Here is a 103,525-nt window from a genome sequence, read left to right as displayed (position 1 = left end):
CACACACACACACAAATACACACACACACACACACATACACACACACACATACATAAATACACACACACACATATACACATATACACATATACACACACACACACACACACACACACACACATACATAAATACACACACACACATATATATACACACACACACACACACACACACACACACACACACACACACACACACACACACACACACACACACACACACACACACACACACACACACACACACACACACACACACACACACACACACACACACACACACACACACACACACACACACACACACACACACACACCTGATGTACTGGTAAGTCCTTACAAATTTTATTTTAAGTTAAAACCTTAACTTGTAAACAATTTCCCAACTGCCCAGATCATCAGCTGTGCACCGTTCTTCCTCGAGGTTTCGATCCTTTCAGCCCAGAACCTCTCCAAACGACGGATCCACAACCCCGGTCACCGGTCCACATCAGGAGATCACTCATCATCCAATGGACCCACAACCCAAAGTTGAGTCCAGACAGTCAGTGTAAAATAACTGATTTTCATTCCAAAACCGAAGCAGCATTGCGGGTCTCACGAGATCAATGCGATCCAGATTGAGCCGCAGGAACTCCTTCACATTTCGTCTCCTCTCCTTCAGAATGAAAATAAATAAATGAAAATCAATTTAAACATTGGATTTCATTTACAACCAACAAATGAACAATTTATATGAACACGTATAGGTGTCATAATAATAATAAAATAACAATAATAACTCGCATCGGTAGAAGACAAAGTCTTCGATATCCCCCGCCATAGTAAATGAGGACAAGTAGCAAAAGGCACCAGTTCAATTTATTCTTGATTCTTCTTCTTCTTCTTTCGGCTGCTCCCCTTAGGGGTCGCCACAGCGGATCATCCGTATGATCCGCAAAGTGATTTGGCACATGTTTTACGCCGGATGCCCTTCCTGACGCAACCCTGGTCGCCTCTTACAACACAGGGATATGGTACACCTATTTTAACTAGGGTATACACCGGCCCAGTACACTGGTACTCATTTTGCTGACCTCGGAAGGATGACAGGCTGAGTCAACCCCCTGGTGTATTAATTCAGTGGCCCAACGGGGCTTGAACTCAGGACCTTTTGGATCCCAAGCCGCTGCCCTAACCACTGCGCCAACACCAGGCTTTGTTGTTTTATTTATTCTTGATGTTTAATTTATTAAGTTTAATTCAATTCATTCTTGATGTGTGTACCAAATTTCATAAAGAAATAGTTAATAGTTTTGCAACTATGCTCTGGAAACAAAGGTTAACCTCAATTATTTCTTAATACCCAACTTGTTTCCATGGAAAGTGACAGAAATTTTTTTGGTTGTTTCCAAAACATTGTTGTTTTTTGGTTGTTGGTGAAAAGAAAATTGGTTTCCTGCTTGGAGCATGTAGGACCTAGGGGACTCGTGTCTTTATACAATTTCACCGGGAACCCATTTTCTAGTGCCAGGAAGTAGTTCCATACTTACTTGCTGACCCTGAAAAGGTGGCCGCTCTCGTGCTACTCCATCATGATAGAACTTTTGCTCGGTCTTTTCCATGTCAAAATGCCGTTTAACCTCATCAATGCTGTAGGGTTTTGGTACAAGTAAAGGCCCGGTCACACCTTGACGTTTTAGCCAACATATGCCGATTTTTGATTTTTTTTTCTAAAACGCTGGCACACGTTGAACACGTTATGGGTAAGTTTTGATAACATTGAGAGCACGCTGAAAAACACTGCCATACGTCGTTGTACGCTGGCTTTAAACGTTGTACTTTTCGGTTGTCCTCAAATTTTTTCATGCTTGAAATTTCACGACGTATGCTGGCGTATGACTCACACGTTCCGCTATGCTGGCCACAAGTTGTATGCATGGTCTGCGATCGTTGACAGACGTCAACACATGCTACTTGTAAGTTAATCATAAGTTGAGACACGCCGAGGTAATGTTTAGCGTACCCGAAACTTATTTCTAACCTATGATTAACGTGTTGTTGGCACGTTACGCGATCGTTGCCACACATCGACAGACGTTACTTTTAAGTTACTCATAGGCTGAAAGACGTCGGTATAATGGATCGTCCTTGCGTCAGTGTCCACGGCCACGGCCAGGACACTTATTTGCAGCATTCTTCAAACTTTTCTTCGGCATGACGAGGATGTTCACACTTCAATGTCGAGCTTGGCTATGATTCCAATTGTCCATCGGCAGCGTCTATTTAAAATAGTCGAGTTTGAGCGTTTTAACACGTTCAGAAAAAACGCTTCAAATTTCCAAACCCCAGCGTCAAAAAACAAAGGCGAGTGACAGCAATTTAAATCGTTCATTGTAATCAATGAAAATAGCAGAGTGGTACCGTTTAAAAGTCGTTGAGTGTAAAAAAAATCCAATTGTTGAGCGCAAGCGTCTACTTTCAATAGTGGAGATGCAGCCATTTAAATCGTTGAGTGGCAGCCTATGAACCTACCCGTGGACACGCGGACGCAAGGACGATCCATCATAACCCTAACCCGCCCCCTCACACTCCCTACTACTGCCAACATGAACAAACTACTACTAATACTAATACTGATACTGATACTGATACTGATACTGATACTGCTGACATGGACATCGACTCAAAAAGGAACTCGAAAACACTGTTGGGTTCCCCTTTTATGAGCAGCATTTTTATATACCAATACCCAAAACCGCTGGGAACACGTCTTTATATGGCAGTTGTAACCTAGAAACACGTTCATTTTTTTTTTGTCGACCGGAAGACGTCATTGGAATACGTCTACATACGTCGATGTGTGTTGGGACTACGTAAAGAATTGGTTCAAAGCACGTCAAACATAAGTTAGAAATAAGTTTCGCGTAAAAAAGACATTACCGCGACGTGTTTCGACTTATGAGTAGCTTATAAGTAGCCTTTGTGGACGTATGTAAGCGTCCACATATCGTGTGTAAAACTTATCCCTATCGCATGCGGAACGTGTGTCATATGCCGAGTACGTCATAAAATTTTGAACATGTTTAAAATTTATTGACGTACTCTACTTACTACGACGTATGATAGCGTACTTTAGCGTTCTACTCACGTATACCAAACTTACTCATACCGTATTTGACGTGCCCCAACGTTTTAGACACATTTTTCTTAGGTCGGCATACGCTGGCAAGATCGTCAAGGTGTGACCGCGATGTTGTCACTTCCATTTCTACGGCAGTTATGATTCGAATCGTTGTGCGTCAGCCTTGTAATAGGCTACGTCACGACATCGTCGGCGATGCGTGCAACACGCTATGCCTAAGTTAGACTATCGTTGGGCATCGGTTGTGTAGGCCGATAACAGGTTCAGCATTCGTTGGTATAAGTTATCTATAACACAACGAAACGTTCTGTGTCCATTACTAATATGTTATGCATACGACCAACTCGTTATGAATACGTCCGAATCTTAAAAAAAAAAACATCAAAAGTTCAACGTCAGCCAGCGTTTTACATACATTTTAATACGTTGCCATCGCTGGCTAAAACGTCAAGGTGTGACCGGGCCTTAAGCTGCGCTTTGCAGGAAGCTTGTTACGTGGTCTTCTACCCATCAACAGCTGTGCAGGGGACAAGTGTAGTCCTAGGGGAGTGGTGCGGAAGTCCAACAAAGCCAGATGTTTGTCCTCCACTTTCTCCCACAATTTTTTATACAGCTTGACCGTTAGCACGAGCAAATCGAAGGCTGGAAGTAGTTTGGTTAATGCCGGCATCAAAACAGAACGATTCGAACTCTTTGGACAACGAACAAGGAAGGACGCATTGTAGCTCCGAAGACCCTCAGGTATACCATGTGTACTACAGATGGATTTTAGAGCATCAGTCATACGGCTTCTCGTATTCTTGAGCTCACAAACCTCTATAAATTTCGAATAATAATTGGCAACCACAATATGTTGTTTAGACTCACAAACTCGAGTAGGTCCACGGTGACCTGGTTGAACGGTAAATCACGAATCTGTATCGGTATGAGCGGTTCCGGGGAAAGCTTATTTTGGCCATCTGCACATGTCGTGCAGTTTTTCACTGCCTCTTCGATCTGTTGGTTCATTGTTGGCCAATAGAGCACTTCCCGAGCATGCTGTTTGCTCTTTACGACACCAAGGTGAGAGCTTTGTATGATGGAGAGCATGTGCTGACCACATCATAGGATCACGTCCAACAGATATTGTAACTATTGTCGAGTCTGTTCCTCCAGCTGGACATACCTCTCCTTGGTGATTGAGATGAAGTCCAACATGGAAACCTGCTCCAGATTGACTTCTTGTCCCGTCAACTGATGAGTCTGATAAGCACGAGATAGTGGATCTGGTAGCTGAATGTCTTTGCCACTTTTATACACGACCTCGAGATCATACCACTGCAGACAAAACAGCATCCTCTGCAGACACATGGGAGCAGACAGAGAAGAGGTTTTTTTGAAAATCTCTTGAAGTGGCTCGTGATCCGTAAATACAGTCACTGTCTTGCCAAATATGTAGCAGTCGAATTTCATACAGGCATGGAGGATTGCAAGCATTTCTTTTTCAATCTGAGCATACCGTTGTTCCATCTCCGAGAGGGATCACGAAGTGTATGCAACCGGCTTTACCCTCCTGCATTAAGACACCACCGAGACCGCTTTGACTTGCATCCGCATGGATCTCGACTGGTGCCTTAACGTCATAGTATCTCAGAACAGGCTGCTGACAGCAGAGATCCATTCGTTTGTGGAAAGCTTGCTCCTGTGCAGGTTGCCAGTTAAAAATACTATCAGCTCTCAGTTCAGCTCGAAGCGGTGAATTGACTTCACTCAATTGGGGAATAAATTTAGCCAGGTAAGCAACCAATCCAAGGAAACGCTGCACTTCCTCTTTATTCCGTGGAATAGGCAGATTATGGAGGGCTTCAATTATTGAGGGGTCAGGCTTGAGTTCGTCTGCAGTAAGTAGATGCCTGACATACCAAACCTCATTTTGGTGAACCTTGAATTTTTGCATGTTCAATCTGAGGTTGTAGGATGTAGCCCTCTCCATGACTTGCTTTAAAATGCTGTCGTGATGATCTCGATCTCGTCCTGCAATCAAGATATTGTCCATGATCGCTGTCGCTCCAATAATGCCATCCAACATTTGATCCATGATACGCTGAAATATTTCTGGGGCACATTTCAATCCAAATGGTAGCCTCAGTCAATGAAAACGACCCATTGGTGTATTGCAGGTCATCATTTTTGATGACTCCTCATCCAGGAGAATCTGTAGAAACCAACTCTTTGCATCCAATACTGAGAATAAGTTGGCTTTTGGTATGTTGGAGACCACCTCTTCAACCGTCTTCATGGCCTTGTTGGCCTTGTTGAGATCCCTCGAATCCAAACATATTCTTAGCTTGCCATTGCGAACCGCAGCTACCATTGAGCTGACCAATTCAGTTGACTCCTCCACCGGAGTTATGAAGTTATCTACCATCTTGTTCAATTCCTCGATGATCCTCGGCATTAGCGCAGCGGGTTGCCGACGTGCAGCATGTACAACCCCATTGGCTGTTGGGTGTAATTTGATTCAGTCGACCTCTGGTAGTGTACCTGACGTACCGATGATATCTGGAAAATCTCGGCGCTCTACGGGAACTGATTCATCATCCACTGAATGAATCCCTACCAGTGAACTCAGTTGAGCAATGAGGCCAAGGTTCTCAGCGGTCTCCCCCGATATCATGTTCTCCTGATCCAGATTGACCAGCTCGCATGAAGCTATTACGTACCTCCCCTCAAATTCCAGGGAAAGATCCGTGGAAGCAACTGGCCGAATGATGTGGTTGGAGTAAGTTCTCAGGGTTCTCTTAGACTTGTGAAGTTCAGTCTTTAACTGGTAGTCTTTGAAAATCCCTGAGTGTAAGTATATTGCACCTTGCCCCTGTATCAATACGGAAGGTAATGTTCGCAATGCCACTGACTCTGACAGTTTGGGACCATTTGTCATCTGCCTCCGAATTGCCTTCAGGTAGTTGTTCCTTGCTTTCTCCAGCATCGACGAGGAGTGTTTTGCCCAGTCGCCGTCGCCTACGGTAGAGCAACATCGCTTGGTTCGGGCGTTTGCAATAGGAACAGGTGGAGCCAACTGCAAGACATTTCCCTTGGTTCCACAAATACCGCCCGTCCTTGCCACATCTACCGCATGCTTTAAATGCTTGCAGCTGCAATGATGAGGCACAAGGCTTGGGATATGATTTGCTCTGAGCTGTGATTGCTGACACTCCAAGTTTGTAGTTATCTTCATTCCGCACGATGCGGATTTGCTTGTGAGACGACTCAAACTGTTCTCCAATTTCCAGATCCTTTGCTCATGACAGTCCTTCACCTTGATCCTGTAACCTTTCCTGCACCGTGGATTCAAAAATGCCATCAACTATCGCATCTATTGGAATGTCCTCGGGACCGGCATACTCACAGTCCATGAGAATAATCCTCAAGCCCTTGACAAAGAATATCAAAGGTCTCCTCACTTTTTTGTTTCTGCTGCTTGAGCTGCTTGGCGATCTGCTTGTTCTTTCTCGGTCGCACATACGTTTCGAAACGATCGAGTACCTTGTAGGGATCATCTTTCTCAGTCTCTTCCCATGTGAACGTTTTACAAACCTCACGGCTTGACATTACAGTCAGTCAACACAGCAATGCAATATCCTTATGACCCTCGCCAAAGTAGAGGGTATTGCATTTGGGTCCATTTGTTTGGTTGTTTGTCTCTCTGTCTGTCTGTCCGCACAGAACTTTCGTGTTTTTCTCCACAACCACTTGTCGGATTGAGACGAAATTTTCACCATTGGTGCGACTACTCATGTAGACTGTTTCAATGATAATTATGTTGTCATAGATAATGTGGTATGGCAGCCATGTTGGAAAAACTTTGGACCTCTGTATCTCTGAAACCGCACCAAGGAAAAAAGTTGAAACTTGGCACACGGCAAGTACTCCTCATGAGGAATGAGATTGATTTTTTTTAATGACGTCATAATTGCATTTGTAGAACGACACATCCAATCAGTATGAAAATTTTTGAGGGTCATCGAGGGATAAAATGGTCCACAGAAATAACAAGGACAAGTGTGTCCAAGAGCAGCGTCCTCAAGGTTTTGTCAGCTAAAAACAACAACAACAACAACAACAACAACTTCCGATATTTTGTCACGTGCCTTGATTAAGCCAATAGCGAGACCCGTCATAATGTATTTAGGTATTTACGATATATAGTGTATTTACGAAATAAATGTATTTACGAAATTACAATACGATAAATGGAATAATCTTTAAATAGTAACGTGAACTTTTCGAAACTTTAAAGCAAATGTCCGAATATATTTAAAAGTTCATGATAGACGCTCTCAAAAGGCACCGTCTATGTGAGGATGTGTACATGTGCTCAGTATTTAAGGAGATTCAGATCTTGTATATACAAGAGCCGAGTCCTAGAGGTTAATGTTTTGTCTTCACAAGAAGAACAACAAGAACAAGAACAAGAACAAGAACAAGAACAAGAACAAGAACAAGAACAAGAACAAGAAGAAGAAGAAGAAGAAGAACGCGCAGCGTTCGCTACACGAGACGCTGCTAAAAATTATGATGTCATCAGTCACATGATTCGGCAGCCATCTTGTTTTTATTTAAAAAAAAAAAACAACCTTCAAACATCTTCTTCTCTGAAGTGGCTGAACAAATCGAAGCGAAACTTTACACGTATGACTGCCAGTCGATGAGGAACAAAAGGTTCACACATGATATCATGTCACATGGTTGGCAGCCATATTGGATTTACCCTAAAACCTATAAAAATACACCACTCAAAAGAAGTCCTGGTGAGGGTCTGCAATCTCTGATTGCTCTTTTTCTTGATCGAACTTATTACTTGCAAAATCAAAGATTTTTCAAAATATTGGTCAGTCGATTTTGTTATTCTGTCTGTCTGTCTGTTTGTCTCTCTGTTTATCGCCTGCAGGTCACAATTTTAAACCGATCTCCACGAAACTTCACCACTTGGTAGAGTTTGTCATAAGGAAGAAGTCCATTGTTTTTGAGGTCAAAAGGATTTTATAAATACCACCTTAGTTGTTGACCTTGGGACTATCCCAAGGTCAACAACTAAGGTGGTATTTCTAAAATCCTCAATTTTCATCCAATTGACTTGAAATTTGAAGAGGATTTATATCTCAGGTCACTGAATTCAACTAGCCAATTATTTTTGAGTTCAATATGGACCAAAAGTTCAACATCAGCCCAAGGTGAACTAAGGTTGTCTCTCTAAAATTGTCAATTTTCATCCAATAGACTTGAAATTTGAAGAGCATTTATATTTCAGGTCACTGAATTCGACCAGCCAATTAATTTTTGAGGTCAACATAGGCCAAAGGTCAACAACTAAGGTTGTGTTTCTAAAACACTCAATTTTCATCCGATTAACTTGAAGTTTGAAGAAAAGTCATTTCAGGTCAATTAATTCAACCACCAATTATTTTTGAGGTCAACCTAGGCCAAAAGGTCAACAACTAATGTGTAATTTCTAAAATCCTCAATTTTCATGCGATTGACGAGAAATTTGAAGAGGATATATATTTCAGGTCACTGCATTCAACCACCAATTATTTTGGAGGTCCACATAGGCCAAAAGGTCAACATAGACCAGATTTCTAAAATTGTCAATTTTCATCCGATTCACTTGAAATTTGAAGAGGAGTTGCCTTAATTCATTGAATTCAATCACCAATTATTGTTGAGGTCAAATTTGTTTAATGGATATTGTAAGTATCGTGCTCTGCATGACGTTTTTTCTTGTTTGTCTGTCTGTTTGTGTGCAGTATATCTCATAAAGTTGTGGACTTATTTGGATGAAATATGGTGAACAGGTTGGGTGTGTGACAAGGATGAACTGATTAGATTTTGGTGAAGATCTGAATCTGGATCCAGCTACTAGAATTTTTTAAGTGATTCTTCACCATTAAGAGATAGTGCCAACATTACCATTGACTGCAACTGGGAATGTTTAAGATTGCATTCTTTGAATGTCCTGCAATTTTTGAAATGTTTGTTGACTGGATGTTTTCTATTCTCTGACTTTGAGAGCAAGAAACCATATATACAATTACAGGAACAATTTTAGGTGGTTAAAAATGGAATTCTTTCCAAAATTACACAATAGCTATGAAAAGAGAGAGGGAAAAGAAAACAAATCACACATGAGTTAATCTTCATATCAATTTTATAATGCACTCACACATAAGACCCGTCAGTGTGCCGGGAATACCAATCTTTGCGTAATTGAAAAAAAAAATGGTTGTTGTTTGTGTGCTCCTCTTTGTACATATATATATATATATATATATATATATATATATATATATATATATATATATATATATATATATATATATATATATTGCTTCCAGAAGTATTACTAAATATAATTTTGTGTGCTTTTTCTGTATCTGTCATGCTTTATTCCAAAGGATTCCTGCTATCGTAGAATAACAAAAATAGGACTGTTGGGAATGCTGCAGAAAGCTCCAAATCCCGCTAAAAGGCATTTTTATCCCCAGGCATTTTGAAAAAAAAAATGGGGGATATTGTAATCAGCTCCATCTGTTTGTCTGTCTGTCCGTTCATCACACTATCTCTGTTTAAATGGTTGGGCAGAAATTCACCAAACTTGGTAGTTATGATCACCACATAGCACGAAGGTGCAAGAGCAGTGTCAATTTTGGCCCAGTCCCTGGGGTGTGGTCAAAAGGTCAAATACCAAAAACTGCAATTACGGACATATTTGAAAATCAAACTTTCTACATGCAATCAACTATGTGGGACGCATGAAATATGTCATTTTTTTGCATTTGACCCTCGATTCGTGCCCCAGGGGGTGGGGAATTGTAGTCAGGGCGGTCAAAATGGGGAAAAAAACTCACAATTTGACATTCAGGCATTCCTGGTGGAACTTTTTGCCATCTTTTAACCTTGCTTTCGGTGGGACCTGTGGGATTTGCGATGGCGCGCCATCGACTTCGCTCTACTTATGATGAAATGGATGCAATGTTTTACAACTTTGAAAGTTATTGTTTCAATTAAATCCATTATTAGCTTTCCAACAGGACCATTTTTACTATTCTGTGACAGCAAGAACCCTTTAGAATAAAGTGTGACAGATGTACACATACACGCACACACACATACAGAAACACCTCCATTTAGTAATAGATGAGAAATAATGCATATATCAACACAAATTACTTAAACATTAGAAACATTCGTCTTGTATGTGATAATTATTCCACTAAATTGTTATCATGAAAAGATGATTCACAAGAATCCATGTTCATTATCATGAGATTACTTTTACACCGTCAGGCATTCTTCTGTTTTTCATATTCCAACATGTTGTGTCTTCAGACACAACCTACTCAGAAAAGAGAGAAAATGCCCGGCAAAGAAACAATGTGGCTGAGTTGTGTAAGGCATAAAAAATATTTTCAAATTACTTTCAAAGAAGTGAAAGAAATGTTTTACCCAAATTACAAATGATCGTGGAACAACTCTGATACTGTACAGGGTGTCTAAAAATGAATGTATGAAAAAGAACGTCGAGTAGTTTTATTGTTATTTGAGATACTGACTTAAATTTTACATGAGTACATGCATAAGAAGTGTAAGTTTTTGTTGGTTATGAATATTGATTGTTATTTTCTTTGTGTTTCAGGAGAAACCCCATTTTCTGATATAATGACAAGTCCTCAAGAGAAAGTAAAAAACTGTGAGATTTGTACATGAATGTGGTTCAATTATTCAATTCCAAAGGGGTTTTCAGAATTACATGACCAAACCAGCGCCTCAAATACACTCCATGGGAAGATGTGTGGATAAGTTTGAAGCTACAAAATCTGTCCTGAAAGGGAAATCTGCCGGAAGGCTAAGAAAGTCAAATGAAGAAGCGAATGCTGTTATGTCGGCATTTATTTACCAACAGCCCTAAAAAGTCGATTAGGAGAGAGACCATCACTTGAGTTAAACATTCCGAAAAGCTGTTCATGATATCCTTCATAAAGAATTGAGGTTTAAATGTTATAAAATGCGAACAATTCATAAACTTTTAGAAGAGGATTATGAAACAAGAGCAAATGTTTGTTAATAATTCATTGAGTGAATAGAATCAGACGAACATTTTTTTAAAAAATCAAACCTCACTTTTAGTGATGAAGCTACATTTCACACATCAGGGCAAAGTTAATAATCACAATTGTAGGATTTTGGGAGAAGAAAATCCACAAAAAAGCAAAACTAACCATTCAAACCCAGAGAAGAAAAGAAAAACTTAAACATCATATTGTTGATACTGTGTCATCCATCGCTACAGCTGTGTTGGAAAATGTTTTCTCAGAATTACATTGATTATAGTGAATGTTGGAAGACATGTAGAAGTTTATTAATAATTGAAGAACATCTAAACAATACCATAAAGAAATTAAATACACTAAAATTACAAGTTTAAAAAGTGTATTCATATCAAATTTATGACTATTTCGAATGACAATAAAACGATTCAACGCTCTTTTTGGTATTTCCATTTCCGGACACTCTGTATTTGGAATGAACATTACCTGCCACCACCAGAATGAACTCTTAAATCGATAACTATCCATTACCGATAACTACTTTGATAACTTGATCTTAACTTTCCACAAATATTTTAGGCTTTATGACCTTATTCCACAACAACATATTAACACCGTTTGAACTCATCTTCAAACAAGATGATAATTAGACTGAAAATAAAATCTTTCTGATCCCAAACTGTTTTGTTAACATGATGAAACCAAAATCATACAGAGAAGTGCATATTGAGGGTTGGATTTAGTGTTTCAATCCCATTTAAACACTTTACCTCGTCTCATGTCAAGAATGAGCAATAAGGTCACATGATATGTCACAGCCCTTGTTCCAACAGATTAGTTGGAGTTTTTATTCTTTGCAATCCTCGCTCTCAGCAGTGACTATAGATGTAATAATTTTATAAATTCTTGGCTTACTATAGTGCAATATATTATGATAACGACAATTGAAAAACAGTTTATGGGCAACTCTCATAAGTAATACGATACATTTTTTTTTCACAGATGTAATCAAGTTTATACACCACTACATTCAGCATCGAACAATTGCTCAAACAGATGCTTTTTTTTTAAGGTCTTTATAAACCAGGGGGAAAATAAATAAGAGCACTTGAATACAAATTAAAGTGATGTTCATACCAAACAAAGTGAGACATTGTGACCAACATAAAATTACTTTTAACAAGACCATCCAAGTTACCGACAATGCCACTTCAAGTGTATGAGACATGGGAAACCATCCAGCTGTTAGAAAGTACCATAAATGTAAAACAGTTCATTAAGAAAGATTCCTTTGAAATTGATTCACTTTAGCACATTTGCAAGCAAATTTAAACATAGAAAAACAGAAACACAGCATTTTAGGAATAAAAACGAAGCGGGACAATAATCCAAAGTGCATGTACAATTGGGTCACTAGTTTGTAATTATTTAATAACAGTTGTTTGATTCTCTGTCTGTTCTAAGCTAACACATTGCAAATAATCTCTAAACTGCCATTTGTTTTTGAAGAATGTGTAAACATTTTAAAAGTGTGTAAGAAGAGGCCTGCTCTATTTTCTCTCGATGAATCTCAGGTTAATTTTTGACCCTGGAATTAACAGTGTGCGGGTGACTGGGATCACCTCCTCTTTTTCCTCAGGGTCAGGAAGCACTTCATATGCTCGCAGTATCTGTTTGGGAAAATATATAAATAAACAAACAAACAATTGACACAGTCATTAAATATTTTAACTAAGTCGGTGAATCCATAAAACCTTGTTGTTGTTTTTTTTTTGGTTTAATGTGGTGAGAAATACTGAGTCTGGAATGTAAAAAGTGCAGCTTGTCACGTTTGAGTCGTTATGCTTTTAGAATATCCCTTGGGATTTCTAACATTTGTAACATAATACATATTGGTTCTCCTTTTGCATTGAGGTTATGGATGTTAAAAATGCAATATCTTTAAAGAAGGAGGACCGCCGCTGTGTGCTGTGTTCTGCAATGGATTACCTTCAGATGCCAAAAGTTTAAAAGTCAACACAAATTTGAGAGCAAAGTTAAAATACCATACTTGGAAGATACAAAATACATACAAAATACCATACTTGGAAGAAGAAGGAAGTCTTGCTCTATGGATAATTCAACACATTGCATACCATACTTCGAAGATTCATTTTACACCACTTCAAAGAGGAATCGATTGCAGAAGTGGAGTCATTGTACAAAGGAGAAGTGGAGCCAAAATCATATACACAGAATCCATCGTATTTCGGAGATACAGTATCCATTATCCAAACAAGCAGAAGTTACTGTACCTGGGAAATGGCAAGATACATTTCTAGCTCAGCTATACGCCGGCCCAAACATGCACGGATGCCAAAGCCGAAGGGTATGGAGCTGAAAGGGTGGTGAGGCAGACGTCCGGCAACTCGGAGCCAACGCTCTGGCCGAAATGATTTTGGCTCTGGGAAGTTCTCTGGATCATTGCTAATCGCATATTGGCAAAAATGAAAGACGGTCTGAAACCAAAGGCAAAAAAAATTGAGGATTACTTCAAAAACAGACCAACATGCAATCTCACTTGGAAAAATTGTTCGTTCTGTCTTCTTGAGGCCCCCCCAAAAAACTAAGCAGAACAAATATGAATGGAGTGCTATAAAGCAGAAGTTCTTTGTGTAAATGCTGGAAAAATGCTCTTGACAGCACACACTTGTAGTACACGCTCCCTTCAGGAGCAGTGTCATGCCATAAATGGATTCAGAGAGAGAGAGAGAGAGAGAGAGAGAGAGAGATAACTGGGGTCCTCGAGCTGGCAGGATGGCCTCGACTAGAGGTATGCACACTCACCTCTGAGCTGTATTACCTGAATTTGAATCTAGACCCAGCTATAAATTGTCATCCTGGTGTTTCGCAGGTAGGGTGAAGCATCGATTTGTGAGCGTGTGTGGATGTGCAGTCCCTCGAATGGAAATTAAGCCTTTTACTTTTATACTGGTTTTAAGCTCTCTGAGGATTTTCAAACATTACTCCATAACAACACTGCCAGGAGCTGCCTCGCATGAAAGGTAATGGAAGGGTGGACATTGTTTCAAAAAAAGAAAATAAATCCTGGTGGCACTCAGCAGGTGGGGGGGGAGGGACACTTAATTTCACCCTTCTATGGACATGTCTCAGATATGGGAATGACATCATATATTTATGGATGGGTGCACCCTCTATCCCGGGGGAGAGGGGTGGGGAACTTTTATACTGTGTGCAGCCGACTGCTAACATTTCAAATCATGCTAGATTAAAAAAGGAACATTCAGATGAGAACAGGTATCCTGCTCAGGTCAGGTCAGGTATGGGAGCATGTGGCAGAACAGCGCGTCGCTGCGTCCACTTTCCGCCAGTACTCCAGGGGCCTCCGTCTGGCCATCCCCCAGGCAGATGCCAGGCCCATCCCCATCTCCTTGAGATGATGGTCAACCTGTTGCAACCATGAGGCACGTGGTTGGCCCACTGGCCTCCTTCCCTCATGAGACTTCCTCGCTGAGAGAATCTGGTGAGCAGGATCAGAGTAAGGAAAACGAGCCACATGTCCATACAGCCGCAACTGACGCTCACGGACTATGCAGGTAACAAATCTCATCCGAGTCTCTCTCAGCAACCGCTCATTGGACACAAAATCCGACCAGCAATAGCCAAGGATTCTCCGAAGAGACCTGGTACCAAAGGAGTTAAGTCTCCGTCTCAGATCCTTGGTCAGAGTCCAAGTCTCGCACCCATAGAGCAAGACTGGAAGTACCAAGGACCTGAAGACTCGGACTTTCGTCCTCCCGCACAGGTACCGGCAGCGCCACACCCCATGATCCAGTGAATCCATGACTCCCCAGGCCCGACCCAGACGTCTATTGACCTCTGACTCGCAGCCAGCAGAGACATGAATATCACTGCCAAGGTAAGTGAATCTCTCCACGACCTCAACATCCTCACCACAAACAGACACAGACAGGACAGCAGCATCCAAGATGTCACCGAAAGCCTGGATCTTAGTTTTGACCCAAGAAACCCGTAATCCCAATGGCTCCGACTCCTCATTCAGCACCTCAAGGGCCCCCAAGAGGATGTCTAAAGTCTCCGCAAAGATGACTGCATCATCTGCAAAATCAAGGTCCGAGATCTTGACATTCCCAAATGATGCACCGCAACTTGATCTCTCCGACATCCTCCCTAAAATCCAGTCCATACAAGTGCTGGAAAGTGTGGGGGCAAGTACACATCCCTGACTAACTCCAGTAACAACTGGAAATAAGTCAGAGATGGTACCACCACACTTCACAGCACTCTCAGTACCAGAGTAGAGTTCAGACATCAGATTGATCAGTTTTGGTGGCACCCCACGAAGACCAAGAATCCTCCAGAGGACATCCCGATTCACTGAATCGAATGCTTTACAGAGATCAACATAGGCTGCAAGCAGCCCCTGCCGAAACTCTCGTCTGCGTTCGGTGAGAACACGAAGGGCAAGGATACGGTCAATCGTTGACCTCTTTGGTGTAAAGCCTGACTGCTCTGGACGCTGGTGCTCAAGCAGATGGTGGCGAACCCTATCAAGTATTATCCGAGCAAAGACCTTGCCCGGCACTGAGAGCAGCGTCACCCCTCGGTAGTTGTTGCAGTCTTGGCGATCACCCTTCCCTTTCCAGAGAGGGACAACAAGGCCACTCTTCCAGTCAGTTGGGATGATGCCTGTGTTCCAGGCAGAGCACAAAACTGCATGCAACGACACGAGTGCAGCATTTCCACCAGCCTTGAGAAGTTCGGCATGGATGCCACAGATCCCTGGAGCTTTGCCCCATTTCAACTGGTTCACCGCAGCCCGTGTTTCCACAAGCGTAGGTGGACCACAGTTGATTCGAGGGTCAGCAACAGGGATTGTAACACCCTTGACGTCCAACTCGACAGCTGGGGGATCAGCCTGGTACAACCGCTCAAAGTAACCGGCCCAGCGGGCCTTCACTTCAGACTCCTCTGTCAAGAGCCTACCACTCTCTGCTCGAACTGTAGTGCTCCGAGGGATGGGCTTGGATGAACGTAATGCGCGAATTCCCCTGTAAGCGGGACGAGAATCACCTGTCCACAGGTGATGCTCTACCACCTCACAGATTCCTCGCACATAGGCCTCCTTGTCCACCCTCAGTGCACGTACAGTTTTACGCCTCAGCTCCCTGAACAGCTCAGCTCTTCCATTCAGCCTGGCCCTGCGACTCTGGTCAATGGTATTCAGTGTCCCTTGAGTGACAAAATTCTTCTTTGCCCTGCGGTGAGCTCCAAGGCATCCACCGGCAACATCAAGGACGGTGGTCTTGAAGGCGCTCCACAACTCTTCAGGACCCCCCAAAGCACCCAGACCCCCCAAGTGTCCACTCAGCCTGTTCGCAAACTCCTCAGCTACTCTCTCATCCCTGAGCTTGGCAACATCCAGCCTAGGCTGGGATGGTACCATTCTCCAGGATTTAAGGTGCAGCTTTAGAGTTGCTACAACAAGCCTGTGGTCAGTATTGAGGAACTGAGCACTCCGGTAGACCCTGCAGTTCTGGATCATCCTCCAACGACCGTCAATGAGGACATGGTCAATCTCCTTTGGCACACCGCCAGCGTTGGAATACCAAGTCCAGCGATGAGCTTGTGGGCGCTGAAACCATGAACCAGCCACCCTTGCACTTCTTGCAAAGTCAAGGAACTTCGTGCTATTCTGGTTCATAGTTCCTGACCCATGGGGACCAACACACACCTCATAACCATCCCTATCAGTTCCAGTCGATGCATTGAAATCCCCCAAGACTAGAAGTGTATCTCGTCTGGGGCACTGATCAACCATAGACTCGAGTGTGGCGTAGAATGCGTCCTTCACGGTGAGATCACTCGCCTCAGTCGGAGCATAAACAGAGACCAGGGAAATGACACCTAAGGAGTGACGAATCCTTAATCTCATAATACGCTCGTTGACCGGTGTTACCTCAATTATCATTGGGGTCAGCTTATTGGACACAGCTACAGCAACTCCTTGGGTATGGTAACCATCAGAGCGACCAGACCAATAGTAGGTGTAACCACCCACCATTATCTCGCCGCAATCCGGTCTTCGAACCTCAGAGAGCTGCAATCCCGATGTCCAAACGCTTGAGCTCAGATGATAACAGAGACAGGTGATCATCCTCTCTTAGGGATAGGACATTCCAGGCACCCACCCGAAGGGACCGCCTCAGGTTAACCCAAGGAGACCGCCGTCTGGTGGACGACACCTCAGCACCACTCCGACACACTCTCCCGCAATCTGACCCAGGGATGTTACCCCGTGGTTTCCCTCCTATCATCAAAGATTGGGGGTCCCGAAGGCTTTGCCCCAATCCCATCATCCGGTGAGCTGCCCTGCGAAGGGAAGCTGCACAGGAGGTACTCCCACGGAGTGGGTTTTCAGATTTTTTTGCGTTTTTGCGTTTTGCGGAATGAAGGGTTTTACGGTGGCTGGAGTGCAAATCCTGCCACAAACCTCCTAATAAGAAGTGACCCAACTGCAGGAGGACGTCCGCAGACACAGTTGGGCACTAGATATGGATGGCCGTTGGCTCACAAGGAGCTCCTCCGCCCTTTGACAGGTTTTGTTTTTAATCCTGCTGGGTGTCCATATCCAAACACCCTCCTCACCAGAAAACCTGGTGGGGGAGACGGTTTAGTCGCCGAAAACCCGACCATGGAACAGGTTAGTACAGGTTTACATGGTACCTGTAGCAGGTCACAGGTCGAACCTGACCTGACTGACATCCTGCTGATAATTCATAAACCAGTCTGTTTAGCGTGAATTCAATATTGAATCAAAGTTAAATAATAGAATTACAACTCTCTCATTTAATAATTCAACAAAAACTATACAAAACCTGTTGTTTGCTTTTATATTTGCCGGTGGTCATTCACCTCCTAAGTATGCTTTGGATTTCCCGCAAGCTTGGTAACAGTCAACAATGGTTGAGTTATCGTCCAGTCATGTCAGCATCAATGTGTGAACTTTAAAAACGTTGTGAACCCACAAAAACTTGTAATTTAGGTCACATTCCCAGTTTAAAGTTGGCTTTCCAAACAGTATTCACTTGTGCCAATTATACATGAATTGGAAGATGTATTTGAAGGAAGCCCTGTGGGCAAAAACTTGAAATTCACTAATCTAATATTTCGGGATGTACAAGGAGTAAAGTAAGTAACCATTTAACATCCCAGGAAAATGTGTCTTTTTGCAGAAGGTAAACCAAGAAACAAACCTCCTTTGGTAATCGATAACCACCAACAAAAACATCACCGTATGCTGCAACCCGTGCATTGGCATGCACAACTGGGTATTTTCTTCGGTCGGAGATTTGGGAAGGGTGAGGGGTATTAAGAGGGTGGGGAAAAAAAGAGAAAGGTAAATGTAACAAAAACAGACAAAGGTGATTAAAATTCAAACTAAATATCAATCATCAATCAATCAAATTGGTTTCTTCTCGAACGCTTTACATTTAGGAATACTAGCAGAGACTCGTGGAACAGAGTTGTTGGAATTTATGCATAGTCAAGGTAAGTGTATACCGACAGGTGGCAGAGTGTGCAGAAGGAGGGAGTGAGGCGAGAAAGGAGGGAATTTATAGAGAGGATTCTTTGTGGATGGAGATTGCAAGAATAGTAAGATACTTGTGGGATGATTTTTTAGGATTCCTGGTGTTAACCCATTCGGTAGAGAAGCCCACGGTGGGAGGGGGGATTCAGTGTTGGACAATTAGACAAGGCAAGAACAGATCAGCATGGTGTTACCGGGATATCTTTAACAGCTCGTTCGAGTCAGGACAGGTACCGGACGATTGTAAAGTTACAAATGTAACAACACTCTTTAAGAAACGATCCAGAGAAGAATTGCAGAATTGCACATCTGTTAGCCTGACTTCATTTGTGGGGAAAGTGTTGGCGAAGTTAATTAAGGGGTGGATCAGGAACCATTTGACGTCTGGTCATGGATGGACCCAGACGTTTGGGTCGGGCCTGGGGAGTCATTGATTCACTGGATCATGGGGTGTGGCGCTGCCGGTACCTGTGTGGGAGGACGAAGGTCCGAGTCTTCAGGTCCTTGGTGGTTGCAGTCTTGCTCTGTGGATGTGAGCCTTGGACTCTGACCAGAGATATGAGATGGAGACTAAATTCCTTTGGTACCAGGTATCTTTGGAGAATCCTTGGCTATCGCTGGTCGGACTTTGTGTTGAACAAGCGGTTGCGAAGAGAGACTCAAATGAGATTTGTTACCTGCATAGTCCATGAGCATCAGCTGGCGGCTGTATGGATATGTGGCTCATTTTCCTGACGCTGATCCTGCTCACAAGATTCTCTCAGCAAGGGAGTCTCGTGAGTGGAGGAGGCCAATGGGCCGACCACGTGCCTCATGGTTGCAGCAGCTTGATCGGCATCTCAAGGAGATGGGGATGGGCTAGGTATCTGCCTGGGGGATGTCCAGATGGAGGCCCCTGGAGTACCAACAGCGATGGTACTGCTCGCACCGGTAGCAGCGACACGCTGCTCTGGCACATGTTCCCATAGCTGACCTGACCTGACCTCTGTGCAAAGCGTTGGTGCTGCCTAAGCAGTCTCCTTGGCTATTGTGCACAATCCTGGATGGGTCGCCACTCCGACACAGGATACCAGCATGCTGGCACTCATTTTGCCAACCTCGGAAGGATGACAGGCTGAGTTAACCCCACCTAGTATTAATTTAACAGCTGAGCGGGATTTGAACTCATGACCCGAGGATCCAAAGCCCGCCACCATAACCATCAAGCCAACACCAGGCATAGCCGAGGGAAGTGCATAAATGTAGTATATCTGGACTTTCAGAAGACATTTGATAAGATAGCACATCGGAGGTTGTTTGCCAAATGGGGGCTTAATTGTGGAGTGGCTGGTCAGGTAGCTAATTGGATTGCAAACTGGCTTAGTGATAGGAAGCAAAGAGTGGCTGTGAGTGCGAGGATGTAAGTAGTGGGGTACCTCAGGGATTCTGGACCATTATTATTCATTATTTACATCAATGATTTGGATAGTGGGGTTGAGAGTCTGCTTTCCAAATTTGCAGCTGACACTAATCTTGGAGGTAAGGTGGATACTGTAGCAGATAGGTGGTGACCAAATTGAGCAAAATCTAGATATTTTAATTGATTTGGCAAGTTGTTGGCAGATGCAATTTAATAAAAAGACATGTCAGGTGTTGGGAATGGGTAGAAATAATGAAAATATGGATTATATAATACAAAGGGAAATCTTGAAATATGTCACACAAGAGAAGGATCTGGGATGATAATAGATACCGCACCGGGTAGGGCAGACATCTCACTGTCAGGCAGCTATAGGTAAAGCTTCCAGGCTTTCAGGTTGTAGTCATCGGGGATCAATTGTAAATCAAAAGAGGAAGTGTTAACACTGTATAGGAATTTGGTAGAGAATTGGCTGTGTGATTGCAGGAAGTCAGAAAGCCAGGTATGACAGTGGCCTTTTATGTCACAGGCAGCAAGCGTTGGAAGAGGAGCAAGATTCCAGATTGTGTTGAATGCCTGAGATATATCCAGGGAGACAGTCCTGTCCTCCTGTTTGTGATTTAAGACCTCCAACCATTTCCAAAAGATTAACATCAGCATCTTCAAAGTTGAATGACTTGCCCAGAATCCAAACTCTTTGGCAGAGATAAGGCTGCTTGAAAAGAGGAAAGACTGTGTCAGCAGCAATGATGCATTCCACGAATATTATCTTATCATTGGAAGGAAGCTTACTTGTCTGTAGTTATTCCACCCTTCTTGTGTAAAGGAATAATATTTGCTGACTTCCAGGCAGATATAAGGTGGCTGAAAGAGAAGGAGAGCAGACAAAGGAGAAGTAAAAGCAACAGAGCAGGAATTTGAGAACATGGACGCTGATATCATTCGGGATCATCGCCGATGAAGAGGTGAGGCCGGATACAGCTTTCTCTGACGTCTCAAGTGAGAAGGGCACAAAGTTCAGTCGACAGTGGGTATGTGATGGGACGATGTGGACATTGTGATGGGTTGGCTACACGGGACTTGAAGGCAAACCCCCAGTTGAAACATTTTGCCAAAGCTCGAGTAGAGTCTGAGATGGAAGCGGGTTGAGGTGAGCAAGGGGATGAAGGGGGAGCTTACACCAAAGATGGACTTGACAAGGCCCATCCATGACTTTGAGGAAGGAGCCTGGTTGGAAGGTTCAGCCTTGATGTTTGCAAGATGATGTATTCTGGCTTGCTTCAGGATGGAAACACTTCTTGTATGCCTTGTCACAGGATTCGGTGTACCCAGGCCGAGAGGATGGGTGGGCGATCGTCAAGAACTCAACTTTCAGTCGGTGTCTCAACCTTCCCTTAATGTCTCAACAGGAGTTTATATCCGTGATTTTGTTGAACACCTGTGATTATTTCCATGGTATTTCAAAGCAGGTAGGCGTATGGTATCTTTCGACGCACCATTCCTATCGGAAATGCATTAATCACATGTTATTATGTGGAAATGGAAACCGTTATACGTGTTTGTGAAGACATGTTTCATCACGTTTTTGCAGCCATTTCAATTATATTTTTTGCCCATTCTAAAGGTAAACAAATACAATTTGTTTCCTTTATCGTTTGAAAAAAAAACAACAACAAAGCAAACAAGATAATAATTATCAGACTTACCGTAATGTCTCCTTGACGACGGCCTTCAAGTATATCATGCGGCTCACAGTCTCTGCATCTGGCGTCGTATCGCCTGGGATCATACTCATGATCTCCTGGTACAGACGCTCCTGGTAGTGTGGTTGACGTGCCAATTCATAGAGTGCCCACGATATTGTGTTGGACGTCTAAAAATTGAAAAGCAAACACTTCCTGGGGATGTTTTTTTTCTGCGGTAGACTCATGAGAGCGGTGAAGGAGGTGAAATCCAGATACAGTTTTGCATTACAAATAAAAACATTCCTTCGTTTGAACATGTACTCAATCACAACCTTTAACTAGAGGGGGAGCACTCGGGAGAGTGCAAAACTTCCACTGCCAATACTGCTGGGTCACTCAAGTGAACCTTATATCTTATTCATTAAATATGATGTCAACAGTGCTGAGAGTTATAGTTATTTTCTCCAACATTTTTTTTTGGGGGGGGGGGTTGGAAATCACTTAAAACATGTAGAAATGCAAAAAAAAAAATTTTTCCCTTTTTTTGGGGGGGGGTAACAATTTTTTTTGGGGGGTTGGACATCATTTAAAACATGTAAAAATTCAAAAAAAATTTCTCAATTTTTTTTGGGGGGTTGGAAATCACTTAAAATATGTAGAAATGCAAAAAAAAATTCTCTAACAATTTTTTTGGGGGGAAAATTTTTTTGGGGGAGGTTGGAAATCACTTAAAACATGTAGAAATGCAAAAAAAAAAATTTTAGCTTTATTTTTTTTGGGGGGGTAACAATTTTTTGGGGGGGGTTGGAAATCACTTAAAACATGTAGAAATGCAAAAAAAATTTCTCTAACAATTTTTTTTTGGGGAGGGGGTAACAATTTTTTGGGGGTTGGAAATCACTTAAAACATGTAGAAATGCAAAAAAAATTTTTTCCCTTTTTTGGGGGGGGTAACAATTTTTTTTGGGGGGTTGGACATCATTTAAAACATGTAAAAATTCAAAAAAAAATTTCTCAATTTTTTTGGGGGTTGGAAATCACTTAAAATATGTAGAAATGCAAAAAAAATTCTCTAACAATTTTTTTGGGGGGAAAATTTTTTGGGGAGGTTGGAAATCACTTAAAACATGTAGAAATGCAAAAAAAAAATTTTAGCTTTATTTTTTTGGGGGGTAACAATTTTTTTTGGGGGGGGGTTGGAAATCACTTAAAACATGTAGAAATGCAAAAAAAAAATTTCTCTAACAATTTTTTTTTGGGGGAGGGGGTAACAATTTTTTTGGGGGGGTTGGAAATCACTTAAAACATGTAGAAATGCAAAAAAAAAAAAAATTCTCTAAAATTTTTTTTTTTGGAGAGGGGCGGGACCAAGTCCAAAATTTAATGGCATGATCCTTGGACCATACCTAACCCCCCACCAAGTTTCGTCGAAATCCGTTGAGGAGTTTTTCCGTAATACTGTTCACAAACAAACAAACAAACAGAAAGGGGTGAAAACAGTAACCTCCATCCATCTTCGAAGATGGCGGAGGTTAATAAAGGATTCTTAATATGCTGTTTCATTATAGTTTTACCGATAACACATCTTATTCAATGTTTACTTGTCTCGCTTAAAAACGTAAAAAAAAAAAGAAAACATGGAGAGATGGAATCCCCCCAAAAAACAACCAAGCAAAGTAGGAAGGAATGACGTCACAATACAACACCACGATCCTTTTTACGGATTTCCATCACGACATATTTTGATATTTTCTTCGTCGGTGGCAATAATAACAATTGTATGAAGATGTCTTTGTTAGAGGCAGTTGTAGATTTGTCGTATAGGTTGGTGTAATTGTATATTTTATTACCTCCGCCATCGAAGGTGGATGGAGGTTATGTTTTCACCCCTGTCTGTTTGTCTGCTTGTCTGTGAACATGATATCTGAAAAAGTTATGGACGGACTCGGACGAAACTTGGTGGATGAGTTGGTTAGGCGACAAGAACTAGCCGATTCAATTTTAATTCACGTCCGAATCCAGATCCGGCCCATCAGTGGGATACTAAACGTAAACTAATCAGCTTGGTGGAGGTATGCGCTCTACCGAGTGCCCTTCGAGATTGTTATGGCATTGAGACAGAAAAATGTCAAAATATGTCATGATGGCAATCGGTAGAAGGATTGTGGTGTTGCATTGTAATGTCCTTCCCACCTTGTTAATGCCCGTCATTCCTTCCTACCTTGTTTGGTTGTTTCTTTGGGGATTCTATCCCTTTCTGTTTTTTAATTTGTTAAAAAAAAAAAACAAATTCTCCCTTGTTTGGCTTTATTTTGCCAATGACGTCAGCATCCAATAAATTATTTTGAGGGGTGTTAACATGGGGAACCCCCCCAACCCCCACCCACGTCACGATATATCTCCTACAAGTCCCTTCCTTTATTCCCTTCGTGTCCCGTCCCATATTCCCATCCCTTCTGTCTCCACTCAGACATTGTGCCACCCAGTTCTCCTTCACCTTCGGAGTCATCCATTTATTTTGTATGCCAACATGGCAGAAGTTTTTCTTTGCCCTCTCTCTCCTTTCTCTGTTCCTTCCCTTCTATTGTAACCCCAAACTCCTATATCTTCCCAATCTTCCTTCCCTTCTTGCCAAAACTCTGCTCACCTCCTTCCTTCTTCTACTGTCCGACATTCTCTTCTTTTCCTCAATTTACTCCTTACCTGTACACACAACTTAAAGAGACACCTCAATTCTTATCCTCTTCCCGTCTGTTCCTTACTCAATTTTGGCATTTCCAATTCACTCCCTCTGCTGTGTACATGGAATGAATAGATACCTTATAAAGAGGTCACATGATCACATCTATTTCAATAAGGAGGAGGAACTGCACGATTTGTTTGAACAATAATACGCATACCGTATATGGAAAGGTGAGTTTAGAATGCTCTTTTCGATATCTGATATGAACCCCTGGTGAACCTCGATGAAAGGATCAGAAGATCCTTCTAGGCCCTTTTCCTTCGTAAATTACACATTTTGTCGTACCTTACAATCCATGTTGCCTAGTAATCCACGACAGAGAATTTGCAGTAGACTGAGTTTTACAGGAGTGTTTCTCACTCTGCGCATGTGCAAATGGCGTTCAACAGGTTGTGGTGTAATGTGGATGTATTCTTTTTCAAATCCAATAAAAAAAAAATTTGGGTTTATCGTATGGGTGCAATTTCCAGTTCCTTCCATTGGAATCATTGTAATTGCTTCAGTCATTATTGTGCTCGGCTGGATGGCATTCATCAACAATTCTGTCGGCGAACAATTTGGCGATCTTGCGATCTCTTCATTCGGTACTTTAGTGATGTATTCTGGTGTGTTTCCCATTCTTGTAAGTGATGAAAATGTTCGAAAATAAAAGGTATGCTTTGTAAAGGCTGATGACTTCACTCTATAGCAGCTTTTCAGCACATCATTTTGTGTACATTTGATGGGTGGCCATTTTTTTCCCCATCCTATCCCCATATATGGTCTATGACTGCACTCCATGATGTGTGTGTGTGTTTTTTGTTTTTTTTTCCCAAAAATGATGGGTGAATGAGGGGTTAATTATTCAATAGTTATATCTTAATGAGTGTCACAGCATCTAGTTATCTAGCTCTGGAGGACACACTTTGAAAATAAACATTTTTTATCGTCACTTTGGCATATTTAAATAAATATAATTTGTTATAATGATCATATTTTATTGTACACAAAAAAATGAATGAATTTTACAATAATAATGTATGAAATTTCAATATTTCGCACGACCACCTGTTTCATGCAAAACACCAGATACCTGTTTTGGAATGCTTTCCTGCAATTTCTGGAGAAATTCCACTGGGAGATTGGTCCAGGCATTCTTCAATGTTTCCCATAATTCGTCTTTTGATTTTTCATTTTTCATTTTTCTTCCTGTCCAATTAATCTCAGACAGCTTCTGTGATGCTAAGACACTATTTTGCTCCTGTCTATCCGAGGAGTAGGCCTGAGCTAGGCGAATAATAATTCGACAATATCGTATCGCAAGGGATAATTTAACATAGAAAATTGGACAAAAATACAAACAGCAACATGGGGACAAAAATATAACAAAAAACACAACGGATCCAGTTTGGAAAACTTAGCGTTGATTGAGGTGGAAAGAGCAACTGCAGATTCAACTTACATGTGGAGCAAACCCGAATTTTCAAATCCCATTGCGCCACAAGCCCTCCTCCTGGCTGGAACTCCACCGGAGGTTTTACACAACACGTCCTTAGCCTACACTCCTCTATTATGGACAGTCACTGCCCCCCTCAGTGCACGTATTACATGCAACTTAACTCTGACGTGTCCTTAATACAGGCGGAAATCTAACCTACTCAAGCACATGAACCAAGCTATTCTTAACACATTCTATCTATGAATCTCCCCTCCTTTCATGTTTGTATACACACATGGATGTGTATATATAAATATATATATATGTATATATATATATATATATATATAATATATAATATATATATATATATATATATATATATATATATATATATATATATATATATATATCCATGTGTGTATACAAACACACGCACATATTGAAACATCAGATGAATATTTAGTTTGTGATAGTAATTGTTATCAATCGATTTTGTTATTACTCATCTTAGATATGCCATCAGCATATTAACGCTTTCGGAAGAATCATTTTGCAAGAGTTTATGAGAAGAAAATCACCTCATTTGATTCAAAATTGTAATTGAATTGCAGAAGCTACTTCTGGGAAAGTTATTTCCAATTGACAAACTATTTCCAAAAGAACCATCAAATTTAATCATGTCAGGAAAATGTTTGGCTTAATAATGTCTTGCAAGATAAAGAATGACTTACTGTGTCAACACCTGCTAGTAGCATCTCTGTTATGTTTCCATACACTTCTTGAAGGCTCATTTTGCCACTTGAGAGCAGGTACGTGAGATATTCTCCCTCAACAGCCTCTCCGTTTTGCAACCTTTCATCGATTGTCTCCAACTTTTCATTGATCAGCTTCACAGCTGGGAGCAAAGCATAAACGTACTGTGGATGGCCTACGGCAAATAGTTAACATTAAAACAAACTCAATTTCTGAACATAACCAAAAAAATAACAATAATAAAGTTTTATCAAAATCATATTTGTAGCTTCAGAGAAGAAGTTGCAAGTATTTGGGATGGACAGATGGAAGGACAGATGGACAACGCATCATTCCATAAGCTCCCCGGAACAATGTTCCAGGTCAGGTCAGGTATAGGAGCATGCGCCGGAGCAGCACGTCGCTGCGTCCATTTTCCGCCAGTACTCCAGGGGCTTCCGTCTGGCCATCCCCCAGACAGATGCCTCTCCCATCCCCATCTCCTGGAGATGCGGATCAACCTGCTGCAACCATGAGGCACGGGGTCAGCCCATTCGCCCACTCCACTCACGAGGCTCCCTTGCTGAGAGAATCTGGTGAGCAGGATCAGCAACAGGAAAACGAGGCACATGTCCATACAGTCACAGCTGATGCTCACGGACTATGCAGGTAACAAATCTCATTTGAGTCTTTGTCAGCACCTGCTCATTCGACACAAAGTCCGACCAGCGATAGCCAAGGATTCTCCGAAGAGACGTGGTACCAAAGGAGTTGTCTCCGTCTCAGATCCCTGCTTAGAGTCCAAGTCTCACATCCATAGAACAAGACTTGAAGCACCAAGGACCTGAAGACTCGGACATTTGTCCTCCTGCATAGGTAGCGATAGTAACACACTCCATGATCCAGTGAATCCATGACTCCCCAAGACCGACCCGGATGTCCTTTTGACCGATGGCTCACAGCAAGCAGAGACGTGAATATCACTGCCAAGGTAAGTGCATCTCTCTGGGACCTCAACATCCTCACCACAAACAGGTACAGACAAGACAGCAGCATCCAAGATGTCACTGAAAGCCTGGATCTTCGTTTTCACCCAGGAATCCAATAATCCCAGTGGCTCTGACTCCTCATTCAGCACATCAAGTGCCTCCAAAAGGATATCCAGAGTTTCCACAAAGATGACTGAATCGTATGCAAAATCAAGGTCAGAGATCTCGACATTCCCAAACGATGCACCGTATCCTGATCTCTCCAACATCCTCCCCAGAATCCTGTCCATATAAGCAGTGAAAAGTGTGGGGGCCAGTACACAGCCCTGACGAACTCCAGTAACAACTGGAAATAAGTTAGAGATGAAACTACCACCCCTCCAGCACTCTCAGTACCAGAGTAGAGTTCAGACATCAGATTGATCAGTTTTGGTGGCACTCCACGAAGGCCAAGAAACCTCCAGATGGCATACCGATTCAATGAATCCCACACTTTTCAGAGGTCAACATAGGCTGCAGGCAGCCCCTGCCAAAACTCTCATCTGCGTTTGGTGAGGACCCGAAGAGCAAGGATACGGTCAATCGTTGACCTCTTTGGTGTAAAGCCTGACTGCTCTGGATGCTGGTGCTCAAGCAGATGGTGTCGAACCCTATCAAGAATTATCCGAGCAAAGACCTTGCCCAGCACTGAGAGCAGCGTCATCCCTCGGTAGTTGTTGCAATCCTGCCGATCACCTTTCCCTTTCCAGAGAGGGACAACAAGGCCCCTCTTCCAGTCAGTTGGGATGATGCCTGTGTTCCAAACAGAGCACAGAACTGTACGCAACAACACGAGTACAGCATTTCCACCAGCCTTGAGATGTTTGACATGGATATCACAGATCCCAGGAGCTTTTCCCCCATTTCAACCGATTCACCGCATCCTGCGTTTCCAGAAACGAAGGTGGACCACAGTTAATTGGAGGGTCAGCAATCGGGATAGTAACACCCCGAACATCCAACTCAACAGCTGTTGGGTCAAACTGGTACAGCCGTTCAAAGCAACCGGCCCAGCAGGCCTTCACTTCAGACTCCTCTGTCAAGAGCTCACCACACTCCACTCAAACTGCAGTACACGGAGGGATGGGCTTGGACGAACGCAATGCACAAATTCCCCAATAAGCAGGAAGAGAATCACCTGTCCACAGGTGATGCTCTATCCTCTCACAGATTCTTCACACATAGGCCTCCTTGTCCACCCTCAGCGCACGTACAGTTTTGTGCCTCAACTCCCTGAACAGCTCAGCTCTGCCATTCAGCCTGGCCCTGCGACTCTGGTCAATGGTATCCAATGTCCCTTGAGAGACAAAATTCTTCTTCACTCTTCAGTGAATTCCAAGACATCCATCAGCGACATCAAGGATGGTAGTCTTGAAGGCACTCCACAACTCTTCAGGATCCCCCAAAGCACCCAGAACCCCCAAATCACCACGCAGCCTGTTCGCAAACACCTCAGCTTCCCTCTCATCCTTAAGCATGCCAACATTGAACCGAGGCTGGGATGGAACCATTCTCCTGGATTTTAAGCTGCAACTTCGGAGTTGCTTTATCAAGCCTGTGGTCAGTATTGAGGAACTGAGCACTCCGACAGACCCTGCAGTTCTGGATCATCCTCCAGCGACCATCAATGAGCACATGGTTAATCTAAATTTGCTTACTGCTATTGTAGGTCACATTTACAGACCCATTGAGACCAACACATGTCTCATCCATCCATCCAACCATTGGGACCATACTCTGTGCAGGGCGTTGGTGCTGCCTAAGCAGCCTCCTGGGTTATTTGGCACAATCCTGGATGGATCGCCACTCCGACATAGGATACCACTAAGCTTGGTACTCATTGTGCCGACCTCGGAAGAATGACAGGCTGAGTCGACCCCACCTGGTATTAGGAGGAGGAGAAGAAATTGGGACCATACTCTATGTAGAGCGTTGGTGCTGCTTAAGCAGTCTCCTTGGCTATTGGGCACAATCCTGGATGGGTCGCCACTCAAACACAGTATACCAGCATGCTGGCACTCATTTTCCCAACCTTCGAAGGATGACAGGCCGAGTTAACCCCACCTGGTATTCATTCAACAGCTGAGCGGGATTTGAACTCAGGACCCTCAGATCACAAGCCCACCACTATAGCCATTAAGCCAACACTAGGCACACATGTCTCATAACCAACCTTATCAGTTCCAGTCGATGCATTGAAATCCCTAAGATGAGAAGAGTGTCTCGCCTGGGGTACTGATCAACCACAGACTCGGGCACGACATAGAATGCGTCCTTCACGGTGAGATCACTCGCCTCAGTTGGAGCATATACTGAGACCAGGGAAACGACACCCAAGGAGTGACAAATTCTTAGTCTCATAATACGCTCGTTGACCGGTGTTACCTCAATTATCATTGGAGTCAGATTATTGGACACAGCTTCAGCAACTCCTTGGAAATGGTAACCATCAGAGCGACCATACCAATAGTAGGTGTAACCACCCGCCATGATCTGGCCACTATCCGGTCTCCAAACCTCAGAGAGTGCTGCAATACCAATGTCGAAACGCTTGAGCTCAGATGATAACAGAGACAGCTGATCATCCTCTCTTAGGGATAGGCCATTCCAGGTGCCCACCCAAAGGGACCTGCTCAGGTTTACCCAAGGAGACCGCCATCTGGTGTACGACACCTCAGCACCACTCCACCACACACCACCGCAATCTGACCCAGGGAGTTTACCCCATGCTTTTCCTCCCATCATCAAAGATTGGGGGTCCCAAAAGCTTTGACTCCATCCCGTCATCCGGTGAGCTGCCCTGCGAAGGGCAGCAGCACAGAAGGTACTCCCACAGAGTGGGTTTTTCAGTTTTCTTTATGGTTGTGGGTTTTGCGCAATGAAGGGTTTTATGGTAGCCGGAGTGCAAATCCTGCCACCAACCTCCTCAAAAAAGTAACCCAACTGCAGGAGGAGGTCCGCAGACACAGTTGGGCACGAGGTATGGATGGCCGTTGGCTCACAAGGAGCTCCTCCACCCTTTGACAGGTTTTGTTCTTCATCTTGCTGGGTGTCCATATCCAAACACCCTCCTCTCGAGGAAACCCGGTGTGGGAGATGGTTTAGTCGCCGACAACCCGGTCATGAAACAGGTTAGTACAGGTTTACATAATACCTGTAATAGCTGTAGCAAGTCACAGATTTAATCTGACCTGACCTGACAATAAAACGTTCCAGGTGAGCTAAAAAGAGAATTTTTAACCATTGTACTTAAAGTTACGGATAATTGACATCAAATCACAATTGCTGGAATGCATGAAATGCAATGTTTGGATGATGACAAATCGAAAACTTTTCAGTGAGGAATTATTGTATTTTCCATTTTCACTTCTTCATCAATGTAGATTGAATGTTATTTTTTTTATTTATTTATTATGACAAACTTTATAAGCAATTTTGTTTCTTATATTCAAACTCTAAGATGGTCAACAAAATTAATAAAAGCGTTTTTTTTAAGTCCAATATGTAAGTGCAACATTTCACAAAGTAGAATTTGTGTGCAAATCATCCTTTATACGTATATATATTTTGAAAAAATTTGATGTCAGATCGATTTTATAATTGCAGCATTTGTTTTTGTTTTTTTTTCAGCATTCTCACTTTCTGTATACAAGAAAGTTTAAAAACCGATAATTTATCTGATTTTGAAAATGCAACAAAAGTTTACAGTTTTCGAATTTTTAAAAACTGCAAACAGACCTCATTTCAAAAGTGATCGGGCCGGCAGGACGACATAAATGCACGCACACTCTCTTCTGGGCTGTCTAGTCTGGGTTGGAATCTCTATCCAGCTATAAACTGTCATCCTGGTGTTTCACTGCCGATACCAAGGACGTTAAGCCGGAGGACCTGTTCGTCAGCACTGATCGCTGGTGGACATTAAAGATCCCTCAATGTCTTTCACAAAAAGTCGGTGAGTTATGGTTGACACCACTTCCAAAATTACAAACGCAGCCCTTAATTACCTGCATTTAAACATCAGGCTTGGTCAATAAGTTCACGAAAGACTTGGGCCAAGCCCACAAGAATGTGGACACAATTGGGACCATTAAGGACTCGTAACTTAATTATACCTTCAAACTTACTTAAAGTTGTATTTGAAACTTTTTCAAAAGCACAACTTGATGAGTCAAACTTGAGAACCTTTCAAAAGAAAACGATTGCAAAGAGTACTTACTGCAGTTTACATGTTGTAGAAGATCATGAGTTCAAACATAGTTCGAGGTAGAGTCTTCGAAAAGAAACAAACCGATGGTGAAATCATGCCAGCAGCCAGTGCCGGCCGCTGCCAAGCACACAGTAACCAAGCACTTTGCTCGTTATAAACGATTTCTACATTTTTTTTTTTACCAAACTTAAAAGCAAAGTATCAAATTAAGGAAGAAAGATAATCATATCTTGGTGGAGCAAATATATAAGTTTATTTGTGACAAATTAATTGATAAATTTACAAACTATTAGGTATTTCCCGATGTTTTAGCAATTGCTAGGAAATTCGTACTGACTTCTAGCTACCTAATAAGAACAGCAGTTGGCAAGATGATTCAAGCAGGCTGTGAACAGTTGCTAAGTTGTCTGCCAACAGTTTTCGCAGTGTTCTGTGTACAGCAGTAATGCTTTCAGGGAATTCATCCATCTTCATAGCATGCGGTGTCAGAAAGTAAGTATGAATTTACAGATACCATCATAAAGTTTGTATAACCTTCCAAGTTACAAAATATCACACAGTACTTATGGTTCAAGTGTCGGTAATGTACCCCACATGCTTGTGTTGCAATCTCCTTCACCCTTTTTTTTGTATGCAGCACAAGGCCGCGGAGTAGCATCATTGGCTGAGGGCACAACTGTGCTGCTGATGCAAAAACCTCTGCTTGTTGGTAAGAATTTGTAATTTGTTCATGGTGCCTGCGATATTTCATCTACTGTTCGCGAAGGACGTCGTGCGATCTTTAACGTCCACCAACGAATGCAGGCAGATGGGACGCCCACTATAACATCAACCCGGGGGACGGCACATGCATCGGCGACGCTCGATGTGAAACACAGGGATGACGGTTTATATCTGGGTCGGGATTCAAACCCAGGCTGGACAGCTCAGAGGCGAGTGTGTGTACCTCTAGGCCATCCTGGCATTCTAATCTTCTGCATTTTGTGCAAATTATTTCGCCAACAGTGGGTAGGGAAAATGGCAAGGCTACTAATCACGTAACAGCCTCCTCCCTTTGAGAGATACAGTGTAAACATACAGGACACATGACGACCATATTTATTACGTCCCCTTCCGAAAGATCACACTCCAAGAAGCAGTACCTCCTGCGGGCGTTGTATCAGAATATGTTTTGGTTTTGGTTTTCCAAAGATGGAGATTGAATCCACACGAGACAGCGCAAAGTCAAGCACGCTCTCAACTGATCTCTGCTCTTCCTTTTTGCAAGGAGAATCATGTAAAGTGCAAACGAGACCCTTTAGAAAAGCCAAGAACAAGAAAACACATTTATTTTCTACACCTCAAAATCCAACACACAACAAAACACCATTTTGGGATTTTCAATGTCCTTCTTAGAACTCATGAACTAACGAATAAACATAACCACCCGTCACAACACCCTAAGGTTCTTTCATTGATCGATGTCCAGCCGGCATGTGGGTGAACTCCACGCTTGCGTTTATTTCACACGTAAAGCACAGACGATAAACGCAGGACTGTGGCACGGCACTATACACAGCAAAACATCGTTTTTTGTACACAGAGTCGAGGCTCGTGGAAGAGCGAGACCACTGAACACATCAGGATCCAACAGAACAAAGGGGGAGTGGGGGGGGGGGACACCAACAGCTTCGACCCATACATGTAGCCCCCAAACAGGAACTTCGAAGTTAGATAGGTATAAATTATTTGATGATTCACTTATTCTTCTCTCGTTCTTCATCGTCCACTCTGATGTTGCATTTACATACAGTATGCTTGGAGAGAGAACATTTGCAGAATCCCCTCCCTTTGCTGGATTAATCTACATCCGTCATCATCATCACCATTTGAAAGCCTTTATCCCTGAGCAGGGGTCATCTTTTTGCAGGCTCCAATCATGGTACCCTTTATTGCGGCAATGTTTTTTACAGCCGGATGCCCTTCCTGACGCAAACTCTTCAGTCGCCTTCGACCCTGCAGGGGTAATTACCAGGATACTGGTGCTCATTTGGCCGACCTTCGGAAGGATGACAAGTTGAGTCAACCCCCCTGATGCTAACTCAGGACTCCTAGGATCCCAAGCCGCCACCTTAACCACTGAGCCAACACCAGGCTCATGATTAATCTACATCTTTAATGCACAATAAACGCAAATAAAAGCCACACCAATCTCATTCCGTACCAATAAATTTCCCAATCTTTTTTCTTTTTATTTTTCAATTTCATCTCCAGGTGTCACAGCCATTTGTGAATGTACAAAGGCAGGATATTCATATTTATATATATATATATATATATATATATATATATATATATATATATATATATATATATCTCTCTCTCTCTCTCTCTCTCTCTCTCTCTCTCTCTCTCTCTCTCTCTCTCTCTCTCTCTCTCTCTCTCTCTCTCTCTCTCTCTCTCTCTCTCTCTCTCTCTCTCTCTCTCTCTCTCTCTCTCTCTCTCTCTCTCTCTCTCTCTCTCTCTCTCTCTCTCTCTCTCTCTCTCTCTCTCTCTCTCTCTCTCTCTCTCTCTCTCTCTCTCTCTCTCTCTCTCTCTCTCTCTCTCTCTCTCTCTCTCTCTCTCTCTCTCTCTCTCTCTCTCTCTCTCTCTGTCTCTCTGTCTCTCTCTCTCTCTCTCTCTCTCTCTCTCTCTCTCTCTCTCTCTCTCTCTCTCTCTCTCTCTCTCTCTCTCTCTCTCTCTCTCTCTCTATCTCTCTCTCTCTCTCTCTCTCTCTGTCTCTGTCTCTCACATTATTGTTTTTTTAACCAATTTCATATCACCATCTCCCTTCATTACCTCTGCCACCGAAGGTGAAGGAGGTTATTTTTTCTCCCCTTTCTGTCTGTTTGTGTGCAAGATATCTCAAAAAGTTGTGGACGGATTCTGATTAAATTTGGTAGGCAGGTTGGGTGTGCAATAAGGACGAACTGATTTAGATTTTGGTGAAGATCCGGATCAAGCTACGAGAATTTAAAAAGTGATTCTTCACCATTGAGAAATAGGTCCAAAAAAGATATATAGCATGATATTTCAAAAAAATATTGGCCTCGACATGTTCCACTGGTCAGGCATTGCATGGCGAAGATATGCGCTCTACCGAGTGCCCTTATAGTTGATGATGCTTTGGCTTTCCTACAAGCGCCGGAGCGCTTTGTGATACGTGGTAGAATGTTTTGTCGGTTCAATAACATATATGACAGCGGCGGTATCATGCCAATGCTATTTTAACATCAGCTAGCAGCTTCTCCTCTCAGGTGAAGCCATTCCATCTACTGTGGGAAACCATGGCCTGTGAGATGAAAATTTGACAGTGATTAATCTTACACTAACATTCCGGTAGTTTAATGCTACTCTGGTATCTGCCTGTGTGGCAGGGGTCATGCATGCTTCCTCATATCTGTAAAACTGGAGAGCTTGACAGTTTAATGAGCATAGGGTGTGAATAAGCCAGCTATATGCCAATGATTATTTTATTTATCATCTCTGCACCTCCAGATGGCTTTCTATCTCATCCCGGACGAGAATAGCTGGAGTCGAAGCTGTGACTTTACAATCTTCAATGAATCCGACTTCCATTCACAAACATTCAGATGTATTTTTTCTTGCAGACAAAGTTTCAATCATCTCTTTTTTTATTCTTCCATTTGCTCTTTATTTCCTGATTATTTATTCACTTTAATTTTGCCTCATTTTGATTTTCTTCTTTTGTCTCAGCTGCTGTCATTTCCAGAAGACATTTGCACAAGTCATTTGGCTGCTGCTTTCAAAAAAAAAAAATTCCAACCCGTTTATTACCTCCGTCACAGAATCACCTAAGGTGTTTGTTTTGTCTCTTCGTCTGTTGTGGAAACTCAAAATGTTGTGGACGGATTCAGACTAAATTTGGTGGACAGGGTGGTGTATGACAAGGACGAAATGTTTAGATTTTGGTGAAGATCTGGATCCGGATACTGCAGTATAATTTTAAGTGATTCTTCACAATTGAGAGATTAATTATATAGAATGATATCTCAAAAAGTTGTGGACAAGTTATTACAAAACTTGGTGGATGAGTCGGGTCGGTGAGAATAACAAGCTGATTATATTTTGGTTAAAGTCCGGATCCGGCCCATCATTGGGATACAAAATGTCAACTGTTCAGCCTAGTGGAGGTATGTGCTCTACTGAGTGCCATTCTCATTTGCCTCTTTTACAATCCCCACGCCTTTTGAGAAAAGCGGGAGGTAATTGTAACCGGTTCCGTCTGACTATCTGTTTGTTCGTCACGCTATCTTTAAACGGTTGTTCCAAAAATTTACCAAACTTCGTAGTCATGATCAACATATAGCAAGAAGGTGCTAGAGCAGTATAATTTTGGCCCTGCCGCCTGGGGCGTGGTCAAAAGATCAAATACTGAAAAATGAAATTACAGGTACATTTTTTAAACATTTTTTTTTAATGAAATTCTGTATATGCAATCAACATTGGGGGCACATGATTTATGTGGCAAATTTTTGGATTTGACCCCCGGTTCATGCCCCAGAGTTAAAACAGGGGTTAAAACATAAGATTTTTTTAAGCAGATTTTTTTTTAACCACATTTTTTTTTTACCAGATTTTTATTTAACCTGGTGGAACTGTTTGCCATCTTTCAACTTTCCTTTGGGTGGGAAGCGTGGGGATTTGCGATGGCGTGCCATCGACTTCGCTCCCGTTCTGTTTGCAAGCTGCTTTTTCATGAGAAATTTTCTGCGAAACATTAACACACAGCTACCACCACAGGAATTACTGGGATATTCACTGATGTACCATTTGTTGTACATCCTACTCCAGATTTGTAGCTTTTTTCAAAAAAGGATGTAAAGTGAAAAATGTGATTATTATTATTATTAACTTTAATAATCCTCAGTTATTGAAATCAGAGTTTCGTCTCAATATAACGTTCTTTCATAACAGCATATCAGTATCGCACTACATTGTGCAGTACGAAAGCTTGAGGTTTACACTCCAATACCTAGCACCCTTTAATGTACTTATTTTAGGTGTTTACATTTATTTTTCAGAACAAAGACATTACGACTGTTTACACAAAACTGAGGCCTGTTTCAGAAACCATGCAAAGTACTCACCAGTACCATACAGTGTGTCCCAGGCGGCAATGTAGCGCTTGTAGATGGGCAAGTAGGGCCTGACACGAGGAGGGATAAGTGGCATAATGTCGGAAATGTTCAGCATACAACCTATAGCGTCGATGAATTCCTTCGTTCTGGTAGGGACATGTTCTTCCAATGATCCCATACGTGTTTCAAACAAGACAGTGGAAATTCCTGAATGGAGAGAGAGAGAGAGGGAAAAGTGCAGTTGTCAGGATATCCTGATAAACAGTGATTCTAGCCTCTTAGAAATCACCACTTAGCATTGTCATATTATTAAATTAAATGCATGCAGAATGCTGTTAAATCTCATGTACGGTATTTCAATTTCACATTACTTCACTTCATTCTTTTTTTTTTCATTTTCATTTTATACAAAGTTGAGGCTCATGGAAGAGCAAGGTGATCGAATAGAAAAAGGAGTGCACCAAGCTGTGGGCCAGTGGAGTAACAAGCAGGCAAATTAAAAGAACAGGAAAAGAGGGGAAAAAACAGTAACGGATCTGAATGAGGCCTACAAGAAGAGTCTGCGGCCTGGAAAAGGACACGAAAATCCAGTACAAATGAATGTCTGTGAAGGTAATCAAAGTGATTTGTAAATGTGTAACATTAAGCTGCAATTAACACAAACTGTTAAACACAACAATTGCAGAGCAGGTTTCTTTACAAAGTCAGGAACTAATAGGAGGTAGGCATACCTGACTTCTGAATGCAAAACTTCAACATGCTTGGTAAAACCTAAAGTAACATGAAGGTAAGAAAGGCAACATAGTGACAGTGGGCCAGCAGGATGTGGGGGGGGGGGGGGGTGAGTGTAACAATTAAGGGAATGAATGAAGAAAGAAAGAAGATGAGATGAGTATCTGAAGGAGACAACACTTTAGACATTATAAAGGAGGCAATTACAAGAGGATCTCATTGAGATGTTTACAATAATGAAGGGTCTTAGTATTATCATTATTCTTTTCATTTTATATGGGGAGAGGTCGAATGGTACCACACTTATACCCTGCCTTGAAAACGATACTCATCCACTTCATAGTCCTCAGCCAACTCTCTCAACCCTCCAACCACCACGACCTTATCGATATCCCTCAACACACAATTTCCCATCTCAGCCGCGGTCTATCTCTTTTCCTCCTATCTCGCACCATCAACCTATCCGCTTTAATCCTCAAGCTCATCTGCCCACCAATCTCTTCCCTCAGTTCATCTACCCTCCTTATATCCACCCTATTCACTCCCGCAATCCTCCTGACTAAGTTGTCCTTGCAGACCTACAGCCTCTGTTGTTGTCTGTGTGTGTCTCTCTCTCTCTCTCTCTCTCTCTCTCTATCTCTCTCTCTCTCTCTCTCTCTCTCTCTCTCTCTCTCTCTCTCTCTCTCTCTCTCTCTCTCTCTCTCTCTCTCTCTCTCTCTCTCTCTCTCTCTCTCTCTCTCTCTCTCTCTCTCTCTCTCTCTCTCTCTCTCTCTCTCTCTCTCTCTCTCTCTCTCTCTCTCTCTCTCTCTCTCTCTCTCTCTCTCTCTCTCTCTCTCTCTCTCTCTCTCTCTCTCTCTCTCTCTCTCTCTCTCTCTCTCTCTCTCTCTCTCTCTCTCTCTCTCTCTCTCTCTCTCTCTCTCTCTCTCTCTCTCTCTCTCTCTCTCTCTCTCTCTCTCTCTATCTCCATACTTATCCTCCCATTCAGGATCATCTCCAGTACCTTCCAGAGTTTGGGACTCGAGTCGCAAAACTTTGCGACTTGATTCAGACTCGACTTGAGACTCGAACTTGGGACTTGGTGTCTGGGGACTTGCGACTTGCTTGCAACTTACATGCGACTTGAGTTTATAATGACTTGTTCACAACGTTCAGGAAATAATCGTTGAATAAACATTGAATTAAAACGGGGTTTAAAATAAATGGTAAATAATTTTCAGTCGTCGGCGTGCCAATGGTTCGGCCAATGACGACATACATAGGTATACCGCGTGTGTGTATGTCGTGTGCATGTGCAGCGAGCCAGTGCTCACGTCTACCAGGTCACACACCGGTCACCACTAAGGTTAAATGGAGGGTCCACTCTCCAGGCAGCACAGAGCACATCATGTCCAAGTGGAAAGTGTTTCACTGACGTCGGAGCACAACTATATTCAAACCATGTCATCGACATTCATGTGAAATCACGGAATCTTGGCCCCGTGCTAACAGCCCAACCCCATGAAAAGATGTTGTGACCTTTTCAATGTCATTTGACTGGGATTATTTAAACTTCGTCAGTAATTGCTAATTATATCACAGCAACAATTGAAGTTAATAAGTTATACGTTTCATTTTCTCCAGTGTGATCCCAGCATGCCTCTGTAGGCCTACTTCCTCTTCCCAATCCAAAGGTCAATGTTTCATGGAAATAGGAATTTAAAATTCTCCAGTAGATCTAAATGTCTGATTGCACCCTCCTTAATGATCACAGAACACTGGGGTGTAATATTTACAGTCACCGCTGCACACTTGCCTCTAAGTTGTCCAACCTGGGTTTGAATCCTCACCCAGCTATAAGCTGTCATCCCGCGGTGCATCACAGACAGAATGATTCAACGTGTGCAATCCCTCGGATGGACGTTAAAATGGTGTCTCGTCCACCTGCATTCATTGGTGGATGCTAAAGATCCCACGGAATCCTTGGCGAAGCGGACGCGAGCTATCGCCGACACCATGGCCAAATTCCAATTTCTTGCCCAAGCCTACAGAGGCCATTCCATCAGAAGCACAGCCGTGCCCTCAGCCAATGATGCTACCCCGCAGCATTGCTCTGCATGTGAAACAAGAAGATTTATAATCACAAAGCTTACATTACAGCAGTTTTTAAAACTTGTTCACAACTGATACACACTGGATTCGGCGAAGTTCTGGTTCACCAATTGTGGGGTAAACAAGTCTTACTGGTGGAAGTCGCTGTTGACTGGGGTAACATCTTCCATCATCGTCAGTATTTGACTGGATATGCTGATTGGTTGGTTTCAGGATCTTCACCATGCAACCAACTCAACAGATGATGATCTGGACCTAGGAGCACACCAACTGTTCGCAAATGTCCCTCTGGGGTCAGTGGGTTGAGGCGGTTATCATCACGATTCACCGTTGGGTGATGAACCGTGATGATGTTCTCATCATCAGCATCCAAGGAAGTCGAATGATTGTCCTCAGGAGTTGCCCTCCGTTGGACAACCTTCCGTTTCACCATCTTTTACCCTGGCGTGGACTCTGGATCAACGTGTAAATAGTCACATGACATCAACACGTTTCTCTGCAGGACTCTGACATGACCATACCCCTTTTCTGATTTGACATTGGGTACTTGGTTTAAACCCATTTGCCTAAACAACAACATGTACCTGTTCTTCCCAAGAAGAACAGAGTTTTCCCGGGCTACCCCGAGGGGTCAAGTTCCTGAGCAAAATCTGCATCGTGAAGAAATGGTTTTGTGATGTACTTCTCTGTCATATTTTTGCTTGTTGGGAGGCAGCACTCTTCGTGGCTTGCCTTGACGGCACGTCATATGCCTGCTTGGTATGCTATTGCATACCATATGATTGGGCATACCAAGTGAAGTGGTCAACCACTAGTAGCTTGTATTCCAAACCACTTTTGCATTTCTCAACATGGAGAAAGTTGAGCGATACATGTTCAAGAGCTTAGGTGGACATAAATGGTTCCATGGGAGCTCAAACTGTCATAACAGGGTGTTTCTGTTTCAAGCATACACGTTTCTTTGCGACATCCTCCTTAATATCATGTGGAGACAAGAGAATCGGTTTCTGGAAACGTCCATGCTACATTGTGTCCCCCAAGTGGCCCATTTTATCATGTAATTCTCTGTAAACAAATGGACGTGAAGGTTTTTGCGAGAAACAGCTGCTGTTTGGATGCAATGTCCCTATGAAACAGTCCATCATCCGAGATCACCAAGTTGGACCATTCTCTGAATGGAGCTCAAACATCAGGCATTTCCTTCCTCAATAGCTGAACAGGTGGTTTCCTCTCTCTCCTCTTTTCAGCTCTGACTCGCTGAATCACGTGATACTTAGATTGTGCATCTCGCAAATGGATATTGCCAAGGGTGGTGTTTTCTCCAGGCTCGTCTTCAGTCTCGCATACCTCAAACAAAGTCCCTGAAACAATGGTGAATATACACAATGGGATGCCATCTTTCTGAAGCCTTGTCCCAGTCATTTTTTTTTGTATACCTTGTCGAGGCTCGTATGAGAGCTAACACACAACACACAGCAAGGGGGGGGGGGCATGAGACATAAGGGGCGGGAGTGGGAAGGACAAAACAGTGGGGAACAGAGACATTAGATCGGACAGCATTATTGCCTGAAAAGCATCCAAGGAACATTCTTCTACACAGGTAGGTATGTAGCCTTCTATTTTAAAAGGCAGCCTCAAAAAAGTGTCTGCTACAGGATTACTTCTGCCAAGCCGATACTTGATCGTGAATCGGTAGTTGGCCAACTCTCCTACCCATCTGCATCCCATAGCGTTCTATTCAGTCTGGCACTGGTCGTTACATTTGTCAATCGATTGCTATCCGTTTCGATAGTAAAATGGGGGCGTAGTAAAGGTAGTCTCTGAATTTGTCCGTCACATCCCATTTTAGAGCTAAAAACTCAAGTTACCTGAGTGAAGGTGATAATTCTTCTCTGCAGGAGACTCGGTTGGAGAGCCATAACCAATCACATGTAGCTTCCCATTTTGGTTCTGGTACAGCACTGCCCCATGACCATCTTTAGAATTGTCTGTGTATAAAATGAAGGGTTCATCAAAGCATGGATAACCGATCACCGATGGCTGAGTCACGAGTGGGAAATGCCAACTGCACGATCAACCAAGAGATCCAAACTCCTCTGATGAGAGTCATTCCATTGTTAGGCCGACGAGAAAGGGCCTGGCTGGATTTCACTTTAATCTTCTTGCAGGCCTTGGACTTGTTTTTCTCACCTGACTCGACTTTTAGCAAACCATGCAGTAGCTTCCCAATCCTGGGGAAATCCTGATTGTATCAGTGACAACAACCAATTGGATCAAGTAGCTTCCGTAGTAGGCTTTTGTTGTTTCAGGGCTAACACAGCAGCAATATATCTTTTTCGTCCATCTTCTTTCCCTCTTCAGAGACGATCGCACCTAGATGTCTAATTTCTTGCTTGAACAGGTGACGTTTGTCAGGATGAAGCTTTATGCCGTTGGATTTGAGGCATTGCAGTACCTTGCACACATTCTTCACTTCTTCCTCAAATGTCTCGCCCTCTGTTGGACAGCCTTCCGATGATGTCGTCATGAACGATGATGTCGTCGTCGTCGAATGGCAAACAGCCCTTCCAAACATTCCTCCATACACCGCTGAAACACAGCAGCAGTGTTGGCTAGCCCAAAGGGGATTGTGTCCCACTGATATAACCTCCAAAGAGTTACAAATACAGTGACATGTTTACTGATTTCATACATAAACCCTTGGTGGTAGGCCGTTCCCTGGTCTAGAAGCAAAAAAACAAGTAATTCTTTTTTGTGTATACAGTCGAGGCTCATGGGAGAGCTAGAACACTGAACAGACCAGGATGCAACAGAACAAAAGGAACAACGGAAAGAGAAGTGGGACATGCCACCAACAGCATGGCTGAGGGAGAAAATAAACGGAGACAACAAAGGATGTGGGTAACGATGGGGTTCAAGGGAGAATGCAAGGGGTGAACAAGATGGACACAGAAGCACAATTGGAAAATGGGGGGGGGGGTGGGGTTAGCTTAACCGGTGTAGAAAAGATCATGGTTTTGGATGGGGGATGATGGTGGTGAGCAACTGTCTTGAAGACATGGAGGGAAAAAAGAGATTGAATCTAATATAGAAGTTGGTTCCACATGCGAGAAAAAAAGAGGAACAATTATGGTGGACCCTGTGCACCTGCAGATGCCTAGTTGGGGGGAAAGTAAAGCCTGGAGAGGTCAGAGGGTGCAAGATCAAAAAGGAGGTGGTCGAAGACAGAGAGACCACGGACTGTCTGCAATGGTAAAGGGATAGGCCCATATATTTAGCTTCAGCATGGGACATGCCAATGATCTTGAAGACCTTGTCTCCATGGCATCAAGATGAACAGGGTGTAAGGCAGGGGAACCAGCCCAGAATGGAGAGCAGTATTTGATCAAGCTGCAGATTAAGGCATTGTATGTGAATAGGAGGTCATGTGTACTAAGGAAGGACTATGTACTATGGAGACTGGCTTTAGAGGACAACTTTGAATTGTGATCTGTTCAATGAAGATTGTGTCTCATAGAGAGACCCAGGAGTTTTGAGTGACTGAACTTCCTCAAGAGCATTGTTAATAAAGTATATGGGGTGGGTGGGTGGGGGTGGGGGGTTGCCAGATGGTTCTTTCAAAGAGAGCGAGTGTGAGGGATTTCTCAGGATTGAAAAACATATTCCAAGTGTTGGACGAGTTAGTGATTTTGTCAAGGTCAGGGGGAGGGAAAATGCTGCTGCCTATCTGTCAGAAAGATGAGGGATGTCACGGCAGAGCGTGGAGTCGTCAGCAAAGAGATAAAGAGGATTTTTTTCAGAGTCAGTGACATCATTGAAGATTAGGAATTGGATGGTGCCGAGAACACTGCCTTGTGGCACACCAGCCTTGACGGAGAGAGGAGATGAAAGGATTCCACTGAGTGTCACACATTGGTTACGAGAGTAGAGGAAGTCAGTAATCCAAGAGTGGAGTTGGCCTTGGATTCTATTGGCAGACATTTTGGAAAGCAAGGCAGGATACCAGACTGTCTCAAAAGCTCGAGATATGCCCAGAGAGATGGCTCTGATGTCATTTCTGAAATTGAAGGCCTCCAGCATTGTTGGGAGAGTAGAAGCAGCATGTCCAAGGTAGCGTGACTCGGTCTGAAACCGAATTGATGATCTGAGATGAGGCTGTTGGAGAAAAGGAAAGATTTATTGTCAACTGTGATGATGGATTCTATAACTTTGCTGATGATTGGAAGTAAGCTTATTGGTCTGTAGTTAAGGAGTCTGCATTTACACCTTTTTATGTGATGCTGTGATGTTGGCTGATTTCCAAACAGATGAAAGATGACCTAGATAGGGTAAATGACAGAGTGAAAAGGGCAGAGGGAGGAAGTGCAAGAGCAGCAGAGCAGGTTTTTAGGACATGTGAGCTGATGCCGTCTGGTTCTGTTGCAGATCATGAGAGTTGAGGGTTGCCGAAGCATTTCCTTCTTTTTCACTTTGAGCAAAACACTTTATTTCTGACTTTAGATTGTATGCTTTCCTGGTAGGGCTCCCGTGATATTTACTGTCAATATGGCTGGCCCGGCCCCATAGCCCGCTCGCCATTTCCCAAAACTGGTGGTTTAAATTTATAGTAGTGACAGTGTCTTCAATGGTTGGTGGATGACCGACAATGCCAACAATGGTGGCAAGACTCTGCAGTGCCACTTCTTTGGCACCGGGGACAACCCGGGCTCGAAACCTTGGAGGGACCCTTCCCATACCTTCAGACGGGCGATTTTGTACAAGTGATTCTTTAATACTAGCTATATCTGTTTCTAACTGCTTCACAGTACCCAAGTCATTCTTGATTTCAGCAATGTCATCATTCACTGTGTTGGCTTTCTCGTGAAGCTTGGCTTTGCGGGTTTGTTCAGGCTGAGAAACATCAGGATTATCAAAACGCTCCTCTTCAATAATGGCACATGCAGCACTGCCTTTGACTTTCTGTCTGCTTCCAACTATGGAATTCCTCTCCTCCTCTTGTCATGCTGCATAGTTCAATTTCGCAACGAGCTCCTAATCGGAAATACGTACACCTTTGAGTTCAGTTTTCAACTCTGCCCCAATCAAATCACTAATTAACCCGGTTTGAAGAGCATGTGGCATCATCGCCTGCACTATCTCAGGATCATATTTCATTTTGGGAACCTGCCTCTTTGGAAGTAAGTAGGACAGGTTGTCTCAGATAATGGACCCGAATGACAAAATCTTGTGGAGTTTCTTTATCTCCATCCGTCGCTGAACTCAGCGGCTGATAAAGTTCAGTAGGATCTTCGGTTCGAGACAACTTGTCCTATTTGCTTCCAAAGAGGCAGATTCCAAAATAAAATATGATCCTGAACTCGTGCAGAGAATGATGTTGACATCGACAAGGGATCCCACAGAACGCCACCCGGACGAACCTCCCAGCCAGCGCCTCAACCAGGGCAGACTACCTTACCTTAATTTCCCCCTTCATTCTATTTCCATACCTCTCTGTTTCTTTCAGTCTTGTGTGTTTGAATGTCTGATAAGTTTAATCAATAAGGTAGGGCTCAGGCATGCGTGTCGTCAGACACTGTTACATTTCACAATACTCGATCGGTGCCCAAAATCAATTACTGGGGTTAAAAGTGAATAAATCTGTGCATACAGTCAGGTCAGGTATGGGAGCATGTGCCAGAACAGCGCGTCGCTGCGTCCACTTTCCGCCGGTACTCCAGGGGCCTCCGTCTGGCCATCCCCCAGGCAGATGCCAGGCCCATCCCCATCTCCTTGAGATGATGGTCAACCTGCTGCAACCATGAGGCACGTGGTCGGCCCACTGGCCTCCTCCACTCATGAGACTCCCTCGCTGAGAGAATCTGGTGAGCAGGATCAGCGTCAGGAAAACGAGCCACATGTCCATACAGCCGCAGCTGACGCTCACGGACTATGCAGGTAACAAATCTCATCCGAGTCTCTCTCAGCAACCGCTCGTTGGACACAAAATCCGACCAGCGATAGCCAAGGATTCTCCGAAGAGACCTGGTACCAAAGGAATTAAGTCTCCGTCTCAGATCCTTGGTCAAAGTCCAAGTCTCGCACCCATAGAGCAAGACTGGAAGTACCAAGGACCTGAAGACTCGGACTTTCGTCCTCCCGCACAGGTACCGGCAGCGCCAATACACCCATGATCCAGTGAATCCATGACTCCCCAGGCCCGACCCAGACGTCTATTGACCTCCGGCTCACAACCTGCGGAGACATGAATATCACTGCCAAGGTAAGTGAATCTATCCACGACCTCAACATCCTCACCACAAACAGACACAGACAGGACAGCAGCATCCAAGATGTCACCGAAAGCCTGGATCTTTGTTTTGACCCAAGAAATCCGTAATCCCAACGGCTCCGACTCCTCATTCAGCACCTCGAGGGCCCCCAAGAGGATGTCTAGAGTCTCCGCAAAGATGACTGCATCATCTGCAAAATCAAGGTCCGAGATCTTGACATTGCCAAACGATGCACCGCAACTTGATCTCTCCGACATCCTCCCAAAAATCCAGTCCATACAAGTGCTGAAAAGTGTAGGGGCAAGTACACATCCCTGACGAACTCCAGTAACAACTGGAAATAAGTCAGAGGCGGTACCACCACACTTCACAGCACTCTCAGTACCAGAGTAGAGTTCAGACATCAGATCGATCAGTTTCGGTGGCACCCCACGAAGACCAAGAATCCTCCAGAGGACATCCCGATTCACTGAATCGAACGCTTTACAGAGATCAACATAGGCTGCAAGCAGCCCCTTCCGAAACTCTCGTCTGCGTTCGGTGAGGACACGAAGTGCAAGGATACGGTCAATCGTTGACCTCTTTGGTGTAAAGCCTGACTGCTCTGGACGCTGGTGCTCAAGCAGATGGTGGCGAACCCTATCAAGAATTATCCGAGCAAAGACCTTGCCCGGCACTGAGAGCAGCGTCACCCCTCGGTAGTTGTTGCAGTCTTGGCGATCACCCTTCCCTTTCCAGAGAGGGACAACAAGGCCCCTCTTCCAGTCAGTTGGGATGATGCCTGTGTTCCAGGCAGAGCACAAAACTGCATGCAACGACGCGAGTGCAGCATTTCCACCAGCCTTGAGAAGTTCAGCATGGATGCCACAGATCCCTGGAGCTTTGCCCCGTTTCAACTGGTTCACCGCAGCCCGTGTTTCCACAAGCGATGGTGGACCACAGTTGATTCGAGGGTCAGCAACAGGGATTGTAACACCCTTGACGTCCAACTCGACAGCTGGGGGATCAGCCTGGTACAACCGCTCAAAGTAACCGGCCCAGCGGGCCTTCACTTCAGACTCCTCTGTCAAGAGCCTACCACTCTCTGCTCGAACTGCAGTGCTCCGAGGGATGGGCTTGGATGAACGTAATGCGCGAATTCCCCTGTAAGCGGGACGAGAATCACCTGTCCACAGGTGATGCTCTACCCCCTCACAGATTCCTCGCACATAGCCCTCCTTGTCCACCCTCAGTGCACATACAGTTTTACGCCTCAGCTCCCTAAACAGCTCAGCTCTGCCATTCAGCCTGGCCCTGCGACTCTGGTCAATGGTATCCAGTGTCCCTTGAGAGACAAAATTCTTCTTTGCCCTGCGGTGAACTCCAAGGCATCCACCGGCAACATCAAGGACGGTGGTCTTGAAGGTGCTCCACAACTCTTCAGGACCCCCAAAGCACCCAGACCCCCAAGTGTCCACTCAGCCTGTTCGCAAACTCCTCAGCTACTCTCTCATCCCTGAGCTTGGCAACATCCAGCCTAGGCTGGGATGGTACCATTCTCCAGGATTTAAGGTGCAGCTTTAGAGTTGCTACAACAAGCCTGTGGTCAGTATTGAGGAACTGAGCACTCCGGTAGACCCTGCAGTTCTGGATCATCCTCCAACGACCGTCAATGAGGACATGGTCAATCTCCTTTGCCACACCGCCAGCGTTGGAATACCAAGTCCAGCGATGAGCTTGCGGGCGCTGAAACCATGAACCAGCCACCCTAAGTCCATGACTTCTTGCAAAGTCAAGGAACTTAGTGCTATTCTGGTTCATAGTTCCTGACCCATGGGGGACCAACACACACCTCATAACCATCCCTATCAGTTCCAGTCGATGCATTGAAATCCCCCAAGACTAGAAGTGTATCTCGGCCTGGGGCACTGATCAACCACAGACTCGAGTGTGGCGTAGAATGCATCCTTCACGGTAAGATCGCTCGCCTCAGTCGGAGCATAAACAGAGACCAGGGAAATGACACCCTAAGGAGTGGCCAGATCCTAATCTCATAATACGCTCGTTGACCGGTGTTACCTCAATTATCATTGGGGTCAGCTTATTGGACACAGCTACAGCAACTCCTTGGGTATGGTAACCATCAGAGCGACCAGACCAATAGTAGGTGTAACCACCCACCATTATCTCGCCGCAATCCGGTCTCCGAACCTCAGAGAGAGCTGCAATCCCGATGTCCAAACGCTTGAGCTCAGATGATAACAGAGACAGGTGATCATCCTCTCTTAGGGATAGGACATTCCAGGCACCCACCCGAAGGGACCGCCTCAGGTTAACCCAAGGAGACCGCCGTCTGGTGGACGACACCTCAGCACCACTCCGACACACTCTCCCGCAATCTGACCCAGGGATGTTACCCCGTGGTTTCCTCCTATCAAAGATTGGGGTCCCGAAGGCTTTGCCCCAATCCCATCATCCGGTGAGCTTGCCCTGCGAAGGGAAGCTGCACAGGGAGGTACTCCCACGGAGTGGGTTTTCAGATTTTTTTGCGTTTTTGCGTTTTGCGGAATGAAGCGTTTTACGGTGGCCGGAGTGCAAATCCTGCCACCAACCTCCTAATAAGAAGTAACCCAACTGCAGGAGGACGTCCGCAGACACAGTTGGGCACTAGATATGGATGGCCGTTGGCTCACAAGGAGCTCCTCTGCCCTTTGACAGGTTTTGTTTTTAATCCTGCTGGGTGTCCATATCCAAACACCCTCCTCACCAGAAAACCTGGTGGGGGAGACGGTTTAGTCGCCGACAACCCGACCATGGAACAGGTTAGTACAGGTTTACATGGTACCTGTAGCAGGTCACAGATCGAACCTGACCTGACAAAAACAGTATACGAGTGTAATGGATTCGATAAAGTGGAAAAGTGCAGCAAAAGTGTTGATGATGGGATTCAGCACACAATAAGACATTTTGTTCAAATTTTTAAAAGGCTGAATATTTTAAAGCACCTTCAAAAGCAAACTTGTACAGCTCGCTTGCAAGGTCAGTCACAGTATCACCATCACTACTGGCAGCACGTAAGCGTTGCATTCTTGCTAGGAAGTCGGTGACAATGGCATTGAGTGGCTTGGCATATGACATGACATCATTCGGCCGTAGCATCCTTTTGTTGAGCACTGTGCGAAAGCGGTGCCAGGAAGAACCTTCACTGTGGTGGAATTACAAGCAGAAAGTAAGGTTCAAATTCACTTTTTGAAGAAAATCGTTCATACACTTTGGAGATTTAACCTCCATTTGATAACTATGTTATGCTGTATTTCCAAAATTGAGTCCAACTCCCTGCTGAAAAGCAACTTCTCGAGGCTAATTGAACAAAACAGGCTGACATCATGTACATGCTTACTTATAAAGGAAATAGTGAGTGCTTCAAAATGAAATGTTCGGCTTTTGATGTGACGCACTTTGAGGAACAAGGAGAAAAAGACATAAAATATCATTGCCCCCGTGGTTTTCGTAATTTGTTGTATGGAGTTGAAGGGCCGGCCCATATTCATAGATTTTATGTGTATGTGCAACTGACTTGAGTGGTCATGTGACATGGAAGATTGGGAACAATTTGGTTATTCGGTCATGAATATTATTGAAAGTGGGTCACGTAGTTATATTATATACCAGCAAATGCCACCCATCACTTCGCTGATGGCAATACAAAAGGGGGGAGGGAGAAAAAAAGGGAGGCGGAGAGAGAGAGAGAGCGGGGAGAGTGAAGAAGTGGAGGGGAAAGGAGAGAGGGGGAGCGAGGGGTGGTGGGGGAAGGGAAGACAGGGTGAGGTAAGAGGAAAGGAAGGCAGACGTGCGATGGAGCGTTAATTACGATTCATACTGTTTCGTCAAAATGATTCTGCATAGAATAACAATGAAGATAGAAACAATATAATGTCTGAAATCCATTTTCTACCAGTAATACTAAAAACACAGCCTGGTGTTGCCTTTGCTGTTATGGTAGGGGTTTGGGATCTTAAGGTCCTGAGTTCGAGCCCCGTTGGCCACTGAATTAACACCAGGGGGTTGATTCAGCCTGTCGTCCTTCCGAGGTCAGCAAAATGAGCACCAGTATACTGGTAATCGGGGCACTGCATCAGCGGCATAGCCACGCCCCTAACCAGTGATGCAACCAGCAGCCAAAAAGGCAGCACACGGTGGGAACTATAAACACAATCTAGAAACAAACTCCCGTCTGGAGACAAACTCCTGTCCACACATAAATACCATACCGATCGGTCCGGAGCTAAGCTTTCTGGAGACAAACACCGCCCAAACACTTCCGGAGACAAACACCACCAAGACAAGTCTGAAGACAAACACCGCCCGGACACGTCCGGAGACAAACACCGCTTGGACACGTCCGGAGACAAACACCGCCTGGACGCCTCTGGAGCCAAACTGGCTGGAGACAAACACCACACAGACATAAACAATGCCCAGACATGTCCAAAGACAAACCCTGCCCAGACACGTCCAGAGACAAACACTGTCCAGACATAACCACCATCCGCATATGTCCAGAGACAGAGACAGATGGGGGTAGGGGAGTTCGTAGAGAGAGCATGTTGTGCTTTATGTAACACACATACACACACACACACACACACACACACACACACACACACACACACACACACACACACACACACACACACGTGCTTGGCCGACATTAGCAATTTTTCGGGAATCGTCAGGTTGGAGTCGGTGTGATTACCAACTTCAGTACTAACTGTATGCAACTCAGAAACCTTGAGTAGCTTTTACCGAAAAACATCGTTCTATTTATATAGACGTTTCAGGGAGACGTTCACAAACATTATTCATTAAGAAACAGCTGGTGGGTGATGGGTGGAAAAAAATTTGGCTCGGTAATTTAGAAAACACGTTAATATAACAAACGGCTCAGAAATCGTGTGTTATTTCACAACTCACAAAAAAAGGAGCACGAACCACTCTCTCAGAGTGATGGAGCATGAACCACTCACTCAGGGTGATGGAACATGAACCACTCACTCAGGGTGACAGAGAATGAACCACTCGCTCAGGTTGATGGAGCATGAGCGACTCGCTCAGGGTGATGGGGCACAAACCACTCCCTCAGGGTGATGGAGCATGAACCACTCGCTCAGGGTGACAGAGCATGAACCACTCGCTCAGGTTGATGGAGCATGAACCACTCGCTCAGGTTGTTGGAGCATGAGCGACTCGCTCAGGGTGATGGGGCACAAACCACTCCCTCAGGGTGATGGAGCATGAACCACTCGCTCAGGGTGACAGAGCATGAACCACTCGCTCAGGTTGATGGAGCATGAACCACTCGCTCAGGGTGACAGAGCATGAACCACTCACTCAGGGTGACAGAGCATGAACCACTCGCTCAGGTTGATGGAGCATGAACCACTCGCTCAGGGTGACAGAGCATGAACCACTCACTCAGGTTGATGGAGCATGAACCACTCGCTCACGTTGTTGGAGCATGAGCGACTCGCTCAGGGTGATGGGGCACAAACCACTCCCTCAGGGTGATGGAGCATGAACCACTCGCTCAGGGTGACAGAGCATGAACCACTCGCTCAGGTTGATGGAGCATGAACCACTCGCTCAGGGTGACAGAGCATGAACCACTCACTCAGGGTGACAGAGCATGAACCACTCGCTCAGGTTGATGGAGCATGAACCACTCGCTCAGGGTGACGGGGCACAAACCACTCCCTCAGGGTGATGGAGCACGAACCACTCGCTCAGGGTGATGGAGCATGAACCACTCGCTCAGGGTGATGGTGCACAAACCACTCCCTCAGGGTGATGGAGCACGAACCACTCGCTCAGGGTGCTGGAGCACGAACCACTCCCTCAGGGTGACGGAGCATGAACCACTCGCTCAGAATGATGTAGCGCAGTACCGCTATCGACAATGGGCACTCGGCAAGTGGCTAAAGCTGTTGCCTGCTCATCTGTGCACATGTCACGTGGTACATCGGTTGGGGTCCATGCAAACATTATAACTTTTTTTTTTTACCTCCGGTTTTTTTTTGACCAGATTTGCTTTGATTCCCTGTTGAGCACCTCGCGAAACCTCCGAAAATATAGACACAGTTCTGGCAGACGCTACGGATAGGCAATCCCTCTGGGGAACAGGGTGCGAGCAGTGAATGCATTAAATCATATAGCTCAATGAAGCTGGTCAATTTTGTTACGTTCCTAAATTTTTTGTTCACTCAATATAATTCTCCAAGCAGTTGAAAAAGATTCATTTAATTCTTCGGAAATTTCACTTTTTATTGTGTATCTATGGAGAAGGAGGGAACATGGCCTTGCTAACTTAAACTAAATAGGTATATCGGTTTAGTTATAAGATCCGATATTTCTTATAAGATCCGTGTGGCCATACGTGCGTGGCTGTACGTGCAAACCAAAAAAAAAAAAACTTTCAAACAACCACACAGGCCGTTCCTTCGCTCTCGTAAACGACGACTGGATTGGGGCATTGTGTTTATCTATAAATGCTCATAAGAAATCGAGAAATTATTAGAATACAGTAAGACATCACTATCCAGAAGTCCGCACGTTGTAACCCGTAATGGGGAACATGGCTGAGGATCTCTTCCCCAACGGCCATGCTTACGCAGCAACGTGTCCTGTCATTGGTTGGTAAATAAATGGCCATAACTTGTGAAGCACTTGTCCGATTAATATCAATCCTTGAAAAGGCACATCCTCAGGTCCCCAGCAATATACCTGGCAAGTTTTAATTAGATCGGACCAGTGGTTGTCGAGAAACAGCGGTCACACACACACACACACACACACACACACACACACACACACACACACACACACACTGCTGGAATTATAGATAGATGAACTCAAACATCTAATTTTCACTCTTGCACTTCCTTGGAGTTTTCTTAGTATGCATGTGAAATTTCAGGTTGCGAGGTTTCATGGTTTTTGAGTTATGGAGGACACACACACACACACACACACACACACACACACACACACACACACACACACACACACACACACACACACTGCTGGAATTATAGATAGATGAACTCAAACATCTAATTTTCACTCTTGCACTTCCTTGGAGTTTTCTTAGTATGCATGTGAAATTTCAGGTTGCGAGGTTTCATGGTTTTTGAGTTATGGAGGACACACACACACACACACACACACACACACACACACACACACACACACACACACACACACACACACACACACACACACACACACACACACTAACATTTATTAATATTGAAGATAGTTGGTCACGTGACATGTATGATGTTTTTGATTGGGAAAGCAAATTTCGCACAGAAGGGATTCAATGGTCATATATTTTGAGACATACTGAATTACACAAACAGTATAACATTAAATAATATTTATTTATGTGTAAAATAAATTCAATAACTGTAGACAATTGAAAATTATCATTCAGCTGAACATGCTGTCTAATCAGGTTTTGTAAACTGTACTTAAAGGTGGTGGTTGGGCGAAATTGAAAAGAGCAATCAGAATTTCTTTTCAATTTTCATGAATGATGCTTCATGGTGTCGGTATGAAAAAATAGAATAAAACAAGATCGGTAAATGCATGTCCAGGAAATGGTTGAGGACATGTTTGATACCAGGTTGTTGTTTTTTATAACTAAAATGGCCGCCAGTCAACCAGTCGGCCATCTTTGATCAGATTGCAAAATAAAGTGAGGTACACGTGTACGCCATCATGTACTGTGCTTGCGCCAACACTGAACAAAATCGGACCATGTACATCCGAGAAATGGTTGGGGACAGATTTTAGTAATGAAATGGCCGCCAGTCGGCCATCTTGGATATGATTTCGAAACAAAATGATATGCGTGTGTAAGCAATCATTCCTTATCTGTGTGCCAAGTTTGAACAAGATCAGTCGACGCATGTCCGAGAAATGGTTGAGGACGTGTTCAACATCAGGTTTTTACAACTAAAATGGTTGCCAGTCGGCCATCTTTGATTGAATCGCAAAACAAAATGATGTGCTTATGTACACCATCAGGTATTGTCTTTGTGTCAAGTTTGAACAAAATATGTTAATACATTTCCGAGATATGGCTGCAAATGGACGCACGGATGCATGGACAAACAGACGGATGCATGGACGGACGAGACCCAATCCATAATCCCCTATTTCAGACCAAGTCCAATGGAAGCACATAATATCTGATGTTTTTGAGGCATGAAATTTCAAAACTACACCGCTGCCAAATCAAAGGAATTGTAAAAGGTATGAAATTATGAACAAACTCTGTAATACCGTGCTCATGTAACTTAGCACGGAGTAGCTTGATATACACCATTCATTGCTCTTCTACATTAAAAAGAAAACAAGCAGTGCTATTGAAACGCATGTATGGTCAAAGATCCGTGCAACATCACATCCTCTAAGCTCTACACAGTGGTTTGCACTAAAAGTCACACAACCACATCAAACTGCACACACGTACAGCATATCCCACATGTGTCCGTCTTACAATAGAATACTTAAAATACGTCTATCTATTGCTGCAAGGAGAAGCGTCCATCGATTCGTGTGTCACGCTTCATTCTGAAGGGTCCCTGCTGTCGTAGAGTAATAAAAACATTACCGTTAGAAAGCTAATAAATAAATTTACTTGGTTGAAAAGCTAATAATTGATTTACTTGGAAGAAAAATTTGCATCCGTTTAATCTTAAACTTTTAAAAATCACATCTTTCCTGATTGAATAAGAAGGGGGAATGGGAGCTTTCTGTAGTAGTTCCAATGATTACATATATGTATTATCCTACTAGCAGAAAAGCCCGTCAAAATGACAAGCAACCCTTCTGTATTTTCACACTATTCGGCCTCTTGAAAACTCGGGCTAAAACCGAAAGTATGTGCAAAACCCTGAATTTATTCACAGTCCAACAAATGAGAATTTCCATGGAGAGGTTTAGCGGTGAGGGGAGCAACTTGTCAATGAAATAGTTTCCGTTATACATGGTCACACAAAATATCTCAACAGACACGGTCTTCAAAACAACAATGATGACAACAACAACAACTCCAATAACAACAAAAATCAGGCAAATCACTCATCCCTTTATTTGGATTACATACATGAAGGAAAACCCTTCTGTATTTTCACAGTAATCAGCCTTGAAAAGTCGGGCTAAAACCAAAATTACGCACAAAATCCTTCATTTATTACACAATTTGCTCATCTCTTGGTTTTGGTGGTGTATTGGCCACAGATAACTGCAGCGATCGAACCTGAAAATAATTTCTTTAATCACCCAGGGTACAAACGTGTAGGAAAAACACACCTACTGTGTATGTGCATATATAATACATCGTGGTTATATAATACCATTTGCACTGGGCCATGAGCTAACACCTGTGGCCTGCAGCTATGCAGCTTCACCAAATTGCAGGGATGATTGTTTTTTAGGTTACATTTGTGGGTGGAGTCAGGGCAACTGTCTAACGAATGGGGCCACAGCAGTCCGTCCATACAGACATGGCCAAAAACGAACTGGCTTTTATGTATAATAGATGTGGCAGCAGGAACCCTTGATAAGGACAAGGAAGGAGCACAGAAAATTATATATTTTAATAACTCTCCAATCAATAGAAATATATACACCAGTACACAAAAGGAACACACAAACAACAACAGCCACTAACACAGCAACAACAACAATGACATGTCATAAAAGATCATCGAATTAAACTTGAAGAAAACGCAACAGCTAAATTTAAATATATTGTTACGAATTCGCGCCCGCCGGCGTGCGAGCGGCCGCGTACCTCTAATGGCAGCCGCGTCGCCCACCGGACAGACAATTCAGTCGTGACCCTCCTGGAACTATCGCCAGGAACCAGTCACGGGTGAGGGTTTAACCTCACCACAGCCCAGTCCGCATTCTACCCGCGCAAGATAGGGTGAATCGCCGAATGTCGATATACCTAAGTACTTGCGCGGGTAACCTACCGAGGAGCTGCACCACGCCACAGGTCGGCTTAGGACACGAACGGCTTAAGCGGTCCGTTCTGTTCTAAAGCGATAACCGAGCGGGTATTATCGCCGACCTCGACGGATCCGATTCTCCTTACCGGGTGTTTAAAACCCAACTAATTATTCCACGATGCAAGATGGCATTTACAATGGGGGAAAGATGACGCAACGAACGGGATACATTTCGCACAAGGACATTTATTAACAAGCACACGTATATACTGCCAAGGCAGTCATGCAATGTACAAGCAAGAAACAAATAAAAAGCGTTACCACCGAATACGAGCAATAATGTACATGCACAGTCACTTATGCAGGTCGACTTTACAAGACACGGCACCACCAACATTCATTCAAAAGTAAGAAATGGCCACCCCCAAAGACGAGGGTGGCAGACAGGGTCCGCGAACCTTTATAACGCGGGACCCGGAGGACCGAACGGGTCCCGCGAGACCGTGGCAGGTTACCTGCCCCCCTCGGTGGTCGGCAAATCGTGACATCCCGCTCCCACGACCGTCAGCGTGGTCGCGCCTGGTTCCGGGACTCCCACGTGGCCGGCAAGCTCTATCCGGCGCTCCTCGTCCAGACGCGCAGGTACACCACACAGCCGGCACTGCTGCGCCTTCCGTCCGCGTCTCCCACCAACAGGCCGCTCACAGGACCACGAGCGCAGGAACCAAGCGAGGAAGAAGAAGAAGAACTGGACCACCGGGGAGACAGGGCAGGAGAGACGCATGAACCATGGAGAGAGAGAGAGGGAGAGCCTCGCGTGCGGTCCGCCCTTTATAGCATGGGGCTCCGCCCTTCGCACCACCCCGTTTTCGGCTCCACCTTCCTTCGAGAAGCTTCTCGAAAAGGGGCGTGCCCTCACTCCGACCGCCTAACGCCGTGCATCCACCAATCGGAAGTGAGCTGCCCTGCCCCCTTCCCTTCACACCAAGCGCGGGGAAAATAGGCGGGAAAAAAACCTGCGCGTCATCGCAGTTCTTTCCTTGGCGCCTTTGTTTAACGTTTTCGGATGGTTTCCGACGCAGAAACCGTCGTAGCGTGGTCCATGGAGGATGGCGTTCGGAAGCGGACATAGTGGCGAAGATGATGGTGGTTGTTGTGATGGTTATTGTAGCGTGGTTGGCGTTGTGGCGTAGTTGGTGGCGGTTGTTTGTGTGGAGGTTTGTTGCGTGCTTGGCGTTGTTGCGTACTTGGTGGCGGTTGTTGTTTGTGTGGTTCAAAATAACGATAGATAAAGAAAAACGGCTATCTCAAAGGGTCGCAGCCCGGTGAACACGAAGAAATTCCCTCTAAACAACGTTGGGGAAACCTATCTGAACACTCACTTACCGGGATAACTGATCTAAGGAACCTTTATGGTGTTCTGCTAATTTCCACAGCCGTAACAATATTCATGAGTGCTCTCCATATTCTCATAATAAAGGTTTGTTAAAAATTTGATGACAAAAGCTCAAATGGTAAAAATGTTATACCTGGACAGACAGACAGACAAACAAACAAACAAACAAGAAAGACGTCGTGCATAGCACGATACTTGCAAAATCCCTGAAACAAATTTGACCCTAAAAATAATTGGTGATTGACTTCAGTGACCAGATATGCAAATCCGCTTCAAATTTCAATTCAATCGGATGAAAATTGAGGATTTTAGAAATAGACTGAGGTTGTTGACCTTTGGCCTATGTTGACCTTTTGACCTCAAAATAAATAGACTTCTTGCTTGTGACAAACTACCATATGGTGAAGTTTCATGAAAAACGGTTTTAAATTGTGACCTGGAGATGATGTTGAAGGCCTTGGTTTCCACGGCGTCAAGCTGAGCAAGATGTGAGGCAGGTGAGCCAGCCCATAGGGGAGAGCAGTACTCCATCAAGCTGCTGATGAAGTTGTTGTAGGTGGATAGGAGTTCAGGGTACCATGGAAGGACTTTGTAAGATGGAGGATGCCCAGTCCGTGGCTGGCTTTGGAGGCAAATGTTGAAATATGGTTTGCCCATGAAAGATCGTGGCTGATAGTGAGACCCAGGGGTTTGAATGATGGAACCTCCTCAAGAGGATTGTTAAGAAAGTAGTTGGGGGTGGGGGTGTGGAGGGAGGGAGGTGTTGTGAGATGGTCCTTTCGGAGAGAGATTGTGAAAGTGTGAGATTTGTCAGGATTGAAAAACATATTCCTTGTGGTTGACCAACTTGTGATTTTTCGCCCCCGTTTGACTTAGTCCAAAACAAGGGCTTATGGATTTAGTCTCGATTTCCGTGTCCGTGCGCGCGTGTATGCGTGTGTGTGTGTGTGTGTGTGTGTGTGTGTGTGTGTGTGTGTGTGTGTGTGTGTGTGTGTGTGTGTGTGTGTGTGTGTGTGTGTGTGTGTGTCAGCAACCATCTCTCAGACATGTGTAGACTATTTTATTCATACTTGGCACAAATACAACACATAATGGCTGACATATGCACGTCATTTATTTTTTGAGATCAGATCCAAGATGGCCGACTGGCGGCCATTTGAGTTGTAATAAACCTGATGTTCAACACGTCCTCAACCATCTCTCGGACATGCATTTACCGATGTTGTTTAAATTTAGCTCACAGATAAGGAATGATGGCTTACATAGGTGTCATTTTTTTCCCCGAAATAAGATCCAAGATGGCCGACTGGCAGGCATTTGAGTTGGAAAAAACCATGATGTTGAACACGTCCTCAACCATTTCACGGACATGCATTTACCAGTGTTGTTCAAACTTGGCATACAGATAACGAATGATGGTTTACATATACACATCATTTCATTTTCCAAGACAATATCCAAGATGGCCAATTGATGGCCATTTTATGATTTATATGCATTTCCAACCATTTCTCAGACATGCATAGTCCGATTTTGTTCAAACTTGGCACAAGCACAGAACATGATAGTATACACATGCCCCTCACTTTATTTGGCAATATAATAAAAAAAATGACCAACTGGTAGATTGGCGGCCATTTTAGTTGAACATAAATATGGGCTAACTCTTTTACTCCATTCAGCAAAAATTACAAAAACAATGAGGGCTATGACATTTTATGCCTTCATTTACTTGTTTTTCTAGGTTTAAAGAGAGGGAAGGGGCTGCAGCCTGCCTGTTTGAAGGATGAGGGATGTCACCACACAAGGTGGAGTCATCAGCAAATAGATAAAGGGAATCTTCCAGAGAGTCAGAGAGTTTTTTTGTAATTAAAGTGTAAAGATGGGTGGAGCTGAGGTTCAAAATCACCCACTTAGACGGAGTTTCAGCCGGAGCGCAGCTTGTGCCATGATGTGCAAGATCTGAGGTGCCGTGAGATGGTATGAGGTGTTCGGATTTGTACAAGCCACCTGGGTCCTGTTGTGCCTTGAGATCTTTGCTGCTCTATATTTGTCAATCCTTTCTTGCTTTCACCCTCCACAGAATCATAATCAAGTGAGTTATAAAGTATCACATTATTGTCACTGTTTGATAGTATTCTGTTCAGTGGGCAATCCCTGAATTTTGACATTCATATTGGTTCTCATGATGTAACGTTTGCTATTATTTTGTGATGTGATTTATTGTTTTCTCTGTTCTGCATTGAGTGGCTTGGAAAACATGCAGCGGTTTGTTTGTTTGGATTTTGCAGTCACCATTGTAGTAAAGAATGAACTTTCAAGACCCCCATCTCTGTGCCTGCACGTGACATATCTTTATGCAGTAAACCCTCCAATATCACGGGTTCTACTTTCACGGGTTTCGACCACTTGCGGGCAACCTATTGTGTTCCGATTCCATTATCGCAGGATTTCATTTCGACCAATCGTGGTTTTTGAGCTGAGATTAGTGATCATTTGCATCCCGTTATGAGCTTGTGGTGTTTCTTACGCACCGTTTTTAATGAGCCCAAACGTAAGGTGATGGACAAAAGTAGTTGTGCCAAAAGGCAGAGAAAGGTTATGACGTTGGGCGAAAAGATCGAGTTGTTAGATCGGATGGCTCAAGAATAAAATGCCACATCTGTACGGTCCGTCATTACGGGGTCAATGATTGTGGGTAGAACTGTACCCATTGTACTCTTCCTCATTCCCAAACCTTCATTATCCTTCAAACCTAATTCCCAAATATTAATTTTCCAACTCCATATTTGATTCTTATTGCCAAACACTTCATTTCTGACTCCCAGATTTGAACCCCTATTCTTAAACACATTCTCATGCGTAGCTCATGAAACAAATCGAGGCGAAGGGATTTATGACTGAGCAGGTTTTTAACACCGATGAGACGGGATTATTCTGGAAGACGATGCCGTACCTGTACCTTGCTCTCCAAGCAGGTAATATTGTGTTACCCTTCTCCATTGTGGGTTGTGGCAATGCCACAGACAACTTTGTCCTAAAGCTAATGCTGCTTTTCTGTTTGCTGAATCACCGTCCCTGCTCACCCTTCCCCGCTCACCCTTTTCCTGCTCACCCTTCCCCGCTCACCCAACCCTTCCCCCTCTAATAGCATCATCCCGAGCTAAGTCTTGTGTTTTCTATTTACGGCAGAGTACAGTGCGAGTACGTAATATGTTTACCCTCACCCACCTTGTTGTGTTGTAATAAATTTTTTAAATCTTCCTCGATATTTTCTCAAATCTCAGGAACTGAACCCCCCTCTTCCCATGAGCCCTTGGTTTCCACGATCGCAGTTTAAACTATCGCAGCATTTTCCAGGAACCTAAACCCCGTGATATTGGAGGGTTTCCTGTATAATGGTTGACACGCCCTGGTGAAATTTGAGCTGTCCTTCACGCCGAGCTGCACTTTAACAGAAACCAGTAAGGTGAGGATAGATGGGCCAGTTTCAAACAGTGTGATGTAGTTGAGTAAGGTGAGGATAGATGAGCTGGTTTCAAACAAACAGTGTGATGTAGTTGAGTAAGGTGAGGATAGATGGGCCAGTTTCAAACAGTGTGATGTCGTTGAGTAAGGTGAGGATAGATGAGCCGGTTTCAAACAGTGTGATGTAGTTGAGTAAGGTGAGGATAGATGGGCCGGTTTCAAACAGTGTGATGTAGTTGAGTAAGGTGAGGATAGATGGGCTGGTTTCAATTTACATTTCAACAAAAACTCTTCCTCCTTATTCTTCACTTATAAAAATGGTGACTCGTTCATTCCCGTTACCCATGTCATTAAAAACTAGCTATATTCAAAACTTTAAAAAAAAACATTTCCATTTTGTTCATAATCGCCCTATCAAACAGCATTTCCCATTATACACCGCCTTTTAAATATCACCAAGCACGTCACTCCAATTGCAACGCAGCTGAGAAAAGGATACGAACAAAAATACAGCTGATATTAAATAATTTATTCACATGATTTTTAAAGGGTGAAAGTTAATTGTTCACTGCTCCTCCCCAATCCCATATCCAGGCGATGCATGTCGGACGTCATCACCGGCATTTTTACTTTGTTTGTTTGTTTGTGTTTGTTTGTTTGTTTTTGTTTGTGTGTTTGTTTGTTTGTGTTTGTTTGTTTGTTTGTTTGTGTTTATTTGTTTGTTTGTTTGTCTGGGCAATATCTCAGCCATTCTTTGAGCTAAGAAGCTGAAATTTGGGGACGAAAATGAAGGTGTGCTTTGGCAAAAACAGTATTTTTATTTTTTGATTCATCAATTAATTGATCAATTCCTTAATTTTTATCGATTTATTAATTACTTATTTTCTTTCTTCATCTGGGCAATATCTCAGGCACCTTTTGAGCAAGGAAGCTGATATTTGGACACGATGGTGAACAAGTATTTTGGCTATGAAGGGTATTTTTTGATTTATTGATCGATCAATTAATTGATTAATTACTCATTTTTCAATTAATTAACTTTCAAAGTGTTAGAGATTCAGATGAAACGGCGATGGTTTTGGGTATGCTATTAGCCAATTAATTAAGAAATTAATTATTTTATGATTTTTATTTATTTATTTAAGTTTTGCAACTGATCAATCAATTATTGCACACCCGCTCGCTCCCAATTCCCTCTCCATGTGCTCCATGGTCGCATCGCCAGGTGCCAAAGGCGCCCCAGCAATGTTGTGCACTGGATGATTTGTTATTTATTTATTTAGCATTTATATTTGGCAATAAGTAGAAAGCTTGGTGTTGGCGCAGTGGTTAGGGCAGTGGCTTGGGACCCAAAAGGTCCTGAGTTCAAGCCCTGTTGGGACACTGAATTTATATATATATATATATATATATATATATATATATATATATATATATATGTATGTATATTGTGTATGTATATTGTGTATGTATATTGTGTATATATATGTGTATATATATGTGTATATATGTATATATATATATATATATATATATATATATATATATATATATATATATATATATATATATATATATATATATATATATATATATATATATATATATATATATATATATATACACACACACACACATACCAAGTCGAAAACACCAGGGGGTTGACTCAGCCTGTCATCCTTCCGAGGTCGGCGAAATGAGTACCAGTGTACTGGGCCGGTGTATACCCTGGTTAAAATAGGTGTACCATATCCCTGTGTCGTAAGAGGCGACCAGGGTTGCGTCAGGAAGGGCATCCGGCGTAAAACATGTGCCAAATCACTGCGGATCATACGGATGATCCGCTGTGGCGACCCTTAACGGGAGCAGCCTAAAGAAGAAGATTTGGCAATAAGTATATTTATTTATTTAGCATTTATATTTGGCAATAAGTATATTTATTTATTTAGCATTTATATTTGGCAATAAGTATATTTATTTATTTAGCATTTATATTTGGCAATAAGTATATTTACTTATTTAGCATTTATATTTGGCAATAAGTGTATTTACTTATTTAGCATTTATATTTGGCAATAAGTATATTTATTTATTTAGCATTTATATTTGGCAATAAGTATATTTATTTATTTAGCATTTATATTTGGCAATAAGTATATTTATTTATTTAGCATTTATATTTGGCAATAAGTATATTTACTTATTTAGCATTTATATTTGGCAATAAGTATATTTATTTATTTATTTGGCATTTATATTTGGCAATAAGTATATTTATTTATTTGGCATTTATATTTGGCAATAAGTATATATTTATTTATTTAGCATTTATATTTGGCAATAAGTATATTTATTTATTTAGCATTTATATTTGGCAATAAGTATATTTATTTATTTAGCATTTATATTTGGCAATAAGTATATTTATTTATTTAGCATTTATATTTGGCAATAAGTATATTTAGTTATTTAGCATTTATATTTGGCAATAAGTATATTTACTTATTTAGCATTTATATTTGGCAATAAGTATATTTACTTATTTAGCATTTATATTTGGCAATAAGTATATTTATTTATTTAGCATTTATATTTGGCAATAAGTATATTTATTTATTTGGCATTTATATTTGGCAATAAGTATATTTATTTATTTAGAATTTATATTTGGCAATAAGTATATTTATTTATTTAGCATTTATATTTGGCAATAAGTATATTTATTTATTTAGCATTTATATTTGGCAATAAGTATATATTTGGCAATAATCCTGCTGGGATATGGACACCCAGCAGGATTAAAAACAAAACCTGTCAAAGGGCGGAGGAGCTCCTTGTGAGCCAACGGCCATCCATATCTAGTGCCCAACTGTGTCTGCGGACGTCCTCCTGCAGTTGGGTTACTTCTTATTAGGAGGTTGGTGGCAGGATTTGCACTCCAGCCACCGTAAAACGCTTCATTCCGCAAAACGCAAAAACGCAAAAAAATCTGAAAACCCACTCCGTGGGAGTACCTCCTGTGCAGCTTCCCTTCGCAGGGCAGCTCACCGGATGATGGGATTGGGGCAAAGCCTTCGGGACCCCCAATCTTTGATAGGAGGGAAACCACGGGGTAACATCCCTGGGTCAGATTGCGGGAGAGTGTGTCGGAGTGGTGCTGAGGTGTCGTCCACCAGACGGCGGTCTCCTTGGGTTAACCTGAGGCGGTCCCTTCGGGTGGGTGCCTGGAATGTCCTATCCCTAAGAGAGGATGATCACCTGTCTCTGTTATCATCTGAGCTCAAGCGTTTGGACATCGGGATTGCAGCTCTCTCTGAGGTTCGGAGACCGGATTGCGGCGAGATAATGGTGGGTGGTTACACCTACTATTGGTCTGGTCGCTCTGATGGTTACCATACCCAAGGAGTTGCTGTAGCTGTGTCCAATAAGCTGACCCCAATGATAATTGAGGTAACACCGGTCAACGAGCGTATTATGAGATTAAGGATTCGTCACTCCTTAGGTGTCATTTCCCTGGTCTCTATTTATGCTCCGACTGAGGTGAGTGATCTTTCCGTGAAGGATGCATTCTACGCCACACTCGAGTCTGTGGTTGATCAGTGCCCCAGACGAGATACACTTCTAGTCTTGGGGGATTTCAATGCATCGACTGGAACTGATAGGGATGGTTATGAGGTGTGTGTTGGTCCCCATGGGTCAGGAACTATGAACCAGAATAGCACTAAGTTCCTTGACTTTGCAAGAAGTCATGGACTTAGGGTGGCTGGTTCATGGTTTCAGCGCCTGCAAGCTCATCGCTGGACTTGGTATTCCAACGCTGGCGGTGTGGCAAAGGAGATTGACCATGTCCTCATTGACGGTCGTTGGAGGATGATCCAGAACTGCAGGGTCTACCGGAGTGCTCAGTTCCTCAATACTGACCACAGGCTTGTTGTAGCAACTCTAAAGCTGCACCTTAAATCCTGGAGAATGGTACCATCCCAGCCTAGGCTGGATGTTGCCAAGCTCAGGGATGAGAGAGTAGCTGAGGAGTTTGCGAACAGGCTGAGTGGACACTTGGGGGGTCTGGGTGCTTTGCGGGGTCCTGAAGAGTTGTGGAGCACCTTCAAGACCACCGTCCTTGATGTTGCCGGTGGATGCCTTGGAGTTCACCGCAGGGCAAAGAAGAATTTTGTCTCTCAAGGGACACTGGATACCATTGACCAGAGTCGCAGGGCCAGGCTGAATGGCAGAGCTGAGCTGTTCAGGGAGCTGAGGCGTAAAACTGTACGTGCACTGAGGGTGGACAAGGAGGCCTATGTGCGAGGAATCTGTGAGGGGGTAGAGCATCACCTGTGGACAGGTGATTCTCGTCCCGCTTACAGGGGAATTCGCGCATTACGTTCATCCAAGCCCATCCCTCGGAGCACTGCAGTTCGAGCAGAGAGTGGTAGGCTCTTGACAGAGGAGTCTGAAGTGAAGGCCCGCTGGGCCGGTTACTTTGAGCGGTTGTACCAGGCTGATCCCCCAGCTGTCGAGTTGGACGTCAAGGGTGTTACAATCCCTGTTGCTGACCCTCGAATCAACTGTGGTCCACCATCGCTTGTGGAAACACAGGCTGCGGTGAACCAGTTGAAACGGGGCAAAGCTCCAGGGATCTGTGGCATCCATGCTGAACTTCTCAAGGCTGGTGGAAATGCTGCACTCGCGTCGTTGCATGCAGTTTTGTGCTCTGCCTGGAACACAGGCATCATCCCAACTGACTGGAAGAGGGGCCTTGTTGTCCCTCTCTGGAAAGGGAAGGGTGATCGCCAAGACTGCAACAACTACCGAGGGGTGACGCTGCTCTCAGTGCCGGGCAAGGTCTTTGCTCGGATAATTCTTGATAGGGTTCGCCACCATCTGCTTGAGCACCAGCGTCCAGAGCAGTCAGGCTTTACACCAAAGAGGTCAACGATTGACCGTATCCTTGCTCTTCGTGTCCTCACTGAACGCAGACGAGAGTTTCGGCAGGGGCTGCTTGCAGCCTATGTTGATCTCTGTAAAGCGTTCGATTCAGTGAATCGGGATGTCCTCTGGAGGATTCTTGGTCTTCGTGGGGTGCCACCGAAACTGATCGATCTGATGTCTGAACTCTACTCTGGTACTGAGAGTGCTGTGAAGTGTGGTGGTACCGCCTCTGACTTATTTCCAGTTGTTACTGGAGTTCGTCAGGGATGTGTACTTGCCCCCACACTTTTCAGCACTTGTATGGACTGGATTTTTGGGAGGATGTCGGAGAGATCAAGTTGCGGTGCATCGTTTGGCAATGTCAAGATCTCGGACCTTGATTTTGCAGATGATGCAGTCATCTTTGCGGAGACTTTAGACATCCTCTTGGGGGCCCTCGAGGTGCTGAATGAGGAGTCGGAGCCGTTGGGATTACGGATTTCTTGGGTCAAAACAAAGATCCAGGCTTTCGGTGACATCTTGGATGCTGCTGTCCTGTCTGTGTCTGTTTGTGGTGAGGATGTTGAGGTCGTGGATAGATTCACTTACCTTGGCAGTGATATTCATGTCTCCGCAGGTTGTGAGCCGGAGGTCAATAGACGTCTGGGTCGGGCCTGGGGAGTCATGGATTCACTGGATCATGGGGTGTGGCGCTGCCGGTACCTGTGCGGGAGGACGAAAGTCCGAGTCTTCAGGTCCTTGGTACTTCCAGTCTTGCTCTATGGGTGCGAGACTTGGACTTTGACCAAGGATCTGAGACGGAGACTTAATTCCTTTGGTACCAGGTCTCTTCGGAGAATCCTTGGCTATCGCTGGTCGGATTTTGTGTCCAACGAGCGGTTGCTGAGAGAGACTCGGATGAGATTTGTTACCTGCATAGTCCGTGAGCGTCAGCTGCGGCTGTATGGACATGTGGCTCGTTTTCCTGACGCTGATCCTGCTCACCAGATTCTCTCAGCGAGGGAGTCTCATGAGTGGAGGAGGCCAGTGGGCCGACCACGTGCCTCATGGTTGCAGCAGGTTGACCATCATCTCAAGGAGATGGGGATGGGCCTGGCATCTGCCTGGGGGATGGCCAGACGGAGGCCCCTGGAGTACCGGCGGAAAGTGGACGCAGCGACGCGCTGTTCTGGCACATGCTCCCATACCTGAATAAGTATATTTATTTATTTAGTGTACTTTGAATGTAGCACTGCTTTTTATTTATTTTCTCTGGAAGAGATGGGTCTTACATTCTCGTTATATTAAAACGAAAGAAAAGAAAGAATGCAACCTCTTGTGCCAAGTATAGGGCTGACTCAAAGGGAAAGACAGTTTTCCTGGCTAGTGTCCCATGCTCATTATAATGCTTATAGTAGGGTGAATATACTGGTTCTGGCTCACTTTTCCCCATGTAAATGAATGGGGGATTTTCAGCGATTCATATTTTTTTTCCCTAAAAATAAACCCCCTTTTTATCCCAAGGTATATTTATTTGTCTCCCTTTTTAACCTGGGGACACTTTTTTTCAAATAACCCATGCAATAAGATAAAGATTTGTTAAAGGTGATTCGAAAAAATATCTAAAACGTCTAAGCCTCGGGACACTCTTTATCAAATAACCGATGCATATTGTTTAGCTCACTCATTGAACCTATAAAGATTTGTTCATTCTCAAATTCCTTCAATAGTTTAATTTTCTTTGCACAATAATCCCCATCTAAAATATTGAAAAACAAAACATTTGAATCTTTATATTTTTTAAGATACCCCTTTTGTGCCATTACGAAATGATAAACTTCTCTTAATGATCTCATCTGGCCACCGCCCGAGTTGCAAATCATTTTTGTACATAAACCACGCCATAAAAAAAGTTTTGTTTCAAATGTTTTCAGTTCGTGTCATGAAAATGAGGAAGTGTTTTTTTTTGACACGGTCGTGCTGTGTGAATGAGGAAGTGTTTTTGGACAGTCATGCTGTGAAAAAATAGGAACTATTCTGTGAGACAAGGTCTCGTGTTTATATTTTATCTCAGAACACGAACTGAAAACATTTGAATCAAAACCATTTTAGAGTATTTTAAGTATGTTTTAAAAATGATTCATACAATTTGAGAATATATCTCCCAGTTATTTTCCAAGCTGTCTCTCCCGAAGCGTCATTTCCTGTGGCCACACCCAATGATTAAGCAATCTCCTCATCGTTGCTTTATAAGTGATTCGCCAGACAAAGTTTCTGCCAGACGGGATTTTCATTTTTACAACTGAGACATGAGCGATCTTTCTTCCGCGAACAAAACAGCTCAACACAAAGTTGGTAAGCCTGTGTATAGGTTCCTCTTTGAACGATGAAGCAATTGATTATAAATTAAATCGTGATAATTCTGATATATATTTTTTTTTCTTGGCAGGTCCTTGGAAGAAGAGCAGTTTACATATCACGACGAGGTGCATGAAATTCATGCTCTTATTGAAGAGGTCAATCATCTTAGAAGAGAATTGAAAAACATTTTTAAAGACTGACACGACGTCTTATCACGGCCTCTGATCTTTTTGCCATCTTGTACCAATGGTAAAAAAAAAAAAACTGAGACATGGACTCACTCTCTTCCGATGAAGATAACAGCTCAACACAAAGTTGGTAAGTTTGTGTATGGTTTCCTCTTTGAATGATGAAGCAATTGATTATAAATTAAATCGTGATAATGCGAAAATATATATTTTTTCCTGGCAGGTCCTTGGAAGAAGTGGAGTTTACATATCACAATGAGGTGCATCAAATGAATGCTCTTATTGAAGAGGTCAATGATTTTAGAAGAGAATTGAAAAACATTTATAATGACTGGTACGAAGTCTTATCACGGCCTCTGATCTCGAATAAATTAAACCAATGGTGAGACACGTGTGTGTGTGTGTGTGTGTGTGTGTGTGTGTGTGTGTGTGTGTGTGTGTGTGTGTATGTGTGTGTGTGTATATGTGTGTGTGTGAATATATATATATATATATATATATATATATATATATATATATATTTATGTGTGTGTGTGTGTGTGTGTGTGTGCGTGTGCGTGTGCGTGTGCGTGTGCGTGTGCGTGTGCGTGTGCGTGTGCGTGTGCGTGTGCGTGTGCGTGTGTGTGTGTGTGTGTGTGTGTCTCTTTCCCTGTCTGTTTGTCTCTCTCTATCTCTCCCTGTCCGTCTCTTTGTATCTCTCTGTCTGTCTTTCTACCTACCTCTCTCTGTCTGTCTCTCCATCTATACCCTTGACTTATTTTTTTTTTTTTCAGCTCGATCACACAACATCAGCTGTTGAAGCAATCTGGTACAACACATGATTTTCTGGAGGTAAATGTTTCTGAATTATTATTTAGTTATTCTTTTATTAATATCACTCTCTCTTTGGAATGTCGTCTTATGTTGGTTGCATCATTAGTTTGGACGCGGTTTTACCAGTACACTGGAATTCATTTTATTGGCCTTGGAAGGATGACAGGCTGAGTCGGCCTCCTGGTGTGTTAATTCAGTGGTCAACGAGGCTTGAACTTAGAACCAACAACAGGCTTACTCATATTACCATGTAATTATCTTTATAAAACCTAATTATTATCCACTTTTTGTTTCAAAACAGAATATGGTGTCTGAGTTTCGAAATCACAAGACATCTGAAGAAGATTGCTGGGAAAGATTATACATTCTCGCAAATGAATATTTAATATTTGCAATTTTGATTAATTATATTTGTTTTGTTTACAATTACTTGATTTTGAATTTCAAAAAAAGGATTAAGACATGAAGGAAAGGGAGGGAGGGGGTGGGGGGGTAGGTGCGCTCCCCCAACGACCCATCACCCCTCATCCCACCCCTCCCCTCCCCATGTGTGTGTGTGGGGAAGGGTGGGGGTGGGATGAGGGAGGTGGTGGGTCAAAGGTGGGGGCACACAGGGGGATGAGGGGGTGGGGCTTGTGTGGGCGGGGTGTGTGTGGGCGGGGCTTGTGGGAGGGCGTTTATGTGGTCGGGGCTTGTGTGGGTGGGGTTTATGTGAGCGGGGCTTCGGTGTGGGCGGGGCGTGTGTGGGCGGGGCTTGTGTGGGCGGGGCGTGTGTGGGCGGGGCTTGTGGGAGGGCGTTTATGTGGGTGGGGCTTGTGTGGGTGCGGTTTATGTGGGTAGAGCTTGTGTGGGAGGGGTTTATGTGGGCAGGGCTTCGGTGGGGTTTATGTGGGTGGGCTTCGGTGGGGTTTGTGTGGGCAAGGTTTATGTGGGTGGAGCTTGTGTGGGCGGAGTCAAAAAAGGGGCGGAGTCAAAAAATTTCAATATATCTTTGTCTTTTGTAATTCCTGTGAACAAAATGAACCTAAAATCTCTTCCCCTTCCAAATCATATATCTTATAAGTCCAAGGAACCGTATCTATTACATCAACAATTTTAAAAAGTTCTTTCATCCATCGTTTAGTAAAACCCTTTTCAAAATGAGATTTCCACCTATATATTCTTACGATATCACCAACTTTGAACTTAGGTTTTCTGACATTAATCTCTTTTTCATATTTTAATTTTGTAAATGTTTCTGATGGTTTCATATTTGTTGACGTGTGAATCGTGTCATTATACTTATCCACAAAATCCTGAATAAAAGATGACCATTGTTGTCAACCGAGTTGTGTGAATTTTTTATATAGTATCTCTTTTAAGGTACGATTAAAACGTTCAGCAACAACTGCCTTCCCTTCATTAAAGGTACTGTATAATGTAATACTGTTATTTTTTAGAAGATTCATAAATGTCTTGTTATAAAACTCTCTACCCTCATCAGTCCACAATGTTTTAGGTTTTCTCTTACTTTTATTAAATATCTGTTGAAAGGCTAACATAACAGTATTACCTGTTTTGTTTTTTAATGGTACAACCCATGCGTATCTACTCCTCAAATCAATAACGGTTAAAGCATACTTGTACCCCTTATCATTATTGAGTTCAATCAAATCAGCAGACCAGATATAATCTACTTCCTTGGAATAAACTTTCCTTCTCTGAAACTTTGTGAATATTGGTTTATGTAATTCATCAGCTAATTGCTCTTCAATCTTAATGACATCATTAGAGCCTATAAGTTTTTTGAATTTCCAAGTCCAAGTTTCAATTTAGCACTGATCATCTTCTTCACAATGAACCGATCAACTTTTTCTCTCAAGGTTGGATTTTGTATCAGAGACAAATTATACAACATTTCTCTATCGGCTTCATGCTTTTCTTCCAACGTTGTGGTATTCCCATAATCAATATCGTGTCTCATGCACACTTCATCAACTCTATTGATGGGTTTACTCCAGGATTTAGGATTGTCTGCCTCATCTAATCTTTTATCCAAGTTTGTGCCTGGACCACAGAAAGAATACCCTGGAAGATGTAATTCCCCTGGTATTCCAGTAGTTGTAAATTTACTTCCTGATAAAAACTTTTGTATATCTCCTCCTCGTTTGTGTTTTGAGATAAATTGATTCTTTTTTTGAACCACACACCGAACATATACCTTTTTGTATAACCCTGTTATTTTTACTTTTAATATATGAAATATTTTTAGTATTAGTTTTCTTTTTACATTTGAGACAATAACTCATTTATTTATGTGAAAAATTCCTGCAGAGTGCAAAAACCTTTTTAGTTTCCAACATGCACATTTGAATCTTAATTTTTAAAACATAAAGAATCCTTAGAAATGCCTTCACTCTCTCCTCCATTTATTTAAGAAAAAAAATAAAAATGAAAAACTTGAATTAAAATGAATAGCTTGTCGATGTCAATAGTCTTGTCGAAAGTATTGCAAATAGACTTGTCAATTCTTTATTTTCCTCCTCGGTGGGTTGAGTTATTTTCTGTAATACCACCAATCTTTTTTTAATCTCACTGGTTTCCATATTTTGATATTTATTTTGTCTCGCTCTTTCCTCCCTCTCCTTCTCTCTCTTCTCTCTTTCGTCCCTCTCTCTCTTCTCTCTCTTCTCCCTCTCCTCCTTCTCTCTCTTCTCCTTTTCCTCCTTCTCTTTCTTCTCCCTCTCCTCCTCTCTCTTCTCCTTTTCCTCCTCTTCCCTCTCTTCTTCAACTCCTTCCTCATCCCTTATTATCCTTGAATCGCTTACTCCCCATAGAATATCATACATATATTCATCAGGATTTCTTGTTATTCCTGTATCCAAAATAATTTTTTTTACAACAGGAAACCAATAAAATTTATTTTGAATTTCTAAAAGAGCCTTACCTTTTCTTAACTTCATAATTTTTTCATTATTTAACATTCTAATTAAATCTAAAGTTGTCGGTTTATCAACATCAGCATAATGCCAATATTTTATTGAAAATACCTCATTCTTATTTTGTAGAACATATTTATTAAAATACCGAATACCCTTTTCTGGAAGGTATGCTTGGACACAGAAATGATAATTTTCTTGAAGCCTTCTTGCTGTCATTTATGCATTAGAAATATATGTTAGAATAATATTATGGCACGAAACACCTCCCCATCTTCCCATAGTTAAATCATTTTGTATTTCCTTACTTATTATATATAATCCTGTCTTTTCTGTTTTCATGATATAAACAAGGGCAAAACCATTATTATATTTACCCTTATTAAATTCTTTTATTTGTTGTTTACTAATCGTGGCCCCACAAAACTCATTCTCGATACCAAGTGGATAATATTCTTCCTTACGAGACTGATTTAATTGTTCCAGGTCTTCGAGGTTAATTTTAAATGACCAATTATACCCTAAATCATTCATATCATACCCCCATTGTTCTATTCTCATACAAACGATACGCCCTTCTTTATAAAAATTTATTTTAATTCGAACTGTGAATTCTGTATGACCTGGAGATAATATCAACACTTCTGTATCTTTGGAATACACGGCCGTTTTATTTAAGGATATATATTGTGATAAATCGCTTAATCTCACCAAGTCATTTGCGTCAGTCGGGCTTGGATAATTTTTTAATTTATAAGCATTTTTCATGTTAATATTTTTGGTTATATTATATTTATGTCGTTCAGCCTGTGCCTTTGTGTAATAATTTGATAAATCAATATCCAGTTCTTGAGATACACCAGAGATAGAACCATCTTTACCAACATAAGTCATTTATATTAGATTAAAAATAATATCATAAAATTTTTTATTTTTGTTGAGTTGAAATAACACATATAGACATAATTGACCACAACACTTGGAATTTAATTCTTGGACTTGAAATGTTTGATAAACACCATTCTGTAAGAATTTTATGACTTCAACAGGAAGACCAAAACTATCAAAATAATATTTGTCTTGACTATTAAAAATACAAACCCAATGAGAACCGTTCCCATTATTATCTTCTAAGTTCATAATAATATTCTTTGTATGTTTCAGCACATTTGTTAATTCATCTCTCATACAAATAACCACATTATGAATTTTTAATTTCTTACAATATTTGACAAGTTGTAAATTTGATGTTGTATTCTTTCCAAATTCTTTAAACCACTCATCAATGCTCATTTATTTATTAGAAAGATATAATCCATTACCTCTTTTCGTTAATTTTACACCTGCTTGTGCTATAGAAGAAAGCATATCTCCAACTAACAATCTCGCTTTATCAGGCAGACCTTCAAGTTTTTAGGCAAAATCAACAATTACACCACTTCCACTAATTTGTTTCTCCAACTCTTTGTTATGTCTTTCCAATTATTTTTGAGCCTGGAGTTGAGCCTTCCTTTCGTTGGCAGTTTTCACCGCTGTTGAAATACCACCCGTCAATGCTCCAACCGCACTTAAACCAGCAAATAAAGGAATTAGAAATGGGAGAAATCCTCCACTCGTCTCTCTTATTGAATATTTTTTCAACATTGGTTTTGTCATTTTAATTTTAAGTGAGCCAGTGTCATTCAAGATTTTAACCTGTTCTCTTGTGAGCAAAACATCAATTCTTACTGCTCCTTTTCTCTGAATTGTATTAACGTTAATCATACAAGGCTTTTGATTTTGAACACAAGATGATAGTTTATGAAGATTGATTTGATTAACATATACCCCAGTTGGTACTTTGCCACTCATTTATTTAACAAAAAATTATGTGAGACTAATCATCACACCATTATCTGTATTAATCTGCAATTCTGTTTCTTCCAAAAGCAAACAATATGTATCAACTTCTTCACTCTCTCCTCTTTCAATGTATAGGGAAGTATCCACTCGATTAGACATTATAGTTTCCTTTTGAGCGCTCAGGTCAAACGCATAGATTGTATACAAACTTTTAAATGCTGTCATATCCAAAATAGGTTCTTTATTTCCATTACTTTCACACACCTTTTGGTAAGACTTGTATGCTTCAGCAAAATCATTTTTTTCCCAATTAATTTCCAATCTATCTCGTGGATAAAATGTTCCATCTAGAGAAACGCGAAGTTGTTTCACCTTAGCTTTATCACTCAATGCATTATTCTTATCAGTCGCAGTATCACCATCTGGCTTTTTAAAAATGATCCACAGATATCGTGGCTTTCCTTCCAGAACACCTAAATTCCACGTGTAAGTAGTTTGGTTGAGTTTAACGTGTTGACATCTTCTTTTGAGGCATGATACACTGAGTGGTGTAACAGCTTGAAACTAATTGCGATGGGTCATTTGGAAGAAAACTAATACCTGAACCAAGGATACTTAAAGCCTGAATAATGTGTTTCTCCTTCTCATTTTTCCTACTTTTACTAGAAATACTAACCCTATAATTTAGAGTGTTCAGCAGATCAATATATACTCTATCATCATTATTTTTCATATCCAATGGTTTATCAATATACTTTGATTCATCCCTCACAGTTGAACCTTGTCTTCCATCTTTTGTGAGAAGAAACATTAATCTCGGAGTTAGTTTAACAGGGGGTTGAGCAGAACCCAAGAACCTTAATTCATCATTAAATATCAATACCTTTTCTTGAAGAAGATGAAATATTGCTGGTTGTTCTGTTGGAATGAGTCCTGCTTTGGTTTTTGAATCCGCTGAATATTCATTGTTTTGAAGAGCATTCACAATATAAGCAGGGGGTCGATTAATCTCTTCCAGTTGTTGAAATAAACCTTCATCATCATATACCTTTAATTCTCCAATATGCTCTAATTCTTCCTCCATCATTTGACTGAAATCTTTTAACATTTGGAGCTTTCTGGGAGTATATTCTACTGTGGGAACTGTGGAAACATCTTTCATTTTTTCTTGGGAAGTTTTTAAAAGTGGTTTAAAAAATTTCTCTTGTTTTCTTTCAAATGCTTCTTCGCCCGTTAGTTTCTGTCTGCGTTTCTTCTTTATGTCTACCTGCTGTTTTACAACTTTTGAAACCAACTCTTGATGTTCCTTAAATCTTCTTGCTCTTTCTTTTGCATCCATTTATTTATTGTAAAATATCATTTAATGAATTATAAAGATCAACAGGGAAATTTTCCTTTTCTTCATCATTCAAGTAGATGTGTTCAAATAAATCCTTTTCTTTAAATATTTCATCAAATTCTTTATTAACATTAATGCGAGTTGTAATTTCTTCTTCACTAATACTTGCATCTCTGCTTTTCATACGTTTGCGTTGAGTTTCTTCATCAACATCAAAACCGAATGATAAAATCTTCACTCCGCTCAGATGTTTAATAATTTCTCTCGTTCCTTCTGGATTAGTTTCTAATATCCCAAGACCACCAGATTTTAGTTTCCTTAACTCACTCTTACAATGTGAATATTTTGTTGTACCAAGAGAAACCTCCTCAAATATTTGACCTTCATTCCTCAATCGCATATGTTCCTCCACTGAAATATAGTGATAATCTTCACCTTTTACTTCTCCAGGTCTTATTGCTCTAGTTGTTGTTGATACAATGCATATCACGGGGTGTTTTTTAAGTAAATTTACAATATTCTCATTTGTACTACACAAGAACCTTGATTTATGAAAGTTTTTTCCAGAAGCAGATTTACCCACAAGATTTATAATAATAGTTGTCATTTATATATGTAATTGTTTATAAACAAAAAATATATCCCTTAATATCTCATCTTGTTTCACAACAATATATTTATATTTTTCAGTCGTGTGCTTCATGTAATCTTCAAATTTCTTTTTACTACATAATGTAGAACAATTATCTCTCCAAAAATTATTGATATCTATTGAATTTAACTTGAATAAAATAAAAGTATTAGCATTGTTTCTGATGGAACGACGAGGAAGTTGAAAGTACGATTGACTAAGATAAATACAATTACAAGAAGAATGTCTCCCTCTTGTGTAGTAGCTGTCCATTACCGTTTGGTTTCTCTCATTAACACAATCATCAAAGATAACGAGGTTCTTTTTTGATCTATCCAAATCTTGGGGAGACGGTATATCATCCGTATTATCACTAAGAATACAAGTTATAGGATTTGATTTCTTTTTACATCTCTGTGTATCACAAAATAGTTGAATTATATCTTCAATGTTATACTCATTTAGGTTTTTTTGACGTTTAAATAAACCCATTATATCTTCTTTTTGAAGACCAGCATTAAAACCTTGTGAGAGTAGTTGATACTCTGGTTGAAAACTCGACTTTGTGAAAATTATTAAATTATCATAATCTAAAAAGTTGGGAGTGAGGAGCATCTTTAAAAGTCAGCAGGTTTTTCCACATCCACTTGAACCAACTATGAGACATCTTAATGAATTTGGGAGATTTTATGGTTGTTAAATTTTATCTTATTTTCCCAAATGGGTAAATAATCATTCATTTATATATTTGGAAAACAGGTTATTTAATTTATTATTGGCTTTTTTAGAAACTCTATATTTTATCCTAAGTTCAGGTTTAATTTCAAGATAATCCATTATTTTATTTATACAATATCTTGTGTTGATATTTCCCTGAAAATTACATCCATGAATAATATATAACAACAATCCTTTGAACATTTCTCTTATACGTTCAGTTTCTTCCCTTGTAAGGAAAGGTGTGTTATCACCCTCATACTTTACATTCATTTCTCTAATCAATCTTGTAAAGTAATTCATTTTTGGTGTAAATCTAAAAGAATTATTTTCCTTTTTATATTTTTTATTATCATTAATTAGAAGATAATCACAGAATATACATTGTTTATAGGCTTTTGACTCTGTGTTTAATCCCCGTCTTTCACACGCAGGACAATTCTCAAATTTGTCATATGGAGAATCAGGAAAGTCTAGCATATTTATAAAGTAAAACTTTACTTAAACTGAAATTCATCTATACTTTCAGTTGTATATTGACTCATATTTAATAATATTACCATCGATATCAATATACTTTTTTTCATTACCAGATTCAACGACAACATTTTTTATATTAAAGGTAATTTTAAAATGATCGTTAACTACTATTGAACGAAATGTCATTTCACCTGATATATTAACATCCTTTATTTCATCAGGATTTACATCTTTAGGGTTGTTGAAAAAAATACAAATTTCTCCTTGCATATTACAGATGGTCTTATCTTTTCTTTCTAAAGCTTCATCCATAAGGTTTTTGTTTTTGATACTTTTTCTTGTTTCATTGCTTTTTCTAGTTTTGAATATATTACCAGAAGGAGAGGAGAAACTTTTGTTAGAGATACTTTAATTGATGTTCTACCAGGTATACTAAAAGCCCTTCCACTGAAGGAAATTGAAGAACTCATATTATTTACCATAATTGTTTTTATCCAATAGTTGTTATATTTATCTTTGTTCAATTTTACATCCTTGACATATTTCTCAGTATCTTTAACAAATGAAGAGATTGATTGAAACTTGTCTTTTGTGTCTTAAAACATTGTATTTATTAAGTGAAAAAGTTGGAGGATAAAATGGTTTTAAGCACAGATTCACCTGTAAAATAAACGAAATTTTCATCAAGAAAATTTTAGTTTAAGCAAAGATTTATTATATAAATATGGTGAATACAACATACTGCGATGTTTGTAATCACAAATATAAACATTATAGAAAACACCTCCGAACCAACAAACACACATTTAATCTATTTCATAAAATATCTCCTCTTGAGTTGGAAAGAAAACATTGTGATATCTGCTCAAAGGATGTTTTGAAGAGTAGTTATAATAGACATCTTCAATCACAAAAACACAAGAAAAATGAGTTTAAAGTAAAGGGAGACTATTATATTGAAAACACTGATGGGGCATTTAAAGGGCATATAAAAATAAGGATTTTTCAATTTGGAGAACCCGGTCCATCATCAATAGCTGAATCAATTGAAATAGTGAAACCTGATGTTGAAAAAGTTATTAAAAAGACATTAAAAGAAATGAAAACTTTAAAGTTTTATATGGGAGTGAAAATGAATATGAAAAGACAAGATGAAGAACAAACTCCTTATATGAGAACAGATCTTCATTTTATAACATCATTTCAAGATTTTTTGAATAGTGGGGTTTATGAAGAACTATCAAAACAAGAGGAGGATGTTGATAATACAGTGGTAGGAAGTGGATTCAATATTTTTAAAAATCATCTTTTTAGATATACACATTCTAAAATCAAACCCTCTGAAAGCTTCTTCTTATATTGAATTACCAAAAGAAATAAAACTAAAGAAGGCAGTTGTTAATATTAAGAACAATGATAATAAATGTTTTCTCTGGTCTGTTCTTGCTCACTTTCATCCACCAAAATGTAATTCAGAAAGAGTAAAACAATATATGAAATATGAGAATACCTTGGACATTAAAGATTTTAAATTCCCAATGCCACTAACAGATATTCCTAAATTTGAGAAAAAGAATAATCTTTCTATTAATGTATATGGATTAACGGATACAAACAAAGTTCAAATATTAAAAATTTCAAACAACTATAATAATGAAGAAACACACATTGATCTTTTATATTTTAGTGTTGGAAATAATTCACATTACACATACATCAATAATTTATCAAGATTAATCTCTTCTCAGGTATTTAGAACAGCAAACAAAATATATCCTTGTAAGCGATGTCTTAATTCATTTCATACAAAAGAACGATTAGAACAACATTCAAAATATTGTAGTAATCATAAATCAGCTGTAATTACAATGCCTAAACCTGGTGAAAAGATTTCTTTTGAAGATTATAATAAATCGATCATGCACCCATTTGTGATATACGCTGATTTTGAATGTATCCTTAAAAAGATAAATACTGCTTCTCCTAATCCAAAAGAATCATATACAAATAAATATCAAAAACATATTCCTTGTGGTTTCTGTTATTATATCAAATCATCTGTTGGAGAAAAGTATAACAAACTTGAACATTATAGTGGAAAAAAAGCTTCACAAGAGTTTGTAAAACGATTAGAAAAGGATTGTATAAGACTCACTAAATTAATGAAAGAAACAAATGAACTGATGAAATTAACCAAAGAAGAAAAATTAGAATTTAGAAAGAACAATATCTGTCATATTTGTGAGGGGGAAATTAAGGAGTCTAAAGTTATGGATCATTGTCATCTTACTGGTAAATATAGAGGTCCCGCTCATTCCTGTTGTAATCTTAATTATAAATTACCTTCTTTTATTCCAGTCTTTCTTCACAACAGCGCCAACTATGATACACATCTATTTATAAATGAACTTTCAAAAACACCAGGAAATATTTCTGCCATAACAAAAACAACTCAAAAGTATATTTCATTTCCAAAAATGATATTCACAAAACCTTTAACTCGTATTAGGTTTCTAGATTCTTACAAGTTTATGGGAACACCACTAGCCTACCTCGCATCAAATCTAAGCTCCACGGACTCTTTTCCAAATCTTAATTCATTCTTTCCAAAAGAGGAAATTCTCACTAAAGAGGAAATTCAGATTAAAGAGAGAATTCAAAGTAAAGAGGAAATTCGAATTAATGAGGAAATTAATGAAGAAATTCTAACTGAAGATGAAATTCTAATTATAAAGAAAATTCGAACAATGAATGAAATTCTAACTAAAGAGGAAATTCTGATTAAAGATGAAATTCTGATTAAAGAAGGAATTCTCATGAGAGAGGAAATTCAAACAAGGAATGAAATTCAAAGTAAAGAGAAAATTCTTACAAGTAAGGAAATTTATCCTTATGATTATATGGATTCATTTATGAGATTTAAAGAAACACAACTTCCTTCAAAAGAAAGTTTCTATAATAACCTTTATGAAGAAGAGATAAGTGATAAGGAATATAAACACGCACAAGAAATATGGAAAATATTTAAGATAAAGAACCTTGGAGAATATCATGATTTATATCTAAAAACAGATGTTTTATTGTTAGCTGATGTGTTTGAAGCTTTTAGATCACTCTGTCATAATAAAAATTGTTATGGATTAGATCCTGCCCACTATTTCACAGCTCCTGGTTTAGCTTGGAGTGCAATGTTGAAAATGACAAAACAAGATATAGATTTAATCAGTGATGTTGATATGCTGTTGATGATTGAGAAGTCCAAGAGAGGTGGAATATCACAAGTATCTTCAAAAAGATATGCTAAAGCAAATAATAAATATCTTCCAAATTATGATAGTGAAAAAGATAGTAATTATTTGATGTATTTTGATGCTAATAATTTGTATGGATAGGCAATGTCTCAATCTCTGCCTTATGGTAAATTAGAGTGGGTGGAAGAAAAGGATTATGAAAAGGCTTTGATGAATATTGTTATTTCTTCTCAAGAGGAATTGAATGACGAAGAAGAAGGTTATTATTTTGAAGTTGATTTGAGGTACCTGAGTGATCTTCATAATAAGCATAAAGACCTTCCTTTTGCATGTGAGAAAGAAACCCCAAAGAAAGAATGGTTCAGTGATTATCATAAAAGTTTTAATATTAAAGGCAAATCAACAGAAAAGTAATTAACAACATTCTATGATAAAGAGGGATATGTTTTGCATCAGAGAAGCTTAAAACAGTTTTTGAGAGAAGGATTGAGAGTAGCTAAAATTCATAGAGTTTTAAAATTTAAACAAAGTCCTTGGGTGAAAAAGTATATTCAATTCAATACAGATATGAGAGCAAATACAAAAGTAAAATTTGAAGGGGACTTTTATAAATTAATGAATAATGCTGTATTTGGAAAGACTATGGAAAATGTTAGAAACAGGCAAAACATTAGATTCGCAACATCTTGGAAAGAAGCTTCGAGATTGATAAATAAACCAAGTTTTGAGAGAGAAGAGGTTTTTTCAGAGAACTTTTCTGCAATTCATATGAAAAAGGAAAGTATTGTAATGGATAAACCAATTTATATTGGAACAGCAGTTCTTGATTTATCAAAGATATTGATGTATGATTATTTGTATAATGACTTAAAGAAAGAGTATGGTGAAAATGTTTCATTGTTGTATATGGACACTGATAGTTTTATCCTAGATATAAAAACTGATGATGTTTATAAAGATATGAAGAAAAATATTGGAGTATATGATACAAGTAATTTCAGCAAGAAGAGTGAGTTATTTTCCAAAAAGAATGAAAAGGTTATTGGTAAGTTTAAGGATGAGTTGGGTGGAAAAGTCATGAGTGAGTTTATTGGATTGAGAGCAAAGGCATATGCTTATAAGTATGGTGATCAGATTGATAAGAGGTTAAAGGGAATAAAGAAATATGTAATAAAGAAATCAATAACTTTTAGAAATTATTATAATTGTTTGATGAATAAGAAAGAAGAATATAGGAAAATGAATACAATAAGAAGTTATAATCATAACATATATAGTGAAGAAGTAAATAAAAAGGCATTAGGAGCCTTTGATGATAAGAGATTTATTTCAGATAATGGAATAGATTGTGTTCCATATGGATATTGTATGATTGAGTGAATAGAATAGATTGTGTTTTAACGATGGGAAGATGGGTTAGGGTTTTTTAAGGGCTACCGCCGCATTTTTTGCAATATATAAATGGTCAAACCAAGTATTAATCAAACTAAAGAGTGGAGAAAATCTCAGTCTTGGTATATAAATGGAAAACATAATGAATGTGAAAAATATCAAATAAGTCTTATTGAAAAAATAACTAAAACAAAGGTAAATAAAACAAATAAGCGAATCAATTTTAAAAGTGGTAAGTTAGAGGATGTAAAGAAAAAAATGAATATCCTTGAATGGACTGAAAACTTTGATGGTTATCAATTGAACAATGAAAAAACAATTTACTATAATCTCAAAATGATATGTGGCTCAGGAGGTGGTCAAACAAGAGCATTAAGAGAAGTTTATCATTTCGTAATAGCACAAAAGGGGTATCTTAAAAAATATAAAGATTCAAATGTTTTGTTTTTCAATATTTTAGATGGGGATTATTGTGCAAAGAAAATTAAACTATTGAAGGAATTTGAGAATGAACAAATCTTTATAGGTTCAATGAGTGAGCTAAACAATATGCATCGGTTATTTGATAAAGAGTGTCCCGAGGCTTAGACGTTTCAGATATTTTTTTCGAATCACCTTTAACAAATCTTTATCTTATTGCATGGGTTATTTGAAGAAAACAAAGTGTCCCCAGGTTAAAAGGGGAGACAAATAAATATACCTTAGGATAAAAAGGGGGTTTATTTTTAGGGAAAAAAAATATGAATCGCTGAAAATCCCCCATTCATTTACATGGGGAAAAGTGAGCCAGAACCAGTATATTCACCCTACTGCTTATTATGATAGAAAAGACACAGACAGCTTCCTGGGTAGCCTCACATGCTTGTTATAGCATTAACCCCAAGAGTTATATCATTAATGTGTGTGTGTCATCGGTTGTTATCTCCATAATATATGCTGGTTTCATAAAATGGAATGGAGTCCATTAGCTCCTGACCAGTCAGGTGGCATTCGATGATGGATCGTAAAGACCCCACGGTGTCATTCATGAAGGGTAGAGGGGTTATCACTAGAAACGTGAATAAATTACTAATTCCTGTCCCCTTCAGTTGAACGCCAGACCTGGCCAGCCAACTCATGAAAGACACGGACCAAAACTTCCCTCTCAACTGACCGCAGAAGAAGGTGGGATTAATTGAGACCTAAAATAAGTCATACAGTATTGTAGTTTCTAAATTCAGAAAAAAAAAATAAAGATAAAAAGTACAATTTTTTAAAGGGACACATGCTCTCGCTTCAATGATAATAAACAAGCTGAAAAACCGTTCTACACCCAGAGAAACCTGAGTGTGTGGGAGATGGGAGAGTAGGTGGGATTGGGGGGGGAGAGGTGTGGAGAGGGTTGGTGAGGGGAGGGTGAGGGGATGTAGGGGTAGAAAGTGGAGTGCGGGAGATACCTGGTCACCCAGGTGAACCTGAGTTTGGGGGTGAGCATAGAAATTCGTGGGGTTGGGGGAGGCTTGGGGTGTTGGGGTGGGGGATGGTGAAAGTGCAAAACCATCCTGGAGGAATGGACACACTTGATACCAAGTTTGTGCACCATGTGTGAAAGGCTGTGACTGATAAATCAGAAAAACACACAGTTAGGGGGTAATGGGGTGGGGGTTGGGGCAGGAGCTCTCCTCAGGTAGTGGACACTCTTTATGCCAAGTTTGAGTGAGCCCCATGGGTGAAAAGGTGTACCCGGTATCTGTAAGCAAACACACATGGTGTAGGGGTATGTGGGAGAGTGAACAGTCTTCATGGCAAGTTTGAGTCCCGTGGCTCAAAAGGTGTGCCCGGCAAATCAGAACACACGCACACGCACACGCACGCGCGCGCGCACACACACTCTCTCACACACACACACACACACACACACACACACACACACACACACACACACACACACACACACACACACACTGCTCAAATATGTACACAGATGCTGATTTTTTTTGAAAATCAACTGCATTCAGTGCTGGCCAGCAACCTAACCGTCCAAAAACTGTACCATGCTATCCAAACATCGACTCAAATTGATTGCCCACTACTTCAGCCGAAAGAAACAATGGATTCTTTGTAGCACATCATTGGGGATGGAAATCAAGGAGCAGGGAATTACTTACGCAGTCAGAGGCCCGTAGGAGTAGCCACGCATGTCACGAAACTCTTGCCAGTGGGACATATCGGATCGTTGTGGATAAATTCCATCCTGCCGGATAACCTCTTCGATCAAATCTGCTCGAGTCACATTCACAACCGTCATTTTGCCAAACTTGTACTTGGAGAGGGGTCCGTACATCTCTTTCAGCTTAACCTGCCACACAAAAGGGTTAGGAGAAGGTTGGGAGGCGTGGGAAGATGATGGATGAAATGGTGGTAAGTTTCACTTTGTTTCCATACCATTTCACATCGTCTCCATTATTTATTTAATATTTCCAAAAATATGTTCAGTGACACTGTGGGGTCTTTGACATCCAACATCGAATGCCACCAGACCGGTCCCCAGCTTCATGGACTCCGTTACATTTTATGAAACCCGCTTTGAAATACGAAATTTAACAGTATTGTACCGAAAGCAGAGGAGTCCGGTCCAAAAGGAAGACCACATGACTCAACATCATCCCTCCTTCACTTCTCAAAGTTTATACCTTTATTTATTTGTTAAAGTGTTTATTTAATTACCTCCGCCACCAGAGGTGAAGGTGGTTATGTTTTCACTCCTTTCTGTCTGTGTGCTTGTGTGCAGGATATCTCAAAAAGGTTGTGCATGGATCCGGATGAAACTTGGTGGACAGCTTGGGTTTGTCGCAAGGACGAATTGATTCGATTTTTGGTGAAGATCCGAATCTGGATCCGGATACGATAATTATTTAATTTTTAAGGTGAATCTTCATCATTGAGAGATGGGGCCAAAACGATATAGTACTGTAGAGCATGATATCTCAAAAATGTATTGGGCCACATTTGTTCTCGTGGATCAGGCATTACGTGGCGGAGGTATGCACTCCACCGAGTGACCTTCTCGTTTTTTCAGTGTTTATTTAAGTTTTTAAGGTGTTTATTTAAGTTTTTTAAGTGTTTATTTAGTTTGTCAGTGTTCTTTATTCAGATGTTGAATTAATGTTACAAATGACATATGGTGCTCCCATGTATTTTGGAACAAATTCTCGAAATACATGACCCACCACCCTCTAATCGTTTACAAAGTGGAGGCTCATTGAAGAGCTACAAAACAGAATGGAGCAGAACATAACAGAACCGAAAGGAGGAGGAGAGCAGATTGGGACCATACTCTGTGCAGAGCGTTGGTGCTGCTTGAGCAGTCTCCTTGGCTATTTGACACAATCCTGGATGGGTCACCACTCCGACACAGGATACCAGCATGCTGGCACTCATTTTGCCGACCTCGGTAGGGTGACAGGCCGAGTTAACCCCACCTTGTATTAATTCAACAGCTGAGCAGGATTTGAACTCAGGACCCGAGGATCCCAAGCCCACCACCCTAACCATTAAGCCAACACCAGGCATAAACCGAAAGAACATTGTGTAAAGGAGGAAAACACACCAACAAAAGGTTGAGCAGCATAACAGAGGGACACTTAGAGGAATAACAGGCATATGAAAGAATGAGATCAAAGAGAGAGAGAGGGGGGGGGGGGAGAAGACTCAGGTTCTAAACAACCTTGGTACAAGCTCAAACACAACAAGAAGAGGTAGGAAAACTGTGGATGAAACAGAAATGGGGAAAAACAAAAAAGGGGTGAGGGAGAGGGGGAGATAAGAACACACAGGAACCTAAAAAGGAATGGTGGACTTGGGGAGGGCTAATGAAGTTAGAAAAGAGCATGAGTATAGATGGGGGAGGGGGGACAGCCACCTTGAAGCTCTGGAGGGAAGAATGGGATTGAGTAGACTGAACAAGTTGGTTCTACAGATGAGAGGAAAGAGGAACAAATGAATGAAAGTGAGCAGTGAAACTGGATTCTGCTTCATTGCAAGAGATTCCAATGATTTGTGGTCCTTGGTTTCAGATTCTGATGATTTGAGGGCTTTGGTTTCCATAGCATCGATAAGCGCAAAGTGTGAAGAGAAGGCTTTTGGGCCAGACCAAAGGAGAGAACACAATTCCATTAAGCTATGCATGAAGGCCTTGCTAATTAATAAAAGTTCAGCTTTGCCAAGGAAAGATTTCACATGATACATACTCTCGTGTGCAGCTGATAGTTGAATCATTGGTTAGGGGCGCGGTTATGCCGCTGATGCAGTGCCCCCATGACCAGTACACTGCTGCTCGTTTCACCGACCTGATGACAGGCTGAGTCAACCCCACCTGGTGTTAAGTCAGTGTCCGACGGGACTCAAACTCAGCACCCTAGGATCCCAAGCCAGCCACCCAAGCTACAAAGCCAACGCCAGACTTACAGGTCATACTAAACACCAACTGGAGACATCCATGAGGACTTGAGGGGAGAGTGGCTTTGGAAGGAGTTAAACATGAGAGGAGAGGAGGGGATGGGAAGGAAGGGCATTTTCCTTCAATTGAGAAAGCCATGCCAGTGTTTGTGCCTTTATTTAATTTCTGCATATGTTTTACATCTAAAATGCAAGAAGCTCAAGAATGTCTTAACCTGTGCCAAATTTCAAAATTGAAACTGCGGGATTTCGCGTGATGGAGGATGTCCAGGTGACGGCTTGCTGGTGTTTTCTTTTGTGTCGCGACATGCAACTAAACTTTTACAGCACATTTATGTCGTATCTACACGTTTTGACTTTTGACTTCTGCATTTAAGAAACTTTTGAAAACAATGCAGATTTGACAGATACTGTATATGTAAAGACGAGATCGAACCTCAGAAAACTTTCAATCGTCCTAATCAATGTCCTGTACTCCTGACAAACTCCCAAAGTGTTATTATGAGCAAAAAAGGTCCCTTACGGAGAGAGTGTGTCGGTCCTGCCAAAGCAGTCTCTAATTGACAAGACCAATGATGGATGTAGTTTGACATTGTCTTCCAAGTAGTCGTCAGGACGGGAACTTATGACTTGACCAGGCTGCCGGTGGTAACTTGCTCACTCTTCGTGAAAAACGGCGTGGGGTCTTCAACATCCACCAACAACCAATGACAGCAGACGGGTCCTCTGGGTTATAAATGTCCATATGAGGGACCACAAACACCTTGATGCCTGGCCCAGCATGTGAAACACCAGGGTGACACAGTTTATATAGCGGTTTCGGAATTCGAACCCAAGCCAGACAACTCAAAGGTGAGTGAGCAGACCGCGAACAGGTTCAAACAGAGAATAGAAAGACACGTGGTCATCAACGTACAGGTGGACCAAAACCAAATACCTGGAGATCGGAAGTTGCGTTCCGGTAACCTCCGATCAGCATCCAGTATATCACTCGCAAGGTGCTCGGCCCGGATAAATCCTCCAAGCTCAGCGCTCCCAGGGATTGGTGTTGACGCTGTTCCACCTCCCTTCTCATGGACAACGAGCTAGGATCCGAGCTCAAAGCACAAACGTTTCCAGGGCACGGCCGAATAGCTAGACGGGAAGCAGCCCGAAGCCAGAGATGCGCCATAGCTCTCGAAGTGAAAGGACTACAGGCATAGGAAGAGTGGGAGGGAAGAGCAGTCAGGGAGGGATCATGGGAGTGGGAGGAGTATCACAAAATCAATATAGTTATTTGTTGGCAAAATCCGAAAGGGAAGCCACATAAACTACATTTTACAACAAAGATGAAGGCTATAGCCTCTACTGTGTATGCACATTGCACATTCTCTGATTTTTCTGAATTCATATACGTTTGAGTTGGTATGAAAAGGTTTAAACAAAAGCGAGAACAGCACTTGGTAGAGCGCATACCTCCACCAGGCTGATTAGTTCACGTTATCCCACGGAAAGGCCGGATCTGGATTCGGACCTCAACTAAAATCACATTGACTTGTTGTTGTCACCGAAGCAACTCATCCACATAGTTTTGTCATAATTAAATTGTTTTGTCTGGTGGTTCAATTAAATGACCGACTCTGCAAATACTCTTCAAATTTCAAGTCAATCGGAATAAAATTGATGATTTTAGAAATTCAGCCGACGTTGACCTTTTCGCTTATATTGACCTTTTGGCCTACAGTGACCTTAAAATTATTGGTGGTTGAATTCACTGACCACATATGCAAATTCTGTTCCAATTTCAAGTCAATTGGATGAAAAATGAGGATTTTAGAAATCTCACAAAAGTTGTTGACCTTTGGCCTATTTGACCTTTTGGCCAATGTTGACCTCAATAATAATTGTTGGTCGATTTCAGTGACTTGATATGCAAATGCTCTTCAAATTTCAATTCAATGGAATGAAAATTGATGATTTTATAAATGAGGACGATGTTGAGCTTTTGACCTTAAGATCTCAAAATTAATCGGTGGTTGAATTCAGTCGCCTGATATGCAAATACTGTTCAAATTTCTAGTCAATCGGATGAAAATTGAGGATTTTAGAAATTACACCAAAGTTGCCGACCTTTGGCCTCTGTTGACCTTAAAAATAATTGGTGGTTGAATTCAATGACCAAATACACAAATCCTCTTCAAATTTCAACTCAATTGGATGATAATTGATTATTTTTATAAATGAGGCCGATGTTGAGCTTTTGAACATAAGACCTCAAAAGTAATTGGTGGTTGAATTCAGTCGCCTGATATGCAAATCCTGTTCAAATTTCTCATCAATCAGATGAAAAGTGAGGATTTTAGAAAATACACCGAAGTTGCTGACCTTTGGTCTATGTTAACTTTAAAAATAATTGGTGGTTGAATTCAATGACCAAATACACAAATCCTCTTCAAATTTCAAGACAATCGGATGAAAATTGACAATTTTATAAATATGGCCTATGTTGACCTTTTGGCCTATGATGACCTCAAAGATAATTGGTGGTTGAAGTCAGTGACCTGATTCGAAAATTCTGTTCAAATTTCAAGTCAATTGGAATCAATGTTGACATTTTGACCTTAAAATCAATCGGCTTCTTGCTTCTGATGAACTCCACCATGTGGTGAAGCGTCGTGAAGATCGGTTTAAAATTGTGACCTGCAGCCCATTGACAGACAGACAGATGGACAGAGAGACAAACAGACAGAATCACATATCAGACCAACCAATATACTTGGGAATCATCGATTTCACAAGTAACAAACAGGTGTGCAAGCGTAACCTCCGTCCACCCTTCAAAAAATATAGAAAGACGTTACCATGATCGGTAAGATCAGTGAAGGAAGAGTCACGTGAACTCTCAAATGCGCTAATCATTGAAAAACCAAAAATAGTACAGAGTTCCTTGGCTGAGACGGGAGAACCTGCCAGAAGGACAACAATCTCTGCAGCACTTCACAAATCTAGGCTTTATGGGAGAGTGACCATATGGAAATCACTCCTGAGAAAAAGGCACACGACAGCATGCTTAGAGTTTGTAAAGGACAGGTGAAAGACTGAGAGCATGAGGCGAAAGAGTCTGTAATCTGATGAGACGAAATTGAACTCTTTCGCCTGAATGCAAAGCACTACGTCTGGAAGAAACCGAGCATAGCTCATCAGGCATCTAACACCATCCCAACCGTGAAGCATGGTGGTGGCAGCATCATGCTATGGGGATACTTTTTAGTGACAGAGACTGGGAGATTTGTAAGGATCGAGGGAATAATGAATGGAGCCAAATACAAGCAAATCCTTGAGGAGAACCTGCTTCAGAGTGCAAAAGACCTGAGACTGTGGCGAAGATTTACGTTCCAACAGGACAATAACCCCAAGAATACAGCCAAAGCAACACTGGAATGGCTTCAGAACAAGAAGGTGAAAGTCCTTGAGTAGCCCAGCCAAAGCTCAGAGTTGAATCCCATTGAGAATCTGTGGAAAGACTTGAAGATTGCTGTTCGCTGATGCTCCACATCCAACTTGACAGAGCTTGAGAAAATCTACAAGGAAGAATAGGAGAAAATCCCAAAATTGAGATGTGCAAAGCTGATACAGACATACCCAAGAAGACTTGAAGCTGTAATCGCTGCCAAAGGTGCTTCGACAAAGTATTGACTCGGGGAGTTGAATACTTATTGACCCAAGACATTCCAGGTTTTCATTTTCATTTATTTTGTAAAAATTTCGCAAAATATGTTTTCAATTTGTCATTATGAGATATTTTGTGTGGATTGGTACAAAAAAAATTAATTTTTTTATCAATTTTAAATTCAGGCTGTAACAACAAAATGTGACAAAAGTAGAGGGGTGTGAATACTTTCTGAAGGTACTGTCTCTATATATGTATAAATCTTATACAGTACATATATATGTATATATATACTTTATTAATCTTTCTATCATGGAACAGATGTGCATATGGCAATACATATGTGTGTGTATATATATATATATATATATATATATATATATATATATATATATATATATATATATATATATATATATATATATATATATATATATATATATCTTCTTCTTCTTTCGGCTGCTTCCTTTAGGAGTCGCCACAGCGGATCATCCGTTATGATCCGCATACTGATTTGGCATAGGTTTTACACCAGATGCCCTTCCTGACGCAACCCTGGTCGCCTCTTACGACACAGGGATAAGGATTGCGTTTCACCATGATTCCGGACTGCCCTACACCCTCTCATTGCGCGGCCCAGCGCAGAGCTCCCGTCCTCAAGCGATCCTCCAACCCAAGCCTCCGAGTAGACGGATTACAGGCGCACGCCACTACGCCCTGTGTATGTGTATACGTATATATATATATATATATATATATATATATATATATATATATATATATATATATATATATATATATATATATATATATATATATATATATATATATATATATATATATATATATATATATATATATATATATATATATATATATATACATATATATATATATATATATATATATATATATATATATATATATATGTAGCCAAATGCACATCTGGTCCATTATAGGTAGATTAATAAAGTCTCTGACGAACCATATCAAATCCAGGTTTTCAAAAGAGTGAAACAGTAACATCCCTAGTTTGGCTCTGTTTCATTTAGTCCTATCAATGTTTTTAGTCCTCTGTTTTAATCTACACGTGTGGAACATCAATTATTAACCTAGATTAAACAGGCAACGTTGAACGGACATGAACTCCATCTCAGCCTGCTTGCAAACAGGGTCATTGTTACCCAAAAGCATAGCAGCTGATTAATATGTGGCAGGCATGTTCATTATACTACTTATACAGTGGGATTCAATTATATTAAGGGTTGGTAAACTATCATTATTGTACAATGTTCTTCATCTGGAGGATATAAAACAATGAAACTTAAAACTTCTATTTATTTTGGATCAACTTTACGAGTCAGTATAGCAATTTCAGAGGTCATGTGGAGGGTTAGTTTAAATACTGTTGCAGTCTTGGGGTTTGAGGCTCGCCACGAGGGGAAGCGCTCGAGTCCCTCTTGAAAGACCGGTCCTGAAGCCACCAGGCACAGATAACGCCACACACCGGCAGGTTGCTAAGCAACGATGAAGACTGATCAGCATGGCCAATTCAGGCAGGGTTACACTACTTCACATGATACCTTACCTGTGGACAGCCGGTTAATTAGGGCCACGTGCCCTCGATGTGTACTTGCGTTAAACTTACCATATCAGGCCGAGCGAAGCTGCCAATTACGCACCGGCTAAAACAAATGCAATTTATTACAGCAAGGCGAGGAAAATTATGTGGCGCATTAAGAAGGGTTTATTCACAACATGTACAGCAGGGGAAAGCAAGGAATTTGTGGGTGCAGCAAATGAAAATACAATTATTTATGAAAGAGACATAGTGCAGAGTTAACCCGATAAACTTCTACAATCTTAACTTATATTACACAGGTTACAGGCAACATTCTCACTCTCTCTCTCTCTCTCTCTCTCTCTCTCTCTCTCTCTCTCTCTCTCTCTCTCTCTCTCTCTCTCTCTCTCTCTCTCTCTCTCTCTCTCTCTCTCTCTCTCTCTCTCTCTCTCTCTCTCTCTCTCTCTCTCTCTCTCTCTCTCTCTCTCTCTCTCTCTCTCTCTCTCTCTCTCTCTCTCTCTCTCTCTCTCTCTCTCTCTCTCTCTCTCTCTCTCTCTCTCTCTCTCTCTCTCTCTCTCTCTCTCTCTCTCTCTCTCTCTCTCTCTCTCTCTCTCTCTCTCTCTCTCTCTCTCTCTCTCTCTCTCTCTCTCTCTCTCTCTCTCTCTCTCTCTCTCTCTCTCTCTCTCTCTCTCTCTCTCTCTCTCTCTCTCTCTCTCTCTCTCTCTCTCTCTCTCTCTCTCTCTCTCTCTCTCTCTCTCTCTCTCTCTCTCTCTCTCTCTCTCTCTCTCTCTCTCTCTCTCTCTCTCTCTCTCTCTCTCTCTCTCTCTCTCTCTCTCTCTCTCTCTCTCTCTCTCTCTCTCTCTCTCTCTCTCTCTCTCTCTCTCTCTCTCTCTCTCTCTCTCTCTCTCTCTCTCTCTCTCTCTCTCTCTCTCTCTCTCTCTCTCTCTCTCTCTCTCTCTCTCTCTCTCTCTCTCTCTCTCTCTCTCTCTCTCTCTCTCTCTCTCTCTCTCTCTCTCTCTCTCTCTCTCTCTCTCTCTCTCTCTCTCTCTCACACACACACACACACACACACACACACACACACGAGGAATTTAGAGTTAGCCCAGACAGAAGAGAAGCAGGTTGAGGTGTAGGCGACCTCGTTGTACCAGGCACGATTGACGGACCAACACAACTCAATTGCTTAGGAAGGGGGAGAAGAGAAGAAAACTGTGGCATCTACAGTGCATAAGTGGGACGTGCAAAAATGTAGTAAAGCGTGATGCAAGAGGAAGGTGTGAAAGGTGCGAATCGGTAATGCTCTTTTAGTGTACGAGGCACAGATGAAGAAAAGATGCATGAGAGAAAAGCTTAACAGGGCACGTGTGAGAAGTCTGTAAATGTTTGGCTAATGACTGTGGAACACCGTCAAAGCCGAGCGTCGATGACCCGGGGATGACCCGTAAATGACCCTGGCAACGCTCGCTCCACCCTGCTTGCTTCGCTCAGTTGCCCTGCCCTCTCAGGTCGGATGACGCTCGGCTTGACAAAGGCTCTGGACAAAGGACAAAGAAATTCTGCTTTAAAGACTTGACGAAAGAGAGTCTGGATGAACGAGAGAACAACTGAGCCTGATTTGCTCTCTATTATGGAGCCCGGAGTGTAGGAGAGGCCAGAAAGCAGATCCAGAGAGCGTGTTGGCGTTTCCGAGCTCCCCCATTGGCACATAGCCATCACCTCGAGCTGTAGACACACCCGTCAGGCTTCAGAGCCGAAAATATCTTCAGTTGCTCCTCAACCAGGCCACGCGACAGAGCTACATAATATACATTTGCCGAGGGTTTTTGTGGGCACTCTCCGTACCTGAATGTGTGTTGAACTCCGATCAAGCGTTGTTATTTAGCGGAACACCAGGGTCACCCAGACGTCGATGTACGAACCTCAGCGCATATTTGCGCTTCAAGTTACTCGGCGAAATACCCCGGCTCGTAATGTCCTTCATTCCCCCGGCATCCTCAGAGACTGTGGTTAGTGTCCAGGGAGTTAACTGTGGTTGGGGCGGTTTGTAGCTGTTGTTGTGAGGTAGAGGAAGCACTACCGTTTGTGGTGAAGGTGTTGAAGCATTGGGAGTGGTTGAGGTGATTGAGGTGATGAGGTTGAAGTGGTTGGTCATGGTTGTGGAATTTGTGGTGAAGAGGTCAGGCGTAGGTTGGTGTGGGGAATTTCAGAAGGTGTTGTGAGAATTATGTTGAGGGTTGTAGCGTCGTGTTGAGTGTGGTGAGGATCTGAGGTGAGGCGTCGGTTGGATTATGACGCGTCCTTTGAATAAGAAATGGTGCGCATATACAAATGAGGCGATCGCTGCGCATTATTGACGCCTGCATGAATATTTTGGATGTGAAATAAAAGTAAAATAAATGAAAGCATGGAGGATCGAAGACCCAACTAAAAGCTCGATGCAACGCATCTTGTCCCATGGACCCACCAGACATGTGGAAAGGGATAACTAAACTCATACTAATTAAACTGGAAGGGCACTCGGTAGAGCGCATACCTCCGCCATGTAATGCCTGATCCACGAGAACATATCGGGCCCAATACATTATTGAAATATCAAGTACTAACCCTAACCCTAACAGTACTATTTAGTTTTTGGCCCGATCTCTCAATGGTGAAGAATCACTTTCAGAATTAAATTATTCTCGTATCCGGATCCGGATCTTCACCAAAATCGAATCAATTCGTTGTTGTCACACACTCAACCTGTCCACCAAGTCTCATCCGAATCACCAAGCACCTGATGTGTAAATCTTCTATAAATTTCAAGTCAATCGGATGAAAATTGAGGATTTTAGAAATACCACCCAAGTTGTTGACCTTGGGCCTATGTTGACCTTTTGACCTCAAAAACAATCGGCTTCTTCTTTATGACAAACTCTACAATATGGTGAAGCTTCGTGAAGATCGGTTTTAAATTGTGACCTGTAGGTGACAGACAGACAGACAGACAGACAGACAGAGAGGGGTGAAAACATAACCTCCTTCACCTTCGGTGGTGGAGGTAGTAACTGTCTTGGGATCGCTATATGTTGGATGCCATTACCTCGGAGGAGTGCCGGTTTTGCAGAGCCGCAACAATATGTTTACTGGTAAACCTATTTTGACTGACTTTCCACTGCCTCGCTGTTCAATGTGTCCATTATTGTGCACTTGTGCACCTTTGCCCAACATCAGCTCGTAATACGTAGTTTGGTAACTTGCGAAATACAAGTATTGCCATCACAGCAAAAGGTCACGTCCTAATGTAACCTAGATGTGCATTGATCCAATGTTCAACGTGCTTCATCGATCCGGAGGAAATTTTTAACCAAGATGTAGATTTCTGCTTATCTTCATTATATGATGCTTGCTCGTTTTGCAGCCACTGTGTTTGATGAAGTTTCTATGTGTTATGGCAGTTCATCTGGAAGAGACCCTGTAGTACGATACCCTCTTTTGCTGAAAAAAATAAAATAAATAAAAAAAAGAAAGTGCAGTTAACACCCGAAATGTCACCTTGTCCTTGCTTCCCAGACAAGGTTAACATCCCTCAATCATTGTCCTATTGATGTCATCCTTGGCTTCAGAATACTTTTTCATTTGGAACAATTGCACCAATCTCAGCAAGTACTATGTCGTTTTTGGCCCGATCTCTCAATGTTGAAAAATCACTTTCATTATTAAATAATTCTCATATCCAGATCCGGATCCGGATCTTCACCAAACTCGAATCAATTCGTCCTTGTCACACACCCAACCTGTCCACCAAGTTTCGTCCGAATCCGTCCCCAACTCTTTGAGATATCGTGCTATATAATCGGTTTAGCCCGATCTCTCAATGGTGAAGAACCACAAAAATTTCTAGTAGTCGGATCCGGATTCAGATCTTCACCAAAATGGAATCAATTCGTCGTGGTCACACACCCAACTTGTCCACCGAGTTTCATCCGAATCCGTCAGCAACGTTTTGAGATATCCTGCACACAGACAGACAGACAGACAGGCAGGGAGGAAAACATCACCTCGTTCCACTTTCAGTGGCGGAGGTAATAAAGAAGAACATCACTAAGATTCTGAAAACCATCCCCGGGAATATTACCACAAACGAACTACAATCGAAGGCAGTCCGGGGTCCGGTGACGATCCTGAAAAGAGCCCTCGGAACAAAACTCTGAGAACAACAAAGCTGAACATCTTGGTCCAGAGGTATTGACATTCCCTTAGCGAAGTGGAGATGGGTACTTTAAATCCTGGGAGGACTTCGTTACATCTCCTAAAACCTGCAAATGGAGATCACACACACACACACACACACACACACACACACACACACACACACACACACACACACACACACACACGTGCATGCATTAGCGTTAATAGGTCCCAACTGAAACTACCCTGTAAAGCCCGCATGGATGACGCTTGGAGTAAATTAATGGACAAAAGGGGTTGGAGTCTTTATTTCCACCAAATACATAAAAACCATTCATTTCAAAAAACACACATTACACTTTACATTAACGGAACCACCACCACAGCAATGGGCATCCATTATTCTCAAGGGCACAGCATAAGGATCAAGGCAGGCACGTCGTGAGCGGAAAGATCAACGTTGGTACATCATCTATGGTCCTGTCTGGATGGTACTCAAAATTTTGATGTGCCAGGACCAACAAGGAAACAACACGAGCGAGTGCGGAGGACTTCAAGCCATGCCCACACCAGACCAGATAAAAAGCAGGCACGCACAGTGAAGAGAGAGTGAGAGAGAGAGAGAGAGAGAGAGAGAGAGAGAGAGAGAGAGAGAGGGAGAGAGAGAGAGAGAGAGAGAGAGAGAGAGAGAGAGAGAGAGAGAGAGAGAGAGCTGCCGGGACCAGAGAGCTGCCAGGAACCAGAGCCGCCACCAAGGGGCACCGAAACAGCACCAGAGAGGGGACCACAACAGAACCTTTGCACGAGAGCAGAGCTTTGCCCGGGTGCTATATTGGCTGCCCGTACGACTTTGTCCGAGAGTGAGGTTAAACTAACTCAACTCGTTCAAAAACAGGAGGAAAGTTTCCTTCATGTATCTGTGAATGAGGTGCTAATGGTTTCCACGGAGTGCTAATTACCTGCATGTCTCCTCATCTGTACAAACCAATATTTGCACACTATACCGATGTTATACTAAACTCCACTCTTTCCTTTCTACTCATGTTCTCGCCTACCTTCCCAGTTGATTGATAACACATCATGTCCTGTGTGTTAACGATAGATAAGACTGTCTAAGGGGACTCCATAAATGTTAAAATAATTACTTTTCTCATGTATCTTTTGAACGTACTTTCTTTCCTTTGATCGTGATTAAATGTGTTCTCTACTTGTGGTTATAAATACTATACCGATTATTGTGTTCGATTTAGTTGTGAATAAATGTGATTCGTTTGATGCGAATAAATGTTTAATTGTAAATGATTGTATTGATTAAATAAATGTACTTGTTTGTGATTGAGACATTTCAGACCAGTTCACTTCTGTCTTTTCTTCCATTGGTCTGACCTTGTGTAGAAGCCTGGTTAGATGGGAGGTTTGTACCCCTTTGGCTCCGCATTTAGCCAACAGCCATCCACGGTTTCGCTCGGCCATATTTAAAAAAATAGACGGGTGGTTGTTGAGGGCATAGCCCCTCGTTAGGTTGCCATGCCAACAGAAAGGTAACATGTAAGAGCAGAACGTAAGGAACCCTGCCAGGCAGGTAATTCTAAATCAAGTGACTCCAGTTGTGCCGTAACATTCGCAACCCGTCACAACCCACAGAGTTATCTGTGGCTGGTGGCCTCAGGGCCAGATGTCAGGAAGACAAGTCCAGGCAGCCTCCCTGTGGTAACCCCAAACCCCACGTCCATAACAATATATTGTCGCAGTCATGGGGGAACTACAAGAGAGGGGCTGAGCCTGGAACTACGAGGGAACTACGAGGGAAGGGTTGTGTCCTCCGTCTGACAACCATTTAAATAGGAACACGTGGTCACCTTTTCAGGGAATTGCACCCTTGATGCGTACTTGCATTATTACCATATCTGGTACAGCCGAGAGGAGCTGCCAAGTATGCATCGGCTAATAATCAGGTTTTGGGGTATAACGTCCCGACTATGCTATGGTGCGGACCATGCTAGGCCAATGGAGGAAAAGACAAAAACGAGTTGGGTACATTTATAACTGGCACATTTATTTAACAAAGCGAGGAAAGTTATGTGGCACAGTAAGGGATTTATTCACAAAATTAACAGCAGGGGAAAACAGCAGGGAAAATGTTTGGCTGCAGCAAAAGAAATGCAATAATCACAAAAGAAGAAGACAGTGCAGATCTACCCCAAATTAACTCATACATTCTTAACTTATGCTATGACAGGCGTCATCATCTCTTTATCTCTCTCTCTCTCTCTCTCTCTCTCTCTCTCTCTCTCTCTCTCTCTCTCTCTCTCTCTCTCTCTCTCTCTCTCTCTCTCTCTCTCTCTCTCTCTCTCTCTCTCTCTCTCTCTCTCTCTCTCTCTCCCACCTCTCTCCCACCTCTCTCCCACCTCTCTCCCACCTCTCTCCCACCTCTCTCCCACCTCTCTCCCACCTCTCTCCCACCTCTCTCCCACCTCTCTCTCTCTCTCTCTCTCTCTCTCTCTCTCTCTCTCTCTCTCTCTCTCTCTCTCTCTCTCTCTCTCTCTCTCTCTCACGTACGCATGCGCGTGGGGAAAATTTGAGATAACCCACAGGGATAAGAGGCAGTTGAAGATGAGTGACGTCTTAATACCTGGCATGGTTGGCGGACCTGCACAACCCAAACGCTTCGGAAGGGGGATGAAGGGAGAAAACTGAAGGTGTTTATGGTGTGGGAGTGAGAGGTGCAAGTGTCGTGCAGCATGTCATGCAGCGTGATGCAAGAGGAATAGTCCGGGGCCTTATGTAATCCCGTGGGTGTAGTGTCGTGATAGAGATGCTTAACAGGCAGACACGAGCGGGGGAACAGTCGAGCCGGGCTGTGTTGCACAAGCGGGAGCGCGGGCGTACTTTGCCCACCACTCTCCTTTATTACGTACTCACACACTCACAAGCTGCGGCGACTACGGCATCACTACGACGCCTCAGGCGGCGCGCACTCCTTATATTCCTGGCAGACACGATGCTCACGACGACCACTCCTCCCATAATCATGCCCCGCCCTGCATGCCCGCAGGCTATACCACAGTGGGATTTGGATGTTTATTTTGCATGCTTTACGGGAAATCATTATTTATGATGCGAGTAAGGGAAAACATTTTGGCGCCAATTTTTTCCAGTATGTTTGCATATTTTTTTATGCAAATTAGGTATGACTTCATAGTTCAATATAGCAATACACAGTATAGACCAATCCCCTTGCAATTTTGGTGCAAATTAAAAATGTTGGCACATTTAATATATTATTTACGGCCAGGGATAGTGTGTGGAGTCAAATATGGCACCATCCGTTGAAGCATATTTTCATAAATGCTTATCCAAATGAAGCATGACGTCATAATTCGTAAATAAAAATTAAACGATGTAAATTTTCTTTGCAAAATCTGATACAAATTCAATTTTGTGGACCCTATGCATAGATTTTAGCAGACTTTGACTGTATTCAGTATCTTATTGATCAATAATACTTTACATGTGTGACATGCTAACGAATCGTGACGTAATGACGCCATATAAAAGTATGATCTGATCAAGTCTCGTCACGAACATGGCAACAACAAGTTCTGGTTTGATTTTTTTTAAATAATTTAGTATGGATGACAAAAATTGCAGATCACTTATACTTTTGTTCTTTTGTTTGTTGTTTTGTTCTTGGAGGCATGACAAGTCAAGATGAGGCAAGACACAAGCAAGATTGATCTGTTATCCTGCCCTTTCCTGACTAAGCAATGGAGCCAAGTCCCGAGAAAAGACCACGGATAGAAATTATAAATGACTATAGTAGGTGCATTATCAATGCATTATCACTGGTCAAGAACGTTCAGCAAGGGACATATAAAAACATTTTGTATTATGTGGCAGCCTGAGCTAAATATGGCGAGAGTGACCTTATTGATGTGAGCAAACGATTGGAACATGTTACTGACGACATGCTCAAACGCTATGGTGCAACAGTCCATGCTAGTTGTAGAAAGAATGTGGTCCATTCTCAAAAGCTGGAAAGAGCAAAAGTAAGATTTGAGAAAGCAGTAAGTTCCAAAAATACCAATGTACTTTTTCCAAAGACTGGACGACCTTCAACTTCATCAACGCCAGATCTCACTCCAGGGCCATCACATGAAGTACGCCTTTCCCGCTCATCTACTGCAAGATATGACAAGCAAATGTGTTTTTTTTTTTCTGTCAAACACACAAAGAAAAAGAACATGTGCACGCAATCCAGAGTGGAAGGCGAGGAAAGCAACTTCATGATTACGTGACAAACTGTGACAAAGACATCTTCAAGGTTTATCTTAGTAGTGCTATTAAACCTGATGATGCCCTCTCGATTGATGTCAGATACCATCAAACATGCTGGACAAAACATGTTGTACGCGGTACGGGAAATACAAGTGTAAAACATACCAAAGAGCAATCTGTGAATGAGAATGAGATTGCTGCAAAAAATAGAGTTCCTGGATCTCATCAAGAATCTACATGAGGCTGGACGTATCCTCTCTATTGATGATGCACATACAGCTTATTTGAGAATATTACGGCAACACAATGTAGATGATTCACCTTCTCGCAAATATGTAAGGAAAATTATCAATGACAATAACGTTGACATTGACTTTATCCCTGCTCCTCGTCGAAATGAGGCGGATCGCTTTTGCTTGAATGCTGCTAAGATAGCGGCAATTGAGGCTGCTGTTAGTGCAGCCGATGTTGACAGTCACATGAGATTCGTATATCAATGTGCAAAGATTGTAAGGAAGGTCATATTAAAGTCAACCCCTTGGGAATATGATGGTATTCTAGGATCAGACATGACAGAGAAAATCCCTTCCAAGCTTGGGAACTTACTCTGCTGGAGTATGGCAGGTGTGTCAACTGAACTTCAGATGGAAAAGCATACGAGTGATGTCTACGAAAAGGCATGCTATGCATTATTGGCCAACAAATTATGTATCTGGTTAAAACTGATTGGCAAATGCGTTATGAACTATTGATTTAGGTCCTATATATGATGAGGCCCTGGGCAGTCAGAAAGCTTCTGCACTCCCTGGCTTCCACGTCTTAAGTGGTTGTGACCAGACTGGCACATTCTGCGGGAAATCAAAAATTTCCTGCTGGAATACACTGCAGAAAGCCGATGGCGATATTGTTAGAACATTTGGCAACCTTGGAAACACTCCAAGCATACAGGAAGATGACGTCAGTGAATTGGAGTGCTACATATGTCAACTCTACGTTCCTGGCATAACAATCTCTTCTGTGAACGAGATGCGTTGGTTCCTCTTCAGTAAGCACCAGTACATAGATGAGAAATTGTCCCCTATAAAGGCCACCCTAGTACAGAAGATCAACAGAGCAACTTATGTCACCATGATATGGAAACAATACGGCACTGCATCTTCAACTCTACCTCCACCAACTTCTCATGGATGGCGTCTGGAAGGTGACCGGCTTCTTCCCATACCAACAACAGTTTTGCCAGCACCTGAGGCTGTGCTTCAACTAGTCAAATGTGGATGGAAAGGAAGTTGCTCTACGATGATCTGCTCATGTCGGAAGCATAATCTCAAATGCACAGATATGTGTACCTGCGAATAGAAGTAGCTTGTGAGAACAGAATTGTTAACATACGTCTCCTGCAGGTGACGACAGCGACGACGAGGATGATGTTCTTGAAACGTAGCCCATGCAGTCAGCTCCAGATATGTCCATGTACTTATTTTTGGGTTCCTTGTTTTAAAACCATTTCATGTATAATGGCACTATTGCATACATCAAATGCATGGTGAACACTATATTACTATGACATCATAACTAATTTGCATATGATGGTTTGATAGGTCCCCTTGAATATAATGAAGATATATTGAAAACCCCAGCACAAGACTTTAGTAACAAAAGCAAAGAAAATACCTTAATGTAAACGGAAGCATGAACATTTTCCATAGGCTTATAAAAGGGATGACATATGATACTTGAATAGAAAGCAAAAGGATGATTGAGGCATGCTTTTTTCCTAGTTTATATGTGATAAATATTAAACTCGAGGTATTGACACCATAATGTATGTATGAGAGCAGGAAAATTTAAATAAAAATAGCATTGTAGATAACAGCCAAAATGCTAATTTTTGCATTTTTTATGTGTATTCTATGGCATATTCTATGGCGCAGATGCAAATGAGCCTCGCGGTGCGTTACTTGGTTCCTTTCGTCGTCTGTGCGTGCTTGCTTACGTAGTTCATGTAAAAGACAAAGTAGGGTAAAGTAGTGGAATAAGAGCAGGGATTGAAGATTGAAGACCTAACTGAAAGCCCAACACAACACATCTTTCCGATTGACCCACTAAACTTATGGAAAGGACTAACTAAACACATACTATTGAAATAACTGCATTGGGATCGCTGTATGTTGCGCCCAATTTCCTCGGAGGATTGCAGTTTTACAAAACCATGACAACATATACACATACACAAGTTGGATCACCCGATTCTGGCTCTCAGCGGACCTGGGTGCGAGCAAAATCTTCTGGCGGCAAATTTGTAATTGCAACTATCTACACTTCTGAGGGAAATGTATACAAATTATACTTTGAAAAAAATTGATGTATCTTCAATATGCACAATATCGAATGGTCATGTAACATGCGGTAAAGTTTCAATTTCCTCCAGTGAACGGTTTTTGATGTACGCTCCTAACAAGATGCAGACACGTACACGTACATGACCGATTGCTTAACCCCGCTTTTCGCTTTGCGTTGCGCAGGCTGGTTAACTCATTACTTTTGAGGTGGCAACTTATCTCAGGTAACCAGTTTGTAAAATAAACCCCAGCAGGTTATAAATGGGGAAGGGTCAGCTGTGAGCACGTTCAAAAAGGAATTTGGCCAGTGGGTGTGCACGGGATGACTCCTACAGGCCAGTTGCGTCGAAAAAGTCCTCAAAGGGTGAAAGCCTTGTAAACACCGTATCATGGAGAAGAACCCGAGTCCAAATGTTATTCTGCCGAAGAGAGAAAAGTTGAATTTGGGAGCTCCACCTTGTGAAGGACAACACATATGAGAAGCAGGTGAGGAGAGAGAGAGAGAGAGTGAAGAAACAGGCAGGTTGCCTTCTTGAAAAGACCAGCGAGGAATTGCCCTTCTCTGTTTATCACCAAGATTATATAATATCAATGATTATCCAGAAGCACCAATGCCAAAGATAATAAACCTGCACAAACTTACTGTATCTACTTTGACTTTAACTCGACAGGGTGGCGTTCCGGTTCGAGCATCTGAGAGGTGAGTGGTTTGAACCCCAGCCAAGTCATACCAAAAGACTTTTAAAATGGTATGTGCCACTTCCTTGCTTGATGTCAAGCATTTAAGGATAGAGCATGGGTAAACAATCATATGTTGGGAATCATAGCAAAGGCCTGATGTGCCTAATGGCCTCCTCATGTATGGAAGTCCCTTGGTAAGGGAGCTCATATTTATATATTTACCACCTCTTTAATGACCCCAATGCTTCCCTCCTATACTTGTGGGGTCACCTGGAGAACGTTTTTGGCCCAAGTGTTTTCCAAACCGACTGACAAGGCCTTATATTCAACTGAAGGTGGAAAGAGTTTGGAATTTCAGGAGGGTGCTAACAGTAACCCACGTAGCCTACTTTTCACGAAAAGGCAGCGACATCTTTAACTTTCATCGTGAACACACAGATTCCAGCCAGCACATGG

General features: G+C 41.9%; 1 protein-coding gene and 1 long non-coding RNA gene across 3 annotated transcripts; one reads left to right on the top strand and one right to left on the bottom strand.

Moving 5' to 3' along the window:
- Positions 1 to 9,293: 9,293 nt before the first annotated feature.
- On the bottom strand, positions 9,294 to 87,578 carry LOC147029466 (sterol 26-hydroxylase, mitochondrial-like). 2 transcript variants are annotated; one of them, XM_085872530.1, is made up of 9 exons: positions 87,326 to 87,578; positions 84,099 to 84,289; positions 49,231 to 49,430; positions 37,167 to 37,364; positions 26,802 to 26,998; positions 21,929 to 22,095; positions 18,489 to 18,570; positions 13,506 to 13,709; positions 9,294 to 12,881 (listed from the first exon to the last, which is right to left on the bottom strand). In XM_085872530.1, exons 1-9 carry the CDS (start codon positions 87,557 to 87,559, stop codon positions 12,762 to 12,764), a joined length of 1,593 nt encoding a protein of 530 aa, XP_085728656.1. In that variant the 5' UTR covers positions 87,560 to 87,578; the 3' UTR covers positions 9,294 to 12,761. The 2 variants fall into 2 exon arrangements, with proteins under 2 accessions (XP_085728656.1, XP_085728657.1); XM_085872531.1 differs by having other exon boundaries at positions 26,802 to 26,965.
- LOC147029467 (uncharacterized) lies at positions 68,797 to 69,881 on the top strand. Its single transcript, XR_015055917.1, has 3 exons — positions 68,797 to 68,950; positions 69,342 to 69,399; positions 69,683 to 69,881. It is a non-coding gene; the product is annotated as an uncharacterized LOC147029467 (long non-coding RNA).
- Positions 87,579 to 103,525: the final 15,947 nt, after the last annotated feature.

The sequence above is a fragment of the Eptatretus burgeri genome, chromosome 3, assembly GCF_056783735.1.
Source record: "Eptatretus burgeri isolate ZD-2024b chromosome 3, Ebu_testis_v1, whole genome shotgun sequence".
In the NCBI taxonomy this organism is placed as follows: Eukaryota; Metazoa; Chordata; class Myxini; order Myxiniformes; family Myxinidae; genus Eptatretus; species Eptatretus burgeri.
The sequence above is the reverse complement of the archived record's forward strand: the minus strand, read 5'-3'. Positions and strand labels throughout refer to the sequence as shown.

Bases quoted from the DNA above. Each gene is read 5' to 3' on its own strand.
- LOC147029466 (XM_085872530.1), bottom strand. From the start codon at position 87,559: ATGGCGCATCTCTGGCTTCGGGCTGCTTCCCGTCTAGCTATTCGGCCG. The intron at 84,290-87,325 runs GTATTTGGTTTT...TTTGTGTGGCAG, and splicing joins ACGCAACTTCCGATCTCCAG to GTTAAGCTGAAAGAGATGTA. The intron at 18,571-21,928 runs GTAAGTCTGATA...CTCCGACCGAAG, and splicing joins GTCGTCAAGGAGACATTACG to AAAATACCCAGTTGTGCATG.